The 144179-nt window shown below is 33.7% G+C and overlaps 4 protein-coding genes across 6 annotated transcripts in view; 2 read left to right on the top strand and 2 right to left on the bottom strand.

Moving 5' to 3' along the window:
- Positions 1–17603: 17603 nt before the first annotated feature.
- Positions 17604–18050, bottom strand: LOC127831065 (zinc finger protein 558-like). Its single transcript, XM_052356051.1, has one exon. The coding sequence runs from the start codon at positions 18048–18050 to the stop codon at positions 17604–17606; it is 447 nt and encodes a 148-aa protein (XP_052212011.1).
- Positions 18051–21511: 3461 nt separating this feature from the next.
- On the top strand, positions 21512–116464 carry LOC127880657 (uncharacterized). The gene is made up of 10 exons (XM_052427979.1): positions 21512–21517; positions 102383–102411; positions 105334–105639; positions 105954–106031; positions 107164–107238; positions 107699–107884; positions 108210–108422; positions 108565–108798; positions 108919–108958; positions 109180–116464. Exons 3-10 carry the CDS (start codon positions 105378–105380, stop codon positions 110045–110047), a joined length of 1956 nt encoding a protein of 651 aa, XP_052283939.1. The 5' UTR covers positions 21512–21517; positions 102383–102411; positions 105334–105377; the 3' UTR covers positions 110048–116464.
- Positions 73192–95697, bottom strand: LOC127880656 (uncharacterized). 3 transcript variants are annotated; one of them, XM_052427976.1, is made up of 9 exons: positions 95556–95697; positions 78950–79565; positions 78567–78644; positions 77677–77751; positions 77073–77258; positions 76506–76718; positions 76118–76363; positions 75955–75994; positions 73192–75727 (listed from the first exon to the last, which is right to left on the bottom strand). In XM_052427976.1, the coding sequence occupies exons 1-9, from the start codon at positions 95601–95603 to the stop codon at positions 74860–74862; spliced, it is 2370 nt and encodes a 789-aa protein (XP_052283936.1). In that variant the 5' UTR covers positions 95604–95697; the 3' UTR covers positions 73192–74859. The 3 variants fall into 3 exon arrangements, with proteins under 3 accessions (XP_052283936.1, XP_052283937.1, XP_052283938.1); XM_052427977.1 differs by lacking the exon at positions 95556–95697 and adding an exon at positions 94946–95162 and having other exon boundaries at positions 78950–79576; XM_052427978.1 differs by lacking the exon at positions 95556–95697 and adding an exon at positions 88379–88537.
- Positions 116465–144145: 27681 nt separating the features above from the next.
- The window catches only part of LOC127832423 (uncharacterized), a 9518-nt gene continuing 9484 nt past the window's right edge, over positions 144146–144179 (top strand). Inside the window, exon 1 of the mRNA XM_052357883.1 lies at positions 144146–144179. This exon is cut by the window's right edge and continues 118 nt beyond it. The gene's annotated coding sequence lies outside the window, so the exon portion shown is untranslated.

Here is a 144179-nt window from a genome sequence, read left to right on the forward strand (position 1 = left end):
TAAGTGCAACCTATCCAACACAAATTTATGTGATATATGCAGCGAACACATTGAAACAATAGAACACCTTTTCTGGGAGTGCAAACATATTCAAACTCTATGGAACCAGTTAACAACTTTTCTAGAGAAACAACAAAAAAAATTAAAACTGTCTCTCTTAAATATCAGTTTCGGTGTGAATACTTTTAAAATACCAGAAATTAATAACACTGTGAATCACATTATCATATTAATGAATTTTTTTATAATTAGCTTCAAATACAAAAAACAAATACCTACTTTCAACTGTTTTATAAACTATTTAAAACTAAAGATCCAAATTGAAAAAGAAATAGCCCTCAACAACGATAAACTTCATATTTTTGAACAAAAATGGAAACGCATAAACTTTCATAACCCAGTCCAGTTGTCATCCACCTAACTCTACGCAACTCATCTATAGGATTGATTATTACATTTAAAAATTACAGCATACACCACATGCAACCAAAGCAAAAAAAACATTATATCCTAGCATATCATGTATAATATGTGTTATTATTAATGTTGTATTATACCACTTTGTTTTTGCTTATGCACATATTTACATTGTATGTTTTATATTGAATAAAAAAAAAAATAAGGGTACTGTACCTGGCAAGTTGAATTTTACCTTGACCTTTGACCTTGAATCTGAAAGTCAAATTAATAAATTTTGATTAAATTGGCATAACTTCTTTATTTAGGATCAGATTTGATTCATACTTTGACAAAACAACACGTACCTGATATACCACAATGGACTTCACCCAAACCATCCCTCACGCCCCACCCTAGAACCCCCCCCCCCCCCCAAAAAAAAAAAAATGTTTTTTGTTTTTCCTCATTTTTTAAACATGTCAAAAAACATTATTTTTTTTAAGACCGTCCAACCATCCCACCCAAGCTATTGCTATCAAACTTGAAATACAATCTTATTAGTTTGTTTTATGTCTTTTCAAATGTTCAATAGATTGTGGAAAACATACCTGAACTCAGAATCGTCTATAATGTAACACTTCTTTAAAACATAAGCGATCAATATGTTTCAATTATGGTCCTCTTCCAGTTAGAATATAACTATAGTACCTTGACCTTATTGAATATGAACAATTTCCCCATGATGGCTTACTTTACACTGTCAAGCACTTGAATAGTCGAGCGCGCTGTCTTCTGACAGCTCTTGTTGTTCTTCTCATCGACATTTCCATTTTAACATTTAGTAGCCAAAATGGTCCAAGTCCCCTTGATCTCGCAATAACGTACTGCCAGAATTACGTTGATCCACCAGGTTTTGAAGTAAAAACCGTTAATGATGTCATAGGTACAAATATTTGTGTATATGGTTATGTTTAAGGTCGTTTAGAAATTATAAAAGAACCTCGTAGCCACTTTCCATTAAAAAGAAGAAAACAAACATGAACTGTTGGGTTACTTAATACTGGGCAGAAGTATGGAAGTAGCATAAAGATTTATTGATTATTTATGAATAAAAAACTATTGTCGCCTATATCTAGCCTTCAATGATATGACCAAAATGATAATTTATATAAAATGTCTACAAATATAAATATTTCAGGCGAAGGAGTCTTTGCCACTAAGCCTTTTAAAAAGGAGACTTTCTTCTCGAATACAAAGGGGATCTGATTACACGAGTAAAACATGCACGGCAATTAGAAAAGGAGTATGAAAAGGAGGGTCAAGGCAGCTTCATGTACTTTTTTAAATACAGAGACAAATCTTGATGGTAACTACAAATTATCTTCACTTTGCACATCAAACGTTTAAATCACGCCATTAGAAGAAGAATTATCTTTAGTTTTTTCACCATAATAATGAAATATGGCATGCGCGTTATTTTAGTATAAAGCATCAGAAGTGTTTATTTAAATGTCTTATTTAGCATTGACGCTACCAACGATATATTTCATGAGGGTCGAATTATAAATGATGCCGAAAATGGAGACGCAAAACAAAATTGTGTAATGAAAATAGTTGAAGTCAACCAAACTCCCCATCTATGCACTTTCGCCGACAGAGACATTGCAATTGGCGAGAAACTCCGATATGATTATGGAGTACCAACACTTCCATGAAAAAAGGTACATTTTATTGTAAAGATGTCATCTGTGATGGATTTATCACTGATATTTATCAAATATCACATTTTAAATTTGCTTTAAATGTCTTTTGAATTATTATTTTTATAAATATAGCCAATCAGTTTTAAGATTACATTCATGTTCTTTCATGAGTTATTCATATTAAATACAGATATTCAAATATCTTTTTGCCGTGAATTAATATGTTTAATCATTGAACGTCGTCAAGCTCTACTTTAATGCGGTCTGTCTGATAATGTGTATTTGTTATTTGAATTTTCAGAAATGCACGGAGCATAACATGGGTAAGCTTTCACAGTGATTTTGTTATTACTACACATGCATTAATACAAATGCGTTGTACTTATTGGTTTCATAACTATCGAACTTTCTTACACTGACTAGATTATGTGTAATACCATTTTTATTGTTGTTTTGAATAGGCAACCCAATGACTACTAGATCTACGGACAGCCAGGAACCAGGACAAACAACATCCATACACACGTGAAATGGGCATAATTTTGCCTTACTAAGGCGTATTTACTGGTTAAATACCTTTTAGCCGTGAATTAAAATGTTTTATCATTGAACGTCGTCAAGCTCTACTTGAAATGCGTTCTGTTTGATATTGTGTATTTGTTTTTTGCATTTTCAGAAATGCACGGAACAAAAAAGGGTACGTTTCACAGTGATTTCGTTATTACTACACATGCCTTAATACATATTATGAACATCATGAAATTATTGTAAATATTGTACAAGGAATTAATGTCAATGCGTTGTACTTAATGGTTTCATGACTAACGAAATTTTTAACGCTGACTAGATTATGTGTAATACCATTTTTATTGTTGTTTTGAATAGGCAACACAATGACTACTAGATCTACGGACAGCCAGGAACCAGGACAAACAACATCCGTACACATGGAAGAAGTCGATGAGACGGTTTGTAATATTTCACTATGTCGAAGCTACTTAGGCGTATTTTCTGGTTTGGTTTAGTCTTCAGTGAAATGGGCGTAATTTTGCCTTAAATTATATTGTGCCAATATTTATTCCGGGTGATGCTAATTGGTATTTGGGCTTAACATAACACGCACGTCGATTATCATTATATTAACATGTTATAGCACACGCTATGCAAATTTTAAAAGAATAAAATATTGTTTACCAGTTGTAGTGACTTTAAACTACTTGTCTTTCAAAATCTTCATATACACAAGGAATTTAGAATTTACACCTGTCAATGAAACTGGTGCGCATGTGTATTAACCACTGTATTTTATAAACATCGACTTCATCATAATCACAAAAACGTTAATTATCGCTTATCCAAGAAGTGTAATATCATTAATTTTAATTTTCAGTGTAAGACTTATACACTGCCAATTACTGTGTATGAAACTCTGAGACATTAGGAAATTTAACTTGCGTGTTACATATGGACATTGGTTGATATTTTATCTTAACGACAAAAAAAACAATAGCGTCTACTCGATATTTTGCTATACGATACATTCTGACATGGGTAAGAAAAGATAGTTCATTTTACACCAACCACCGCACAATACATACAGGATTTACCGTGAACCACAGTCCGTTCACCAGTTCTTTTTTCTTCCAACACATTTGTCCAGAGAAGTACAATACCTTTCATTTAACCGTGCATACATTTTGTCTTATTAGTATCTGTAAAAAATATTCCTTGTACACTTTTTTGAACTTTGATAACATGTTTGGAACAACCTGGTATATGTTAAGACATGCTACGTCGTTGTATTCAGCCAATCTTTAAAAAAGCTTGATACGTTCAAGATGAATAATCAAAGATATGTTAAATTTGAAACCGTTTTGTTGAAATTGATCATTTAAATGCAACCTTTAATGGGTGTTTTTCAACTTGTTTTTATGTCGACAAAACAAGCTATCAATCTGTTTCAAATCTTCCCCAATGACAGTGAACGGCAAACAATAAAACATGTGATGTAAGATAAGCAAAAGTAAACTATTTTGGACGAAGGTGAATTAAACTTGTACTATACCATCGGTTGCAAACATTTACAAAAAATTCTCATGTCACTTAGATTTTCTACATCATAATAAAAAGCCACATGAGTGATGATATCAATTGAAAATGCTGCTTATAAAGAATTGCAATTTCAACCGATACTAAGTAACGTGGATGTATGAATCTTACTCTATTATTGTCTCATTGAATTGTGTTGCAGAGTACCGAAACTAAAGAGCATAGCGACACTGCACAAGAGTACAATTCACAAGATGCAGCAGAAAATATGTTGAACAGTGAATCATCGGATATCGATGTACGTAAACTTATTACGATTTTGTGATTGCAATACAGTACACACATTAAAACATTTTATCTAAGATTATATATAGTTCAGATTTTTTTCAAGCTCTAGTATCGAACTGTAATTAAGACATGCATTCTGGTAAGTGTTATGTTACACTTACACATTTTTTATGGATGTTGTTCACCAACAACAAATTATGATGTTGTGATATTTTCATATTTTTATATGATCTCACACACAGGAAATCAACTGTATTTTACAGGATAGTGACAATGACAAAGACTATAAACTGTTTCAATAGTAAATATCTTTTCCCAACAAAATCTGCATCATCGCATATTCGTGGGACAGATGTATTACGTTCGATTGCAATTGACTGTGGAGCTGAACATCCGGAAAGGCTTCGTCCTACAAAGTTAAGGAAACATATTGCCACAATGACTCAGCTTTTTAACTTGTCTGAAAATGAATTAGACATTCCAGCTAAATTTCTTGGTCACGACATTCGGGTACATAGAGAATTCTACAGATGACCAGATGGAACCATGCAGGTTGCCAAAGTCAGCAAGCTGCTCATGATGATGGAAAGTGGACAAATTACCAGAAATTCTGTCAATTCGCTAAACGATATTGATGTTGACGACGAATGTATTGAAGGTATGTCGCATTTTCAGTGTTAAATTCATACAGTACACTTGTATTATGTTAATAATGGGCTCATTACCGAACTTGATAACCTGAAGTGATAAAAAGAATTACAAACATTTTCTGAAATATACTTGTGTTATGCAAAGCAATTCTTTTTTAACGGAGACGACCAGGTAAGGTGGAATATAAAGTCTACACTCATTTTGTGCTCAGTAAGGTTTACATTGGCTGCTTCTAATTTTTCAATTTCAATGCACTAACTGCATATTTATTTGGTGTGCTTCGGTTGTTTCCATCATTGTTATATTATAAACTATATATATTTTTGATCTTGTGGTTTACACGACATATGAACAATATTCTTCAGAATTATCAGAAAATGAAAATACTGAAGACCTTGAAACTCTGCTTCCCAGTACCAGTCAACCAAAAATAACAGACAAAGGAATGCATACACATGTGAATGCATTTACGTTATGTATCTCCAAGTTTCTTATGTTTCTTAGAACATGATTTGCTAACATGTAATTGTTTGATTCATTAGGCAAAATAATGTTTCCAAATTTGTCGTGTGACATCGATGTCATTATCAGGTGCCGTAAGTACGTGGACGCTTTTGTCGTAATTTTGCTATGAAAAATTGTACTGAAGTATATATATTTAATACGAATATCTTACACATGGCAGTTAGCGACGACATATGGTGTTTTATTATCCATGTACAGAAAAGGGTACTTCAAATACCAGGAGAACAAAACAAGCAGCCAAAAAGCAATGGAGTGAAAACGAAAAAGAATCTGTTCACAGACACTTAGATCGTTTTTTGATAATGGGTAAATTACAAGGGGAAAAAAAGAAATACTTGCATGTATTGAAAGTGAGAATGACCTTCACAACAGAAGTTGGAAAAATGTCAAAGACTTTTGCAGGAATGTAATTGAATCAAAAATAGCGACGGGGACTTTTAACTTAAAAAAAATATTACACATATAATGCACGTTTAGGAGAATACGTTAAGGGATGAAGTTGCCACATGTTTTTTTTGTGTTTTCTTGTTCTATATACTCTTTTCAAAAACGATATATGTGTGCTTATTGTATTTGAATGTTTTATTAATACGGTTCAGTCAAAAACGATATTTGTTCATAATCATATCGCCGAACAAATTAGGATTGGTATATAGTTCGGCCAAAGAGTGTTTCTTTGTACTTTCTATTACGAGTTTCTACGAGTTACTCACTATACAAGTTATTTTTTTACCCCAAACTTGGTGAATATTAATGAATATAGCAAACATGATAACAAATCAATCTAGAAGGCTAAACGTTCAGAGAAGGCACAAAAAAATCAGTCGGATAAAAATTGAACCAACATTTTGTTCAAGCTTAACAAACAAACACTTTTAGATGTAATAAGATCAATGTAAATAACATAAAAAACTACTGCTAAACTACTGCTAAAATGTGAAGAATACAAATGAATATTTTGTCAATTTTACAAATTTGTTTTGAATGACAGGCGTCTGACTTGCAGTTGAGTACTTAATAGTTATTTTAAAGTAAAAATTTACCAATATGTAAATTATTGCGTAAATATCGCACTAGAATTGATTAAATAATTGTTAAATATTAAAATAATTTCCTACACAGACTTTTGTGCATTTGTTTTGCGTGTAGATATTCACATTAACTATCAATTCACATATTTGCTTTGTGTATATAATTGGTATGTTTATATGTTTTTCATATCAAAATTGCTTGATCTACAAAAATTCACGAGGAGTTATGCATTTTTTCCCATGTTTTTATTTGAAGTTTATAATTTAACGACGATGAAAATTACTAAGATGCCAGATTTAGTTATGTTTTTGTCTCATTTATGGTTTAAGATCAATTAACATACCCATTTCGCAGACTAAGATATTGTTAAAACAATGTATCGCGTTTGCGACTGACCTCTTTTATGCATTCTAACACAAGCTATTTACTTGTTGTTTCGAATACTCTGCATATACACACTCTTGAACAAGCTGTAGATTACCTAGAACAAAACATATTTGAAACATATATTTATATGTGATATGTAAATGCATGCACAAAGCTAATAATTAATCATGTTTATACACTTTGCGATATTATGCTATAATGTCGGTTGTTTTAAGTGATTAATCATTATGTTAACCATGTTATCTGCCATCTGGAATGTAATTAAGTGTTTTGACATGTATGCGAAATTAATCTTGTTCGATTTGGTGCGGTATATTCAGAATTGAGTCACACTGTTATAATTTTCCTGTTTGTACATATTATGTTTAAGTTGGCACCAACAAGAGTCTTACAATTGATCCACATGTGCACTCCCCAGTAAGTATATATACTATAATGTAAGTGATTTAAAATAATATTAAACTACGTGTTTGATAAGTGTTTGCTTTGGTACATATTTAATTATTAGTGTTTTTATATAATGATAATGCTGTCAAAGTCAGCGGTGATTATATGTGTATAACAACATTAATTATAACTTTTATATTGTTTTCAACAAATAATATATGGTTGACACATCGGCATACATTTTCAGTGCTTAAAATACACTCTTTCTATTATATTTTATGCAAAAATTAGGTACATAAGTTGGTTTACATAAAGGTAGTTTGAACAAAAAACGTGAATTCAAATCTTGAAAAAAATGTGTTTTGTTTGCAAAGGAAAACTAAGCGATTGCCAGTGACTATTTTCCTTAAAATATAATCTGTTATTTCGACAGGTAGAATTAAATGTAAGTTCATTATTAACGTTAACCCGTTTTGGGCATTCTCTACTCAAGCAAGTGCACACATACTGTATTTTTTTAATACAGCACATGTGTAATGGTATCACAGTTGTAGAATTGGAATTCATATATTATAACAATAAATACTGATCATTATTCAGATTGACCTACCGCCGTAGACTAAGTCACTGGAGCATCAAAATGCATTGTTATCAAATCGTTTTGCTAGTTTACTAAACTATTTTGTTTCTCAGGCCTCGCCACATTCGTTGTGAAACGTTCATGATTGTTTAAAGTAACAGATTTTATTATTTTTGAAAATGCAATAAATGTTTTTAAGACAATTTAAGTGAAGTGAAAGTTGCCATGAGTGTGAATGAATTTTCTGATGTTTATCTCTTTCAGGGGATTAAATTCATGAGTTATTTTATAATGTCAGAGTAAGGACAAAGTAAATTTACACTACTCAATCTACATGCATATGGGCAGTTCTACTTTTAGGATAAAAAACTTCATAGTACGTGAAAATCGTGGATATTTTTTTCTGATGGAAAAAAGGAATTAAACAAATAAGCCGCCTCCCCCTCTCCTTCATTCGGTTTGACAAATAGCGTGGCCTGAAAAAAATAACAGTATTGTTTAGTTTTAAGAACGAATTGTATTCATTTGTTGATTAATTACACCATGATTGTTATGGTATAATGCAGCACTTGCATGCTTGTAGTCGGCTTATAGCTAATAAAGTCATACATGTATTGTTTGATTTGCGTTGTGTCTCTTATGCTTATTTTGATGTGGATAATATTTGAGTCAATCAAATGAGGCATTTTTGTAGAACTTATATAAGGTCATATAATAAACATATTGAATTTAAATATTGTTACATAAATATTCTTTTCAATTTTTGTACTAACTTAAATATTATCCATGAACGTGCACGCCATTGTCCTATTAACAACGGTACCATGATTACACACAATTACCCCTGTTGGTAAACGCAAGTTACCCGTTGGACATTATGGAAGTTCCACAGTGATAGCGCGCTTAAGTTCCTCTCTTGGTTTACACAATTCTCCTGTTGGCACACATTAAAGTTCCACGGTTGGTACGCACATAGTACCCCTGTTGGTATACACCGTTCCCCAGTTGGAACACATTGAAGTGCCACAGTTGGGCCGCACTAAGTTCCCCTGCTGGTATACACAATTCCCCTGTTGGTACACATTGAAGTTCCACAGTTGGTACGCACTTAGTACCCCTGTTGGTATACACCGTTCCCCAGTTGGCACACATCGCAGTTCCTCATTTGGTACGCACATAATTCCCCGGTGTGCATGTAAAATTTTCTTTGATTTATTACCCTATTTATCATAATTGTTATGTCAAAATCGTATATTAGTTTCGAAACTTGTCTGTTCTTTATTACTTTCAGCTTTCTAGAATATGTGGAAATGGTGGTCCCCGGTTGGTAGGTTTAGAACACATTTCCCCGGTTGGAAGGTTTTACAAGTATGTGTGTGTGTGTGTGTGTGTGTGTGTGTGTGTGTGTGTGTGTGTGTGTGTGTGTGTGTGTGTGTGTGTGTGGTGTGTGTGTGTGTGTGTGTGTGTGTGTGTGTGTGTGTGTCTGTGTGTGTGTGTGTGTGTGTGTCTGTGTGTGTGTGTGTGTGTGTGTTGTGTGTGTGTGTGTGTGTGTGTGTGTGTGTGTGTGTGTGTGTGTGTGTGTGTGTGTGTGTGTGTGTGTGTGTGGTGTGTGTGTGTGTGTGTGTGTGTGTGTGTGTGTTGTGTGTGTGTGTGTGTGTGTTGTGGTGTGTGTTGTGTGTGTGGTGTGTGTGTGTGTGTGTGTGTGTGTGTGTGTGTGTGTGTGTGTGTGGGTGTGTGTGTGTGTGTGTGTGTGTGTGTGTGTGTGTGTGTGTGTGTGTGTGTGTGTGTGTGTGTGTGTGTGTGGTGTGTGTGTGTGTGTGTGTGTGTGTGTGCGTGTGTGTTGTGTGTGTGTGTATGAAAGATCACACACTCACAGTATAACCCTTCCCTCAAGCCCCCCCCCCAAAAAAAAAAATAAAAAACTTGGTTGAAAAACACAAATATTTTATTATTTTATTTGCGAAATACCGTCCAACCATCTCACCCAAGATTCATATTCATTGTTTTTGCATTTTTTGTTGCAATTTTGGAAGATAATTTAATAAATGACCACACACCCACACTATACACCCCTCTCCACCCCACCCCTCTCTCCTTTTTGATTTCACTATTGAGATAGGTCCCTTCACCTTTTAAAAGAAAAATAGATGAGTGGTCTGCACCCGCAAGGCGGTGCTCTTGTTTTACTTGCAAGTGTTCTTAACACATGTTATTAATATTAATAAAGATAACGAACGTAGGCAAGTCCATAAACTATGTAGTTATTTCACAATATCGACTGGTAAACGCTGAAAATGCTACAAATACATCACAGCCATGTTTACCTGTATACCATTGTCTGCCTTGCAGATTCATGTGATAACAACCCTTGCCAAGCGCTGCCATGCGCGAACGGTGGTTCGTGTATAATGGCCAGTTCGAAAATACATCTGTGTCTCTGCCAAAAAGGATTCACTGGTAATGTGGTCAAATTATACAACTGAGAATGGGAAAATTAGTATTTTTTTAATATGAACACTTTTTATTCAATTTAAAATTGATTCATGGGTGTTGTATATGTTATACTTTATATGTATTTCTAATCTGTTCCATATGCTGTCCTAATTTCTTTCCGCATGTAAGTTATACATTATTTTCTTGTCGACTGTCAGTGATTTTATTATCGACTCTCTATTACTGTCTTTCCGACTGTCCGTTATTTTCTTCCCGACTGCCCATTACTATTTTCTTCCTGAATGTCCGTTTTTTTCTTTCCGATTGTAAACTGTCTAATATTGTCGTCCTGACTGTCCGTTATACCGTTTCCCTGATTAATAGTTGTACGTTTTTCATCACCGCATACATATGATAACACAACATTAACGAATGACTGAGCCAACAGATGAACTTCAGCTTCTGTTACATATAATAAAATATTATCTTAAATAAATGTTGTTGTTTTTTGCGTCTAAAATTACACTTGAAGTTATTACACATAAAGTGTGTGTTTGTATTTGCGTCTACTATTACACTTTTGCTTCAGGGGAAAACTGTGAGGCCTCACTGACGGCCTGTTTGAACAGCCAGTGTCATCCGAACTCCACGTGCTCAGTGTCGAACAAAGGGGAGGTCATATGTCACTGCCCTCCGACAAGAGAGGGGCAAATCTGTGAATATGGTGAGTAACTCTTCGAGTATTGAGATTTAGATATATTGTTGAGTAAATTTTTTACCTTTCTTATTAGATCAGTTTTTGAAATGCGCACTAATGTTTTTTTTGTAAACAAATGTCTTGTTGGTGTTTTCAAAAATATCAAATCCAAACACGTGGTTGATTATGCTGTTGCAAATATGTCCTTGCAGAGAAGGTTCCTGATATGGCGATTCATGAATTCCACGGCGACTCATTTTTAGAGCTGGCAATTACAGACAATCTATCCGAAACGACGAATATAGAACTCTGGATTCTTACCCGAGACCCAAATGGTTTGTATAGATATGACAGTAAACATAATTACAAAAGTGAAAAAAGATCTGTAGGAGGAGACCCTTTGAATAGGTTGTGGTCCTAGGCTATAGGTTATAGTTGATGGCAAGATTTATTTGCAACAAGTACAAATGCGACATAATATACAGTTTTAAACACGACACACAAAATCGCACTAAACGCATAAGTCTATACGACTTAAGTTTGTGCACGAATCAGCTAACATGCAATGTGAAAGCATTCCAGCTCATAGAACTATGTGTATTCATTCGTTAATTATTGACCTATACTTCGAGCGACGCTTAATTAAAATAAATTAAAATTAATCTTAACAATTATGAAAATTGATCATGGGCATTTAAAAAAATGTACGTATTTAGTTTAAAGATTTACCAACAGGTTAAAGATAACACGTAGAATTGTTTTTACCGGTTTTTACGGGAGTCATTTGATCATTTAAAGAAAGTCGATTAAAATCAACATGAATTGTGTTGTTTAAGTGTATTTGTAGGTTTATATGAAAATCATACATGTGATTTTGTTCCAACTTGTCTTGTATTTATTTTAGATTTATATCAACGGTAGGCTTGTCAGTTATCCAATCAGCTCCGCACACGACGAATACCACGTGACCGTGTACACGGGGCCTCCTTGCAACCTCAATCCCTGCATGAACGGTGCATCCCTAAGCTTGACCTTGCCGAATGCAAGTGTCCGACGAGATACATTGGTCAGCTCTGTGAGAAAGGTATGACATTGTGCAGGTCAATTATTACATACTTTAAATAATTCATATAAATTATACGTGTAAGAATAAAAATGACGTTTATATATACAATTATGCATATTCATTTAAGGTGTTTATGGCACGCATTGATGAATTGTTCCATTTATGACTTACTCAAAACGTGAGTTATGGTATCATTAAATATTACCCACCTTGTTTATTTGAAAGTGTCACTACACGGTATATATTAGAAATATATGAAATAAAGGATTAACCCAAAAGTCAATAATGTTCATTAATGAATGAGATAAGTTTGTATCAAACAGTTTTTCAATGCGTGCATTCTTTATAATACGAGTCGCGTTCTGAGCAAATTGGGCATAATGCTTTTGCGTCAAGTGTCGTCCCAGATTAGCCTGTGCAGTCCCATCAGGCTTATCTGAGACGATACTTTCCGCTTTTATGACATTTTTCGTGTAAATGAAGTCTCTCCTTAGTAAAAATCCAATTTAGGCGGAAAGTGTCATTCCAGATTAGCCTGTACACAGGCTCATCTGGGACGACACTTAACGCACATGAATTATGCCCAGTTTTGTCAGAACGCGACTCAAACAATCAGCTTAAACTAAAATTAACAAAATTTGAACACTCATTGTTTTGTTAACATATTATGAAAATCACCAACACAATAAAACGTTCATTATAGTGCTAATAATGCGATCTTCAGTTGCAGAAAACTTGGAAGCAAATATGCCCGTTCGATTCAACACTCATCTGCAGTATTTGAATAAAATCTCAAAAGGTTATGTATCTATACGAACACGTGTATAGCTTACCAATTGCATCAAGATAATAATGCATGCATGCACATGTTAAAATGCCATTACGATAAAAGTTAAGTTTTCGTACACGGATCGAATATGCACACGACTATCATTATATGTAAATCAAGGGGTGTCAGTAAAAAGGCAAAACAGAGCGCGTGAACAGAACCTATAATCAATTGAGAGTTCACGGACTGTGGTGTATGCACGTGTTGTTTGATTTTAATTATCGGCATGTTTCACAATTAAAGAACAAACATAGCAAATATGTGTCGTCATGTTATTGTTGTTGATTAATAAATGACATAAAAACACATGTGGTATAATGGAATACGTGTTAATTAAAACCACGCATGAATTGGATGTCAGCATTGCAATGTTTTATTTGTATCAATGTTAAGACAAGAAGCTCAAAGGGACAACAAGTTCAAGTTCCGCTTCCGGACGGACGAGACCAGCGGACTCCTGTTGTTCCAGGGCGGTCGCGGCCCCACCGTGCAGAATGAATACGTCGCCGTTGCGATAAGAGGGGGATACTTGGAGCTTAGTTACAACCTCGGGCGGCAGTATGAGGAGAATTTACTGCTTGCAAAGTCGTCCGTGTATGTCAGCGACGGAAACTGGCATACGGCGTTTGTTCGAATGTAGGTGTTCATGATAAAAGCCTTTATTTGTGTAATTATAATTGTCCTTTTATTCCAATAGTAAATGTCAAAATATTCCAAATATAGTTCTCACTTTGGTCAATCAGTTATAAAACACTTGCTTCCATTAACAACTTTTTGGTATAACTTCTTAAGAATGCGAAACGTCTTCTTTAAATAAATATAACATGTCACTCAATGTTAAATTTCCTTTCTGATATTGTTTCTGCAATTTAATTACAAAATTAATATATTTACATGTGAACAATACTATCATTGCCCTTAATTATGAATACTACATCCGATTCCTGACGTAATGTTAGTATTATTATTTGTAATGATATTATTATTGTTTGTTTTTTTGTACATGAAATATACTGGAAACTATACTGTAAATATTTGAATGCCATTTACAAAATTTAAAAGTATGGAATTGATACCGAGTCATTCTGATCAGATATGAAGTCTCTTAACGTTTTTTTTTTAAACACACTGATAGCAATAGTGTTCCGGAAGTTCAAATTATTGCTTATCATGCCCTAGTGGTCATTCATAATGAAAATGAGTCATGAAAAGCTCAAATGCTAAAACGATGCGTTAAAATAACTAAGCTAAGGAGTTTGGAACTCTGATAATGTGTTCAAATGTTATTTTAACCAGCTCTGTTTAAAAGTATCTAGCTTAATCATTTCCTAATCTGTGACGTACTATCTGAAAGTAACTTATCTGCATTTAATTCACCTTACATATTATTTTATATATTTGAGCGAGTTGTTTTAAAACGAACCCATGTGGATATATTGTAATTAACACCAAGTAATAATAAGTGGATATGTTCTTCAGGTCGCAAAGAGATGGCGAGTTACAGGTTGACAAGGAATCTAGCATTACTATGACGTCAGACGCAGGAGCCACGCAGATGGATACTGACGGGATTTTGTGGTTGGGACGCATGATATTGTGTGTGTGTAACCCTCTCAGTCAACGTGTCTTCGCTATGATTTTGTGCGATGGCCATTTTTAAAGTATAATTGTTAAAACAAAACCATATTTTAACTTATTAATAGGAATAATACCATGAATATTAAATTTTATTTTATTAAAATAAGTTATATATGTGAGTTATCCCATCAATAATAGTTGTTTTGGCAGAGTGTGTGCCTTTCCCATTATTATATACTTTCGATGATGTATCAATAGCAAATACACAGACACACTATTTGAAATGAATTCAAACGCATATAGGGAAACCGGATGAGCGCACGTAATCCCAAAATACATTCAATATTTATGTTTTGAGGATTTTAGTGTACAATTTCCAGAGGCGAGAAAGTTATTTCGAAAAAAATGAACATATTTCGTACATTAAGTTGATATATCTTTTTTAAATGTTCTAAAGTTAAAGTAAATAAATGTTAGTTTACCGTTTACGAATACTTTATTAAAGGTGGCAAAGAAGACATGCCGTCAGGGCTACCTTCGGACTACTACCGGGGATTCCGCGGTTGCATAGGCGACGTTTATATTAAGGACAAAGAACTGCATTTACTGAAACATAGAACTGGCGTTGGTAGCGTCGTCGAGTTTTGTCATTGATCTGTAATGTGTGTGAAGTTTTATATTTTATTATTATTGTACAATGTTAACGTTAATATCACAGTTTTGCTTGAAACGAATTTGCGTGTTGTTTCCGTTCGAAGAGCAGTCCATATGCTTTATTTAAGGAATAACGGCTTCCATTTGATAATAATAATAACAATAACAATAATAATAACTGATACTACTAATAATAATCATAATCATAATAATAAGCATAATAATAATGCAACTTAACAAATACCAACAGTATTTTTGGTTGTACATTTATGATTGCCCTCCTCAAGACTAATTGACATTATTCTCCTCATGCTGCACTATTTACTATACCGCTCAACTAATTATGATATTTATTCATATGGACAATTGCTATTATATGCTGAATCGCATTATCTTAATCTTATTCATTTTAATGGTTATTTGAATATCCATTATGTATGACTGGTTCTGTTTAATGATTATATGACCTCAAAGACGGTCAGTATGCATGTATGCCCTGCAAGTAGAACTGAAAGAGTCATGTAAATGATTATGTGATATATCGCGCAGAAATTTTAGTGTATGTTTCAAAAAGACAAGTTTTGATCAATGTGACTGCATAAACAATACGTTTCTTAATAAGCTGACTGTGAAAATAAAGATGTTTTGAAGATGTGCGACGTATGTTAAGAGTAATGTTATATTTATTGTATAAACAGGTCATGTATACCATCACACGTGGTGGAATTTAAATATAAGTTTACTTCTTACAAACCATTCTTTTTTTTGCACGGAAATTATCGTTCGGTATGGCCATCATATATGTCGTTTAATATGCGTCATCATAAATGTATTTTACTTTATTACGCTAATACAATGTTGTGAGTGAAAAACGTACGTGTTAGTGGTCCCTTAACTATTAGTTTGATTGGTCCATTTTATAATATATACCACCACGTGTTATATTGCTGAATTATATGTTGTTTCCCTATTAAAAACATGTTAATAAACATTCCAACTTTACCAATTATTGCGTTTTAATAATACGTTTTAGATATAATATTTTACCATTTGGTAAGCTTCGGTAATCAGAAAGCACATTGTGCATGTTGTATTTTGGCAGTTGATGATTTCAACATATTTAAAAAAGTATTATTTTTTATATTCGTGTTTTGACATTCAAAATTTTTTTAGCGTGGAAATTACAGATTCATTCAATGTTTGGTACTTACAAAAATACTTGCAGGAAAATATGTACGAAATACCTTGGTCACAGTCGGCTCTGTGTGCTAATTTGTCTTTCTGCAGTTTACGACATTCGTCTTCAATGTATAATTGTTCTTGCCTATTTTGTAATATTGTAACACATTTTTATTAATATATTACATTTTAACACATATACAAATCGTGCATACTATCTTTAACATTCAATCTCTTATAGCAAAGTCACAATCAATATTGAGCTTCCTACACAACTTGTTAATGTACACGTTACTTAGTTTAAACGCAATTTACCCTAATACACAGATATTGAGATCAGAAACACACGAGACACACTACTGTCTGACTTTAAACATACATATGCTATGTAAATGGCGCATTTACTTAACTTCAACGAGTTATTTACGAAATGAGTTTACGAGTACGATGTCATCATTAAAAAATATAATCACCAGCTTAATCATGATTATTTTAAATGAGTAATGGAACATTTATAACATTTAAATAGTAAGTTGATATGTAAATTTTTTAACGCGAATATTCAGGGCAGTATCGACATATGATATGAATATTGTAATACCATGCTAGCGGACAGAAGTAAACTAAAATGTTCATTGATTTTATGTTTTTGTCTGACCATAATGTAAAATGTCAAGCTTCTCTTTTCTATTACTTTCGAGTGTGTTTAGTTTTAACAGATTATCCAGACTGAGATAATATTATCCAATTATAATCAGTATATCTCTGATTACAGAACACTGTAGAATTAATTTAGTAGGATTTATGTTAATGTAACCCTAAATTGTGCGTATATAAGGACAAATACACATAGTACCGTTCCAATGTCTCGTCGCATCAAGTGTTTGGTTATCAAATAGTTACGCATGACGTGTCCCTCATCATTCAAGTGTAAATATAATATATTATATTAAGCAGACTGAATGGTGTTTCTAGAATGAAACTGATAAAAAAACTTGATTTCTGTTTATTTACATATTCACTAACCAAACAACAAGTAGCAGCACATATTCGACGAAAATAATGCATTTATAACCAACGACATAGATCACACTGAAATAAGCATGCCATACAATATCTTTATCTGATGAAACAAGTTCTCAAAAAGCATCACTGAGTAGTAATGTCTATCTATGGGAGCACAAATGAAGTTTCAGTTGGATCTTTTGGGAATGCCTCTTTCCGCATCCAGCAACCGAGCACCGAAATGGGTTATCTCCCGTGTGGAGTCTCTCGTGAACCGCGCATGCGTACTTGCTGTTAAACTTCTTAGAGCAGTTTTCGCAATGGAAACTACGGTGGACCCTGTGGTAGCGGTAGTGCTGTGTCAGCGAAGACCTTTTAGAGAACTTCCTGTCGCAAATGGTGCACGCAAAAGGTGTTGCTCCCAAGTGGACGTTCATGTGTTCATTTAGGCGACTGCTTGTTGAAAACTCCTTCCGACAGACGCCACAAAAATGGGCATTGTGGAGACACTGGTGTTTGGTAAAAAAAACACGGAGACACCGCACTGTCACAGAGACTGCAATGGATCTTCTCTTCGTGAAGTCGCACGTGACGCGTGACAAAACCATGCAAGACACGAAGCGACTTCCGGAGAATGCAAGATGCCCCCTCTAGCATGTGTATCGAATGGTGGTTATGTGCGTCAATAGCTTCCATGCAGAAAGCATGACACACCTGACACCAGTAAACGTCACAGACCAGACGCTCCGTCGTGCAACGCTGTGAACCCCTGTAGGTTAAGTCAGGATTTGGTAAGAACGCACTTGTAATCACTGCAGGAGAAGAGCTGCCGGTTGGACACGGCTTGGTGTCTCGCAATATGGCTTCGATGGAAAATAGATGTTATCGAGACGGGATGAATTCTTTACGTTTGATACAGGTGTTGTCATCACTGACGGGCGACGTATCACTGTTAGCAGAAACGGTCGTCTCCCAGTCGTCATAGGGTTCAAGCGTCTCGTTGCGGAGATCCTCGGACTGAACGAAGCTCTCGCAAGTGTGGATCTCGTTCTTTCTGAGGCTCAGATTTAGTGGAGTGTCGCCTCTTGGTAACGTCAGCTTATTTCGGGCGCTCAGCAGAAGGTGTGACATCAACGCTTCCATCTGAATAAGAAAACGCAATTAGTTAAGGAAACATTTAGCCTCGTAAGAAAATCGGATGTAGTCATATATTTAATAAACCTAATAAACCATTTTCGTTAACAGATGCAATAAAATCGTAAGTAGATCAAAATAAAACTGGATAATGTTAAAGTCATTAATTATTTGAATAGCATGATTAACGTCATAAAATGGATAATTATTGTAATAAATAAATGTAATTTACCTTGATTTTAGGTCGTTTTTTTAATGTTTGACTACTAATACTGTGTCAATGGTGTTTTTTGTTGTAGCAGTTAGATCAGAATTTATTATTATAACGCCGAAACTACAGCTATATATACCAGCGATAAGGGGCGCGAGAATGATCGGCTTTTCTTATCAAAGCCCACAAAGTTATTGCTTTCACTTTAAATGTGTGAAAAGCATTTTCTAACACTCTATGTGTTAAGCTTTGATGGCGTCAATGTTTGCTCAAGGTGTAAAATTTGATACTAATTAGCATGAATAAATGTTGTATTTGAAGTTTGGTTTGAGTTGTTTGGACAAGCAAGTGTTACACTAAAAAATGTTTTTCGCCGCAATCATCGTTCTCGTTTTCAGGATTCGAGTCTAATACCGTTTACATCAAGTCAAATACAGTTTATTTCAATCAAATACCGTTTAATAATTCATACCATTTGATATTGAAAATGGTGTATTATAAGCAACAGTTCAGGGTAGAAAAAGATGAAAAACATTATTTCAATAAAGTTTATAAAATCGCAATCTATTAACATAAACATAAACAATAATAATAATAACAATAATAATAATAATAATAATAATAATAATAATAATAATAATAATAATAATAATAATAATAATAATAATACTAATAATAATAATAATAATAATAATAATAATAATAATAATAATAATAATAATAATAATAATAATGATACTACTACTACTTCAACTACTTTGAATGAAAAAAAATATAATAATAACAATACTGCAACTGCTACTACTACCACTCCTACTACTTACAATAATATTAATTATCATTATTATTAATATTAAATGCGTTGCGCAATGAAATGGTTATAGCCACAATCCTTGAGTGGAAAATAACGACGTATCCGCGCTAAATGTACTTTACCGGCTTAATAATTATCACTAAAAATGGAACACAATTAATGTATTAGTATTAGGAATATTGTAGATTAACTGCTTGTTATAATATTTATAATAAACTTAGTTTAGATGACGAGCTAGATGATGATGATGGTGTTGATGATGATGGTGGTGATGATGCTGATGTTTATGGTAGTGGTGATGATGATGATGATGAAGATGATTATGATGAAGTACATCTACAATCACAAAGATGTTTCTCTCGCTCTTGTGATCCCAAATTCCACCCATTACGATACTTTGCCGTTTTGCGAAGTAAATTGTCTTAAACATTTCATGTGTTATGACAACCCAATATTGATAATGACTATACTAGGGAAAGATGGTCTTACATGGTTAGTTACTGACCCGATACGAGATATACGGTTCTGTGGAAAACCATATCGGGGCGAGACCTTCGTCCCGATATGGTTTTCTACAGAACCGTATATCCCGTATCGGGTCAGTAAAACGTCGGTCTCGACCCGATATAATTTTCCACAGAACCGTATATCCCGTATCGGGTCAGTAAAAAGTCGGTCTCGCGCCGATATGGTTTTCCACAGAACCGTATACCCCATATCGGGTCAGTAAAACATCGGTCTCGCTCCGATATGGTTTTCTACAGAACCGTATATCCCGTATCGGGTCAGTGAAACGTCGGTCTCGCCCCGATATGGTTTTCCACAGAACCGTATATCCCGTATCGGGTCAGTAAAACGACGGTCTCGCCCCGATATGGTTTTCCACAGAACCGTTATTCAGTAACTAACCCTGTAACGAATATATCACGCCAACTACTTTCCATCTCATCAAATTAACAAGGACAAACTATGGGTTTTTTAAATAATTAGTAGCCCCATATAGTCTACAGACACCATATAGAATATATGGGGTCAGCATGTGACTACTGACACCATATACAATATATGGGGTCAACATGTGACGTCGAACAGCCTATAAGAGAAGAGTATTTTGTAAAAGGCGTGATATAGATGCATACAAATAAACGCAAATTCTTGTACTACCTAATATTTAAATTCAATTGATTCATACCGTGTACTTGCTTGTCGAACAAAACGCTGTATAACTCTTTTTTCTCTTGTATTATGTTTATTCGTTTCACCATCCAAATTTTATGTAATATTTAATAATTTAATTAATTTTATCCATCATTTATACATGTATATATTTGTTGCGCAAAACCTTAATATCGTAGCTGCATATTTTGTAATTTACAAAGACGTGTTTGTCGAATTTATTATAAATATTCAATTTATTAGTCATTTATTAGTCGAACAAAACTCTTAATAACAGTTGCATATTGTGTTCTTTGTGTAAAATCACACGAAATGTATCATTATATATTTGTGATATATTTTACTCGATCAAGATTATATTTAGCTAAATGCAATTACGTTAACGTTGACATAAGAATATGCAGATATATGACTAACTATTTGTGAACGACAAAAAACTGTAAAGTTTACGTCAATAAAACATTCTGACTGTCTGTCTGTCTGTTAATTTTTCGCCAATGAAGTAGTGTGTTTTTAGCGACTAGCGACGGTTATGTTTGTTAAAAGACGGCATGCTAATCATAGGCTACATGAAAAATGGCGAGTTTTATTTCGTGGATTTCGAAATAATTTCAAAACAATGTTTATTGGGCAGTTGTCTTGCACATTTGGTAAAACAGCTCTCTTAGGTTGAACATTGCTTTTGACTAACACTAGCTCTGACACTGCTACTTCTATACACGTGTGGCCTTTAATAAAATGAACATTACTATGTGTCCATATAAAAATAAGCGCCAACCTTTGTTGAACTTTTGCATCGTCGTAAGTAAAACAAACGGTGTTTCGTGGAGTTCATCATATTTAAATGCAACTACAAGGATAAGTCATTTTTATTATACAAATAAATAGTTTGCTTTGCAAAATTAATAGCTAGATTTTGTAAAGCAATGATTTAGCAAAAATGTCTTATTTAAATCATTTTTTTAGATTGATTTTCAAGTTTAAGTAATCGTCGTGCACTTTTAAATAATTATAACTTAATGCCAAAGTCCACGTTTTTATTTACCTTAAAGATGGAGTTGATCGGAGAATCCTGCAAACATGAAATGAAAAAAACAATAAGTTCCGTGCTTACACCATCTTCTCGCATGCATCGATTATATATTTCTAAATCAATCTTGATATTAAAACGGCGTTTAACAATTCCGTTCTCGGTGGTATTCAGCATTTCAGACATTTATAAAAACAAACATTACAAATATTACGAACAAATCTTTGATATATTGCCGCATTTATCCTCATCATCGACATCGTCGCCATCGTCAACAGGATTTAATATAGGGGAGGCGGAAAACTACAACGGGCGAGGCATGGTCAGGGGTGATAACCCCAAAAAAGGGTTAGGGTAAGGATTAGGGTTAGGGGTCGGGTTAGGGTTAGGGTTGGGTTTAGGCTAACCCAAACCCTAACCCGACCCCTTTCACTTACCCCAACCCTAACCATAACCCTCTAACCCCCCCCCTTGCGCAATACCATACCATGCCTCGCCCGTTGTCGTTTTCCGCCTCCCGATTGAAATGCATAGTCAATGTAAAAATATTTATCAAATTTCAACTCCACGCTCCTCCCGGTTTATTGTTACCTAAGAGCTAGTGTTCGATTCATTTTGATTATACATATTTTACGAGACAGACTGAGTGTTTTTCATTCAAAGGTTTATGGTATAAACTGACACCATTAAAGTGATATTATGGGCATTTTTCACTGTTGAATTAAGCTGAAAAGAATTAACAGTTCAAAAGACTTAGTTATAATGTGGTACTGACCAATTATCTACAACTCATCTTGCTACCAGTTGTTTATAAAAACATATATTATATTCGATATATTTTACATGACTCACCCAGTCCTCTAAGCCGAAAAGATCCGTAAAACAAAATTGTGTCTTAGTGTCGTATGAACGAATCTACATGAAAACTACATTTAGACTCACATCGTACATCGAATAATTTATGTTGTCATCTGTCAAAACGAAAGTACGGTTGATATTCAAATACATTATTTTTCTATTTCCGGGATATTATTTTAGTATGTTGATTAACAAATATAAGTGTATATGAAGTGAAAATACCAAAAATAAACAAGGGTTGCGATAGACACATATAAACATAGCATATACTGTTAGATGCACATAAAATAACTTTAAGCAATTAAGTTTTGTGTTAAAGTAACATAAATAGTAAAAATCAACGAATATTTCACAAACGATTTCGTAAAATAAAATTAACCCATACATAAATCAGTGTTCATTATAGCAATAGCCCAACTTTCAACTCTAGATGTGTTATGGTAACATAGATTTAACGAGATACAAAATGCTCGTTTTTTTATGTTTTTGTGGCACACTATTCCATTTTAATTTCCTGCAACGATATCAATTCATACGACACACGAACACTTATATAATACATGAACATTTGTTGAATACATTGTCCCACAATAAACAAAAACGAGAATTTTGTATCTTGTTAAATCTATGTTACCATACCATATATAGCGTTGACACTTTGGCTAGCGCTCTAAGGAACATTGATTGTTTATGTGTCTACTTAATTTTTCGAAATAGTGTACGAAATATTTGTTGATTTTTTTGTGTTTATGTGCTTTTAAATGAACCCTTTTTGCATATGTATTTCGTTCAGCGTCACTGCTTCTGACTATGTGTATGCCATCCTTTTAATCGAGTCAGTGTGTGTTTTTTTTCACTTATAAATCAGTACATATTCAGGAACAAACGTTTTTCAATAAAGAATTGCATACAAGTAATGATTCGTCAAAAAGTCGCAATACTTGTAGTTCTGAAAAACGCAACTGATTCACAAGCCGTTATTCACTTACGATAGCTTTTAAGACGGGCCCCACCATTGGCGAGGAAAGCATCATGTATTCACATTTGCATAAAGAACAAGATACATTTAGATAAAGTTTGCTCTTATTTGATGTTAAATGGTATTCCTTTCAATCAGTACTTTCATTCAATTATTTATTTGGTTGTTTGATTGCCCATTCTGTACAACAGGTTCTGTTATGTTTTCATAACCTCAAAGACGGCCGGTATGCATGTTTGCCTGCAGGAGAGATAAAGAGTCATGTTAATGCTTACGTAATATATCGCGTAGGAATTTATTTGTGTGTTAAAAAAACAATAGAAGAGTTTTAGATCAATCTGACTGCATAAACACTTCGTTTCTTATTTAGCTGCCCGCGATAATACAAATATTTTAAAGATTTGCGACATATGTTAAGAGTATGGTTATATTTATTGTATTAACAGGCCGTGCATACCAACACAAATGTGTAGAATTAAATTAATAAATTCATGGCGCAAATGCAATGTTGTGAGTGAAAAACGTACATGTTAAAGAAATCCCTTTACTATTAGTTTGTTTGAAACCGTTTTATAATATATACCCCCACGTCTTATATTGCAGTGTGATGCCTTTTCCCTATGAAAATACATGTTAATAAACATTCAAACTTTACCAAGTATCGCGTAATGATATTTTACCACTGTGTAAGCTTCGGTAAACATAATGTACAATGTGCATGTTTTATTTTTGCATTCTACGATTTCAACATATTAAAAAAATATCATTCTTTTAGTATTATTTATTATATTCCCGTTTTGACATAAAAATCTTTGTAAGCGTAGAAATAGCACATACATGCATTGACATGCAAGTCTTTATCAATCGACATGATCAGAAGCGAACCATCTTGATTCATTTTTAAGATACATAATTGAATGTTTAGTCCTTCCAAAACGTTTTCTTACGGATGCATCTTTTTTAATCCGCTGAATCGTTCATACATGAATACAACAGACGTTCGGTACGTAATGTGAGGATAAAAACTCTGTAATCCTTCAATTACATCATGTTTCCAATCGTAAGATGTTGTTAGTCGTAAAGGTAATCTATTGCGCTCCTGCCGTTGTACATGGAGTTGCACTTTGTTTACAGTATAATAATAACATTCTTAAAACAGTGTTTACTTCTTTTCCTAAAGTAAAATTATAATCTGATGCAGCAAATCACTGCAAATCACTGCACGGATTCTGAAAACCCACGTAAATTTGGCTAAATAGCATTAAAATGTGATACAAATTATATATATACAAAAACAAAAACGCTGTATTTATTTTTTGCCGAAGCTTTCGACCTCACAGTCTTCATCAACGGTCTTTTTTTTTTTTGAGATGTTTAATTATGAACGGAAATGACGTCGTGCAAAAAATAAATACAGCGTTTTTGTTTGAATAATACAAGGCTAATAGCGACTTTGTTATATATATATATATAATATATATATTGGACTATTAGGTTACTACACAGGGCTTTCTACACACAGTATGCTACACTGTGTTTAACTAAGCATTTTCATCTCGACGGTGCACAACCGCGTGTCTGAAAACGTTGTCGTATGCTGCCACTTTATCTTCTGTTCGGCCTTGACAGGCTTAAGTTTAGGGCAATTATATACTTATATTGAATACTTATACATCAACACAGAAATGTAAATGAATGTGTATCAATACATACAGATAAAGAAGCGTATAAGACAAATATTTTACTAGTTGCCTCAATTTGTTTTCCGTGCCAGAAAACCATTTTAAATAGTTTACTCTTAAATATATAAAAAATATAGGTGTACGCGTTTTCATTTCTGATCGATTTGGCAACAGCTTTACGTTATTTCGTCGACATAACGTCACAGTTAGTGTCTGACGTAAGAGATTTATACCGGACGAGTATGATATCGTTATGTGGAAGCGAAATCAATATGTTATGATAAGACAATAGCGTTGTATTTTAAAACTATATATTATGCGACTTTTCCATATATCTAATATGTGTTACTTAAACACACACATACACCTGCCCACATTTTTCAAAAATATTATGTAAGAAAATAAGTAAACAATCACTAACATATAGCGATTTACAGTTCTATACAATATGCAAATGAATATGGTGATGTTTACATGGTTCGATGTGAATTAAACATTATTCTTAAAAAAGTAATGCAATAATGACATGTTACAAATATTGACTCAATTAACAAAATTTACGCAAGACCGCGTTACTGGTCTTGAGCTTAAAACATAATTTTAACTTTGAACACAAACACACTGCTGACGACAATCTAAAAAAACAGTTTTTTTCAAAAGTGTGAAATGCTAAACCTCAAGAAAAAACGCAAAACATTAAATAACGCGAATTCTAAATTATAATAACCATTTGAATCGATCACGAAATAAATAATGTCAATCACGCTAATGGCACGTGTATAATCAGTCTTCGTTGGGATCGCAACCGCAAAAACACACAAAGACAAGCATTCAAACGATATGTTTGAAAAGCACACATGTGGCATACATCCGTTTGGTAGCATGTTTGCTCCAGTTTACAACCAAATCGATGGTAGTGTTTGTTGGCAAGGAGAAAGATAAACAATAATGTAATTTTTATGTCTTTAACATTAGAACTGAACTCTCCGCAACTAAAATCCTAAAAAAATGTTTCGGTGGCATTTGTGACTGAAGAATTATCAGAAGAGTCTTGGTTAGAATCATGCACATTCTCCAGCTGATCTTAATTACCAAAGAACTAGTTTATCCAGGAAACGGACTGGTTTGTTTATACAAAAGCTGCACTTTGTTCAAGCTAGAGAGATAGACATGGGCTATTCAATGAAAAACATGTTTAGTTAAAACCAAACATAATAACGTTATAATTGCAATGTGCTTGACGTGTTTACCATATGTGATCTAAATGTATTGTGAAAGTTCTTATATATCAGGAAGCGGGCTGAGTTAATTTGTGTTTTCGATCGATGTCCTAAGAGCACTGTATTTTAGCACAAAACATCAGATAAGTGTTTTTGGGTAGTTGGCATGACAGTTTCAAAATAAATCATTACTCTTTTGCAACGCGTCCTTACAATAATTAATTTGCGGTATTATCATGTTTGATTAAACGATCGGACAATAGAAGTTATTGTTCTAACACGATTGTAAAACAATATTCGGGATATTCTTCAGTAAAGTTACCACAGAATCGCTTAATAACATGTTTTATTGAAACCTTATTATTGGTTGACAACGATTATTGATAAATAATGAATTGCATTTGTAAACTATAATAAGATTATTAAGTTCTGCAAGGTAATTACGAAATTCAAACGTTAGATCGAACTTTCATTCATTGCGGATCTGAAAAATTTTTATTGCAAAATCAAACAAACCAATACATATATGACTGTCCTTCAATATTTCAAGACATGCAGACGAGCGCTTAAAACGCTAGTTTTGATATCAAGTCAATATAATGGCATTTTTGGCGTTGAATTATCGATCACCCATGAATTAAAGTAACGTTTTATACATCGCGCATGGTATGGGTATAAAATAAGGACCAAATAAAAAATGATACTGTTAAAAAATTTACATGTAGTAATGTGTTTCTTGGTTTTCTCATGCATCAAAGTGCAAGGTTGAAAAACAAATCCGCTGTTAAATAAGTTGCGGTTGTTATGTCTTCTATAATGATTAAGGTCATCTAATAAGGTTCTCAAAAGTATATGTAAGTAAATTGTGCATCAGTATTCGCAATCTTGTGTTTGGGCAATTTGCACAGCCCGGAGGAACAGGAGTAGCTTTATTGGAAATGTTAAATATTTGTTTCGGAATATGGTTTACATAAAATTTGACATAAAGACTTCACATTTGATTTAGTAAGTATCTGTTTACATGTAATGAAAGTTTTGATTTTTATTTTCTCGAAATACGGTTCATATATATTGTCTAATCGGCATTATCTCTTTGCCAAATCTATTGATCATTTTCGTGTAGGCATGTACAGTAACAAAAGGAAAAAGAAAAAATCGCCCATGATACTTCCGCGAGCATGTCAAAAACCTAACGGTTAAACAAATGGTCGATAATCGCATTCAACTGTGACATTAATAAAGCTGTCTTGTTGGAGCTGAATATAATTTAAAAATAATGATATTACGGGCATTTTTCACTATTGAATTGAGATGAAAAGAATTAACAGGTCAAAAGAATTAGTAAAAATGTGGTAACCGACCAATTATCTACAACTCATCTTGCTACCAGTTTTTTTAAAATATATATATTATTTTCGATATTTTACATGACTCACCCAGTCCTCTAAGCCAAAATGATCCGTAAAACAAAATTGTGTCTATGTGTCGTATGAACGAATCTGCATGAAAACTACATCGTACTTCGAATCATTTCTGTCGTCAGGTGTCAAAACGAAAGTTCGGTTGATATTCAATGGATTATTTTTCTCTTTCCGGGATATTGTTTTAATATGATGATGCTGCATTTACAAATATAAGTGTATATGAAATGAAAACACCAAAATTAAACAACGATTGCGATAGATACCTATATACTGTTAGATGCCCATAATATCACTTTAAACATATATGCTCTTCCAATATAACAAACAAGGAATCACAATTTGAAGTTTTATACAGTATTAACCAGAATTTGTGTTAATATGTAAGACATTGCAAGAGTCGTGGTTTTAAATGCATTTTACTTCCACTCAAAGAATAAATATATAATATCTACAGGTGCTCAATTATAACAATTGTTTTAATTCATGTTTATTACATTATTGTTCAACTTAAACAATGAAAAAAAGTGAGCAACAATGCTCGAAATGGAAACTTTGTAAACAGATAGTATGACTCAACAACAAACAGTGAGGATCAAAGCGGTCCATCCATATAATGTTTCGGTAATATGGGGTATGTACTGACAACGATATCATGTCTAAATTGAATTCTTGTAAACATAGAGTATGCCTCCGTATTACACTATTCAAATAATGCTACAATAGGGTCAAACTACACACATAAACACAAGGCAATTAAGAAAATATAAACGGTTCAAATCAAACTAACGTTGCCAGTTTTACCACTATTGGAATAGCGTCAGCAGCACCAGAAGAAGAGAAAACTAAGTTAAGTATGAAATCTGTTATGCATGGTAAATTACCAAATGCCAAACAGTCTGACACAACAGAGAAAAGCTAGAGAAAGACTAACGCACACTCGCAAAATGGTCATAGTAATTAAAGTGACGCAAACTACATAGATACTCATTGGTATTAACAGAATGTATAAAATTTATTTACACATCCTTGTAATACCCAGCCATATAAATGGCTTACGAGTCACAAAGTTGACATGTTATGGTAATAGTCGTAAAATCAAGTCAATATAGTGCAGGAAAGATCACGATAATAAACAGAGTGACATTGTTTAAAGTATAAACATAAATAGTTTAGATAAATTACAAATGACAATTATTAACAAGTGTACTTACAATCATAGTATTGCAAGTTCATGTAAAAATAAGTTATACTATTTACATTGGTAGTAATATTTACATATGTATGTGTTTTGAATATTTGTTAGATATATGTCAAGCTTCCGTGCGTTTTATATAGCAATATGTGATGAACGATGCATATTTATAAATAAGTCTCTTATCAGTCATCACACATGCTAGCCTCTCGCTATACGGAATGTTAGTTATGTTTGGTTTAATCTTTGAGATTCACTCATAAAATCTTTAACAAAGGTAGAATGGACATTCAAATAAGAAATGGTGTTCTGTTTCAACCTGATTGGGCTCTTTACACAGGTTCTTTAAACAGTCGCCAGAAACTGTCTTCATTCTTTAAGTTTCTAAACCGCCCGGTTTAAATCCGCAGCGGCAAGGTGCCTGTTCATATTAAAGCAATGCAAGATCTCAAGTGCTTTAGTAGTTGCATGGACACATTATTTTTACATCCAAATTCGTGTTTAATTTGCCGGTAAGTCCTGAGCTTTGGTTGGGATATGCTATCTTGTTGCCGTTGGTCATCTTACGAACGTGTAAATGTCTCCTAAGCATGACACAAAATATGGTCCAGCGATATGTTGCTCATATAGTCAGACGTATAGTTAGACGTATAAAGATCGAGTATCGAGGTCATTTATCCCATTATCCATGTTTGTTGACATTTGATTTGTATATTCATGTTTCGTATTTAAGCACGCGAAGAATGGGGTTTTTGCACATGCTAACGAAAACAAGACTCGATTTACTATCTTTCTGAATACAAATTGGGGTTTCTATGCCTTCACCAACGACAACACTGCATTCGTCCTTGTCTAATTCGATTTCAGCCATAGATCTTTATAAATTGACTCAATAAATACAAGTTTTGAGCGTAAAACATCATTTAATCTTTTAACACGAACACACAGCAGACGACAGTTTAAATCATTAGTTTCTTTCGAAAGTGTAAAATTTAAGTTCTCAACAAACAACGAAAAACATTAAATGACGCGAATACTAAATTATAACAACCAGTTTCATTCTTAATGAAATGTGCCTTTCATTTACTTTACGCTACTTAACGAGACGTTAAATATTGAAATAGTGCAGAACGATTTACAAAGTTGGAATGTGTGGGGAAAGCAAACATAAAGGAGTAGTATTTGAATTTCTGTCTTGTTTGATTATGATTGCTTGTTATCAAATTACGGGGACACACGAGCAATTTAGAACATCAATTACTCATTTAATAACGAGGAGTTTGTAGTAAGTTCGCAACAGGAGTGTTTATGTACATTTTGTGCAAGATACCATTTGAATGAAACACTATATAGAGAAAAACAGATAACCGCCCAACTAGTGTGTTATATATCAGGTGAGGCTTAGCGTTAAAGAACGACCAGGCTTACAAAGTCATTGTTTGTTCACGCCTACCTGAATATTACAAAATGATTGGGTAGTATCCTGTTTTTTTCTGTTTATTTGTTTAATGTGATTTTTTTCACAAAAATGTTGATTTTATAGTTGATTTCGAGTAATATGACCTACCTTCAAATTGAAATAATATAAACCATCTTGACGTGATATGAAAATATATAGCAGAAACAATTATATCAGGCAGTTATACTTGTAAAGGTAAACACAATATGTATAGCACAACTAAATATGTAAGCGGTCTAAACCTTATCATCGATACATGCAATTTGCTCAACTCTGATCAACAAATCCGCCTAGGCCACAACAAATTGATTAAATGTTCGATGAATTTGCCGCACCTAAAAATCTAAAAACGAAATAAAAATATTTTTATTTCTATTTTTTCGCCCGCAGCAATAAATTTGCTGCGCATCTATTTATTTAATGATTAAGTTTAATTTAGCCTAGCGTATTTTACGACATAGACTGCTTAAACGCTGTGCGTTATTCGATTTATGGTAACAAAAATGGCAGCTTTCGTCTTTCTTGTCATGTCGGCCAAATACACAAATGGGAATGTAAATTTTCCCCCATGGCAATATGTCATTGCCTCACAGATGATTTAAGTAATTTTATATTTCAACATCAGGATGTGAAATGTCGCCGGTATGCGTACGGTTGGTAAAAATCTTCAATAAACTTGTTGGTATTGATTACGTTAAAATATCAAAAAATAACATGCAAATGATTGTCGCCGTTGAACTGGACAAAAAAATGTCGAGAATAATATAAATTGTACGAGCCACCTATCTCCTAGTTCAAACTGTCGATGGCTAAGTCTAAGGTGTACAGTATGCCCCAAAAACATAAAGTTAACTTAAGTAAGAAAGTGAAGACACTTTCTGGACATAAACAACTTTAACGGGATTTGATTGACTTTTTTTATAAATATAAACAAACTTTTACTACCCATCCCTTATTTTTCTTTCATTATGATTTATTTACTTTACAAAACATAAACTTCTCATTTCTAATTTTAACAGTGCTGAACAGTTATAATGAATCAATGTTTCCAATTTCATGGTTTATTGCACTTGATCCCCAATCAAAAAGGCACAGGCTATAACGTATTACGCTAAGAAAAAGCACTGCTTATGCTTCATATTTATTGTATTATTGATTGTTTCATGTTATTAAACCATCATTGACAGAAAACCGAGCTTCTTATATAAATTTGATGATGAAAACTACAGTGTACCATGATAAATTTAAGTTATCACTATACATGGTTTAAGTATGTAAAACAGCTATTGGAGATTTTTTTATTTATTTTTACAAACATCTGATATGGGCTTAAACTCAATTATTACTACTAAATGATCTTGAACTGGTATTATGCGGATATATGCATTTATTTGGCAAAATATATCAATTTACATAGACGATATATATAATTTTTATTTTTCGCTTTTCGCTCGCCTGTGATTTAACATAAAGTAAAATACAAATACATTTATTTGTATTTCACTCGCTCGCTCCATTTTTGTGAAGCAAAAACTCGTAGAAAAATCTTTAATTTGTTTTGACCCTATCGATCAAGAGCTGAAAATTGTAAAGCGCGCTAATTGGACGTGTGTAATGATTGGGGCAGCAAATACACACAAAGACAAACATTCAAACGATATGTTTGAAAAGCATGCATGTGGCATACATCGTTTTGTATGACGTTTACTTCAGTTAAGCAATTGTAGTGTTGTCTAAGTTAGCAAGGAGATATATATACAATTATGTTATTCGTCATACATACAACTTGCCGATATCAAGTCGGATGCAGGGTGTGCGCCATATTTTTTTCGCATAGTGTATTAAAATATTAATCATTATCAAGTCGAAATATGAGCAGTATGTATCAGTGTCAGTCACACAGGTTAAGGAAATGATTTCGACCGTAAATCTTTCATAATGACTTGTTTGCAAAAGACGTGTTTTATGTTACATTTAAATGAAAAAATGCGCACAAACGGTATACATTAAGAGAAGTAGACAACTGCATACTACAAACACACATGACGTTCACAGAATATTGAAAACTACTGCACACTTATTTACTGCATGTAACATCAAACATTTAAAAAATGTTAAAACTGCCATTTGCCTGTACATGTTATTTGCTAACAAATTTATTTGCTAATAAAGTTAAAGGGGATAAGGGGGGGGGGGGGGAGGTGCAAACACATTTTCTTTTAAAGTTTGTCTTGTTGTTGTAAGTATGTTGAACTATTCAAACTATTAAAGTTGTGTTGGTTAACTCATTTTAATAATATAAGGCAAACATATGAAAGCGGTAAATGTCCTTTTACAGCGCATGCGTTCTCAACAGTGCAGTTAAGTGCATGAGAAAACCAATCAGCAAGTTACAACTTATTATAATCAGCTGCAATATCCACTGCAGAAGTGCGTGATTGACGTACCGATTAATATAAAAAAATGCATTGATATTTATATGAACATTGGTTTGGGTTTCTGTAATAACCTCGTGTTCAGATGCGTATCATTTGAATGAAACGTTTTTGTACAGAAAATTATAGTTTATCGATCAAGATTCCGTATCGATTAAACACAAGCTTACGGCATCTTACCCACATAGATTTTTATTTATAGTTAGGTTTAAGAACCTTTTTACATTAAAATAATAGATAACTTTAAGTATGATTTTTATTAAAAGCATGTTTGTGTTGTCAATCGCGTTTGTTGCGTGAATGTAGTGATTCATATGAAGGTGATCAGATGTTATGTAACACACATGATCACATGTTCATAAAGACTTAAGCTATATCTTTGAAAACAAAAAACGGCCGAATATTAAATCATAGTTCCTATTAAAATATCTTCCGCATATCTTCGTTTCGTTTAATAAACGACGAGCCAGGTTCCATATGTACCACAAATCGTGTTCCTACATGTCATAATAGTAATGCTTTATTGAGTTTAAAGCAGTTTTAAAATTGCTACGTATGTGCTTGACGTGTTACAAGATATTATATGAATGTATTGCGAAAGTTATTTCATAACAGAAAGTGGGCTGAGTTAATTTGTATTATCGATCGATATCCTCATAGCATTTTCTTTAAGCACACAATATCAAATATGTGTTTTGGGGTCGTTTTTATGACAGTTTGAAAATAAATAATTTAACTCTTGCAAAGTGTTCTCAAAATGATACATTTGCGGTTTTAACACGGGTGATAAAACTATCGGACAATCGCCGTCATTTGTTCTAAAATGTTCATAACATTTATCTGGTAAATTCGTCAATAAGGTTAATAAAACACATAATATGAATTAAGTATTGTGAAATATTCTTTATTAATGATGAGTTTCATATGTATACAATGCAGTATGATGCGATTAATTTGTTCAGAAACGAAATCACGAAATGCAAACGTTTAATCGAACATATATTTCGGAACTATTAAAGAACTATTTAAAAAAAATCTATTACAACATCGAACAAACCAAAACATATATGACAATCTGTTCAAGTTCCCGTACGAACAATGTCTAATTATTACTAAATATTTTCGACTGCTCTGCATATAAGCTGATAATATTATCTGATATATGCTACTATTTCGATATTTATTTTCTGACTCAATCTTGATTAGGTACAGTAATACAAATGTTTCAAAGCGGGTATATACGATTTTTATATGTGCTAAATTGTAAAATATTGATACAAATATGTTATAATAACACACAATTTGCAAGAAAAATGATACATTTAAGACGAATTTCATAAAATACAGCAAATACAAATTAGCGCCCCGAGCCGATTGTGACGAAGATAATTCGGTATTATTTTCCTACAATAACCGATGCATTCGTCTTTTTTGTAAGTGTTCATGTGTCGTATGAATCGATATCGCTGCAGGAATTTCAAATGAACCGTTAAACTTAATTTAGATTCACATCGTACATGCATGATATACATGCTGGCGAATTCGGCTGTACAGCCTTTTTCGATTTGAGAATTAAATATCTGGCTTATTTAGCATTTTTCGACACATGTTCTTCTTAACTTTTATTTTAGTTTATATTGAAATATATGTATAATCAGTTTTTTACACATTTTATATTTATTACTAAATATTTGACAAGATCGTATATACCCGCTTTCAAGACATTCAGACGAGCGTTTCAATTGTGAGTATTGATATGCTGTCAATATGATGACGTGATCACCCGTGAATTATGGTAACGTTTTATTCATCGCGCATTGGATGGATATTAAATAAAGATCAACTAATTAATGATACTGTTAAATACTTTACATGTCGCTATGTGTTACTTGGTTGTATCATCATGCATCGAAGTGCAAGGTGAAAAAAACAAATCTGCTGTTAAATACGTTGCGGTTGTTATGTCTTGAACAATGATTTTAGGTATTCAAATCAGGTTCTTAATATTATATGTAAGTACAATATGCATCAGTATACGCAACATTTGTGTTAAGGCAGTTCGCACAGCCTGGTTTATGTTGATGAACAAGAGTAGCTCTATTGGAATGTAAAATATTTGTTCCGGAATAAGGTCCACATGATTTTGTTTCCAAAAGGTTTTATTTCAATACTGCCTATACTTACATATAAACTATGACAAATATAACAATAATATAATGCAACCAGAGGCAAAAAAGAAAAAGTGCATAAACTACACATATATAGTTATCAAATAATAAAATGATACTTTCACTTACTTTATGAGTTGGACAAAAAACGAATATGACATTACACACGAAAATAAAAATGACATTTCCAGTATGTATACGCAATAAATGTATGTATTAATTGCACTAACAGATACAATGGCATTGCAAGACATTTTCCTTCAAGTGACGGTACGGTATAAATGGTATTTGTATCACTTAATAAAGACTAAAGCAATTAGAGATGAACAAGATGCATATGAAACACATATAAAGTTATCCATACACTACACGCAATGGCATAATTTGAAAGAGGTTGCAAAAATACATCAATCATCCAATTTAAATATTAAGTTGCGAGACAATAGGACTTAACAATTCCCATTCACGGTCCACATGAAATTTTACATAAAGAGTTCACATTTGATTTAGTAAGTGTATGTTCACATGTATAGAAGTTCCGATTTTTATAATATTGAAATATGGTTCTAAATATGGTCGAATCGGAATTATCTCTGTTCCACATCTACTGATTATGTCGTGTTTACATGTACAGGAAAAAAGGGAAAAGACATATCCGCTCATGTTAAAAACCGCATAACACTGTGGCATTAATAGAGATTTCTTGTTTGAGATAAATATAATTTTACAATAATACTGAAATATATATGCTCTTTCAATATAGCAAACACAGAGTCACAATTTAAATACATTTTTACCCCGAGTTTGTGTCAATATGTTAGATTTTGGATTAGTCGTGATTTTAAATGCATTTAACTTCCACTCCAAGAAATAATATAATTATATTATCTTACGGAAAGAAATAAGAATTATTTTAATTCATGTTTATTACATTATTGTTCAATTTAAACAATAACAAACAGTGAGGATCAACGCGGTCCCTCCATAGTAGGTTTCAGTAATATTGGATATGAACTGACAACTATATCATGTCGAAATTGTAACCTTTTTGTAAACATGAATTTAATTTTACGTTCAAAAAGCTGATTTAATTTAGAGTATGACTCAGTATGACAAAATTCAAACAATATTAAAATAAGGGCCAAACTACACACATGAACACTAGGCAAGTAAGAAAATAGAAAAGGTTGACATTAAAATGACGTAACCAGTTTTACCACTATTTTAATATAACGTCAGCTGCACCAGTAGAAGAGAAAACTAAGAAAATTATGAAGTTTTTATGCATGGTAAGTTATAAATGCCAAATAGTCTAACACAACCAAGTAAAGCTAGAGAACAACAAAAGGACACACGCAAAATGGCCATATATCCCATTAAATTCATGTACAATGCAATCAATACCTCATATCAAATTGTAATTATATCTGGTCTGTATGTTTGTTGACATATGGTTTTTATATTTATGTTTCGAACTTAAGCACGCGGAGAATGGGGTTTTTGCACATGCTAACATAAACAAGACTTGATTTACTATCTATCTGAATACCAATTGGGCATTCTATGCCTTCACCAACAACATCACTGCATTCAAAGTTGTCTAAATCGATTTCAGCAATAGAATCTTTTCCGTTAAATCTGTAGACACACACCAATAATCGTGATGTGTCCTTAAATAAAAGACCGCGGGGCTCATCAATCACTTGTTTTAAGTCCATGATGTGTACCGGGATTCCATTGTCATTCAAATGGATGACTCGTTTATTCAATGATTGAGATACAAATATAGACATGTCGTTTTCATTGACTGTTACATACCATGGCTCAGAAAAATACTCGTTCGAGAACGTTTTCAGAATTGTATCGTCGGTGTTCAGTATTCTTAATTTCTTCTCCGGCGACCCATATGTAACATACAAACGACCGCGACAAAACGCAAGTCCTCGACATTGTATGTGGTTGATCAGCTCTTTGACAACGCTTAATTGATCGTTCCTTGTGTCGACGAAGATGAGTTTGCCTGCCGACGGAACAGATACTTCCGCTTGGTCCTCATCAATAAAACTCACAGCCCATGGGCGGTATTTTTTTACACACTCTGTGTTGCATAAAGGAATACAACACGTGGACACAGTACTACTCATGCATTCACCGGACTGTGTGTTTATAAGTTTTATACGTGTTGCCTAAATCGGCAGCGACCATGCGTCCAGACCCGTTGACAGAAATCGCAGTTACTGATGGCGTTTTTCTATCAGATGGAAGACGAAGGTCAATTTCTCTAGAGAATGTGAAATTAGTCGTGTTCGATGTCCCCTTTGGTTTCATCCTGTTGGTTAAATCATTTAAATTATTAAAACAATGAAGGACTGTTTTAATGTTTTATAAAAAAGGTAATTGTTTAGTAAATATGCACTACTCAAAAGAAACAATAACAATGGAAAAGAATAACATAATTACATGTACGTGTATTTAAATACCGCAAATATGTGTCTACTGTCTATTATTTTATTTTGTTTAATGCGATGTAGATATACCTAGTTAGCTTACCGAACAACAGTTTTCTTCGGGTATGCACAGCTGTTTTCTTCTGCAAACAATAATGTTATACTAGTTTATACCGATTTTTAAAGTATCAGGAAATAAATTTATGATAAGCAATAACATTTTTCAATTTATGTCATTGATTTAACATTGCACGTACCGGTACTTATGAGCCTAGAACTCCATGACACGTCGGGATAAACATGTTTGAGCTGCTGTTGAAGAACATCAAATGTCAGTCGCAAACGATCATCCAAGACGGCGTTTCTATAGGCGTGGCTATCACTTGATGAATTACAGGCTACTGTCAAAAGAACAGTTTCCTGGTCAGACGTGTTTACCTTATCGCTACGTGTTGGTTTCGAAGTAAACCCTTTAGCTTTGAGTTCCTTCAACACTTGTCCAGCTGCAAATGATATAATTGATATTATAAAATTTAAGTTCCCAATCAGGTTGGTGAAATTATTTGGGAATGAATGACTGACATGTACTTATTAATTTTTTCCTCACTTATCAAAATTTACATATCCAGTTATGTTATCAATACTACAAATTTAATTACCCTAAGTGTCCATCACACAAGCATAATGGTCCCTGTACAGAACGACCTCGTACTCGAATTGCTCAAAACCTGGAATTCCACGAACTATGTCTTGAACTAGCTTCAATTTTGATGTCAGGTCCCCATCGACACATGCATTTAAAAGGCAGAAGAATTTTGAGATTTCACGAGGACGCACAACAATTTGTATGCATCCCGATTGTGCAAGAAATTCTGAAATTTATATTCAGGAGAAATTATAATTAGTTGCATTAATGGTGTATACAGGCATCAATTAAATTTAATTTTGAATCAATCTTGGCATAGAAAGGTGAGCAAGCATAGTTACAATACCGATGAACAACAAGGACCAACGCGTTTGCCTGAACATCACAATACACCGCCTAAAAGTAATATACGAAGAAAGGTATTATGATGCCAGAGGACTAGCCAAATCGGCATACTAAGGCTAGACTATGAGTGATTTAACTGAAACTTCTTCAATTGCTTACAGCCAATACAATGCAACATCCCAGTATGCTCTTTTTAACGTTTTCAAACCCACCTCCATAGCGTTGCGGACAGCGTTCCTGTCCCTGAACAGCGGCTCATAGCCTTCAGGTTCGTCAGTGTTGTTGATAATATTTGTCAACTCTCTGATGAGTCGACTGTGTTTCCTCCAATCGCCACAACCTGCCACGGCGATCTCAATCGCAATCGGCATTGCATCTGCAGTTATAAGTAGATATTATAGTTAGCAAATCGTACTTTAATGATATACGTTACTGTGTTGAATATCATTTGTGTCATTTACATTTGGATAGATTGATTATTGATTACATACATAAGATATTTCTTGAATATCGAAAAAATGTCCTATCAAAAATAAATAAATATATCTTTGTAGAAATCAAGTATGTGTAACGTTATATAAAGGCTGTATGTTTGATATATTTCTTTAATAACATTTATGAACTAATTTAGGAGGCTATTAGGTATGTAATAAGTTTAAAATTTAATTCTGATTCTTTACTTTCGCATTCATTTGCAGTTCCAATATTTAAAAAAATGTTAATCGTTAAAATTCTGCATTCTTCATAAATGTTTTCGTACATAAACGCCAATTATAGCTTTACTTGACCAATTACCTAAGTCAACATACTTATCAACTTTTCCGGGTACTGTTGCTATCATGGTGGTAGATGCCTTTCAGTAAGATCATGCCCGCTCTGTTCCGCTGTAAGTTAAACATTGTTTACATAAATCTGCATTATTTGGACGACTGTTAGGGGTTAGGTACCGTTTGACTTAAAACGAGTTTAAGACCAAACCGCGCAATCCTCGTGGAATTTAGGCGACAAATAAGCGTGTATAAGAATAAATAAAGCTATACGCTCTCGACGCTGATTAGACTTGGGCATTAAGCTTTTGAGTCGTGTATAATAATATCGTTGCTATAAACGAATAATAATTTCACATTTAAAACTTTAAACATGCGTTTGACGTCTCGGGTTAAAATTTCATAATGATACAATGTAATAATACAAAATGATTTTATGTGTATCAGGTAGACTTTTTATCACATAATTCTTTCAAATATTTATAGTCTAACAGAGTCAGGACTCTCGCTTGTATTACCAAACTATTATTTTATATGAAATATTTTACCTTATCAATCGATTTATGTTGATTGACATGCCTCTGATATATACTCCCGTTATTACAAGTAACTTATATCTGGAAAAAGTTATTTCGTTTTTTCTTTTTACTGGCAATTATACGGGAATGAACATTTTTGACGTCTTCTGTAATCTAAGCATATTTCTAAAACACAAGTTATTAAAAGTTTCACCATGAACTCATATACTATTACATTATTAAATTCGTAACGAAATGGCAATTAATCAAACTAAAAATAATAATACCTTGTTCTACCTTTACCTACCTTGAAAATTTACTTTTAACAATTGTGTATAGTATGTTTATTCTAATTTCGAGACACAAATGATGAACTCGAATAAAGTTATGATAAACCTCACGTATTAAGTATGACAACTCGTGTAATATATCCTTTCAAATATAAACCAACCAACTACAGGTAATACCGATGAAGCATATAAACGAACTTGCATGCGGACTAAACCAGTCATGTTTAAAAGGATTACTTGTATCACACTGTGTGTGGTCAATTTAAGCCAATGTGACGCAAGTGTGATCACAAGGTAACCCGACTTCATCGTTGGAAACGAGCACTTGGTTAGATAAAATAAAGAATTCCGTACCTCTGGACAAATCATCAAGGTGATGATGTTCTAGGATACTGATGACCTGTTCCATTCTATTGTGGTAGTTAATCTCATCTGAGGATAATTTATAAGTAACATGGTTTGACAAGATTCTGTTTGTAATTTGCTTTTACAATAAATATCATTGCTAAGAAGATTGAATTTCAATAGACTATAATAGAACATACTATAATAGAATAAAGGAGAATAGGATAGGATTGGATTGTCATATATTTCGCTGAACATATTTTAAAAGGAAGTTTCCAAAAGTGTTAGATCAGTTAATTTTGATATAGAATTAACAAATTAATGTTTACGTATTGCAAATAATGCTTGATATAAGATTTGTTTTACGATAAGTCGCAGATTGGGTTATGTTTCATTTACCAGCGGTGAAGTGATTAATGTTCTCTCGATTCGACTTTTCCATTTCCTGATGCTCATGGAAGATGTTGATCATGTGTGGATCGTGATGAACATTGTCTCGTATAATGTCCTCTATCTCTCTCTATATATTTCACTGTTCATGTTCGCCCACTGGATATATTGACAAATGTCTTCGATTATAATCCGAAGTTCCTTAACGTGGTTGTCAAAAACGATAGTTGAAATATTCCACATAAAATTGTATAGTCCAGTTCTATGTCTTGTCATTTGTCGAACTTTGTCCTTGATGTCAATAGACACAACTCTTTCGTCAGCAATGTCTACGATTACAAACGTCACCAAATACAATGGCCATATGGAAAGATCCGTTTTCACACCAAAGCCAGGTACAAACAGTTTCATATTCTTTTGACCAGTTATCGTGCTTGCTATTTTGGTCAGGTACGTGATCACATAATGGTCTACTGTCCAATTTTCGGCAGGTATATCCCTAGGTTTGCTTTCCGCGACAGCATATTGGAGCAAGGAAAGAAGAACTTTTTTAGAAATCCGTAAATCGACAAGGATAAACACTTTTGCGTCCGTCCCATGCGCCATTGTGTAACTCCAATAAAATCCTGAAAATAAAAATGTGTTTGTCGTTTATAAATGTTACTTAGGAAAACCAGGTTTCGAAATGCCTAACTCACATGAATAAAATATTACAAATACAACGAAACAACAAAAACGCCATCTAGTCTCTAAGCACATTATCATTTCATTGTTTGCCTTGGTTTATTGTAGGGTTTGCACACTAGCGTGTAAATTGTTCTCGTTTCTCTTTTCGTAGTACCATATCAACGTGGCGATGTGACTTTCAATTCGGATCGTTTTATTGCTTGCTATTATGCATTCTTCGTTCTTCATTTATTAAGATAAAAGTGTGCACAGAATCGGTTTATCTTCAATGTGACAGATGAAGATTATGATTTAGACGACATGTCCTTTATTTTAAACAAGCAAAATCATGAACGCAATACAGGACATTACCAACATCACTACACACAACTACATAAAATGAATAAAGATCGGGGCAACGCCTTGTAACGGTAAATATAAATACACTAAAAGTGAATTTCCAGCTGCATCAGCAGGAGCGAAACGTATTATATAATGCGGTCATTTACATATGGGAAGAAAATCATTTTCCAAAATAGAGACAAAAAAATGAACAAGGAGACACACCCCTACATAAACATCGCACAAACCTGCATTAAACTGAGGTCAATGTCTGAAAACAATCAATCCAAAAGGGCTTGGTCTTTAATTTGGTTTCTATGTGCCCGAAACCTCTTATTTTTCCCAGAATTATTCATAAAACATTAGTCCTTAAAAAAATGACAAAATAGCATCGCGATTAAAATTAAGCAGCAATAAAAAGAAAATTTTCAATGTAATAACCATTTAACTACTGAATTGAAATATTGATGCATGGTGAAAAGAAACCAAACAATGTATAAAGTAAATATCGTCCTTACAAAACGCGTAGCATCATATGTTAAACATGCAAATCCTCGTCGTTCAATGAAGCCGTTAGCAAGTTGTTTAAGTACAAATTGCACAACGTGATGGCGTATCTCTATCTAAAGTAACATAACCAAATGCAAGTTTACTTGTTTCAAATAAAATAAATTGCTACAGCCAATTAGCATTAATTTATGTTTTATGCAAAAAAATGAGATTTGAGGTTTAAATCGTTAAAAGGCACAATCCAGTGTAAATAACCTTAAATCCTCGTATTTCAAATTAAGCAATAAGGCGAATACAAAGTCAATATAATTTCCAATATAATAACTAAATGGGTTAACTGTTACAACCGCAAAAGAATTACAACATTTTTGGTCATTATCAAAATAATCTGAATGCTTGTAAACGTAGTTGTATTTACTTTACCAGAATTGTTAAAATCACCAATTATCTATCATTAATAATTTTTAAATATTGTTTATATATAATTATAATTCTAAATATTCTGATTAATAAACCGCGGTTGAACATAGTGAAAGTTTTATAAATTAATAAATAGAACCGCGATTATTTGCCACGCGTATTAAGTGCTTTAACACCTGTATAATTACGCTTAGTTAGTAGCTGTACATTAAAGATTTGAATTAAAAAAAAGATATACCATCCATATGTTTAGTATTTATACATTTGTATAACACACGCAACAAACATAGCTAAATCAGTTATCATATGAGCTTATTTATGTCAGTCATCGCCTTTCTAGGCTTAGCAGCTAGCAGACGCAAGTAAATTATGTTAGTTTATTTAGTACATAAATTAAGTATATAAAAACTTATATGGTAATGTATGGCGATACAAAACACTTCACTTCATTTATTTGCACGTTAAAGAGTAGCAAAACATTAAAAAATACTAAAACCTTGCCATCAACTGACACGAATATTCACGGCCATGTGCTTACAAAGTGATATTTTCTTTTTTTTAACAGTGGAATCGATGAAGTTGTATTATAATCCATTCAGTGCATGTAAGAAAAACAAGTATAATACAGAATAATATGCAGTTTGCTCAATACACAATCGTATAAGTAAAAGTATATTACCTTTAAAAAAATAAACAATGCTGCTTTTGTACTATATCTTTATTACTGTTTCATTGCACAAAAAAATAACAGCCAATTCATTAATTACACAATAAACAGGAAACCATTTAAATGAATTAATTAAACAAGCAAGTTGCTACTGTAAACTGTCTTAATAAAAAATGATAACAATAGGTAGTATATGTACCACATGCTATAATCTATGCATCAGCCTTATACGGGTTTAGAGATCGTGTCATTCAATGTTTGGAAACACTTATTTCAGAGTGTTGCTTTAAACCCTCATAATATGACTGGCTCACCCAAACTATGATAGTGTACACCTGATTGAAATGAAATATGTCGCCGGTTATTGTGGACATCTTCATTTTAACATATTATTGCAAAACACATAATATCATACTAAACATATTAAGCTGTAAAATTTCCCGTTGTATTGTCTCATGGTTATCAACAAAGTACACTATTTACATGAGTAAAATTGTATTGTGAAAGTTACCACAGTGACTGAGGTGTCCAAATTTTGAAAATTTCAAACACTAACGAATGGGTTACTTAAAAATCTATTTGATTTATTACCGTTAATTTTTACTACAGTTTTATTTAAAATATGACTTAAGTTTTCCCACGTGAATGCTTTTAAAGACTCATATACGAAAAACTTAGTTTAACACGTTAAGTTTAACTTATCTATACAGTTAATTATTAAACAGAAAAACAAACATTTGTTTCTCTTTAATATTATAATGAAATTATATTTTGAATTTGTTTTAGATCCGAATGCTCAACAATTAAATGAATAATTTACAAATGTTATACAAATGTATACATAATTCATTAGAACGCATTATTTAGCATGTATATATTAATAGTACTTACCTTAAATGAAACTAGGTCATCCACTGATTGACAGCGTCCACATGTAGTAAAAGTTCTTATGTTTACATCTTATGAAATAAGTTAAATGGGATCACTTACAGTAAGACTTATTCCACTTATAAAGAAATGAAAACAACTTCAATTACCACCAGCAAAAAAAACTTCAATACTGTGTAAAACATAACACCAGACTGAGGATCAAATCTCGGTTCAACTCTTTAAAGCTGTCATATGTCTAATCTATAGCGGCTGCTTTTAATAATGTTATACTATTTTGCATCTGCCGGTGCAAATGGAGTTTCACTTGGTTTATGGTAGTTATATTCAATATAATAATATGTTTTAGAGAGTGTTAACTTCTGTCGGACTGTTAACTCATTATTTGTTGCAAACAGGCAGATCACTGCAAGGTTTATGAAAATCAACACGCATTTGGTTAAACTGCATTGATATGTAATACACAGGTGTTTTTTTTAACTAACTCATTTTCTGTGTATTTGTGTGTGAAATTTTGTTACTTCCGTATTGTTAATGAAACAAAATATTACACATTTTCCGATTTGTGTGTGTTTCTGTTAAAGTATATCTTGTAATATCAGGTCATTCGCACGCCTGACTTAACTTTTATATATATATCCCTTCCTACCCACAGCATGATATACAGTATTTAACTGCGCAAAAGCGTTTCAACAGTGCTGTACAACCTGTCTGAAAACGGTGTCGTGAGCTGCCAGTTGATCTTTTGTATCAATTGACAGGTTAAAGTTGATAGCGACAAATGCGTAACTTATATCTCCGCTAAAGGTTTTTATGTTTTATTCTGCACTGACAATGAAGCATTTGAGTAAAGTGGATGGGCGTGGTTATCAGTAAACCAGTGAGGTATCGAGCAATGTCCCAATAGCACGCCTAATATCATAAAAGTGTTATCGGATCGTTGTCAAGACAGTTGCATAATAAATCAAAGTGTTTGCACAATCATATTTTATGTGGTTTCAACATGTGTAATAAAATAATTGAAAACTCGCTGTCATTTTTTCCCAATATTTGTATAACTATCGTTTAGATAATTTGTCAATTATCTCCCCACAGGATCGCTTACTTACTCATTATAAGACATGGGTTGAAACTTTTGAAAGATCGTTTATTAATGAACAGCCACATAAATATGTCATCCCTAGATTTATAAGTTCTACACTTATTAACGTCAAATGTTCAATCGTTCATACATTATGGACGTGGCCAATACGATTAGAAAGCCAAACAAACAAATACATATACGACAATCGTGGAAAGTGTCTGTTTGATAAATGCTTAATTATCACTGAATATTTTCGACTGCATTGTTGTAGTATAAAAAGTTGCTAAAGTTTGCCTAAATCTTTTCCGTAAAGGAGGTTTTGGGGATTCCAATAATGACGTCACATAAGCGCATGCGCAAATTTTGGCCGTCAAAACAACGGCCATGTTGCTATTGTTTGCATTAGTTGAACCGCATCTTGATAAGGTCATGGACGAAAAAGAACAGGAAAACTTGTCAGACGTGTCTATTTATGTGAAAGGGTTAGACACTGAAGCCAGATCGAGGTATTTCGACAAATTGAAGTACGAGAATGGTATGAAATCTCTTCTAGACCCTTACAAAATCCCGACTGAAAAATGGAGCAAGGATGTGACAAATTGGCCGAGTAATGAGTTCGGTCAGATCTACATCTCAATTAAAATTCAAATAAATTACTAAATAAAATTAAAAAGACCAAACAAATTTATGTTAACCTCGCAGGTTATTGATTAGAAATATGCTACATAAGTATATAATTAAATGATGAACCTTTTGCAACCTAATCTTCTTTTACTGTTAACGCAATAACTGTGGCATAACATTTAAAAGGCCTTTTCACAGATTTTGGCAAGTTATGAAGTTTGTCATTAAATGCTTTATATTGATAAATGTAAACATCGGATCTTAAAAGCTCCAGTACAAAATCAAGAATAAAATTTAAAAAAGGAAAAAAAGTAACCCACAGCAGGGTTCGAACCAGTGACCCCCGGAATCCTGGAGTAAAAACCAATTAGACCGCTCGGCCATCCTGCCAAATATATATGGACGACGTATTTTATACATTATATAAGCAATCTTCGTAGTTTCACAAAATTAAACGACAACAACAGAACTCTCCAAATTATTCAATCGTTTCGCTTTGCAACGCTTTATAATTTTCAGGTTATAAAATCGTCAAAAGATGCATATAATGGCTATATTAGACCATGGTAAATGTTCAGTAGTACTGTTTCCTCACAAATATCATAACTAAAACGAAAATTTGCGAATCTGAAACAACTTTATTCAATTTTGTTAATTTACCAAAACGTGAAATGATCCCTTTAACTTTTCTGTAAAACTCTTGGCACTTTTACTTACTTGGGCTTTCTGTAATAAGTGGTCCAGTGTATTGAAATAATATATCTGGATTTTAATAAACATATTAAATATAAACAGGTATGTGGAAAGCGTTCACGTGCAAGTAGTGTACTACTATAATATCGCACACAGCACATATTGTTTCCTTCGTGCAGCTGTTACGCCATCAATGAGAATTCGTAATGAACCCCACTTGGCTTGGGTTTGCCTGAACAAGGATTCTGCAGATATTTATTGTGCTCATTGTAAGTGCATGGCAGGGTAAGTTGAAATCTTAATCCTTGATTTTTTGGTGTTTAAATAGCCTATTATAATATATTCGATGTTCTTTTTGGGACTTACATTTTGCAAAGTCATAAAACAGTGTATTAAATCATTCATAAACCAGGGCTCATTCTGATTACATGTGGTACACTGCTCTGAGATATCCAGTTGGTTTGATGAATTTAATATTGTGTATAAATACACACAAATATTGAACTATGCATTTATAATACCAAGTATTAACATTTTAGATTGGGAGAAACATTCCGTCACGTTACAGCGATCTTATTCAAATTGGAGCTTGATGCGAGATGGAAGTTTACAGAAAAGTCTTCCACAAATGTGGGCAGAATGTGGAATCAGCATTTCAAAGAACAGGAAAAATTAGTACATTGAATAGATGATAATGTGTATGATTAATTAATAATCAATTGACGGATAATGAGCAATGAACTTTATTGTAATTATAAATTCAGTGTCCATTTTATTAATCATAAAGTTTATGTTCATGTTTATCATCATTTACTAGTATTGTTAAATGTGAGTAAATTATCCTATATGCAATGTTGTTCGTGACGAATGACTTTCTATTGTTAAAACATGATAAGATACTAAGAACAGCACGAAATAGTGATAAATATCATGTGTACGAGTGTGGAGCCTTTTGGGGAAGTATCATGGGTCTTGAAGAACAAGACTCATCATTTAGCTCATGATGCTCTTGCAATATATTATGTTGCAAGTGTATGTCTGACTAACTTTTTTTAAGACCAAATAAAAGTAGTTAACACATATGTCACAGTAACGCATCTCACATGGTCTCACAATAAATCTTTCTTAAAGGCTTTTTGTTAGCATATGTTTTAAAGTTTGAGGTTGATCCGGCTCCGGTTACCACCATGCAGCATCTGTTTGGGGACAGAAAGAAGAAGGTCGAGTCAGTCACACCATCCGGCAAGGACCCTCTTCCATGTGAAGAGAATCTGAGGGCATTATTTCAAGCTTGCCCCGACGCGTCCTTCTTCAACCTCATTCCCGATATGTTCCCAGGGCAAAGGAAACCTCATCATGCTAAAGAAGATTCCTTGCCATTCATGCCTATAAACTTGTACAGGGAAGATAGTATAAAATGACAAACACTGAAGTCCTTAGCACAGTTGACGATCTGATTGCTAATACTTAGGTTACAAAAGATCAAGTAGTCTCTCTGTACAAAAAGACTAAGACCCAGAACATATCACCTCTTTGGTTTAGTCATAGAAAGGGTCGCATAACAGCCTCAAAAGCCCATGAAGTTTTGACGTTGATAGAAACATGTAGAGACAATCTGGCGGGTCATAGGGTATAAGTAAAACAACTTAAGCAACAAGGAGAGTATCAAGTGGTGAGTTGAAAATGAGAGTGTTGCTTGAGACTTGTACACCAAGCATCTCCAAAGTCAGCATACCAACTTTGAGTGTGTGCAGTCAGGTTTCATGGTGTATGAGGCATGCCCCTTCTTAAGTGCTTCAGCTGATGGCTTTATTAGCTGTAGCGGAACAGGAACATTAGATATTAAATGTCCCTATACGCACAGAGAAGCCACCATACAAGAAGCTGCAATATCTGACAAGAACTTCTGTATTGATCAAAGCATGCAACTGAAAACTGGACATTAGTACTATACGCAAGTACAGTTCCAATTGTTTGTGTACGATGTCCAATTTTGTGACTTTGTCATTATTACACAGCCAGCAACTGGAAACTCGATGCTAATCATACGCATCTTCAGGGACAATGCGTTTATTACCAAGCTTGAGAAATGTTGTCGAGAATTTCTGCACAATCACCGAGTGCCGAAAATAGTGACCCATTGCATTAAGAACAAGGAAATGACTGGTGTTGAACGCAAAGAGAATGATGTTTTGTGGTGTCTTTGTAATAAACCCGAATATGATAAAATGATATTGTGCTCCAATTAACAATGTCTGGTGGGTTGGTATCATTATGGTTGTGTCAACATTTAAAGAAAGCCCAGGGGCAGGTGGGTTTGTTGTAGGTTTAACAAATAACTTGAATAGTCATATCAGGCACAGAAAGGTTTGCAGCTTGTTCAAAAGCCCATGAAGTGTTATATGACTAGCAGATAGAAAATAAGTTGATTCAGTTATGATATAGTTCTGTACATGAATTGTTTTGTTACATAATTCACTCAAACTGTACACAATTGGCTTTGTTTTATTTTTGAACATGGAGTAAGCCGTATAAGTCTGTCTGGCAATCCGCATATGAATAACTTATGACTTACGTTATTTTATTTTATAGATTACTTAAAGATTACTTAAAGATTATTTTTATCTATTAAATTATTAATTTAGGATAAATTATGCTATATGCTTGTACTAGAAACAAATTCCAATATAATTCTTATAATAATGTGCTCATCTGTTTTCATTTCAAACCATGGGTTTAGTTATTTGTATACATTTGCCTCAGCATTGTTCATGTAAAAACCACATGACATAAAATAATCAAAATTTATTATTTATCTATGTATTCAATCTAGAAGCTATTGATTTAATGTAAATTATGACTAATACATATGTGCCAGAAAAATGTTCGGATATTGTACCATTTAATATTAATCAATCATAAGACATGAAAATAAACTTTATGGGCCGCGCTCTGCGAAAAGGGGGTTTAATGCTTTTGCATAATGTTTCGCCCCAGGTAGCCTATACAGTTCCCACAGGCTAATCAGGGACGAGACTTTCTTTAAACAGAAAATATCATAAAAGCTGAAAGTGTCGGCCCGTATTAGTCTGTGCGGACTGCAGAGGCCAATCTGGGACGACACTTTACGCACATGCATTAAACCCCTTTTTCACAGAGCCAGCCCATATATGTATGTTCTAATATTTGTTTTTTGTTTAGTTTAATGTAATAAATTTAGATATCCCTGTTTCATCAATGCAATTAGCACACATGAAGTCTAAGCACTTACTTGTAAAGGGTCTTGATGACAGATAGTTGTGAATGTATAAAATGATTCCAATACAGTTTGCATTCGCATAAACAGCTTAATTTAGCCATCTGTACACATGCCTCTTTAAAAAATGTGATCACATACCTTTAAAAACATATTTTTAGTTCGTTAAAATGCACTTTTATTTCAATCAAGTGTACGACACAAAAAGCAAAGTGTTTAACATTGTCTTTTATCTGTTATTATAGCAATATCTTTCTTATCATACCAAATAAGCGCATTTTTAGATATATGCAGACGAGCGTTCTAATCGCAAGTCTTGATGTCCCATCAATATAATTATCTAGTAATCGTTAACTTCTCGACCAGCCGCGAATGATGGCCACATGCTGATTCATCGCACATGCTATGGATATGAGTAATGACCAAACGATTAAAATAATTTATGTATTAACAAACACAATCTTGTTACCTCAGTAAAACATTCGTTCTACTTAATAGTTATAACAATAATTCTTTATAAAAAAAACTCTTCAATATGAACCCAATCTCTTAACTTAATCGTTGACTGGAATTATATAGAAACTGATTAAGTTAAATTTATTTGATATAATACTTGATGACCCAGTGTCACTGAAGTGCGGCGGTACTTATGTGTATTTTCCCGTGGGTAGGAAGTTTTCTTATAGAAAAGGTCGGTTGAATGTATTTTATATGTTATTCAATGATTGCTGTTTTCACAATTATGTTAGTTATTATTTTATGTATGCATTAGTCAATTTAGATTTCAATGTGTTATGAAAACGTATACCTATCGCGCAATAGAACGAAGATCCCAATAAGAGAGGTCGCACGAAGTGTTTTCAACCGTTCGATAAAAATAACTCGATGGGATAAAAAGCCACAGAATCTATTATTGTTACACAAATGTTTAACATACACAGCCATTTGCACATGTTTAATATAGAGAATACTAGGTCGGTGCCGAATAAAGCAAAGTTTATTTTGCGAGGCTTAGAAAATCTGAACCACGAGACTTTGCTTTATTCGGCACCGACCTAGTATTCGATTTAGCCCATCAATTTTCTTAGTCGTAAATTATTTCTTTAAAAATAGAATAGGAAAATCGAACTAGACGGAAAATCCCAAAGTTATTTTAAGCAAACATTGTTTTATTATTTTAATCGTGTCGAGCCTAATACATGACAAAAAGATAAGTAACTAACCTGTGTTTCTGTTTATCATACCTCTACGTCCCCGAATTTTAAGAAATAATTTTTAAAAAAGACACTAAACAACTGCATCTTTAGCGTGAAACAACATGCATTGTGTCGTATGACGTGTTAATAATGACGTCACGAGTACGCGCACTTTATATTTGTAAATAATGTTTATTTGCTTTTTGAGTTGCATTATGTGTTAAAAATACATTACAAATTTATCAAATTGTTTATTTTGTTGAATCTGATTCGATTTTACTAAAATTGATTACTTTATAGATGATTCCGAGTAATATGACCATTCTCCGCCGCGCGTGACAGCTATATTTCAGCACTGCTGAAATAGAGGAAAATTTATTCCACAGTGGTTTATTTTGACAATGCACGTTTGATGATGGGATAAAAGTATGTTTTATATCGGGCTGTAAGTTCTGTCCTGTACGGTATAGGCAATTGTTTACTTGTCTGAAACAAAAGAATAGGGGGTATAAATAAGAATTTCTCTCCTGAAAAAGATTCCTCTCCTGAAAGTGATTTCCCTGATATGTAAGCCCGAATATGAGTCGCGTTCTGAGAAAACTGGGCATAATGTATGTGCGTAAAGTGTTGTCCCTGATTAGCCTGTGCAGTCCGCACAAGCTAATCAGGGACGACAGATTCCGCGTTTATGACATTTTTCGCTTAAATGAAGTCTCTTCTTATCAAAAATCCAATTTAGGCGGAAAGTGTCGTTCCGGATTAGCCAGTGCGAGCTGCACAGGCTAAACTTCGACGACACTTTACGCAGATACATAATGCCCAGTTTTCCCAGAACGCGACTCATATTATTTCCGGATAAGTATTTAGTTCAGTTGGCTTGCCTTTTGAAGGACTTTTTTTCGCATGCAGCTTTAAATGATGCAATTTCGACGTTTTATAATAATGTGACACTTTACAGGCGTACCTTTACATTAACGAGCAATCATGCGTTCAATACATGTACTCATTATAGTATATCATTAACTAAAATAAAATTATATATGGGAGAGAAAAGATTGAGGATTTTCATTCCGCGCATTTCTTAGCTGTATCGCATCAATAATGGTTGTTTATCCAGAGTGTGTGCCTTTCCCATTGGTTGACTAGCCAGAGTGTGTGCCTTTCTCATTGGTTGACTAGCCAAAGTGTGTGCCTTTCCAATTGGTTGACTAGCCAAAGTTTGTGCCTTTCCCATTGATTGACTATCCAGAATGTGTGCCTTTCCCATTGGTTGACAAGCCAAAGTGTGTGCCTTTCCAATTGGTTGACTATCCAGAGTGTGTGCCTTACCTATCGGTTGACTAGCCAGAGTGTGTGCCTTACCTATTGGTTGGCTAGCCAGAGTGTGTGCCTTACTTAGTGGTTGACTAGCCAGTGTATGTGCCTTACCCATTGGTTGACTAGCCAAAGTCTGTGCATAACATATTGGTTGACTAGCCAGAGTGTGTGCCTTACCCATTGGTTGACTAGCCAGAGAATGTGCCTTACCCATTAGTTGACTATCCAGAGTGTGTGCCTTACATATTGGTTGACTATCCACAGTGTGTGCCTTACCTATTGTTTGACTAGCCAGAGTGTGTGCCTTACCCATTGGTTGACTAGCCAGAGTGTGTGCCTTACCTATTGGTTGACTAGCCAGAGTGTGTGCCTTACCCATTATTATATACTTTCGATGATGGATCAATAAACAATACACAGACAAAGTATTTGAAATTAATTCAAACGCATATAGGGAAACCGAATGATCGCAAATCATCGCAAAATACATTCAATAGTTATGTTCTTAGGATTTAATTTTACAATTTTAAGAGGCGAGAAAGTTATGTCCAAAAATTGAACATGTTTAGTACATGCAGTTGATATTGCATGGTATATGTTCTTAAGGTTAAGTAACTGAATGTTACAAGAACGTTCACGTATACTTTATTACAGGTAGCAAAGAAGACATGCCGTCAAGGCTACCTTCGGATTACTACCGGGGATTCCGCGACTGCATAGGCGATGTTTATATATAGGACAAATAACTGCATTTTCTGAAACACAGACCTGGCGTTGATAGCGTCGTCGAGTTTTGTCATTGATCTGTGATGTTTGAAGTACATGTATATTAAAGAAATGACTTTTTCCTATGGATTATAATAATAATAATAATAATTATTATTATTATTATTATTATTATTATTATTACTACTATTATTATTAGTATTACTATTATTATTATTATTATTATTATTATTATTATTATTATTATAAAACTAATTATAATGCAATTAAGCAAATACCAAATTATTTTTGGTGGTACAGTAAAGATTGCGGAGAATAATATACATCATTCTCCTTGGGGTGCGCTAATTATTATACCTCTCATGTGGCTATGATATGTATACTTTTATGGACAATTGCTGTTATATGCTGTATCTTCGTTTATTCATCTGGCTATGATATGTATACTTTTATGGACAATTGCTGTTATGTGCTGTATCGTGTTTATTATATTATTAATTTATATAGTTGTTTGATTGCCTATTATGTACAAATGGTTCTGTTATTGTTTTTAAAACATCAAAGACGGTCAGTATGCGTGTATGCAGGTGAGACAAAACGAGTCATGTTACTGCTTATGTGATTAATCGCGTAGGAATTGTATTTGTGTGTTAAAAAAACAGTGCACCCATTTTTCGATCAATGTGACTTCATAGACAATACGTTTCTTTTGTAGCTATCTGCGAAAATAAAGATCAATATTTTGAAGATTTGCGTCATATGTTAAGAGTATGGTTATACGTATTGCATAAACAGGTCATGAATATCATCACACGTGTGTGGAATTTACTTATACACTTATTTTTTCAAACTAGTAAATGTCGTTTATTGCGCAAATGCAATGTTGTGAGTGAAAAACGTACGTGTAAGTGAAATCCCTTTACTATTAGTTTTGTTTGAAACCCTTTTATTATATATACCTTCACGTCTTATTTTGCTGTGTGATGTGTTTTTCCCCATGAAAATACATATAAATAAACATTCCAACTTTACAAATTATCGCGTTACAATTATACGGTTATATGGTATATGGTATTTTACCAATGTGTAAGCTTCGGTAATCAGAATGTACAATAAGTATGTTTTATTTTTGCATTTGACGATTTCAACACATGTAAAAAGAGCGTTTCATAAGTTTGAAGTTATTAAAAAAAACATAAGGTAGTATTTTTCAAGGCCTTCTTGCGCAGACCGACACATATGTAAGTTACAACATGTTGCCAAATTTACATACGCGGGCATAGTAAACTCATACCCGTAGCCAGAGGGGTATGTTGGATGCGTTCGCACCTAATGTTTTTGACGAGAAAAAAAAATTGTACTTTATGCTGAGAGGGTGATCAAGTGATAGTCAAGATGGCGATGCCCATGCCGAGACAGTTATTTTTCGCCGTTTTATATCCTTTATTATTTTATTATTTTATTTTATTTAAATGACGCTTACTTTCCAGGCATATCAGTAAACAGGTGAATAGCGTTTATTTCTTATTAAATTTTTAATTCGCTTTATATCTCGAGGTCATCCCGCTAAGAAATTTCGCAGCGAGTTAAGTCGAGATATAAAGCGAATAGTACTATAAAATAATCAAAGCGCCCTAGGCGCTGAAGGCCTGGGGCTAGATTTAGGGTGCTTGGTAAGAAGTGTAGTGACTAAACTGAAGTAAATGAGTTTTGGACAAAAATAAAGTAAATCTAATCATGAACCACAAAGTTAGAGCATGGTCCAGCCTTGTCAGTATGGACTAAACAGGCGAAATTGAGCAAGTATTGTAAGTTTGAAGAGGATATCTTTGATAGTCTTTGCGGAAATTGACATTACAGACAACTAAGCAAACGCGGACGCCGTCTACCTTTGTTCTATAAGTCGAGCTAAAAAGGGAGATATTAATTAAGTTGTGTGACTGGTAGACTATTTTCAGTCAATATAATGACAATGATGGCATTTTGAAAGGTAAGTGCTAATGATAATGAAATGTTTGAAAATGGTTTTGAGATCAATCTGAAGGCAGGGCAAAGTTACCAATACCATCGTAATAAATGAACAAGTACTTAGTGCTGAGATCAATTTAATGAACACAATGTTTCAACAACCTGTAGAACATGGAAGATAATTGTTTTTAGCATCAAAGCTTAATATAACTTGACATAATGAACTAACTAATAATCTAGCTCTACAAAATGATTTCAAAATGTTTGGAACAAGAATGGTATCATGCAATTTTCGTTCTTTTGTGTGAGTATTAACATATGTACTGTAAATGTACAAGGGCTAAAAAACAAAGATAACTGCACAAAAAGTTTCAAATGGTTGGACAAAAAAAGGTTATATAAGTCTTTTTTATACAGGAAAGTCACCTAAAACATACCTAAGAAAAAACATTGAAAAGTGGTTGGGACGGAGATATTTATCTTAGCGGACAACATACCAATAAACAATGCATCGCTTGTCTGAGTAAAAGTCATAGAGGAATAACAGTGGATTACTTGAACGTAATAATGATTGGCAGACAAGCAAGTATAGATATAACAAGGGCTGTTTGTAAAACATGCATGCCCCCCATATGGGCTGTCCGTTGTAGTGGCAGCCATTGTGTGAATACGTTTTTTGTCACTGTTACCTTGACCTTTGACCTAGTTACCTGAAAATCAATAGGGGTCATCTGCGAGTCGCGATCAATGTACCTATGAAGTGTCATGATCCTGACAAAAGCGTTCTTGAGTTATCATTCGAAAATCATTTTACTATTTCGGGTCACCGTGACCTTGACCTTGTGACCTCAAAATCAATAGGGGTCATCTGGGAGTCATGATCAATCTACCTGTGAAGTTTCATGATCCTAGGCATATGCGTTCTTGAGTTATCATCCAAAAACCATTTTAGTTTTTCGGGTGACCTTGACCTAGTGACCTCAAAATCAATAGGGGTCGTCTGCAAGTCATGATCAATCTACCCATGAAGTTTCATGATCCTAGGCATATGCATTCTTGAGTTATCATTCAAAAACCATTTTACTCTTTCGGGTCACCGTGACCTTTGACCTAGTGACCTCAAAATCAATAGGGGTCATCTGCGAGTCATGATCTATGTACCTATGAAGTTTCATGATCCTAGGCCCAAGCGTTTTTGAGTTATCGTCTAAGACAACCACCTGGTGGACGGACGGACTGACCGACATGAGGAAAGCAATATACCCTCTCTTCTTCGAAGAGGGGAATAAAAATACACGGAACACAATTAACATTAATGAACGTTTATGGTCCGAACATAGATAGTCGGAGAGGATTTCAATATTGTTTTTAACCCATTATTAGAGATAAAAGAAATGGAAATCTTTAAAGTACCTTGGGCTATTTCAGGTTGTATTTCATGCAGTTAAAGTTCAACTACAGAGTGATCAGTCATAAATCCTGGTTTTATGTTGCATGTGTCGATAATGTTGCAAATAGACTCGCATATTAAAAAAAATCTTACTCCAAAATATTGCTGGTTTTGTGTTTGAGTGGCAGGTGAATTTTCTTTCATTATGATTAACTGTATGCCATATGTTTATGAAATTGTAGTTTTCAATTATGCTATTCAAAATGTTCCTTTTTTTTATAAAAGTAAATAATAGCTTTTGAAAAATACACAATATGAAACACAAATATAACAGATAATAACCAATACAATTTAAGATAACAAAGACGCAAATCCAAACACCTTATAGGAAATAATTAAAGGCAAGATACTTAACACAACAATAAGATGCACGTCATTTAAAACAAGAGGGCCGTTAGGCCCTAAGGCATAGTACTTCGAGCACGGGCACAGCATGTTGAACACAATGAAAACAATACAAAATACTGTGCAAACATTTTAAAACGTAGAAACAAACACAAAACTATACACTGACTAGTAGTTAATGGCAAAGACGTAACAAATCAAAGTCAAATGATAGAAGAAGCTTATTTTTCGAAACACTAAACGAAAGAAACTGCCACGACCAATGGCGGCCATGTTTTTTATTCAACTGGAACCATTTTCGAACTCATTTAAGATTTTATAGGGAAACATGTTGTGAGGATCTAAAAATGTGACTTCTAGAGTGTTATGAAGGTTTTACTGTAGCCATTTAAGGAAAAACTGCCACGCCACCTGGCAGCCATGTTTTTCAACCAATTAGTCCATATTCGAACTCGATCAAAATATCATTAGAACAAATGTTATGACTAAGTCATGAAGATTGGACAATAAATTTGACTTCTACAGTGTAAACAAGTTTTACTATAGCCTTAATAGGAAAACTGCCCCGCCCCCTGGCGGCCATGTTTTTCTTCCAACGGAATCATTTTTGAAATTGTCAAAGATTTTATTGGAACACATGTTCTGACCAAGTTTCATGATGATTGGACAAAAAATGTAACTTCTACAGTCTTAAACAAGGTTTTACAATAGCTATATTAGGAAAACTGCCACGCCCCTTGGCACCCAGGTTTTTCAACAATAAGAAGCATTTTCGAACTTGTCCAAGATATTAATGGGACACATGTTCTGACCAAGTTTCACGAAGATTGGACAATAAATATGACCTCTTAAGTGTTAACAAGGTAAATGTTGACGCTGCACGACAGACGACACACAAAAGGCAATCACAAAAGCTCACCATGAGCACGTTGTGCTCAGGTAAGCTAAAAAAAAAAGAAACACACAAACTTGAAAATGAAGCCATAAAAGTCATTGAAGCACTTGAAAAACAGATGCATAAAAGAAACACAAATTATACCACTTCCATTGAAGATGGAAATTTTCACACACCAAAAAAATAATGGAAGGAATTTATCACACACACCTCAACGGCATATTAATTTGAGCATGGGCACAGCATGTTGAACACAATGAAAACAATACAAAATACTGTGCAAACATTTTAAAACGTAGTAGCAAACTCAAAACTATACACAGACTAGTAGTTAATGGCAAAGACATAACAAATAAAAGTCAAATTATAGGAGAAGCCTATTTTGCGGAAAACTATAAACGAAAGAATGTTGAAAAAAACAACCTGTTTAATATAACACATTATGCTTTAAAGGAAAAGATAACAATGATGTGAAGGATTACAAACTGAATATGAATATTGACAAGCTCGTTTAAAAATGCCAAATAACAAAAGTCCGGAATCTGATGGCATCACTATTGAGTGTTATAAAATATTTTGGAACAATATTTAAACACATTTAACATTTTCACTAAATTATTCATATAACAACGGAGGAGTAACCACTCAAAAAGCAAAGTGCTATTGATAATGAAATGTTTATAAATTGTACCGAGATCAATCTAAATAAAGGCAGGGCAGAGTTACCAATACCATCGAAAAAAATGAACAAGTATTTAGTGCTGAGATCAATTTAATGAATACAATGCATTAACAACTTGTAGAACATGGAAGTTGATGGTTTTAAACATCAAAGCTTAATATAACTTTGCATAATGAAGTATTAACTAACAAGGGCTGTTTGTAAAACATGCATCCCCCCCAGAGCTCCAGATAAAATTTTAGTGCAATTCTTAATTACTCCCTATTTTAAAAATTAATTCTTATTTTACCCCCTATTTATAAAAACAATTCTTAACAATATATTACCAAATATTTTTTTATTTATTGTTTTTGACACATCAACTGCAAGAAACGGAAAAGGAAAGCCAGGCTTTACCAACACTATAAACCAAAATGTTGTCAACATTTTGGTTTATAGTCTTGGAAAAGCCTGGCTTTCCTTCTCCGTTTCTTGCTGTCCCATAATCGGACAGCTTTTTCAGGCTCAAATGACTGCACATCAATCTTGCTCATCTGAATGTTGATCAGCACATTGAGGCTTTCAGCTTTTAGAGAACATCGGTATTTGCTCTTGATTCTATTTTGCACGCTGAATGATCGTTCACACTCTACACTTGTTACAGCTATGCAAAGACCTATTTTGCAAAGTTTTGTGAACTCAGGAAGTGCATCATTGTGTAAGTTGATTACTCTTTTGGACAGATCTTGTAGTGACAGTTTACTGTATGAACCTCTTATCATGCCCCTTATCATTGGCCACTCTTCTCGCAACTTGTCTTCATTCAGCAAACAGCTGACTTCTTTAACTTCTTCAATTAAATTGTCGTCGGTCAAATTGCCATTGATAACTTTCACAGTTTTCTGTTTGCCATAAAATGTGGCAATGACATCCAGGGCTTCACTACATGCTGTGTTGTCACACATGTTGACTGTTGATGGCTCCAGAATCATGCTGAAGTTTTGGAATAAATCACTGTCTTCTTTTCTTAATCTACTCGAGATATTTTTCTTTAGTTTATCAACATATCTCTCTCTGAGAGACTTCAGTTCAGAATGAACATCTCCAGAATACTTCTTCAGTCTTTCACCACTCAGAGTAGCTATTACTTCACCATCACCTTCTTTAGTTACTGATATGCTTTCAATCAGTTCTTTCAATCTTTTTCCATCACTTTCTTTCAATACCTCTAACTTTTCCAAGGTACCGTCCATAAGTGGCTGTATTTCACTGAACACTATGTTTTGTTTTTGAAACTGCAGGCTCAGGGCTCCAAGAACATCATGAATGTCAAGTATGAAACCTACAAGAAGTACTGTTTTGTAATCAGTGAAGTATTTATGGAGACCTTTTGCAACAGGTTGTTTTTCTTCTGCAAACTTTGAAAGTGTCACCAATACAGAGCCATAACAACAATAAACTGCTTCGACAGCATTCTTCAGACCCAGCCAACGGATGTTGTAAGGTTCTTTGACTGTTAATTCAGGGTCTTCAAGCAAAGTCTGAACTTTTTTAAGTGTTGCAGTTCTGTTGCTAGAACCACTCATAAAGACATATAGGGCTGAAAACTTTTCACGGAATCGTTCAAGTGTTGTATCTTTCTTAATGGAGTCTGTTACAGCTAGATTTAGTCTGTGAGCTATGCAATGCGTAGCTACTACAAATGGTGACAATTTACTTCTAACTTGCACTGCTACACCGGTCTTCTTGCCTGTCATAGTTGCAGCCCCATCAGTTGCTATCGAGACAAGCTTTGTTGCGTCCAATCCTAGTGACAAAAGGCATTGTGTGAGTTCTGAAACTATAGTGTGAGCCTTTCCATCGTCAATGTTCACATTTGTAAGAAACTTGGTGGTCTGCTCACCATACTTCACATATCTAATGCAAACTGAAAGATGTTTTTGAATGGCTAAATCAGTACTTTCATCCATCATCAAGGCATAAAACTCTGAGTTATGCACATCCTCTACTATTTCACGCTGAATAATGGTACTGATGCAGGATTGGATTTCAGTAACAGTATCCCAGCTTAAGTTCCTGTACTTGATGCAAGTACCATTCAGGTTCTGCAGTTCTAACAGACTATTTATTTTAGTTGATGGGAGTTCTTCTTTGGCTGCATAGAAAATTGTTCTGAATAATTTATCATCGTCTGTGGTAACTGGAATAGTATTATTGTTGTCACAGAGATCATCACTTTTAGAACTTTGCTCACCCCTGGACAATATCTGTTCTGCCTTCGTATGTTCAGCAGAACGACTGTGTCTATCAACTGCATTTCTCTGTATGTTTGTGGACCCATTTTCAGACCATACGGAATTAACATTATTTGTACGACATACAGCACAAAACAAACGCATTTCTAACCCATTTCCAATTATTTCGAGCCAGGGGTATTGCTTTTTCCATGTCTCGGCTGTTCTATCTGACACAGAACCTGAATGTTTTTTTAGTGCTGCTTCACAGTCATTTACACAAGAATGGATAATTTCATTAATTATCGATGAAACAATGCTTTGTGCATTTGAATCTAACTGAAGGAATGAGAGGAGATTGGACTTTTGACACTTAATTAGCTTCTTTTGTCTTCCGCGCTTCGATCGGTCCGCCATTTTGATTTTTTTGTGAAAAACGGTCACTGACACATCGGCTTAGGTCATAATGGCCGATTGGTTGCCGTTAAAGTCATATCAAAAACTATATTTAACGTTTAATTTTAATGGCATTTTGAATAGGTATACATTATATTACTTGTGTATAAAAATTACGATAAGAGTAATTAAAAAGGTACAATAAACAGTAATGACTCGCCTGCAAATCTAGGAGAACGGAATCGAGACCGTTTGGCCTTTCGACCGTTCTTAGGTGTGGCTCTTCCTCACAGCAAACGCTTGAGTGACGTTGATTTAAAGTTGTAGTTTTAATTGAGCGCCTAGACGAGCCAGAACCGGGATGAAATGTTTACCGTACATAATTAGCTTCTGGAATTTTTACGCACGTTTGAAAATTTCGATTTCGTGTTTTGTTTTTTCAATGCGTTACTTTACGCAAATATTTTAAATCTAAATCGTTATTTAAGAAATTTAATTCGTTTTTACGCCTTTACGCATGCTATCTGGAGCACTGATCCCCCCATACGGGCTTTCCGTTGTAGTGGCAGCCATTGTGTGAATACGATTTTTGTCACTGTGACCTTGACCTTTGACCTGAAAATCAATAGGGGTCATCTGCGGGTCACGATTAATGTACCTATGAAGTGTCATGATTCTAGGCAAAAGCGTTCTCGAGTTATCATACGAAAATCATTTTCCTATTTCGGGTGACCGTGACCTTGGACCTTGTGACCTCAAAATCAATAGGGGTCATCTGCGAGTCATGATCAATGTACCTATGAAGTTTCATGATCCTAGGCCCAAGCGTTCTTGAGTTATCGTCTGACAACCACCTGGTGGACGGACCGACAGACCGACCGACATGAGCAAAGCAATATACCCCCTCTTCTTCGAAGGGGGGCATAAAAAAAACTCAGATGCACAACTTCACATAGTGAGCAATAATGCTAAAAAGATTCAAGACAGTGACTGTAGGTCTTTTCTTTCTTGAAGTGTCAAGACTGTAGGTCTTATACTTTAATAGATATGCGCAAACTTTTTTAAAGTATAATTTTACTAAGTTGAGAGCCATTACTCTGCTTTAAGATATTGAAAGCAAATGGAAAACCACAGGTGCACAAATTTACGTGTTAAGCAATAATCTTATTAAGTTTCAAGGGTGAAGGTCTTATACTTGTGTAGATATGCATATCACAAACTTTACTCAGACGCACAGAAGAACAGCAAACAGACTGACAAGGGTTTTTCTTTTGGGGGGGGCACAAAAATAGGCAACTTGTCATGGTGTTCTGCCCACCATAAGTGCATCTTAGCTAAATTATTTGAAAAATCCTTAAAGTATGCAGTCACAATATTTACTTACAGTAACTGAAGTTGTGTAGGTAGAATTGAAGCTGGTTTCAGTTGTGTACTTTGTTTGGTAAGTGTGTATTGTCAAATCAGTGATTTTGACGTAATCCCCAGTTCTGACGTCTTTGTTGGTGTTTCTCCACAAAGCCACTTTTACTCTGTCCACCGTTGCATCCTGTATGTAAATTGATCTCATCTTTGTCGGACTTTTCGACTTTCCTACCAGGATGTCACGCTCTTCTTCATCCTGTATAACATGATTACATACATATTGAGTTAATGGCAAAATGACAACAGCTGTCAGTAATGGTGTGCATGACTTGAAGGATATACAACATGCTGACCAATATTCCTGTTAAGTTGCATGTCTTTAGCTCAAGCATTTTGGAGGTTCACGCGACGCAGCATATTCGGACAGACACACCCACAGACAAGTTTCATTAAGAATGGACAATAAATGTAGCCACTAGAGTGTAAACAAGGTAAATGTTGACGCTGCATGATGCACGACAAACAAATGGCGATCACAATAGCTCACCATGAGTATGTTGTGCTCAGATGAGCTAAAAATGGAGTGTAAAAGGGTTAAGATTAGTCATTACGAGCTGTTTTAATGGAGAGTTAATTGTATAAGGCCTAACAAAAATTATGTTTATTTCCTGTTACCGATCGACCGTCAGAGTTTACCCGTGACTGCAATTCTTTTATAAAAAAATCGCGAGTGGACAACAACGATATTGTTTGACACTATTTGGTCCCTATGTCGATCTTAAAAGGCCTGAAGTTTAAACCACGCCGCTATCTTTGAAAATGGCCGTCTGCTCAAGCGTAGTGGCTTAACAAGAAGGCAGAGCTGCCATTATCTTCCACCATTTTGGAATTAAGGGTAGGGGAAAAAATCCAATGACAAGGCAGAGGTATTTATATCTAATACAACCAGACTTGTTATAAAATGTTAATACATTTTAAACATTATTTCAAATTATTGTGATTTAATTTCCGGTAGTTTTTTTTATTATTTAATTATAAAAACCAATCGTTCCCTCGATGCGAAGCTTGACAGCTCTGCATTCATTTAAATGTAAATGTTTCTGTGTTTTATTAAATGAAATCGTAACCTCCAGTGTGAAACAGTACTTTATTATCACAAGAAGGTCAGTATGTGTTATATCTTGATTTGTTTTGTGCGGTAACCTCCAGTGTGAAACAGTACTTGATTATCACAAGATGGTCAGTATCTGTAATATCTGTAATATCTTGATTTGTTTTGTTTGTAACTTTCATTTAAATTATTTGAATCGTGTTGGTACAATATGAGTACGAACATCAAAAAATTCCGAACATTTTCGAACCAAATATAAAAAAAATATCCAAACTTACTGACCCTCATTGTTTTAAGCGTGTAACCGGAAACATACATGTTTTTGTGTTCGGTGTAAGGTTAATGTGCTAGTTACAAATGCATAAAATCACCATCCAAAATATGGCAGATGACTATTTTGTAACCATGTTTGAACAGGTTTAACATGTTGGTGCATATTCCAGAAAACTTTTCAGCAGGTGCACGTTTCGTTGCTAAGAAAATGATAAACAAAATTCGTCCGCTATGTTTATTCATTTAGTCCATCAAAACGCGGGGTTTTGGGGGGCGGAAGCCCCCGATACCAAGGAAATCGGAAAGAAAGGATTTTACTTACTTCTCACCAAAATGATCAAGATACAAGAGGTTTTACGCCTTTGTACAGCTGATCAACCGTGTCTTTGATTGTCGCAGTCGGCAGTCCATCGAGCCAGTGTCAACTTCTTATAAAATTATAATCGAAAAGTGGACACTAGTCACACTCTTTTTACACATTTCGCCGTAATCCAATACATTCAAATTACACAACCAAAAACCCCAACCGTCGTCACGTTTGCAGACATTTAAAAGAAAAAGAATACAAAAATTGCTAACAGTTGTATGTTGTTTTGCGTTTCATTAAAAGTGAACCAATCAAATGCCACTAATTGGTCACGTGATTAGAAACGTAGAATATCGTCATCAAAATGGAATTTCATTCATAAAACGGAAGTGAGATTCTCGCATGAATATGCAAACAATAATAAAAACTATGCCGTATCCAATGCTTAGGAATTTTGCTTCAATAGTATTTTTTACACGTTTTATGACACTGTCATGTTATACAGTGATGTTAAGTATTCATAATGCGAGTAATTGAGAACTTCTTTGCAGGGACCTATTTGTTTGTATAGGTCCCTCTTCTTTGATTGCGTATGAATGACCGCCAAGTGGTAAATCGGACTTTTCCAAATTCATTCATTCGCGGTTGTTTTGGCAGCCAGCCAAGTCAGCTCACTTCAAAAAACGGTTTAACTACTTTGGCCTAGGGGCTTCGCCCCAGGCCAAAAACGCTTATACGACTGGAAAGTGAGCGGAATTAAAATAAAAAAAACAAGTAATAGAGAGTATAAAACGGCGAAAATTATCTGCATCTGCATTGACGTCGCCATCTTGATAATCACGTGATTACTCCCTCTGATAAGATGCACCCAACTTTATTCGACGCAAAACAATTATCTTTTCCCGGAATCCAGTGAGTCTTTGTATTTAATCGTTGAAATAATGTTGAATTCAATATTCTACCGACAGGAAAGAGAGTACATTTTGGATAATTATTAACGGAATGTTATGCCAGGTTCCGAAAATGACGGAAATCAAAAGACGCCCATCGACTATTGCCGAAGACTAATGAGACACTGGTTAGGCCTAATAATTGTCAATTATACCACGATTTATAACAATTACACATTGTACACAGCACTTTTTGTCTTTTTATTACCCCATATAACTATTTTCGGATCATCTAAAGGGATTTCAGACAAAAAACATCAGCTATGCTCAATACAGAATTAAAAAAAATTTGTTGTATGGCAAGCAAACAAATCATTTCTACAAAGCAATGTAGGTTTGTTGTAGTCAACCAACACCTAATGGCATCTGTTCTGCTCCACATACAGAACTGCCCACAATGTTTTAATTATGTCAAACTTGACACTTAGAAATATGCCATACTCTTAAACAGTTGTTATAATGAATTTATGAACGTTATAACAAACTTTGTGTATATGATCAAGAGGACGTTAACGTTTAATGTTCATTAACTGTGACGGACCTTAACACATGGGCAAATAAGTCCATCTTTTATCTTCAACCCTCTGGTAAATATTTATAAGGACTTTGAGACGATAGGACCAGTAGTTTGTGGTTATAGGGTCTTTATGAAGCATTAATTGTAATTTTCTGACATTCGTTTAGAAAAGGATAACTAATTTGTTAAAAATAGTTTAAAAAAAATAAACGTAGCCAGTTGTAACATTTTGATTTCTGTTAAGTATTGATGCAGATTAGAGAAGACCAGGTTTGGTTAATCAGTGTTTGTTGTACAATACACTATTAACACGTTTACAACAATACTTGGCCTCGGGTACTATGCAAATTAGCAGACATAGAGAATACTAGGTTAGCGTTGAATACAGAGATGTTTATGTTGCGAGGCTTAGAACGCCGGAAGCGCGAGCCTTGGCGAGCGCTTTCGGTGTTCGAGCCGAGCAACATAAGCTTCTCTGTATTCAACGCTAATCCTAGTATTCTATTTATCCCATTTGATTTTTTTCAACGTGACATTTAACATAAATCGATCTAATAACCTTAACAATAATTTTAATTCAGTCATAAAAGCGCTTAAAATCTAACAAATGTAACCATGCGTAGTGATATACATGTATTTGTTCTGGTACGCAAAATAGTCTTTAAAAATTCACAAACAAACTGTGAAACAAGTAAAAATATCACCATATGCCTACATTCAATTTTACGCAGTATGCGAATTTTAACACTTTACGACCGCGAAAAGATTTTACTTTACTATAATTCATTTTATTTTCGAAAGAAAATGATCAAAATCCAATATGGCGGCGAATGCTCCTGACAAAATGCTGTCGATGTCAACATACATGTACACCATCGACGACCTAGTTCTGGCTACCATAACTTTAAATGTCGCTTTTAATGATTTTTGACTGGCGCGACTTTGTACAGGTCTGTCAATACTAAATAAACTGTACGCTGAAGTTTCTTTAGCTATCGAAGACCTTGACAATTTTGACGAGTAAACAGACAATTGCAGCGATGACAAAATATACAGGGCAATACGTTTTCCGACTTCGGACGACAAATTTAAGGACGCGCAGAACGTGTTTTTATATAATGTTATGGGTATGCCGTGTGTGATCCGATGCATCAATGGCGCCCATGTTAAAATCATTTCCCCGAGAACAGGGAACGACAAAAGACTGAAAAGTACAATTTCAAAAATCAAAACACGTAAGAACTAGTATCTTACCTTTAATTATCCTTTAAAATCCATCTAATAATCCATTTAACTCAATAATTGACGATTTTGCATCTAGGGTCTTTAATAATTATTTTAGCATAGTTAAATAAAGGCCCTTATGCCATTCTAACACTTTATTCAAATGGGTTTATGAACGCGATTAACTTTCTTCTTCGTCACACGCTACGTCATGTACTCTACATTACTGTTATGCAAATGAACCGGAGCAGTTTATCTAATAATAGCCGTTGGTAAACTCGGTTGCATTTGCAGATTTCTGCATACAAACATAATTATGTTTAAACTTGCACAATGTTTTATTTATCTCTGGTAAATGCTCTTATTGTACGAGAAAATAATTTAATATATAAATACACAAAGAATGGAAAACATTCCAGTACACAACAGATAAATGAGTAGAAAATACCCGTGTACAAAATGGGACGTTCCCAATTCCAGTGTGGTGCTATTTTTACCATCTTATACTTTACACAGCTCTATGCCTAACGTGAATTAAATAGGAAAGCAAACATAGCAGATTATTCATGAACTGTGCGATATGTGTATGGCTTGTTGTACATTCTTAATATTTAAGGTAAATGTCAAAAGTATATGCTTTGGTTATAAACAATACACATTACACGAAATAAGGAAAATGTGATCAATTGACAATTCAGATATGTCGACATACAGTACATGTAGAAAACATGTGAAATAAGTCGCGTTTATAATAAATCGTCAAAAAAATGGGGGAAATGACGCAATAAGTATGTCATTTTATGACGCCATCAATCAACTGATTCATTATACGGATGGCGAAAAATGATGTCATATGACTAGATTTAAAGGTTGAAGGTCGTATAATTTTGAAGCTTACTAGTAAGCCTTTAGTTTTGTCGACTTTGTTTCTTAATATGAAAAATCATTTAGTGGTAAAATAAATATAAATAAAAAAATAACAAAACAAAAATCGTGTAATTTTATATTTTATTTCAACAGTTCTTTTGTTGAATATGACATATATATATTTTTTGCAACATATGCACATTTTCTTCTAATGGGTGACCTTAAAATTCGATCAATGAACCAAACAATATCGACCTAATTTTAGCGCATATCGCATGACGTCATTTAAAAAGTAGTCCGTGCACGCGACAGGTATATTCCACAGTGTTGAATACAAGCAAGTATATTCCACAACGTGTTATACCGTCAATGTCGCGCTGAAAATGGGATAAAAAGTGTTGTTTTGAAAAGAAAATCAAATATTTCCTTTTAATTTGCTTGATTTAGGAATGGTAGAATTTTGGAATGTTAAAATACACCAATTTTATAAAGATTCAAATAAATGAATATGAAATTGTATACCGTTTTTATTGTTGATTGTATAATCTAGTAGTGTGTTGTTGTATATGTAAACAAGTGTGTGTGCGCATACTAGCTTGGGGTATAAAACATTTATTCCGTGTCTGATCGAAAAAGGTGGTTATTAAGTGAGGAATAAAAGTATGTTATATCATATTCATGTCGATCGGCCGCTGATTCAATGAAAGTGAATGTTCATATAAAAATGCACTATAACTTCAGTCTCTGAATACATATAAAAAGCAACCAGAATGCAGGATTTTATTTTTAATTTTCAAAGTGTCTATGGGGAGGACCTTCAAACACCCGATTGCAGAAGGGGGAACCCACCCCCACCTACCGCTTCGCCACTTCGTTGCTTAATAACAATCGTTGATGGGAAAATTCGCAACCCCCATTTCAAAACTCTGGCTACGGGCCTGAAATTCGCGAGTGTTTGCTATTGAAATATGTAAATGAATGTGTATCAATACCTAATGATAAAAAAGTTATTATCTTAAATATGTTAAAACTACACGTTTACGTGGTTTAATTTCTGATCGATTTGGCAACAGCTTGAAATTATTTCGTCGACATAACGTCACGGTTAGTGTCTTATATTAAAAGATTTTTATCGGACGAGTATGATATCGTCGTGTGAAAGCAATATCAATATGGTATGATAAGTCAACAGCGTTGTATTTTAATACTTTTTATTATGCGACTGTTCTATATAACTAACCGGTGTTACTTACAAACGCACATACGCTTTCACACATTTTCAAAAATATTATATACGAAAATAAGCAGAAAATCAATAACAAATAGCGATTTACAGTTCTATACAATATGCAAATTGAATATGATGGTGTTTACATGGCTGGATGTGTATTAAACATTCCATATACGATATAATTCTTTAAAAAGTCATAAAATAATGACATGTTACAACATATTCACTCTATCAAAACAATTTACGCAAGGCGGCGTTCCCAGTCTTGAGCTTAAAACATAATATCAACTTTAAACACAAACACACAGCAGACGACGGTCTAAATGAACAGTTGCTTTCAAAAGAGTGAAATGTAAAACCTAAAAAAAAACGCAAAACATTAAATAACGCGAATTCTAAATGACAACCACTAGTTGCATCGATCACGAATTGAAAAAGATCAAGCGTGCTAATGGTACGTTTATGTTCAATCTTTGCTGGGACCGCAGATACATACAAAAACAAGCATTCAAACGATATGTTTTAAGGTACGCATGTGGCATTCATCCGTGTGATAGCACGTTTGCTTCAGTTTACGACAAAATCAATTGCAGTGTTTTCCAAGTTGGCATGGAGAAAGATGCACAATTATGTTATGCATCATACTTACAGATGGCCGATATCAAGCCGGCATGCAACGTGCGTGTCATAGTTTTTTCACATAGTTTTAAACAGAGTAATAATTCCAAATCTTAAACATGACCAGTATATATAATGGTAAACCTCACAGCTTAGCAAATTGATTTATACAGTAAATCTTATCTAATGACTTGTTAGCAAAAAACAAAAACAAACGAATGTTACATTTACATAAACGTGCGTACAAATGATATAAATAAAGAGCAGCGATAGCTTTATACTAAATACACATATGACGTTCACATAATATTAAAAACTACTGCACTCTTATTTACTGCATGTAACATCGAACATTTTAGAATGCACTGCCATTTGCCTGTTAAAGGGAGATTATACGATTTTGTCAAATATTTATGAATTTATATAAAATGTGCAAAAAAACTTATTATAAATATATTTCAATACACATTAAAATAAAAGTTAAGAAGAACATGTATCGAAAAATGCGATATAAGCAAGATATTTAATTCTGAAATCGTAAATGTCTTTACAGTCGAATTCGCTAGCATGTATATCATGCATGTACGATGTGAATCTAAATTTAGTTTTACGGATCATTTTAATTTCCTGCAACGATATCTATTCATACGACACAAGAATACTTACTTCGATTCTGATAAAAAGACGAATGCTTCGGTTATTGTAGGAAATTATGTACGAAATATCCTCGTGACAATCGGCTCAGGGCGCTAATTTGTCTTTACTTTATTTTATGAAATTTGTCTTCAATGTATAATTTGTCTAGCCTAGTTTGTGTTATTGTAACATATTTTTATCAATATATAACAATTTAACACATATGAAAATAATCGTATAATCCCTCTTTAAACATGTCATTTACTAACAAAGTTTTATTAAACAAAACATACGCCAGGATGGTATTTAAAAGGGATTGGGTGTTGCCAAACACATTTTTCTATTAAAAGAATTCTTGTTATTATAAGCACCTTAAACTATTCAAACTATCAAAGTTTTGTTAGTCAATTCATTTGAATAATAATAGGCGGTAGACATGTCCTTTCACAGCGCATGCGTTCTCAACAGCGCAGATATTGCATGAGAAAACCAAGCTGCAAGTTAAAACTCTATATAATCAGCTGCAATATTCACTGCAGAAGTGCGTGGTTAACGTACTCATTGAAATAAATCAATGCATTGATGTTTACATTTACATTGGTTAGAGTTTCTGTAATAGTCTCGTATTCAGATGAGTATCATTTGAATAAAACGGATACGTATTGACATTCTAGCTGATCAATCAAAATTCAGTATCGATTATTAATAAGCAAAATCTAATTGTACCTCACCACCACACACTTTGATTTATTGTTAGGTTTAAGAACCTTTTTACGTTAAAATTATGGATAAGTTTCAGTACGCTGTATGTGTTGCTAATCGCGTCTGTTGCGTGAATCTGATCACATGTTAATAACGACTTAAGCTACATTCTTTTATAAAAACAGCAGAACATGAAAATATATTTCTTATTGAAATAATTTCAGTAAATATGAAATGCAGGAGCACGATTTGTTGTAGATATGGAACCCGGCAGGTTGCTTTTTAAATCAACGAATATACTGTATATATTTTTTTAAATTTTAATTGAGTTTTAAGCATTTTGAAAATTGCTACCTAAATAACATTCTGAATTTAAAACGATAAAAACAAATCTGAAATAATCTTAGTTGTGTTTAAGTTGTTTGTTGTTTTGGAAGGTGACTATGTTTTGTTTGTTTGTTAAAGGTTAGGACTGCACACCACGTATCTTAAATCCTACAATAATGGTATCGGTGGCGTTTGTGTCCGAAGGGTAAACAGGAGAGTCTCGGTTATAATCAGGCATATTTTCTATCTGATCTTAATTAAAACAGAACTAGTTAATCCATGGAACGGACGCGTTTGTTCATGCATAAGCCGAACTTTAATCAAGCTGAATAACGTTAAACTTGCAATGTGCATGACGTGTTCACAAGGTATGATCTAAATGTATTGCGAAAGTGCTTATATATCAGGAAGTGGGCTGAGTTAATTTGTGATATCCATCGATGTTCTTATAGCACTGTATTTTGGCACCAAACATCAGATAGGTGTTATAAAGTAGTTGTCATGACAGTTTTAAAATGAATCTTAAACTTTCACAACGCGTTCTAAAAATAATACATTTGCGGTTTTAACATGTTTGATTAAACGATCGGACAATAGAAGTAATTTGTTTTACATGTTTATTAAAAATGTCCGGGATATTCTTCAATAAGGTTACCGCAGTATCGCTTAATAACATGTTTTATTAAAAACTTAATATTGATTGACAGCAATTATTGATAAATAATGAGCTGCATTTTTAAACTATCATAAGATTATTAAGTTCGGCAAGGTTATTACGAAATTCAAACGTTAGATCGAATGTTCATTTATTGGGATCAGACAAAAACTATTACAAAATCAAACAAACTAATACGTATTTGACAGTCCTTGCACGTGTCCGTTTGATTAATGTCTCATCATTAATACTTAATATGTCCGGCTTCTCTTCATATTTTCTGATCTGTGGTACTGTTTGGATGTGGGTTGTCCAATCATTATAATGTAGAGTAATACTAATGATTCAAGTCATGCAGAGGAGCGCTTTAAACACGAGTATCGATATCCAGTCAATATAATGACTTTATTGGCGTTGAACTATCACCCGTGAATTATGGTAACGTTTTAGTCATCGCGCATGGCCTGGATATAAAATAAGGACCACATAATAAATGATACGGTTAAATATTTACGTGTAACAATATGTTACTTGGTTTACTCATGCATCGAAGTGCACGGTAGAAAAACAAATCCTTTGTTAATACGATACGGTTATTATGTCTTGTATAATGGTTTACTCAATAAGGTCCTTAAAATTATCTGTAAGTTAAATTTGCATCAGTATTCGCAATCTTTGTATTTAGGAAATTTGGTTTATGTTGAGGAACAAGAGAAGCATTATTGAAAATGTAAAATATTTGTTCCAGAAAATGGTCAACATGAAATTTGACATAAAAAATTCCCATTTGATTTATTAATAACCTGTTTACGTGTATAGAAGTTCAGTCCTTGAAATATGGTTCATAAATATTTTCGAATCGGCATTATCTCTTTGCCACATCTACTGATTATTGCCGTTAATGTTTCATGAACAGGGACAAAAGGAAAAACACAAAATCGCCCATGATACTTCCGTGAGCATGTCAAAAATCTAACGCCTGCACAAATGGTCGATTATCGCATACAACTGTGACATTAGTACAGATGTATTGTTGGAGTTAAATATAATTATAAAACAATACTTAAATATATATGCTCGTGCAATATAACAAACAAAGAATCACAATTTGAAGTTGTATACAGTATTAACCAGAGTATGTGTTAATAATTTAGACATTGCAAGAGTCGTGGTTTTAAATGCATTTAACTTCCACTCAAAGAAATAATATATATTATCTAAAGGTACGCAATTATAACAATTGTTTTAATTCATGTTTATTACATTATTGTTCAACTTAAACAAAAACAAACAGCGAGGATCAAAGCTCTCCATCCATGTAAGGTTCCAGTAATATGGGGTATGTACTGATATCGAAAGCATGTCGAAATGGAAACTCTGTACACAGATATTATAACTCAATAACAAACAGTGAGGATCAAAGCGGTCCATCAATATTATGTTTCGGAAATACTGGGTGTGTACTGACAACGATATCATGTCGAAATGAAAACCTTGTAAAAAGAGAGCATTACTCCGTATGACACAATTCAAATAATATTACAATAAGGGTCAAACTACACACATGGACACTAGGCAATTGAGAAAATATAAACGGTTAAAATGAAACTAACGTTACCAGTTTTTTACCACTATTGAAATATAGCGTCAGCAGCACCAGAAGAAGAAAAAACTAAGTATATTATGAAATATGTTATGCATGGTAAATTACCCAATGCCAAACAGTCTGACAACAAAGAAAAGCTAGAGAAAGACGAAAGGACACTAGCAAAAATGGTCATAGTAATTAAAGTGACGTAAACTACATAGATAATCATTGGTATTCACAGACAATATAACATTTATTTATACAACCTTGTACTACCCAGTCGTATAAATGACTTACGAGTCACTTAATTGACACGTTATGGTAGTAGTCATAAAATCAAATCAATATAGTGCAGGAAAAATCACGCTAATAAACAGAATGACATTGTTTAATGTATTAACATATATAGTTTAGATAAATTACAAATGTCAATTATTAACAAGTGTACTTTCAATCATAGTATTGCAAGTTCATGTAAAAAAGGTAAAACTAAATTTACATTCATTGGTAGTATTTTTTACATATGTATGTGTTTTTAATATTTATTGGATATATATAAAGAGCGTTTTGTATAGCAATATGTAATAAACAATGCATATGTATACGTCTCTTATCAGTAAGCATTCATGCTAGCCGCTCGCTATGCGGAATGTTAGTTATGTTTGGTTTAAACCTTGAGACTCAATTATAAAATGATAATCTTAAACAAAGGTAGAATCTACATTAAAAAAGTAATGGTATTCTGTTTCAACCTGATTGGGTTCTTTACACATGTTCTTTACACATAAGGCAGAGTCTTTCTGCGATCTTTAAGTTTATAAATCGCCCGGTTTCAATCAGCAGCGGCAAGGTGCCTTTTCATATTACAGCAATGTTATATATCAAGTGATTTGGTAGTTGCATGGACACATTATTTTTACATCCAAATTCGTGTTAAATTTGCCGGTAAGTCCTAAGCTTAGGTTGGGATATGCTATCTTGTTGCCGTTGGTCATCTTACGTACGTGTAAATGTCTCCTAACACATGTCACAAAACATGGTCCAGCAATATGTTGCTCATAGATTTAGACGTATACAGATCGAGTATCGAGGTCATATATACCATTAGAGTCAAATATTAATATTGTAGGTCAAAGTGGAATATTTGGTATCCATGTTTATTGACATTTGATTTTTGTATTTCATGTTTCGTATTTCAGCACGCGGAGAATGGGGGTTTTGCACATGCTTACGTAAATAAGACTCGATTTACTATCTATCTGAATACCAATTGGGAATTCTATGCCTTCACCAACAACATCACTACATTCGGCCTTGTCTAAATCGATTTCAGCCATAGAATCTTTACCGTTAAATCTGTAGGCACACACCCACAATCGTGATGCGTCTTTTATTAAAAGACCTCGGGGCTCATCAATGACTTGTTTCAAGTCCATTATATGTACCAGGATTCCATTGTCATCCAAATGGAGGACACGTTTTGTCAATGTTTCCGATACAAATATAGACATGTCGTTTCCATTGACTGTTACATACCATGGTTCAGAAAAGTACTCGTTCGAGAACGTTTTCAGGATTGTATCGTCGGTGTTCAGTATTCTTACTTTCTTCTCCGGTGACCCGTATGTAACATACAAACGACCGCGGCAAAAAGCGAGTCCTCGACATTGCGTTTGATTGATCAGCTCTTTGACAATGCTTAATTGATCGTTCCTGGTGTCGACGAAGATGAGTTTACCTGCCGCCGGAACAGATACTACCGCGCGATCCTCATCAATAAAACTTACACCCCATGGGCGGTATTTTTTTACACACTCTGTGTTGCATAAAGGAATACAACACGTGGATACAGTACTACTCATGCATTCACCGGACTGTGTGTTTATAAGTTTTATACATGTGTTGCCTAAATCGGCAGCTACAAGGCGTCCAGACCCGTTCACAGAAATCGCAGTTACTGATGGCGTTTTTCTATCTGATGGAAGACGAAGGTCAATTTCTCTAGAGAAAGTGAAATTAGTCTTGTTCGATGTCCCCTTTGGTTTCATCCTGTAGATTTAATAACATGTAAATCATTAGCAAGTGAAGGACTTTTTTTAATGTTTTATAAAAAAAAAAGGTCATTGTGTAGTATAAATGCCCAACTTAAAAGTAACACTAACAATGGAAAAGAATAACATTACTACATGTCCATGTATTAAAATACCGCAAATAAGTGTATACTTTCAATTGTTATCTTTTTTTAATTGCGATGCAGATATATCTAGTTTGCTTACCGAACAACTGTTTTCTTAGGGTATGCACAGCTGTCTTCTTCTGCAAACAACAATACTTATACTAGTATATACCGACTTTTAAAGTGTCAGGAACTGAATCTATGATAATTAATAGCATTTATCTATGTATAATTAAATGTCATTGATTTAATATTGCACGTACCGGTACTTAAGAGCCTGGCACTCAATGACATGTCCGGATAAACGTATTTGAGCTGTTGTTGAAGAACATCAAATGTCGGTTGCAAACGTTCATCCAAGAAGGCGTTTCTACATGCGTGGCGATCACTTAATGAGTGACAGGCTACTGTCAAACGGACAGTTTCCTGGTCAAACGTGTCTACCTTAACGCTTCGTGTTGGTTTCAATGTTAACCCTTTAGCTTCGATTTCCTTCAACAGTTGTCCAGCTTTAAATAATACAATTGATATTATAACAATGAAAGTTCCCAATCCTTGTGGTGAAATTAATTATAAATGAATGACCGGCATGCACTTATCAATATTTACATATACGATCCAGTTATGTTATCAATAATACAATTTAATTACCCAAATTGTCCATCACACAAGTATAATGGTCCCTGTACAAAACGACCTCGTACTCGAATTGTTCAAAACCTGGAATTCCACGAACTATGTCTTGAACTGGCTTCAACTTGGATGTCAGGTCCCCTTCGACACATTCATTTAAAAGACAGAAGAATTTTGAGATTTCACGAGAACTTACAACAAGTTGTATGCATCCCGATTGTGCGTGAAATTCTGAAATGTATATAAAGGAGAAATAACTAGTTGCATTAATTGTGTATAGAGGAAACAATTTAATTTTATTTGGAATCTTCTTGCAGGAAGTTCAGAAATCATGGCTAATATACAGATGAACAACAAAAACCAAACGGACCAAAGCGTTTGCCTTAAATCGAATTCTATAACATCACCTCAATACACTGCTTAAACGTAACATACGAAGACAGGTATTATGATACCAGAGGACTATCAAATTAAAACGGCATACTCAGGCAAGCATATGAGAGATTTGACTGAAAGTTCTTCATTTGCTTGAAGTCCATGTAATACATAATACCCGTGTGCTAATTATAACATTATCAAACCCACCTCCAAAGCGCGAAAAGACTTGATCGAAAGCGGTGCGGACAGCGTTCCTGTCTCTGAACAGCGGCTCATAGTCTGCAGGTTCGTCAGTGTTGTTAATAATATTGGTCAACTCTTTGATGAGTCGACTGTGTTTCCTCCAATCGCCGCAACCTGTCACGGCGATCTCAATAACAATCGGCATTACATCTGCAGTTGGAAGTAGATATTTTTGTTAGCAAAACTTACTTCAACGATATACGTTATTGCGTTGGATATCATTTTGTGTCATTTTAATTTGGGTAGATTGGTAAATGATCAAATCAATTCGCTATATTTTGAACATTCATAAAATGCCCAATCCAGTATAAAATTGTCTTTTTGTCAAATCAAGTTTGTGTAACGTAATATACAAGCTGTATGTTTTATATATTTCTTATATAACGTCATTTAAACTAATGACATGTAATTAGTTTTATATTCAATTTTGATTATATACCTTCGCATTAATTTGTATTTTCAATGACAAATTGTGCATCGTTTAAGTTCTGCATTCTTTATAAATGTATTCGTATATGAAAACCAAATATAGCAGTTTACTTTATCAATGCCCTCTCAGTCAACATACTTATTAACTTTGCTGGATAATGTTGTCCTCGTGGTGGTAAATGCCTCTCAGTAAGATCATGGCCACTTTGTTGCGCTGTTAGTAAAACAATGTTAACAAAATAACAAAAATCGGCATCATTTGAAACACTGTAAAGGGGTTGTTACCGATTTACTGAAACGAGTTTAAGCCCAAACGGCGCACTCCTCGTGTAATTTAAACGACAAATACACGTGTATAAGAAGAAATAAAGCTATACGCTCTCGACGTTGAGTATACCTAGGAGTTCAACTTTCGAGTCGTTGTTTGTAATATCGTTGCTTTAAACTACTAATAATTTCATGCGTTTCCCGTTCCGGGTGAACATTTCATAATAATAAAATTTAGGAGCAACACTTGTTTTTATTAGGATGACGTTGTACTGTTATCACAACATTCTTTCAAATATAAATAGTTGAACATAGTCACGAATTACGCTACCAAACTATTGTATAATATGAAATATTTGACCTTATTGATCTATTAATGTTGATGTTATTAGACGGAAATGAACATCTTTGACGTCTAATCTAAACATATTTCTATAACACAAGTCATAAATTGTTTCACCATAAACAAATTACTATTTAATGCTTAAATTTGTAACGAAGTAGCTATTAATAAAACTTAAAAAAAATAAAAGCGTGTACTGACTTTACCAACCTTGACAATCTTTTACATCTATGTTATTTATATAAATAGTTTATAGTCTGTTAATACTTATAGCCAGACGTGAAAGTTAAAAAAAATAATTTGCATTCGGACTTAATCAATCATGTGTAGAATTAAGGTGACGCAATTTTGTTCACAAGTTTACCCGACTACATCGATGGAAATAAGCACTCGGTAAGAAAAAATAAGGAATGACATACCTCTGGTCAAATCATCAAGATGATTTTGTTCTAGGATACTGATGACCTGTTCCATTCTATTGTGGTAGTTAAGCTCATCTAAGGATATTATATGAGTAACATAGGTTTATAGGCTATTTAATTTTCGCGAACAATAAATGTGATAGCATATTGAATATGATATGACATGATAGGATAGGATTTGTTATATATTTTGCTTTTGCTGCATAGTTTCAATAGAATTTTCAGTGTTGAAAGGTTACTTTTTATACTATAATTTACAAAATAGCCAAACAGTATTAATTCAGATTTTATAAATCCATTTAAAACTTATGTATTGCAAATAATGCATGATTTAAGATTTGTTTTCGGATAAGTCAAAGATTGGGTTATGTTTCATTTACCAGCGGTGAAGTGATTAATGTTCTCTCGATACGACTTTTCCATTTCCATATTCTCATGGAAGATGTTGATCATGTGTTGATCGTGAAGAAAATTGCCTCGTATAATGTCCTCTATCTCTCTCTCTATTTCACTGTTCATGTTCGTCTTCTGGATATATTGACAAATGTCTTCCATTAAAATCCGAAGCTCCCTTACGTGGTTGTCAAAAAAGATATTTGAGATATCCCACATAGAATTGTATAGTTCAGTTCTATGTCTTGTCATTTGTTGAACCTTGTCTTTGATGTCAGTAGACACGACTCTTTCGTCAGCAATGTCTACGATTACAAACGTCACCAAATATAATGGCCATATGGAAGGATCCGTTTTCACACCGAAACCGGGTACAAACAGTTTAATATTTTTCTGGCCAGTTATCGTGCTTGCTATTTTGCCCAGGTACGTGTTAACATAATGGTCGACTGTCCAATTTTCGGTAGATGTATCTCTAGGTTTGCTTTCCGCGACAGCAAATTGGAGCAAGGAAAGAAGAACTTTTTTAGAAATTCTTAAATGTAAATCGACAAGGATAAACACTTTTGCGTCTGCCCCATGCGCCATTGTGATACTGAGTACCTGAAAAAAATGTGTTTGTCGTTTAAATATGTTAGGTCGGTAAAGCAGATAACGAAATCCCTAACTCAAATAAAAAACAAATCCCACAAATGCACATTCAAAAACAACAATTACGCCATCTAGTCACTAAGCACATTATCATTTCATTGTTAGCATTAATTTACTGTAGGGTTTTTACACTAGCTTGTAAATAGTTCTCGTGTCTTAGTACCATATCAACGTGGCGCTGTGACTTTCAATTCATATGTTTTTTCGCTATTATAGACGTTTTCTGAAACAACTAAAATTGACGTGCTTCGTCGATTAGGGTAAATGTGTACACAGAATCGGTTCATCTTCAATGTGACAGATGAAGAATACGATTTAGACCCGAGTATCCTTTGTTTTAGACAAGCGAAATTATAACACAATACAGGACATTACCAACATCACTACAAAAAACAAAACAATGAATAAAGATCGGGTCAGCGCCGTGTAGGTACAAATACACTGAAAGTGAACTACCAGCTGCATCAGCAGGAGCGAAACATACTATACAATGCGGTCATTTACAAATGGGAAGTAAAACATTTTCGACTAGAGAGACAGAAAAAAACAATGCACATCGAGACACACTCCTACATAACAATCGCACAAACCGGCGTCAAACTGGGGTCAATACTGTAGAACAATTTAGCTATACGCAGCTGGGGCGTTAATTTGGTTTCTGTTTCGCCCGAAACCTTTTATTTTGCCCAGACTTTTTCATAAAGCAGAAAATGTTTATAAAAACGACTATATAGTTTCGCGATTAAAATTCCGTAGCAATGAAAAAAAGTTCAATATAATTACCATTTAACTACTCAATAGAAATATTCATGCATAATGAAAAGAAACAACAAAATGTACACAGTAAATCTCGTCTTAACAAAAAGCGTAGTAGCATCACATGGCCACGAGTTAGATATGTTGTGGTTTCGAGTTACTAAGTCGACGCTACGAGATAGAAAAAAGAGGAGTGTAAACCTCAATAAAAAAGGAGTTCAATAAAAAAAAATAGCGGTGCAGTAAATAAAGATGGGGTGCATTAAACAAAAGAGGAGACAAATTTAGCTATCTCGATGGGACGAGTTAGTCCGCAAAACGAATTTTGCGTAACATTATGCAAATATTCTGTGCGCACCTGTATACTTGGCCAAAGCGAACTTTTTCTGTGAAAATGACTTCCCTTTGTATGAATATCACAATGGACGACCCTTTGGAACAATTTGATTGTTTGACTAACTTGTTGTCACAAGTAAGCTCAGTCGGGATCTCGTGATAGCTAAAATTCTCTCCTCTGTTGTTTAATGCACCATTCCTTTATTTACTGCACCGCTCCTTTTTAATTGCACTTCTCTTTTATTTAGTTTTACAATCCTCTTTTTTCTATCTCGTGGCCTCGACTAAGTAATGCGTGGCCACAAGATAGAAAAAAAGAGGAGTGCAATTTTAAAAAATAGGAGTGAATGTCACCTATATGCCACTGTATTTAACATTCACATCCTCGTCGAAAAATGAAGCCGCTATCAGGTTGTTTGAAGTCAAAGCGTATCTCTATCTTAAGTAACATAACATAATGCGAATTTAACTGTTTCAATTAAATGAAATTGTTACAGCCATTAAGCAGTAAAATGGTTTTTTTTAAAGCGAGATTGGAAGTTTAAATCGTTAAAAGGCACACGCAAGTGAAAATATTCTCAAATCTTCGTATTTCAATATAAGCAATAAGGCGATTAAAAATTCAATTAAATTTCAATATAATAACTAAATGAGTTACAAGTAACAACCGCAAACGGATTACAACTTTCTGAGGCACACTAAATGGAAGTCAATGCTAATTTGATAATGGGTGCTTCCTAATTTACTTTCAAAAACTTATTTGATAACCATGCATTGTAATGAAAGATATGAATATTGTTGTTAACACAACTGTATAACTGGTTCAATTAAAACTAAAAAATCATAAAAATTCTCTTTTTTGCTTGATAAAGCGTATTACATCTGCCAAGCTTTTAGATCTAATATTTTATAATTGTGTTCTTGTTTAGCCTCTAGAATTCAAAATTCAGGTAGTTTTCTGGCTGCAGAATAGTGAATATGGTTTCCGCTTAGCGACTCGGAGGTCTCAGTATTGTTAACTGTTAGCGTGCTTTAGACCACCCTTTTGAAACCAAATACTGGTCTTACCCAGTAAACAGGTGGTGTATCATGTCGCAATTCCTCTAAAGCTGGCTTAAGCTATTGAATAACATTAACTGATTGAACATGGATTATAAAAATGTGTTTTATTTTCAAATTAACTTTGATTGTCAGGATAAATCGTGTATCTGTGCATAATGTGGAACTGAAGGACAGCATACGTGTTACGCGATTGAAATATTTAATAAATAGAGGTATATTTCGGGGTTTTAATTTTTTGTTGCAAAAGATGTCGCCTAGTTTAAATTCTATCGCCTCTAAAAATTGTGTTGCAATTCATTAATCACGGTCTTAACTGCATACGCTTAGTTAGAAGCTGTACATTGAAGATTTGAATTAAAAAAAAACACATTATGGTATACCATCCATATGTTTTGTATGTATACATTCTAATAACACACGCAACAAACATAGATATATCAGTTATCGTATGAGCTTATTTATGTCAGTCATCGTCTTTCTAGACTTAGCAGCTAGCAGACGCAAGTGAATGCTGTTAATATATTTAGTACATAAATTCAGTATATACACACTTTTATGGTAATTCATGTCGATACAAAACACTTCACTTTATTTATTTGAACGTAAAAGAGTAATAAAACAGTAAAAAATACTAAAACACTGCATTCAACTGACAAGAATATTTACGTTCATGTGCTTACAAAGTGATATTATCTTTTTTTAAACTGTGAAATCAATGAAGTTTTTATAATAAACCATTTATTGCATGTAAGAAAAACAACTATAATACAGCATAGTATGCAGTTTGTTCAATACACAATCGTATAAGTAAAAGTGTATTACCCTTAGAAAAATAAACAATGCTGCTGTGGTACTATATCTTTATAACTGTATCATTGCACAAAAAATAACAGCCAATTTATTAATTACACAATAAACAGCAAATTATTTTAATGAATTAATTAAACAAGCAAGTTGCTTCTGTAGACCGTCTTACTAAAAATGATCACAATAGGTAGTCTAGGCGCTAAGTGCTTTTACACAATTGTGGCAAGTTTTTTATTTCTAGATTAACATTTATATGCAGCAACTGGTAAAAAAACAGACTAACTTTGAACGGGACATTTTTTTTTTCTTCACAATGTTAATTGTCTTCAAATGATTACAACCTGTGGACAATGTTTGCATATCCGATCTTTATAATTCCAATGCTGATATGTATATACTGACAGACAGATATAACTTCTTTAAAGTTCATAAACGTTCACAAATGTTTCATCGAATTAAACCATAAACCAACAGAACCAATCGATAAGATCATCGTGGCACATAACTTTATTCCTGTGAAACTTTGATATTCCATGAATCTCTCATTTGTTGATTTATGGGCACGAAAACTGTCAGTTTTGCTCAACAGAATTGCTTGTGTGATGCCAATCGCTTTGCAGAACAGCTATAAGTGGAAAACTAAAACGAATCTTAAAATTTGATACATTATGCAGACGTGTCATAAATGTCATGTGTTTTGTTTATTTTGAACAATCTGGAATATTGTGTTATGAAAATCCAACAGTATTTAATTAAGCTGCTGTATGCATAATTTTTATGTAGTGATTCGTAACCTATCAGGAGATCGACACAGTGCGAGCAGACGGAATGTAAACAAGTTGAAAATAAGGTAAAATACTAAACAAAAATCGGAATATTGATACATTTTGTAAATAAACGTATTTCTGATGGGTGTTGGATTACACCCACAACGTACCACACTATTGCTTACCACATGTGAACTGCTCTTATAGAGCGAATAGAAATTGGGTCACAAAATCTGACATTTTAACAGCCTGTTAAGGGGTTGTATAAACATACCGCAGGTTTAGCGATACCGTGATAATACAGATGCCGACTAAAATGTTTTCCAGATCTCTTTAAACAAGCATTCACTGATTTGTGATGATAATATTAACAATACGATCTCGACAAGTTTGCAGCAAAAACACTCGACAGAAATCGGGATTCATGCAATACATTTTATTCGGGTTGTATTTACAATAATTGTGTTTGGAACAAATGATCGCAATTTGTGGTAAACCAGTCTGTGAATATGACTTGTTCCCTGATGGCCGGGGCGCAAAAAAGACAAAGTATAACAAATAAGCAAAGCAATCGTAGTTTGGCGGTGAACCTCTTTCAAAATTGTTCAAATTATGCCCCTGGGGTCAAATTTGACCCCGCCCCGGGGGTCACAAAATGGAAATTTTGCTTATATAAGGCCTATTTTGTGAAAACTTTCAAAATCTTTTCGACCATAACCATTGGGCCTAGGGTTATCAAATTGGGTATGTAGAGACATCTAATAGTCCGCTACCATTTTTTTTTCAAATTATGCCCCTAGGGTCAAATTTGCCCCTGCCCCGGGTTAAAAAAAAATTGAACATATGCTTATATAAAGCCTATTTTGTGCAAACTATAAAAATCTTCATGTCCATAACCGTAGGGCCTAGGGCTACCAAATTCGGAATGTAGTTACATCTAATAGTTCTCTACTTAGTTTGTTCAAATTATGCCCCTGGGGTCAAATTTAACCCTGCCCCGGGGGTCACAAAAATGAACATATGCTTAATATATCCGCGGCCTGCGAAATCTCTCCGCATTTTACACTGGTAGATTCTGCCTAAGCATTTTTAAAACGAGCGATATAATTGGCTGTCGTTTCCCAATCTTCCAATTAAAATCGGTTTCATAAAATGTGTTTGGTATTTCGTATGCAAATGGCGCCGCTGTGAAGCGAACATTAAGATTATGAAATGACAAATATCAATCGAATTAACGACTGACAACATGTAGTTTGATAGGAATAATGAAATGTGTTTGTCAACGAAAAAGACTACGTTTTAGATACAAGAAACACATATTTTGTTTTGAAATGTGCACAGATAATTTGTGTCACGGAAATCAGTGTTTCTGTTTGCAAAGTTAAAAGAGGATCTTTCGAACATGAAAATAGACAAACATGATTTGATTTATATGATAGTGGATCTGTGTATAATCAGATTCATATGCATATTATGCTTTATTATGTTTGTCACGCTGTTCAGTTAATTGAAATAGCATTGAACTAAAGATGTAAAACGCAAGATATTGAAAGGAAAACAAATTATATATATTAATTTAACTCATTTTTATACATCATTAACACAAGAAGAACACTCAAGTGTGTTTGTTTATATTTCTTGTATGTTAACATTCTCAAAATTCTTGTTTTACTATAGGCCCTATTTATCAAAAAAAATGAATGACATCATTTTATGATTTATAAACATATTGCAAAAGATATTTGTTCAAGATAAACTTAGCAACAAATTGTTACATTGAAATTAAGTGATTTTAATATTCAGTAGCAAAAAATTAAGGAGAATCCAACTTAAAAAAGATGAATCTATTAAAAGTATATTCTACCAATGCCGTGAACAATCCCCTTGTTTATAACATGACTGCCGCTAAGTCTATTACTAGCAACCTATTCTAACAAAGACTTTCCATACTCTAACACATTTTTACCCATTTTACCTTAACCCTTTGGCCTGTTTTTAAGTTTTGAGATCTGCGTTTAGGTTTTGTAGAATGCTAATATAACTCTATGTATCTTGAAGAATAACCTTCACATTTGGTATGCATGACTATATGGAAAAGACCTTTCCAGACACACACAAATCTTGACCATTGTGACCATGACCTTGATGTTAGGGTCGGCATTAAGGTTTCGAAAATTTGTTCTGTTATTTAGCTGTCTTACAAATTTATCAACGCGTTTTTCGGATTCATATGTCATCCTATGGAGACAGCTCTTGTTAAATAAAGTATTTTATAGTTTATGAAGTTTATTTTGAAAATAAAAACATGTTTGAAGTTATGTACCCAAATGTTCATTGTTTTGTGAAGCAATTACTAGTAAACAGTTTCCTTTTCTAAACACGCTTAATGGCATTAGCTTAATAATTATGAAATAATTAATTATGAAATCATAGGGACATAATTAGGGAAGAGAGAAGGAATTATTGCTACCGTTTTAGCTAGAAATACACGAAATACACGATACGAGAAATAGGATACGATTTGAAGTGTTTACATTTTGAAAGTATCAGTTTGACTTTAATAAACAAAACCACGAGGGATCTATTCCAATTGGCTAAATGAACCATTGACAGAACGACATATCATTTACATGATAACACACAAACAATGATACAATAAAATAACTTCAATCATAAAGCAACAGTTATTTCAAGTTTACCATGACATTAATACACTATCTGCATACCTATGCAAAATATAGTTGACGAATTTACACTGTTAGATTGTTTGAACGGTTTCGCAATTGTTTGGTAACGACAGAATACATTTAGGAAACACAAATACTAAACAATATCTAACGATTTTAGATACAGATCAATCTGAATCGGACGTGGTTGATAATTGTTTCATTAATGATACGGAAGAGATACACGAAACCGCGCAAACAATCGTCTGTATTCACATGCTTTATCTATTATGCACATTCAAAGTATGTCATTTCTGTTTTACTGCATCGATTTTATTCAGTGCTCTTAATTCATTGCCAACAAAGTGATGAATTATTGCAAGAGTTTGGTATTAAATGAAAAAATCACTATTTCCATTTAAGGATATGTAATTAATTAAATAGCAGAGACGTTTAGTTTTAAAGATATGTATTTCCTCATTATTGCATGTATGCTACTTTGCATGATTATTCGATTCTGAAATATGTAGCCATGTTCTTTTCGTTTGTCTAATAATTTAAGTTATATATGAAAACAATATTGAAATAAAACTAGTAATTTATAGTAGAGATGGTTTTAAAATTGTATAATGAATGTAAAAAAATGAATATAATGTATCATTTTAGAATAGTTATCGTAGATTGTGTTTCATTTAAATAACGCGTGTTTGGATATGAAATCATGCATTCATACGTGTTTCACTTTACAAGTTAGTACTATATCTTTTGATGACGTTGTATGACGTTTATCACAATAAACTTTATAATTATGTGTTCGTTTTTTTGTAAAAACTTAAAATGCAACAGGCTTTTGCTTTATATCAAACGTTTACCTGTGTGTTTTCGAAAACACGGTAATACAAGCTCTATAGCTTAAAATGTCGTAAAATGGTTTCTGCGGTCATTATTTTATGACCACGGTTCTAAATGTATGACAGCTCATTGTAATCGGGGTTAGATTTCACATTACATACAGTTATAAATACGCGTATAGTCATGTTGACAAATAAAATCTCGTCTTACTGAACGCCTACTGGTTTATAGTTTATTTCGATGTTATCAAAATACCGGAATGCTTGTAAACGTAGTTGTGTTTAACTTTACCAGAATAATTAAAATCGCCAATTATTTATCTTTAATAATTTTGAAATATTGTATAATTAGAATTCTGAATATTTGGGTTTATAATCTACATTGTTTATAATAAACATTGTCATAAAGACTGATTGTGTGATGCGAATTTTGAATTTTGATCAAAGTCCGACGGAAATGAATGTTAAAGAAGGAATGAAAATATACCAACCGTAATAATTTGAAACCGCGGTTTCAAACTGTGACAGCTTTTAAATTATTCAATATAACCGCGATTATTTGCTATGACGTTAACATATAAATAGCATTACAAAATCAATATATGCTAGACAAAAGATTGTTTTTATGTAAACTTTTAACAGCTATCATCTATAAATATAAACTTATTAATTATATTTTCACTGTTTAATACATCAACCAAAGTTGGTGTCACTATCACAATATTACTAAAAAACATATTTAAGAATAACTTGTAATCCCTTTCTCTTTTTTCCAAGCCTATGACAAAACAATTGTTTGGTGGCCATCCTTAACTGCAATCGCACCAAAACCAACAGCTAACAATAAACGTTTTTTAAGTTCGTTTGTACTTTTTTATCTTGTGAAATGTCTTACAGTGTAAAACATCAAAAGTGATTACAAAAATATGTAGCTATATAAACTGCTTGTATAAATATAAACTTATTAATTATATTTTCACTGTTTAATACATCAACCAAAGTTGGTATCACTATCACAATATTACTAAAAAACATATTTAAGAATAACTTGTAATCCCTTTCTCTTTTTTCCAAGCCTATGACAAAACAATTGTTTGGTGGCCATCCTTAACTGCAATCGCACCAAAACCAACAGCTAACAATAAACGTTTTTTAAGTTCGTTTGTACTTTTTTATCTTGTGAAATGTCTTACAGGGTAAAACATCAAAAGTGATTACAAAAATATGTAGCTATATAAACTGCTTGTACAGTATTCGCAGTATAAGTAGGAAACGTTTTAAAGTACATATGCAGTATAAAATGGCGTTAATTATTATCCTAATCTTAGGCACATAAACTTCAAACATTATTCGGCAATAACGTAGAATAGAGCTAAGAGTTATATGTCTGTCAACACTTTCTGTACCTGCACATCCACACTACCGACGCGGTTTGCTTAACCACACACATGTTATATACATAATAACGATACACAAAGCATCTATTGTTTCAATTTAAAAAAAATATTTTTAGAACTTACCAAAAAGCAAACGTATTTGAGGTCCGTTAATAATTCACTGAATCGATACTTAATCACTGATTTGAAAATATTTTATAAATCCAACGCACGTTTGCTTCTGTAAGATTCACGATGCGGTCGTGTTGCTAAGATTAAACACGAACATCAGTTTATATTCAAGTACATATGCATTTCCGCTCAATTCATATGATTCTCATCTGAATAGGCGCAGCTTTTCAGTGCGCACAACCGCGGTGCAAACAAATATAATTGCATAGAAGTATATCAAGTAGCAAGTCAATCATGCATTTCTGTATTGCAGATGATATCAAGTTATAACTTGCGGCCTGCTTTTCACATGCATTTAACAGCGCTGTTGAAAAACGAGTGCGCTCTTAAATTACGATGCAGTGTGTGTATTGTATTATTACGCTGCATAAAGAGTGTTAAAATTGGTAAACCTAAGATGTAGGATGCATTTAATAATTGTACAGTAGCTGCTTTGAATAATTGCACAGTAATTGTTCGATCGAATGTGATCGTCATAATTGTTATCCCCACGCTTTTTGAAAAAAAGGTGGGGATATTGTGGTTATCTCCGCCGTCCGTCCGTCCGTCTGTCCGTCCGTCCTGGCCACTATCTCCTCCTACACTAAAAGCACTAGAACCTTGAAACTTACACACATGGTAGCTATGAGCATATGTGCGACCCTGCACTATTTGGAATTTTGATCTGACCCCTGGGTCAAAAGTTATAGCGGTTGGGGTGGGGCCGCGTCAGAAATTATCACTCATTTTTTTAGGTTATTTTACATTTACTTCTTTATTTCTACACCGATTCACTTCAAATTGATACTGGACCTCTCTTATGACAATACGGTCAATCTCAACCATGCATGGCCCCATTCCCAACCCTGGGGCGCCCCGCCCACATAGGCCACACCCACCAAAAATTTCCATTTACTATAATTTTTTCATTTCTACACGGATTCACTTCAAATTGATACTGAACTTTTGTTATGACATTAGGGTCAATCTCAACTATGCATGGCCCCAATCCCAACCCTGGGGCGCCCGCCCACATAGGCCACACCCACCAAAAAATTCCATTTACTATAATTTTTTTTTAGGTTATTTTACATTAACTTCTTCATTTCTACACTGATTCACTTCAAATTGATACTGAACCTCTCTTATGACAAAACGGTCAAACTCAACTATGCATGCCCCGTTGCCAACCCTGGGGCGCCACGCCCACATAGACCACACCCGCCCAAAATTGCCTTTTACTATAATTTCTTCATTAATACACTGATTCACTTCAAATTGATACTGAACCTCTCTTATGACAATACGGTCAATCTCAACTATGCATGGCCCCATTACCAACCCTGGGGCACCCCGCCCACATAGGCCACACCCTCCCAAAATTGCCTTTTACTATAACTTCTTTATTTTTACACCCATTCACTTCTAATTGATACTGAACTTCTCTTATGACAATACAGTCAATCTCAACTATGCATGGCCCCATGATCAACCCTGGGGCGCCCTTGGGTCAAACATGCGGCGTGGGGATACGCGTCGGCCTCTGCCGCGCCATTTCTAGTTTCTATTCGCCGCGGTCGACTCCGCTTAATATAAAGCATGTATGTGCGTGAACACGTAAACATCGAACGTAGTATGTAATTTTGTTGCGAAATATTTGAAGGGACAGTTTTATGCTCAAAATCATCCTCTTGACCGACTGTGAGACTGACAAAAATATGCACTGGTCAAATGTCGACGTTTGAAAAGTAAAATATATGTAAATCGCTGTAACGCGTTAGTTTTATCTCGGCCCCATTTCTGCAAGTTGTATGTGCGTGTGTGTGCGTGTGTGTGTGTGTGTGTGTGTGTGTGTGTGTGTGTGTGTGTGTGTGTGTGTGTGTGTGTGTGTGTGTGTGTGTGTGTGTTTGTGTGTGTGTGTGTGTGTGTGTGTGTGTGTGTGTGTGTGTGTGTGTATGTGTGTGTGTGTGTGTGTGTGTGTGTGTGTGTGTGTGTGTGTGTGTGTGTGTGTGTGTGTGTGTGTGTGTGTGGTGTGTGTGTGTGTGTGTGTGTGTGTGTGTGTGTGTGTGTGTGTGTGTGTGTGTGTGTGTGTGTGTGTGTGTGTGTGTGTGTGTGTGTGTGTGTGTGTGTGTGTGTGTGTGTGTGTGTGTGTGTGTGTGTGTGTGTGTGTGTGTGTGTGTGTGTGTGTGCGTGCGTGTGTGTGCGTGTGTGTGTGTGTTTAAAAAAAAAAATTAAACAAACAAACTATTGAAACTCTACTTGATTATTTACGCTCACGAACAGTATGAGCATTTTAAACATTAGTCTAAATGTATAGTCACTGAATGAGATGCTTAACGTGTAATGAAACTTAAAGGCAATGCATTCCGTTGGAACGATTGTAGTATCATGTGCTTGCGGATAATGAAATGGGGCTATTGTAGCGGTCTCTTAACAAGCAAAACAACACAGCCCTGTTTTAGAGAAATGTTGACATTTCGGTTCTTAAATGGCTAATCATCAATCGAAATAGATAAAAATATTAAATGTTCGTCACGCTTTTCATCGACAAGTAATACAATCAATGTGTTATGCTCGTGACTTTTAAAATAGCCTTATTCATATCAAAAGTTTGATTATCTAAGTGGTATCTTATTAAACTTTTTTTCGTGTTATTATAACTATTTATTTCAAAAAATTATATTTTTTAAGTATAATCGTTTCATGTTATTTTTCGGATATCTGTGAACAAGTTATTTTATGTAATATCTGCATATATATAGTAGTTTATACCAGTCAATGTTTGAACGTACGTAATATTCATCCAAATTTACTATAAAGCCATCATTTTCTGTAAACGTGAATCATATTCAATACATATAGGATCTGGCACGAGTTGTCATAACATACCATATTTTATTAAATGAGTTCAGAAATTTTGTTAGTAAGCGAGCTTACTAACGAATTTCCTGGACGAGTTTAATAAAATATGGTTTGAAGTTACAACGAATGTCAAATCTTTTTTATCACATGCTTTTAAATGAGCAAATTAAATAAATATTTACGCAAACATAATGATAAATCCCGAATGTTGTTTACATTTCGTGACGCCATTTGACGTTGCAACATCATTTCGGCAAATTAACAAAATGCGATTGGTCAATCGAACGAAAACTAGGCCGATGAAAACGCGTAAAAAGTATATGACACATGTGTAACATAAAAATATTCGTAATGGTTATATTACATGGGAAACATGGTATGGCATGTGATAAAACACACAATTTAATACTACTATAGGGTACATTAAATGCATTAACAAAATAAACACAAGTCTTATAAATACACATTTAACACATATTAGTTGCAGGGGCTTATGTTATATTATTAAAACGTCAATCTTTATCCATCATAGTCATGTCAGTTAAACACGTAGTGTCGTAGCTATTATATGTATATATTTTTTAGGAATGATACACCGGTTACTGGCCTATCTTATTATAATACCAATTTTAAGCCTTAATTGATTTTTTTGAAAACAATACAGCGGTAAAAGGTTATTCTCTATGGATTAGCCTATTGAGGGTTGAGAGATCGAGTCATTCAATGTTTGGCGACTCTTATTTCAAAGTGTTGCTATAAACCCTCATAATATGAGCGTATTACCTAAATTGTGACAGTTTACACCTAATGAAATGAAGAAGGTCGCCGTTTATTGTGAACAGCTCCTTTTTAGCATGTTATTGCAAAAAACACAATATCATACGAAACATGTTAAGCTGTAAAATGTCCCGTTTTTATTTCTAATGGTTCGCAAAAAGTACACTATTTACATTAGTAGAATCGTAATGTGACAGTTTCCACTGAGGTTTCCAAATTATGAAGATTTCAAACTAACAAAACGGTTCCTTAAAAATGTATGTTTACTTACCGTTAATTTTTACTGCAATTTCTTTAAAATATGACTTAAATTTTCCCACGTGTATGCTTTCAAAGACTCATTTTCAAAAATTTTAAGTTAACACATTAAGTTTAAATTATGTATAATGGTTATTATGAAACAGTAAAACAAACTTTGTTCTCTTTAATAATAAAATGAAATTACACTTTGAATTTGTTTTAGAACCGAATGCTTAACGATTTGATAAATCATTTACAAATATTATGTTAATAATTAATCAGAACGCTTTATTTAGCATGTATTTATTAATAGAACGTACCTGAAATGAAACTAGTTCATCCACGGATTGACCGCGTCCACATGAATTAACAGTTCTTATTTATGTTTAAGTCTGATGAAGTAAGTTAAATAAGATCACGTACAGGTAGACTTATTCAACTTATAAATACATGTAAACACCTTCAATTACCACCAGCAAAAAAGACCTGCAACGCTCTGTAAAACATAACACCAGACTGAGTTTTTTTCGGATTTTTCATACTTCAAGTTTTAAGTAGTCATAGTGAAATCCAATTTGCTTTGTATATTTTACCATTATACATTTCTTCGAAAAAATGAATAAAAATTCGAATGTTTCATCATACACAACTATAAGTACGCAATAAGAAATAATTAATAAAGGTTATATGATAAATCAATACTTCGTCTAAAAAAACAAACTTATCAATTGTCAGTTAATACACGTGTCGTTTTAATTCCTGATTTGAAAAATCGAACTGTCACTTTTTTATTGAAGCGTATTTTCTTTCAGACAACTTACACAAAGAAATAAGATAATTGATATAGATGTGTATACCATAACGTTAATTTATGCACTTCCAAGAGTGTAAATAGAACACCTTAAAGTTCTAAACGCCACTATTTACATGCCGGGAATCTCTGCGGGTAATAAAGATATAATTTCCTATTAATATATATTCCGTTTCACGCGTTTAATATTTTATGACACGGAACAGATACGGCCCTATTGCCATTATTGATATAAATTCATAGTGTATTTTCATGCTACACGTGACGCGTTTTATCTATAAGCAACTATGTTACTTATCTTACGATCAGCCTTCCTTACAGACTTTTTATGCAGCGACAAACGAACCAAGTTTGAAAACTTGTATTAAGTCTATGAAGAAATGCAAACGAGGTCTCCGTATTTATGCCGGTAGTTGTGTTAGTTTTATCTCTTGACAATATGTTTTGTTTGAAACCGTTTTATAATATATATCTGCATGTCTGATATTGCTGTGTTGTTTCCTCCTAAAATACTAATATACATTCCAACTGTACCGATTATCGCGTTTAATAATACGTTTTATATATGATTCACCATTATTTTAGGTTAGATTAACCGAAAGTACAATTTGCATGTTTTATTTTTGCGATTGATTTTCAACAAATTTGATTAACATACCTTCAGTATTATTCATATTATTCCCTATACTTTGTAAGCGTAGAACTCCGACATGCATGCATTAACATGAAACAAGGTCTTTATCATTGGACATCACCAGAAGTTGATATCTATATTCCTTGTCAAGAAAGTGATACACAATTCCATGTTTGACCCTTCGAAAAGGTTGACTTTACGCAGTAATCTGTTTTGGTCCTATTGCATCGATTATATATAAATAATGGAGACGTACGGTAGATAATTTATATATCAAATCTCGGTACAATTCTTTAAAGGGGCCTTTTCGCAGATTTTGGCATATTTTGAAGTTTGTCATTAAATGCTTTATATTGATAAATGTTAACATTGGATCTTAAAAGCTCCAGTAAAAAACCAAGAATAAAATTAAAAAAAGGAAAAAAAGAAGCCGGTACCAGGGCTCGAACCAGTGACCCCCTGAGTCCTGGAGTTAGTCTGAAGTAAAAACGCATTAGCCCTCTCGGCTATTCCGCCATGTATACACAGTTTAAGTATTTTATACCTTATATAAGCAATCTTCGTAGTTTCGTAAATTTAAACGACAACAACAGAACTCTCCAAATTATTCAATCGTTTCGCGTTGCAACGCTTTATAATTTTTAGGTTTTTAAATCGTCAAAAGATACATATAATGACTATATTGGACTATGGTAAATGTTCAGTAATACTGTTTCCTCACAAATATCATAACTAAAACGAAAATTTGCGAATCTGAAACAGCTTTTTTCAATGTTGTCAATTTACCAAACCGTGAAAAAATCTCTTTAAAGCTGTCATATTTCAAATGTATAGAGGCTGTTTTTAATACTTTAATACTATTTTGCACCTGCCGGTGAAACTGGAGTTGCACTTGGTTTATGGTAGCTATATTAATAACATTATGTAAAGTGTGTTTACTTCTTGTCTGACTGTTAACTCAGTATTTATTGCAAACAGGCTGGTAACTGAACGGGTTTTGAAAATCAACATACAATTGGCTAAATCGAATTGATTTGTAATATAAATGATAAATAATTATTACAAAAAAAATAAGTTGATGTTGATTTGTTTGTAAATAAAATACGTAATGTCAATTCGTCTTGTTAATGAAATAAAATGCAAACAAATTCACCTATTGTTTCGTGTTACGTTCAAAGTATATATTGAAATACCAGGGTACTCGCCTGACACAAAGCATGTAATATCCCTTTCCTGCTCGCAGCATGGTATACAGCATTTAACTGCGCAATTGGGTTTCAACAGTGCTGTACAACTTGTCTGAAAACGAGGTCTAGAGCTGCCACTTGATCTGCTGTTTAATGACTGGTAAAAGTTGATAGCGTCTAATGCGTTACTTACATCTCCGCACAAGTACTTGGATTTTATGTTTTATTCTGCACTGACAAATGAAACATTTGATGAGTAAAGTGGACGGACGTGGTTATCAGTATACAAGGGAGATACCGACCAATGTCCCAACAGCACGCAAGATATCATAAAGGTATTATCGGATCGTTGTCAAGACAGTTGCATGATAAATCAAAGTGTTTGCACAATCATATTTTGTGTGGTTTTAACATGTGTGATAATATAATTGGAAACTCGCTGTTATTTTTCCAATACTTTTATAACAATCGTTTAGATAATTTTCCAATTAGCTCCCAACAAGATCGCTTACTAACTCATTGAAAAACATGGGTTGAAACTTTTGAAAGATCGTTTATTAATGAACAGCCACATAAATTTTTCATCCCTAGATTTATTAGTTCTGCAATTATTAACTTCAAATGTTATATCATACATACCTTATGGAACTGACTATTACGATGGGAAATCCAAACAAACAAATACATATACGACACTTGTGGAAAGTGCCCGTTTGATAAAAGCTTAATTATCGCTGAATATTTTCGACTTCCGTGAACAGGTATAAAAAGTTGTTTAAGTTTGCCTACATCTTTTCCGTGTAGTTGTTTAAAATTGTTTATTATCTGTTATTATAGCAATATCTTTCTTATCATACCGAATAAGCGCATGTTTGGAGACATGCAGACGAGCGTTCTAATCGCAAGTCTTGATGTCCCATCAATATAATTATCTAGTACTCGTGGACTTCTCGATAAGCCGCGAATGATGGCCACATGCTGATTCATCGCAAATGTTATGGATATTAGCAATGGTCAAACGATTTAAATAATATAATTATGTAAAAACACACACAATATTTTGATCTCAGTAATAAGTACTAGGTACGTAAGAGTTATTACAATTCTTCTTTAAAACAAACTTTTCAATATGAAACTAAACTCTTAACTTAATCGTTGACTGAAATAATATAGAATCTGATAAAGTTTAATGTATTTGATATAATACTTGATAACCAAGTGCCACTAAAGTGCGAACCTTCTAGTGTGTATTTTTCCGTGGGTCTTAAGTTTTATTATACGTTAGGTCGATGGAATGTATTTTATTGCGTAATTCAATGCTTGCTGTTGTTACAATTTTATCATTTAATTTATGAATTAGTCAATTTAGATTTCAATGTGTAATAAAAACACATGCCTATCGCGCAATAGTCGGAAGATCCCAAAAAGAGAGGTCACACTGAGTGTTTTCAACCGTTTGATAAAAATACCTCGATTGGATAAAACGAAGATCAATATAAAGCCAAAGAATATATTATTGATACACAAGTGTTAAACAGACATTTGCCCATGTTAAATAAGTATGTTTTATATCGGGCTGTAGGTGTTGTCCTGTATTGTATAGGCAAGTGTTTACTTGTCTGAAATAAAAGAATAGGGGGTATACTTAACCCAATTTATGCCTAGTGTCTAGAAAAAAGGCCTTGGCAAACAGCGTTGACCAAGATGAGACGCCGCATGATGCGGCGTCTCATCAGGGTCTGCGGTGTTTGCTTAAAGAAATTTATGTAATAAATATTATAAATATATAAATAAATATACTAAATATCCCTACTTTTTGAACTAAATTGATCCAATTTAAAAGGATGGGAGAGTCCACTAGGCATAAATGGGTTAATAATTCTTCTGAATTCTGAAAATGTTTCTGAAAATGATTCCTCTCCTAAAAGTGATTACCCTGATATGTTAGTCTGGATAATAAATTATTATTTCCGGATTAAGCATTTAGTTCGGTTGGCTTGCCCTTTGAATGACTGTTTGTCGCATGCTGCTTTAAATGTTGCAATTTCGACGTTTTATAATAATGAGACGCTTTACAGGCGTACCTTTACATTAACGAGTCATCATACGTACAATACATCTACTCATTATAGTGTATCATTGACTAAAATGTAACTGCTCAACACTAGATAACCTTAATATGCAAACACTTTGAAAATAGTTGTGTTATAATATTATGATGGACCGATTGAAGATAGTGAGCTTTGAGGCAAGGTAGGGGTTGTGTTGTATTGTATGTGTTTTGTGATTTATTTAAGTAGTTGATTTCGTTACCCTGATTACCTACGTACAACTGATTAAAGACAAATATACTTTAACAGACATTGAGTAATACAATTGCAAATGGGGCAGACACAAATGTTTATATCCTCGTCGATATGCATGTACAGATATCTGAACAAGTCTTTCTTTCGTTGCTCGAATTCGTGAAATTGGGTAGAAACAGTATCCAGATTAAGTTTGCAAATCCAGATTATTTGCAAACCTATTTTTTGTATTTATTGAACAATTGTTATGAAATTTTGCATATTTGTAGGGGGCATTGAGTACATACATATAATTGAAAAAAAGAGTTAAAATGTTTTTGGAAAGTAGAGTTATTTGATTATAAAGTTGCCATCCCCCGTTGGATCCCAACGGGGTTTTGGCTCCCCCATTAAGAATTGCAATTCTCCAACGGGTGTTTTTTCCAGACGGGAGAATTTTACCGCTTTAATGTTAAATAATGTAGGAGCGACTGTCCGCCCTGTCAAAACATCGTAGGAGCGACTTTCCGCCCTGTCAAAACATCGTAGGAGCGACTGTCCGCCCTGTCAAAACATCGTAGGAGCGACTGTCCGCCTTGTCAAATTTAGCGTAGGAGCGATTGTCCGTAGGAGCGATTGTCCGGGATTCGAAAAACCTTTTTAACACTCTATAGAGTGTCCCAATGATATCATGAAAAACATTGCCACCAAGGGGCGGGGCTTTTTCCTTACATGACTATGGTAAAAACATGTTAACACTCTCAGTCGCATTTATAGTCCAATCTCCATGATGAAAAATTCTTATGTGATTATGAATTTTCTTCAGCAACATTAATACCCTGCCTCATACGATAATGGCTCTTATGCTTACATGTTTGTTGCCTGCATCACTGCAGAATATTAGCTGTTTTCTCCCGATATGTTATTAATTTTGTAATATCAACAACTTGCTTAATACGTGTAATAAATTGCTTATTTTTTATGCCAGTTGTATTGATATGTGTTTATGAATGCTGAAGTTTTGATGAAATATCATTAAATTGTAAAAACTATGTTCATGCATTCTTTTATTGCACAGACTAAAATTAAACCTATCTCGCCAAAACCACTGGATGCGCGAGAGTTTGCCGATATTTGGCGAGCTGCCTATCTCTGTTATCTCTGTTATCTATGTCTCTGATAAAACTAATTACTGCTGTGTTGTTTTTTTCATCCTTTCCATTTGTCTCTTATATGTCTGTCAAATACAGGGCATATTAAGGCTCGATTGGTCATTGTCGGCTCGGGTACTACTTACATGTACCCCGGGTACTCTTAAGTATACTTACATGTACCCAGGGTACGGTAAATATACTAAAACGTACCCGGGAATTTAAAGCTTAATCGGTCGTTGTCGGCTATTTTTATGTCCCCCACTATAGTAGTGGGGGACATATTGTTTTTGCCCTGTCTGTTGGTCTGTCTGTTGGTCTGTCTGTTTGCGCCAACTTTAACATTTTGCAATAACTTTTGCTATATTGAAGATAGCAACTTCATATGCTTGTGTATCTCATGAAGCTGCACATTTCGAGTGGTGAAAGGTCAAGGTCATCCTTTAAGGTCAGAGGTCAAATATATGTGGCCAAAATCGCTCATTTTATGAATACTTTTGCATTATTTAAGATAGCAACTTGATATTTAGCATGCATGTGTATCTCATGGAGCTGCACATTTTTAGTGGTGAAAGGTCAAGGTCATCCTTCAAGGTCAGAGGTCAAATATATGAGGCCCAAATCGCTTATTTTATAAATACTTTTGCAATATTGAAGATAGCAATTTGATATTTGGCATGCATGTGTATCTCATGGAGCTGCACATTTTGAGTGGTGAAATGTCAAGGTCATCCTTCAAGGTCAGAGGTCAAATATATGTGGCCCAAATCGCTCATTTTATGAATACTTTTGCAATATTGAAGATAGCAACTTGATATTTGGCATGCATGTGTATCTCATGGAGCTGCACATTTTTAGTGGTGAAAGGTCAAGGTCATCCTTCACAAGGTCAAGGTCAACCTTCAAGGTCAAACGTCATATAGGGGGACATTGTGTTTCACGAAGATAGCAACTTGATATTTGGCATGCATGTGTATCTCATGGAGCTGCACATTTTGAGTGGTGAAAGGTCAAGGTCATCCTTCACAAGGTCAAGGTTATCCTTCAAGGTCAAACGTCATATAGGGGGACATTGTGTTTCACAAACACATCTTGTTTTTAATTAAATATATTCACATTTATGTCAATTTTCTGTAAAATGGCCTCTATATTATCGAAACTCATACTCACAAAGCATGTTGAGGCAGTTTTTTTTTAAATAGAAGTTTGTTTAAGATAATCGGTAGCGCGTTTTACGACATAGGATTTTAGGCGGGAATACAACTCGAGTACAGTCTAATATCGACCGGGTACGATTTAGTATATTTACAGTACCCGGGGTACATGTAAGTATACTTAAGAGTACCTGGGGTACACGTAAGTAGTACCGGAGTCGACAATGACCAATGGAGTCCATATTAAGGGATTAATTATGTCATGCCTGGGGTCGGGCAGCTTCCAGTACTTTGTCCAGAGTATTAGTCTTTAACTATATCATCTATTCACATGAAACTTCATATATGCATATATGGATAGATCTCACTGATTAGAAGTTCAGTGCACAAGAACTATAGCTATAGCCCCTTCATAACTTTATTTATCTCACTTTTTTATTGTCCGGGTCATAACGTAATTACAATAAGACCCATTTACATCAAACTTCGAACAAAGGTAGGTTGTGGTGTATAGAAGTGCAGCGTTCAACAATCATAAGTCGAGAACTCTGGCTTGCATATTTCACAATTCTATGCCTTTGTTGGTTTCACATTTTTTCTTGGTTTCCTGTTTTCCTGAAACTACTAGTTCATGATTGAAAATTAAGTTTTTATTACATTTAGAAAGGAAATCATACTGCTTATATGGGTTATATCAAATATTTCAGTTGTGTGTGGTATATTGTATTTTATTCACAATAATGAAAAGTGATATAAGTCCTTGGTGTTATATGTCTGTTTGTTTAGAGGGAAAAAGACAGCACAGGAACTAACGTCTGGGATATCATATCCTTATCAGAAAACAAAACAGTTAATAACTGAAACTGCAGATATAACTAAAATGTATTTAAACATCATCGATTCCATTGGAGAAGTGGTGTGTCCCATAATTGAAACTAGCCAGTACAGTATGTTTCAAGAAGACTCCCGCATGTCTCTGCTAATAACGCTACCAGTGCACGGTGTTGTTAAAGATAAAAAACAAACAACTGAAATAACAAAACAATGAACCTAACACACTGCCCTATTCAGGCATTTTGTGTAAAAAAAAACAACTTGTGGAATGTAACCGGTACACTAAGGTACGACATTGCACCGAAAATGTTTGCAAGCTAAATTTCTAGGAAAAAAACCTCCAAAACTGTTACACGGGAATAAACAGCAAAAGAAATACAATTCCGAATGACAATAATTATGCTTCCAATGTTATTGTCTTTCTGAATTGTATTTATCATCACAGAAATGGATAAAAGCAACGTTTGGATTATCAAAAGGTAAATGTAATATATTTTCGAGATAAGTCACTATATTATTTATACAGTCTTTCAAAATTATGGAACGTTTTAAATTCATCTTTCCAGAAATAGCAATATGTGGGGTTAATCTCTTTCAAAAAGACATTTTATTCAACTAACGTACCGAGTTATGAAAATATAAAAATTATAAATTGATTTTGAAACCTTAAAAAGAAAACATCAATTATTTAATAAAGTTTGGTGTCTTTTACTCTTTATACAATGGAATATATTGCAATGGGTATAAACTGTTTATTAAAGTCTGATCCCCCCCTCCCTTCTCTGGTCAAACTCCCATTGGAGTTCTTTATAAATTGGAGTTAAACGGGGATCCCCCGTCAAACACCCATTGGGGTTTAATTTAAATGGGGGATTGACGGGGTCCCCCGTGAAAACTCCGTTGGAATTTAATGGATATGGGAGATGGACGGGATCCCCCGTCAAAACCCCACGGGGGAAGAAAATCTACAAACACTTTATTTTCTTATTAAAGTACATATTTCTTACAATTATAACTTAAACATGTGTATTTGTAAACATTGAAACAGAAAACAAAGCATAATATTTAAATTACATTTTTTGTAAAATATAGGTATAATTCTCCCGTCTGGAAAGAACACCCGTTGGAGAATTGCAATTCTTAACGGGGGAGCCAAAACCCCGTTGGGATCCAACGGGGGATGGCAACTTTATCATCAAATAACTCTACTTTCCAAAAACATTTTAACTCCTTTTTTTCAATTATATGTATGTACTCAATGCCCCCTACAAATATGCAAAATTTCATAACAATTGTTCAATAAATAAAAAAAATAAGTTTGCAAATAATCTGGATTTGCAAACTTAATCTGGATACTGTTTAGAGTAGAAACCGATGTTTGGTGCGGAGTAGACAACGGCACAATAAAACACGTATGACGTACACAATAAATCAAATAACTACTGTAAATATATTAAATGCATCCGACATCACCATTTTACCAATGTTAACACTGTATTTTTTCGAACCAAGCTCTATGATACAAAATACGCACAGGCATCGTATTTAAGAAACTTATTTACAGTTTGTTGCTACATTTTTAAAAAGCCTTTTAATTGTTATTGTAAGTATAAAAAAACTCCACATAAACTACAATTTTGTCAGTAAATGAACTTTTTTCAATTAAAAAACTATGTGCATAAGTTTCTTTAACAACGCATGTGTGCACTGTTATCACGCGAAAACCCATCCGCTCGTTTCAAATTTATGTTATCAGCTGCAATTTGGATAAAAGCAATTCATAGTAAATATACAACTTGATATCATTTTATGATAAGATAAATATTTGAAAAGGGTAAGGTAACATGTCGGAGCCTCGCTTAAACAACAACAAAAAATCATGTGGATAAAACGAAAATGTATACGTATTTGAATGTCTACTGATAAGAATCTTTGTTCAAAATGAATAGACGAAATCGTGTTTCTTTCACCTTAAAACGTGCGTGTTTATATCAGCTATTTCAATTCAAGTGAATTTAATGCAGCATCGCTTAAATAAAATCTACTTGGACCGCTAGCACTTTGATTAAAGGTAAGCTTTACGAATATACTTTTTAGTAAATAGCGTATGTAGCTTGGATATGGCGGTAAATATGAAGGTGAATTGCTGTTGTAAGATATATCATCCGTATACATTGAACATTTAGCTCTATTCAAGCAAGACCAATCTCAAGAAATATTTCGTTTCGATATATCTGCCGTGCATGTACCTTAGGTTCGATCATTAAAAAAAACAAACACCATATCAGGCTCAATACATAAAATAAAACAGCACGTATCTAAAACCCTACGTTAAAGGATGGTGTCCAAAGAACGATAAGGTGATACTGGGTTAGAGTTAGAAACGTTCTCTAGTTCTTTTTCAATGATCCAACTACTTGTTCACCCAGACCACGGACGCGAGAGTCCTTCAATAAGCCGTACGTTTATGGAGCTAAACTGTTGCACTTAGACTAAATATAATAATACAGCTTAAGCAATCGCATTAAATGAGGCTCCAAAACATGTTATGTGTCAAAGGCTGGAAATACATGAGAAAGGAAATACAATCTATGCATTATGTGTTGTTTTTTTAATAGTTTTTCAATATAACATTTTAATGATGAAATACATTTCGGGAGGGTCTATGTTACAAGGAAAATATGGATTGTTATTAAATTAATATTGTTGTGAAAATGTATCATGAACCACTTAATAATTATTTTACGATTAGTGCATGTTTGAATTATTATTTGAAATTTAAATGTAGTGTTTAATTTAAGTATTTTTATGCCCCCGGTAGGGTGGCATATTGCAGTTGAACTGTCCGTCAGTCAGTCTGTCCGTCCGTCCGAAAAAAACTTTAACATTAGCCATAACTTTTTCAATATTCAAGATAGCAACTTCATATTTGGCATGCATGTGCATCTCATGAAGCGGCACATTTGAGTGGTGGAAGTTCAAGGTCAAGGTCATCCTTCAAGGTCAAAGGTAAAATAAAAGAGTTTCAAAGTGGCGTGCTCATGAAGCTGCACATTTTGAGTGGTGGAAGTTCAGGGTCAAGGTCATCCTTCAAGGTCAAAGGTCAAAAAAACATTTTTCAAAGCGGCGCAATAGGGGGCATTGTGTTTCTGACGAACACATCTCTTGTTAGATCATTATTGCAACACAAACCTGAAACAATATACTAACTAAATGACTCATGTAACAAATAACCAATTCGTTTTGTGCAAATAAATACCTTCTGTTATCTTTTAACATTTTAGCTGTCAAATTCTTAAACGGATCACACAGGTAGTAAACGTTCGATTTTCCCTAACCACAAAATGCGTGTTGGTGAAATGTGTTTAAGCTGATTTAAGCAATTATATATTGTACAAGTGGTTAGCTATTGGCAATATAGTTATTTTCATGTAGCATATGAACGTGTAGGCAACTAACAGCACACACGGAAAGTCAGATTTAAAATTGTTTTATTGATTTTCATGTTGGTTATTATTGGTACGCGTTGACTCGAATCTATGTAAGAGGCCATGAAACACCTTTATTAAGGGTTTATTCCTGAGAGATATAATCATGATCTGGAGTTTTTAATATATATTATGCGACGTTACAAATATTTTAGCAATCATGAAATAGCCGATGGTTGTATTTACTTGATTTTATCGTGCCTCAAAAATGTTGTAATTCGATCCTGTTTATGTGGTGAATATTGCACAATTAATTGAAATTACTAATCAGAAATTATATTGAGACTTAATCAAATTTAGATTCTCCTATATTCGTTTTCATTTACATTACGACGCTATGATATTAAAATGCATTGAACGTTTAAAGACGGGTATCACATATCTTTTATCATTGTTTTTGTTTTATGTCGTTTTGTATTTTTGTCCTGTTTTTGCTTGTCTTTAAAAAGAAAAACGTGTGGATGATAATAAGAATTTTCCTCCTGGTAATGCTTGTTGTAGTTCATTCAAATGCACTCGTATGTGTAAATTGCATTGTTTTTATATAGCGTGAATATACTCGTAAAATGCTTACGCAATATTAATATGTTTGTCATTAATCTCACGTAATCATTTAATTGATATTTCCGTGTAAGCATTACGTTTGCTTTGCTTTACTTTTACACGAATGCATGTATTGTTATCAAGCTGCTTTATACGTTGCAGTCCAGAAGATCTATGATAATGTAGCTCTCCGCTTTCGTATCTTTTATGTAACTACCCTCCATATGTTCAACGCCGGTTGAAGTATAGATATAATAAACTTTTAACTAGAACAATATATACATTTATAAGCTTCATGTACACACGCACATTTTAATAATTAGTAATCTACAATTATATGGATACGACCTATCTCTTACTCATATTGTTCATTTGTCACACTCAGGATAGACCGATTGTTTTACAGATTTGCCTTTAGTAATAACAAAAACTGCATAATGGACAATTACATTGTCACATTGATTTGGTATTAAAACCAAGTTGTTATTCACAAACAGTAGCTAAAACATACAGTAAATCAGAAATAGCAACAAAATAAAAATGTGCTTAGTTGCTAGACGGCTTTTTGTTTTATGTTTGTTTGCATGTGTTTTTATTTGAGTATGAAATTTCGTAACCATGATCACCTACGTAAAACTGATTAAAGATGAGCATACTTTTACAGGAATTGAGTAACACAATGGCACATGGGGCAGACACAAAGGTTTATATCCTTGTCGATATACATTTACGGATTTCCAAACAGGTTCTTCTTTCCTTGCTCGAATTTGCTGTAAAGGAAAGTAAACCTAAGGAAACAACCGCGGAAAATTGGACAATAGATCATTATGTTAACACCTACATTACCAAAATTGCAAGCACAACAACTGGTCAAAAGAATATTAAATTGTTTGTTCCTGGCTTTGGTGTGAAAATTGATCTTTCATCATGGCCTTTGTATTTGGTGACGTTTGTAATCGTAGAAATTGCTGACGTGTCTGTTGAAATCAAAGAAAAGGTTCGGCAGATGACAAGGCATAGAACTGAGCTATACAACTCTCTGTGGGATATGTCAGATGTCTTTTTTGACAACCACGTAAGGGATCTTCGGATTGTAATGGAAGAGATATGTCAATATCTCGGGGCGGGCATGTGCAGTTTTACAGAGAGGGGAATAGAAGATATTATACAAGGCAAAACTCCTCACGATCCACACAGTATCAACGTCTTCCATGAGCAACAGGAAACGGAAAAATCTTATCGGGAGAACATAAAACACTTTACCGCAGGTAAATGAAACAAGTCAATATTCGAATGTTTTAACAGCCGTAAAGAGCTATAATTTTCCGCTATTATGTTGCAATTGATCATTTGAGTATAAAACGTAACTGCTATAAAACTTCAAGACATTGTTTAAGAAACATGAAACGATATTTGAATACATGCAAAACAAGACACATGAAAATATACAGACGAAATTTAATTATTGAGAACATTTACAACTCATATTATTTTAAATTTTTAACCTGCATTGGTACCCCATTTATTGTAAGGAGGACAAATTTTTAAATGATTGTGAAACCATGTATGTATCTTACCGTAGATGAGCTACGCTATCACACAAGATTGGAAGAGGTCATCAGTATTCTAGAACATCATCACCTTGATGATTTGACAAGAGGTACGGCATTCCGTACTTTCTAAGCGCATACAAAACGCTGTTTTCCCAGTAATGTAGTCGTGTTATGTGGTATTCCTAATAGCAGTCACATTGGTGTTTTACTGACCCCACAGTGTGTGATACAAGTAACAGGGTTACACATAACTGATTTTTGTGTTCACGATGTTTTAAACTTCTACAGAATTGCATTTATCTGGTCGTGATTGTTTTATAATATGTATAATTGTTATCAGGCATATGTAATTTTTCAAAACGTTGGGTAACGTAGAACACCGTAACATTATTTTTATTAACATGTCTATCCGTAGTATCGGGCCTCTTAATGAATACATACGAATTTTGGAAGTGAACAAATACAAAAACACGCATGTGTAATATGTAAATGTATAGTCAAATGTGCATTCTTGGACATAACAGCGCAAACTGTATTTTAATCGACATTATTTTGGCAAAAAACGGGCTAGACTAAGCTCACTGTAGTAATCTGTATCATGTACAATGGTTCTCATAATATCGGCCCTTTTGATTGGTTGCTAGGGTTTGTTACTATGCGCATATGCTTGTTCTTAAAATAGTATCTTAATGGAAAAATGAAACTCTTGCTCATGTTGTTCTATTTTTTTTACATTTTAGTAAAAATTACACGGCATAAAATCGTTTGATAAAGCTACTATTAATCCATAAACAAACATACATAATTATGTGTTACGTAATTTAAAAATCATAGCATCACATTGGAATAAACATGACCTACTTTCCAATGTTCACCGAAAATCATGAAAATGATCGTCGTAATAGTCATGGATGACCATCAAATAAATTAAAGCTTCTAAAAATTGAAAAAAAACACAATGTTCCAGCACTTCTTGAAGATTTTTTCGTTAAAGTCACGATACTATGAGGAGGGCCTAGTATGCTACGAGAATAAGGGATATTAGTTTTATTTATAGTCATTATGCAACTATAGTAAGAAATTCATGATAATGAGTTTATTTTGTGTTATTGAAATGTGTTTACATTAGACGTCTCAAGTTTTCATTCCAGTCTCATAGACAGCTAACCTAACAGTTATATACGAATTGCCTATTTGTACAAATGTTGAAGAGTTATGTTTGCATCGTTTAACTTACAGCGCTACGGAGTGGCCATGATCTTACTGAAAGGCATTTACCACCACGAGAACAGCAGTACCCGGCAAAGTTGATAAGTACGTTCTCTGATAAGAGAAGCATTAATCAAACAAATAATTTGTCTGCGTGAACGAAAATATATTTATATCTAGAATGCCGGCATTGCAATGCATGGCCGACAAGAAAGTTTATTTAAACGACGAACAAGTTGTTCACAGAAAATTCATTTAAATGCAACGGTTTAGAATAAAAATCAATATAAAAACTAATTCATATCCATACTTGTCAAGCATTGTTCATAGCTAAAGTTGTCAGAACTATGCAAACAAGTAAATCATGTATATTGCGTTACAATAACTTGATTCGACAAAAACAATGTGTGTTTATGCTATGAGATTTAACTGGGCCATTTTGTCGATAATCGATTAATGACATGCTATCAATAACAAATTAACTCAGATTTTCAAGACATAAATGATGTCCATTACAGTAACGTATTTTTGTTTAAATTGTTAACAATAACACTTTAAACCGCAGATGTGATGCCTATTGCTATTGAGATCGCCGTGACAGGTTGCGGCGACTTAAGGAAACGCAGTCAACTCATCAGAGAGCTGACCAATATTATTAACAACACTGACGAACCTGCAGACTATGAGCCGATGTTCAGGGACAGGAACGCTGTCCACACCGCTTTCGATCAAATCTTCTCGGGCTTTGGAGGTGGGTTTAAAACTTTAAAAGGGAGAATACCTGTATGTACCATCGTTCTATAAGAAAACTTTATAGAACATTTTAAAAATAGTTAAGCTATGGTGTGCCGCATTTGGTACTCTACTGACATCATAACCCCGAATGTCTTATACTTGTGGGAGGTTTATTAAGATTATATAGATTGATATGTTTAGGCACTCGTGTCATTTCCTTCGATGTTGTTAATCTGTTTAGCACCGGTAATTAACTGCAAATATGCAGATTTTTAATAACGTACAATTAATGAATTTCATCACATATAAAGCAAGTGATATCTCTTTCATATAAATTTCAGAGTTTCATGCACAATCGGGATGCATACGAATTTTTGTACGTCCTTATGATATCTCACAATTCTTCCAACTTTTAAACGCATGTGTCGACGGGGACCTGACATCAAAATTGAAGCCACTTCAAGACATTGTTCGCGAAGTTCAAGGATTTGAACAATACGACCACGAGGTGGTTTTGTACAGGGACAATTATACGTGTGTGATGGACGATTTGAGTAAGTAAATATGTGTGGTCGATAAGATAAGGGAGTTATAAAATAAGTTTTATTAACGTTAGTCATTTATTTCGTTTGCATTTGTTTTCTTCAACATTATTTAGAACTACAATTATTTAAATATAAAATTTCCCATTTAAAGCTGGCCAGCTGCTGAAGAAACTCGAAGAAAAAGGGTTTAAGTTGGTACAAAACCGTAAGATTACGGTAGACAAGTCCGACCAGGGTAATGTCATTTTGACAGTATCGTGTAACTCTTCAAGCGATCGCCGCGTCGTTAGAAACGCTCTACAAAATGGATGTTTGCAACCGACATTTGATGTTCTTCAACAACAGCTTAAACATGTTTATCCCGACGTGTCATTGAGTGCTACAGGTATTTGCAAAGTAACAGTATTGACGTTGAATTTCAAATGGTGAAATTTTGCTGTTGCATGTTAATATTGCCTTACGCAATGAAAGTTCGTATATACAAGTATTATATTGATGTTTGCAGAAGTTAAGAGCTGCGCATTCCCAACGAAAACTGTTGTTTGGTAAGCATATTATATATCTTTACATCCCTTGACACGAGTGTGTTAAGAAAACGCAATGAAAGCACATATTATGGGTATTGAAACAGTAACGTTTTTCTTTTCTTTTCCCATGTTCTTGTTCTTTAAAAGGTATTTATAACTATTAAACTAATTGCACCCTTTTCGTATTAGATAATTCAAATATTATTTGTGTAATCACTATGATACTTTTTAACCATCAGGATAAATCCAAAGAAGATATCGATCGACCCAAATGCTTCATTCTCTAGAGACATTGACCTGTGGTTCCTATCAGATAGAAACATGCCTTCAATAACTGGGATATCTGTTAACGGTACTGGACGCCTTGTCGCTGCCGATTTTGGCAACGCATGTATCAAACTGATTGACACAAACACCGGTAAAAGAATTGGTTTGGCTCTATCAACTTGTTGTTCTCTTTTATGCGACAAAGATTGTGGCAAACAATACCGTCCATGGGATGTAGTTTTTATTGATGAAGACCGAGCAGTAGTGTCTGTTCCGGCGGCAGGTAAACTTATCATTGTCGACACAAGAAATAATCAATTATCAGTTCTCAAAGAGGTGATCAATCAAACGCAATGCCGTGGACTTGCATATTGCTGCAGTCGTCTGTATGTTACATATGGGTCACCGGTGAGAAAAGTAAGAATACTGGACACCGAAGGTACAATCATGAAAACGTTCACGAATGAGCACCTCCATGAACCATGGCATGTAACAGTCAATCTAAACGACATGTCCATATTTGTATCGGAATCATTCACAAAGCGCATCATCCATTTGGATGCCAATGGTATTCCAGTGCAAATAATGGACTTAAAACAGGTGACTGATGAGCCCAGAGGTCTCGTATTTAAAGACGCATCACGATTATGGGTGTGTGCCTACAGATTTAACGGTAAAGATTCTATAGCTGAAATCGATTTAGACAATGCCGAATGCAGTGATGTTGTTGGTGAATGCATAGAAAGACCAATCGGTATTCATATAGATAGCAAATCGAACCTTGTGTTCCTAAGCATGTGCAAAACTCCTACGCTCCGCGTGTTTAAGTTCGAAAAATAAATTAAACAATCGAATGTTAACGAACAATGAGATCATGTGTTTGACAATTGAATATACTGTATTGATGAACTATTTAATATTGTCTTGAGAGGTGTTTAATCCTTTCTGTGTGTGTGTCTGTTTGAGTCTAGCTAATGTTTTGTTGTATCCAACTATTAAGCTTTAAGTCAATTACCATACATTAAGTCTTCATGCTATAGTAACTTTCTGCGATGCTGGTGCAGCGTACGTTACATTTCAATAATGGTAAAACTAGTACATTATTTTGATGAAAATCGTTGCTGTTTTCTTAATTGTGTTAATGTTTATCTATCTAGTTTGACATTTATTTTAATCATTTTGATGAGTGTCAATCACATCAGGCGTGTGATAGTTAAATCAAATACCGATTGAAAACATGTTAAAAAGCGTACAAAATGTTTTTAAAAGTCTATCCGACCCCATGATGTGTCAAATGTTTCTGCCTTTTAAACGCATGTGTCGATGGAGACCTTACACCAAAATTGAACCATCTTTAAGACATGATCCGCGGAGTTCCCAATTTAGACAAATTCAAGCACGAGGTTGTGATGTACAGGGACTACTTTTTAAATGAAATTAATCATATTGAACCAACATGATTAAATCTCTACGGCATAGCGAGTTAGCCTAATGTTACATTCTTTAGAGAATTTGACCTTCTTATCTTATAAGATATAAATATAATGTCTTCAGTAACTTAGATTTCTGTTAATAGTTATTGACGCCTTTCTCTGCTGATTTGTAAAAAAAACATGTATAAAGTTGATTGATATTACGTCCGGTAAATGAATTGACAAAGCTGTATCGACTTGTTAAACTCCGTTATTCGACAAAGAATGTTGCAAAAAAATACCGTCTCTTGGCTGTAGTTTTTAATGATGAGTGCTTAGTAGTGTATGCTCCGGCAGTAGATAGACTAACTTTTGTCGACACCAAAAACGATTATTTATATGTTTTCAAAGAGTTGATCAGTGCCGAGGACTTTCTTATTGCAAAGGTCGCGTGTATGTAACATATGGTTCACCGAGGAGCAAAATAAGACTACTGAACATCGACGGTACATTCTTGAAAACTTTCTCATACAAGAACTTTCCAGCACCATGTCATGTAACAGTCCATGCAAACGACATGTCAATATTTGTATCGGAATCAATGACCAGCCGTGCAATCCAGTAAGACATTTGTATCCCAGTATAAATAACGGGTTTAAAACAAGTGAGCCAGGGGTTTAATAATTTAAGAACCATCAGCGCCTACAGATTTATTGGACAAGATCTTGTCCCTGAAAACAATTTAGACAACGATGAATGCAGTGATGTTGTTAGTGAATGCATACATTGCACATTTTGTATTAATATACATAGTTGATCGAACCTTGTTATTGTCAGCGTGTGTGAAAAGCATATTCTCCGCTTTTTATTTAGGAACGATGAACAAAAAATCAAATGTCAACGAACAAGGACACCATATATATTGATACATTGGATATTCCACTGTTTTACTCTAATTTGAAATATAATCATTTTTGCGTGTGTCCTGTCGTGTCTAATGATGTGTTACTTTTTATTGTGACACACTATTTGACAATAAGTCAATTATCATGCATATAAAACATCGTGCTATATTAAGTTTTCTCTTCTGCTTGTGCTGCTGACGTTTATTTCAATAGCGGTAAATCTGTGTTTACATTAATTTAATGTATGCAGCTTCTTTATTTCTTAATTGGTCAGTATTCATTAGATAAGTGTTGTCCTTTTTAATATTTGAAGTATATTAAATATTTAATATTTGTGAAACATTATCATGCCCCCATCTGCTGTGTACATCTTGATCGTCAGGGAATGTTTCTTTCACTTTTATTATTTCACAGTATGCTTCTGGCTGATATTTGTGATATGAAATCAACAACAACAACATTTATTAGCATATAAACAAGATACATTCCGTGTAATATGCAACAATATATCATTACGTAATGTGAACAGACATGTGATTGCAAGGATGGAAGTTAACAAAACTATACTGAATACTTAGTTAATTGATAAACCAAATATATTATTTGTTATCTAACATTTTTCGTATGGGCGTTGTATACATAGCTTGCTATGTGAAGGTGTGTGTTTTACTCGATGATTGCATTAATCTATCAAACCAATGTACCTTTGAAAATAATGTTTAAAGTATTATTTTCCGTATGTCTCTATATAAAGACTACATGGGTATAAAATTGTGTTCGGTTTCTATTACATTGAGATTACACAATTTGCACTATCTTTCTCCATGTGGGATGTTATTATAGCGTCCTCTGTCTATTTATTATATTTTTGCTTCTAAACCGAAAAATTATGAGTAAAATTGTTTAAATGAAATCAAAGCATGGTTCTTTATTAAACGTGTGTTTACTTTGTTTCTGTATTTGATTACCAACAGTCATGATAAAAATTAAAGTGATACAATTTATGTTATTGATCAGTAACCTCTTTGCTTTCTTCTATCATAACCTAATTTTAATAATTTGTATAATCCATGTAATGACACTTATGTAATTTTGTATTTGGCTTAAACGCAATTGTATGATTCAGAGCTAAACAATGTTGTTGTTGTTTGATTAATGTAGTGTAACAGTGATGTTTGAAATTACCAAATTATTATTATGAGGTTGTAAACGTATGATTGATCGGCTTGTTTTGTTGTATAAACATTTCTTGATCTCTCCAAATATTTCTTAATCGGAGTTTTTCGATTGTGTTTTTAATATTTGATACGAAGTTTATGTGAGTGTATGTAATGCTTTGTTGCGCATCATTGAACAGCAATTAATCAGTCATTTCTATAAGACTATGGTATGCAGTCAATAATAAACCTGCAAAGGATATCTGTCCAGTTATCAGTAAAATCCTGTTAGAGTTGTTGATTCCTAAACGTTTAATATATTCTGCGCAATTGTGTGTGTATTGCTGGTAGTTCATTTGCTTTAGCAAATCTCCATACTTTAGCTTAGTACCTTAGGACTGGAGAGACTAATTAGTCAAATAGGTTTTACAGTATTTTCAATTCGTATTTCTTTATAACCATGACAACTCTGTGTAAGGCTCTTTTCCAGTAGTCCGCAAGTGATTGGGCGGCTTTAAACAAACAAAATCCGTGTTTAAATAGTGTTATACCGAAAGTATTTCACTTTGTCTTATAGTTCCTAGTTATAGGTAAAACTTGTAATTTGTGTGTCTTTTATTCTTTTAAAATCAGAAATTTCGTTTTACTTATATTGATTTTGATATTCTTCACAAATGTCCAATGCCGTTTTTACATTGATTGTAGTAATATTGGTGATGTTGAGAAAAATACCTGGTGATCAGGTATATCAACAATTCAGAGGTTTATTTCTTTGATCGTTATAATTCCATCAACATTAGAGGTTATTTGTTCTATCGTTTCAATTTATACTATGCGTACTATCGCATCGTTTACGAACATCAAAAACAAAATGATTGAATATCGTTTATATTATTGTATTCCTTCCATTGAAGTTATATAGTCGGAAGTTTAAGATATAATTTTAACAACAGCTTTAACAGATTTGTACATGGCCCGCAATACGGAGACCATCTTGGGACTGATATTTTGTTGTATAAGTGTTTGGCATAACAGTGCCGATTCTGTCTTGAATTTAGTACGTTATTTCTTATACTGTTCAGGATAAAATTCAAGCGAACGTACGTTTGACTTTTTGATAATCATACGCAAAGTTCGACATTGATTTATTTATTTAACACCAGTGACTTATTCAGTTTAATAGCACGTTTTAATTAATTTTATAATGATACTTTTAAGTCTTATTCTTCGATAATCTTTTTCAAATTGGTGTTATTTATCCTATTTCCCAACTTTCCTGGTACTGACCGGTTTCAAATATTATATTAAGTATATGTTTTAGTTGGAAATGATGAAATTATATGCAGTTTTGATTATTTCAGCTGGTATAATATCGGAACAGTTTGATTTTCCATGATGTTGAGCCGAGACTGCATTTTGATTTTCTATTTATGTGACATGGTTATAAAGGGTGTCATCTGCTCCATAAATGTTAGTTTTTTCAAAGGTTACAACGGGAATATCGGCAGGTATAACTTGCATTTTATCGTTATATAAATTATTGCGATGATCTTACAATTGTTCTTACAGAGCTTGCATGGCTTTTCCTATCATACATTTCAAGTTGTGTTCCAATTCTGCTGTGGTTGTGTCTTCGCAAAAATACCTTCAGCTGTCTCTTCTTTTTTTGTGGCGATATAAGTTTTTTTAAGAATGTAATTGTATTTTTAGTTATGTGTTTTATTAAAATTGTCTATATTCTAATTTGCTTTATATTTCTTAAAAGTGTTTAAGCATGGTTTAAATCTGATCTTGTGATTCTACAGTGTATATTGTAATATTTGCATTTTTGTTTACGGTAATTATTTTGGTGTGTTTGTATTATTTTTCTGATATATACATATTAGCTTGTTTCTTCTAAGTAATCGAACATTATCCAAATTGTTTCATTTATATTTTCATCAATTGATGTATGTAAAGTGTGTATATTTTCATTTTCGAAATTTCATTGTTGTTTCGATTGTGTTATTTACAGATGTAAAATTCATTCATGATATTTAGATCCTTCAAATAGAGTCAACGTGACGAACTGAATGTGTCATTTTCGATATTATAGCCTGCTGCCACAATTAAATAGTGGTTCGCACAATAAATTCCAAGCACGCTTTGAGTGTCGATAACGTGATCTTGATAAGTGCGTTTGGAACAATCCATGCTTGGGAAAGTTAAATTGCTGTTATTGTTTTGTTATCATTATTTAAATATGTATTCTACTAATATCTCAAACTGATCATGTTGTAGAGTTTAAATAACCAAAAATGCATGTGTGGCCCAACAATTGTCTATGCCGTGTTGCATTTCTTCGCAAAAAATCAAAGCATTAGTTTTTTTTAGTAATGTTAACCATAGATTGGTTTGATTTTAGACATCGTTCGTAAAAAAAGAGGTCTCTTCCATTTTACCATCTTTATTTATTCCATAAGATTTATGTCAATAAATGCGTACTCTAAGAAAGTCTTGAAGTTCGATGTGTAATAATTATTGTTAGTTTATCCAAGTTTTCCGTTAGGTCTCAAGGTCGTCCTCGCTTATAATTTGTTAATAGTCACAGTCATGTATTGACCTTAGTTCTATCACATCCCACGCGATGAATGTACACGTCTCCATGTATTTAAATGTCTAATAAAGCTAATCTATAAGGATTATATATTGCTGAAATACAAAACGTGATACACATTATTAACGGATAATTTTAGTGTTCACCGAACGGAATGTATTTTTTTATTGGATAAATAGTTTCAATAACTGATTACTCTTAATATTTCTGTCGTATTCGTCAACTCGCCGGAATTGCAGTTTTAAGGTATTTGAAAACGTGGTTTACTCAACTTTGCACAAACTTTGTGTTGCTCGCGAATCAAAACATTGCAAGGTCTAATCAACTCTATGCCTGCGTGCATACAAATAGAAAATTGAATATAATTGTAAATGCAACTTTCATAGTTCTGCCTATGGACCACATCACACTTCATTATCAGACTGACTTGGTCATCAAATTCACCGTACCAAACGCAATGGAGCCTTGCCTTTAAATTTGGATTACACGTTTAGCCTCTCATTCAGTTATTATTATTAAGATATAACTTACAAGATGCTTACACTGTTCGTAGGCGCTCAAAAGTTTGGTTTGTTTTGGTGTAATTAATTTTCTAATATCGTGACGTCACACACAAACACAAATTGCCAATGAAAGGCCGAGATACAACAATACAACTTGAACTGAATCGAACCACTGTATATAATTGTGAAATAGAAACAGAAAGACAGGACATTGAAAGCGGAAGGTGGATCACGCATGTGACAACTAGATGATTGTTTGCGAAACGCATTTGAATTTGTCTCGTCCGTATGATCAATGATACAATTGATACAATTACCAACCACTTACGTTTCCGAGTGATATGTTAATGAAATCGTTAGATATTGTTCAGTATGTGTTTTCCGTACATGTATATTTTCGTTCCAAAAACCAGGGGAACACAGTATGAACAATTCCGTAATTTACATGAATAATAACTTAACTATAGTTTGCATTGTTTTACCAGATAATACATTCGTGCCATATACCAATCGAATAACCTTTGCTTGAAAATCTAATTCGAGGTATTTCATTATTGTTTGTGTTACCATATCATTGATCTTTCGTTCTATCAATGGTCGATTCAGCACCTTGGGCTTAACGCTTGGGGTTAAATTGCTTATAGTTAACACCAACATTAGAAAAATAAACTATTCAAATCGTAAGTTATTTCTTTATCTTATATTTCTAGCTAACGCTAGCAATAACTCTCCTTATAATTTTCGTGTGATTTTATAATTATTACGTTTGTCACATTAAGTCTGTTAAGAAAATTAAAGTAGTGTATTGCATAACACTCACTTTTTATTCGTCTGGGTACAAAACGTTAATCAAATGTTTTCGGTTGTGATTTTTAAATACACTTCATATACTCCATTGACACATTTATAAGCGACAACAATTCAATTATTTTGAAATATAAAAACGGCATATTTTTCTGGATAGGTTATCTCGCGTCTTGGAAAACAAAAGAATAGCATCTTTCATGTATATTATCGCACAGTTATGTTCCTGGATGCGTAAAAATGTTATATTTGAATCTCTTAATATGCTTTGATATACATCGAAGCATGGTTATTATCGTTAGAAGCCGTAAGTCGTTAATGTATTGTCTTGTATTGTGAGACTAGAAGATTGTTACAAGAATATGTGTCCGGAATGTGTCTGACATTGTACATATGACCCTCGCTCTGGGAAAATGTGGTTTAACGCGAGTGCGTGCTTAACGTATGGGCGTTAAGTGTAGTAACAGAGTAGCCTGTGTGTTAAGTGTCGTACAAGAGGAGCCTCTGCAGTCCGCACGATCAATAACAAACGACACTTTGACGAAGTCCTAGTATTTAATTATTTAATTTAAGTATTAGAAGGTCATTTAACTTTTTTTACGAACGTACGTAATAACAAATACATATTTAGATTATAATGTCCATAACCTACTCAATTGACTCCAATTTTATTTTACACTATTGTTAAAAGAAATTATATAAATACAAAGTTCACTTTTGGCATCATTTGAACTGTGCCATTGCGGTTTTGTTTAATTCCATCACCGCAGTGGCAATTGCAAATTGGACATGTTTAAATCACCAGTGAAAGACATTAATGTTAAGATGACGGGAGATTCGCCAAACCTTCCATTACAGGATTTGCTGTAGTTCCACCAATTTATTTTATCGGCGTGCACTACAAAGGAACTGTATCAAATTGTTTGATATCGAAACAAAAAAAAAATACGTGCAAACCTGGCTGTAATGTGTGTAAACCGTGGGACGTTGTAATGAACACAATTAAAATGTTGTTGTTTTTGTGCTGAAAAGCGGGGAGCTAATATATGTCACAAATAAAGAAAGTCATATAGTCCAATACAATGATCTCGTCGGTCATGACAACTGTCGAGGGCTCGCATTAGCAAACAGCCAGCTGTATGTGGGATATGAACATCCTAACGACAGCTCAAAGGTTTTGAACTCGACGGAAAAAGAAATGCGTTTTTTAGTGATGTCAGGTTCCACTCACCTTAGTGCATGGCGTTTGATACACAATCGCATTTGTTGTACAACCCTGAGGTAATGGAATCAAAAGTTTACCAATTAAACAAATGTGGAAATATTGTGAAACAAATAATAGCAAACAAATTTATCAAGACGCAAATAGGGATAACACTCAAAGACCGATTCACGTTGAACAGTGTTGGACATTGATTGGAAAACGGACATGACTTTGCATACGAAGTAGATATTTTCTCGAATAAGACTCCTTATTCCTGAGTTTTTAGAGTTCGGAAAGGATCATGTTATTTGAAATTTCTGGGCACCGTCTCAAATCACTTTAAAAATTACTTTGAATACGAATCCGATTACTAATACAATTAATTGGGAACCCTTTGTCTAATAGAAACATGTTGGTTCGGAATTCCCCAATACCGTATGTACTAGAAATGTATGTGTTTTAAGGTGGAGGTCATCATCAAGTTGGCAAATTCACTGACAACGTGGATACCGCTAGCCAGTGATAATGTATGCTTAAAAAAAACTTGCGAAAAATGTATAGTATTTTCGTATAAGTAAAGAATTAACAGATCACTATTTACTAAAAAATAAAATGACAGTTTTCTATCCTATTTTTGCTTCATTTGGCGTATAGCCAATTCATAAAATGTTTGTTTTTTGTTTTTAAAGAAGTACCTTACTATGCACAAAATGACGAAACTAGTCAGCCTACTGAGATTATACTATTTAGGCCCCAGGCTTCATTAATTGACTATATATTGTGCTCAAAATAAAATGCGTTTATGTTGCGTGTGCAAAAATGTACTATTACAGTGTAAAAAACAACGCTTAACCATTGTCAATATCATGACCTTGGGCGTTCGTTTGAGAGATTCAATTACAGATACGGTTGCTATAACTATTATTTGTTTGTGTAATTGTTGTAGTACTTTATTGCATTGTTTGTTTGTACTACTATATAACTGTATTTTGTGAAATGCTTACACATTTTGATATATGTAAGTGAACGCTTGTGTAAATTATCATCTCTGTACAGGCAATTACCATAATCACTCAAAATCCCTTCTTATTGTAGCTTTGACGGCTCATTCTTTGTTATACCGACTTTAGTTTATCTTTTGATCCTAGGCTATTATAATTTACTCTTTATACACCCAACATAATCTCACGTATCATAATTATGATACCAAACATATTATCATCCTTTACCATTTGCTTCTTTTCCCTTCCATCTTCTAATCTCTCTGATATCTTTTTCTTCATTGTGCAGCAGTTCTGTAGCAAACAACGAACACAAATCTTAATAACGTATCCGTCGCAATGTGTCCTCATCGCTAATCGCAACACCCGTATTATGACAGCGTTTCTGGCCCATCTTGTATTTATTGGAGGTTATTATTATGTTGTACATTAAACAGAGACCAGTAAACGCTGTCATGGTTGCATATAGATCACCAGCTATCTTTCCATTTTTCCTGCACTTATTATATGTATGTCAATTATGGCTTAATATAACAAGCCTTTTCTCATTACACATTTATGTATACACGTCTATGAACACAGCACTGAGAATTGAACATCCATGCAAACGTGTTCTGATAGGAAAAAACATACACACGGATATTATTTTCCTCAATAAGCTTCTAAAATGTTTCGTATATGCTGCAACATGTTATTGGATCTCTATAGTCTTATTGCGATCAGGTGATATTCATCCTAACCCTGGGCCAACTTTGTCTGATCTATCTTCTAACACAGATACAAGCAGTTCTTCTTCCTTTCTAAATTTGTCGGCAACAAACCACATCCGTTTTGTACATTACAATATACAAAGTCTGTTGCATAAAATTGATGTTCTTTACACAGGACTACGAGGATTTGACATAATTGGTTTTACCGAAACATGGCTTAATAGTTCTATTTTATCTGCTGATCTCCTCTTTGACGGTTTCCACCAACCAATTCGCAAGGATCGCGCATTCAATTCACACGGTGGCGTTGCTATATACGTAAATGAAAGTATTGCCTTTAAACGCAGACAAGATCTTGAACTGAATAATGTTGAATGTATTTGGATTGAAGTTTTTCCCTCAAAAAATAAATCCATTTTGTTTGGCGTGTTTTATAGACCGCCTAGTGCGGATAGATCATATATGATTTCCATTGAAGAGTCTATAGGGTTAGCCAGAGACACGCGAATAGATGATATTATTATAACAGGTGATTTTAACATAAATGCTCTAGCTGAACCGTCTGCACGGAAAATTAATGATTTATGTCAACAATATGAATAAACGCAACTCATTAACGAAACAACACATTATACTGAACACACATCATCCATTATTGATCTTATTTTTGTAAGTAATCGGAATAATGTACTACTTTCTGGAACAGGCGAACCCTTTTTAGACCAAACCGTTCGGTACCACTGCCCTGTTTTTGTAACATTAAAATTTACAAAACCCAGATACAAAACGTTTTATCGACATATCTGGCGCTATGACATTGGAGAGTATACTAAACTACGACAAATGATGTCGGATACTAATTGGGATCTACATAAATCCGAAAATGTTGATATATATGCAGATAATTTAACTAAAACAATATTGAACATTGCAAGTATATGTATTCCGAACAAAAATGTTTGTATCCGTTTGCGTGATCTTCCATGGATGAACAATAACATAAAGAAAAAAATTCGACAAGGAAAGCGCCTTTACCGAAAAGCAAAACAATTTCAGAGTGATATTCACTGGTCAAATTTCCATCGTGTAAGGAATGAGGTTGTTTTACTATTACGAAACTCGAAAATCGAATACTTTCACAATATTGCTAAAAAACTTAAGTCATCAGACCTTTCCGCTAAAGACTGGTGGAAGACACTGCGAACATTTGTCCCTTCTAACACAACTAACACAATAACACCTCTTTACGATGAACAAACCAATAGTTTTGTAGCGGATGATACATGTAAAGCGGATATGCTCAACAAGTATTTCGCAAGCCAGTGTTCACTTGACGAAGCAAATCACGATCTTCCCCAAATGCACCATACACAAACGAACAGTCTTCAGTCTATACATATAACACCAGAGGAAGTAATTGACTCAATTAAATGTCTAAAGGTAGGAAAAGCTTCTGGTCCTGATGGAATAGATAATAGAATCTTAAAAGAGGCGATGTATCAATTAAGCTACCCCTTGTGTGATTTGTTTAACTCTTGTCTAAATACTTGCAAAATGCCTTCTTGTTGGAAACTTGCAAATGTGTGTCCAGTTTACAAAAAAGGCGATCCATCCTTAACTTCAAATTATCGACCCATATCACTGCTTAATACAACCGAGAAGGTATTTGAAAGAATACTGCATAAACACATTTTTAATTTTCTTCGTGCAAATTAATTTTTTGCACCCACTCAATCTGGCTTTTTGCCTGGTGACTCCACTGTCAATCAGCTGACATATATTTACAACACATTTTGCAAAGCACTAGATAATGGCCTTGAGGTCAGGGTTGTATTCTTCGATATAAGTAAAGCTTTTGATAAAGTATGGCACAAAGGTCTTTTATGTAAATTGAAACAAGCTGGCATTCGAGAAAAACTATTATCATTTTTGTCTAACTATCTTTCTGATCGTAAACAAACAGTAATCTTACCGGGATTGTCCGGATTAACCCCTATTGAAATTCTCGCCGGAGTCCCTCAAGGTTCTATTCTAGGACCACTTATGTTTCTAGTATATATAAATGACATAATTACTGACATGAATGCACACATACATTTGTTCGCTGATGACACCAGTCTTTTCATGGTCGTTAATTCGCCTAACGAAACTGCAGCCGTACTGCAATCAGATATCGACAAAATTTCTAGCTGGGCTAACAAATGGATGGTTTGTTTTAACCCTTCAAAATCCGAATCAATGATTGTTTCTCGCAAAATAAATAAACCAAATCATCCACCATTGACCATGCAGAACATTAATATTCCAATTGTTGATATCCATAAACATTTAGGTGTTTTTATGTCAAATGACTGTACATGGCATGCGCATATATCCTTCATAAAGGAAAAGGCATGGTCACGAGTTCATATAATGCGTAGATTAAAAACAATTCTTGATAAAAAAACTCTCGAGAAAATATATTTTTCGTTTATTAGACCAATCATTGAGTACTCAGACGCTGTATTTGACAATTGTACGCAATACGAAAAAGATGAACTAGAGAAAATACAAACTGAAGCCGCGCGAATAACAGCCGGATGCACGCGTCTAGTCTCATTTGAAGAACTTTATAATGAATTAGGATGGGAAACTCTTAGTCAACGAAGACGTAAACATAAACTAATATTAATGTATAAAATGAAATCAAACAATTGTCCGAACTACTTACAGTCCCTTGTTCCCGCAACAGTTGGGTCGCGTAGCAATTACTCATTAAGAAATGCGTCACATCTCCAATCAATTCAAGCGCGTACGTCACTGTATTTAAATTCCTTTTTACCGTCCACTGTATCCGAATGGAATAATCTTCCAGATGACGCCCAAATCGCTGAATCTATCCAATCCTTCAAAAGGCGTATTAACATTGATCGACCGATTCAAAATCCCATATTCTCGTTCGGCGAAAGACGCTCTCAAATATTACACACGCGTTTACGTACAAAGTGTAGCGCCTTAAATGACCATCTTTTTAGACGTAATATTGTTACATCCCCATTATGTGTATGCGGACTTCAGGAAACGACGTCACATTATTTTCTCGAATGTACTCAGTATGCACATGCCCGCGGCGAACTTCTTAACACAATATCCGTTTATTCCGTCCCCTGCATTGAAACAATTCTATTCGGAGACAACACGCGTGACTACCTTACCAATATTAGAATAGCTGATGCTGTTCACAAATTTATAGTGAATAGTAAGCGATTTGATTCGTAATAAGCTATAGAACGACTCACAACCCTTTTCTCTTCTTTTCCCTTATCTAATATTTTAAAACTACCTTTATCTTCTTCCCAGAACCCTACCACACTTTCCTTCACCTCCATATGTCAACTTAAAATTAATTTTTACAATTCAAACACTATACACGGAGTTTGTCTCTTTCTTTAACTGTTATTATTGTTTAATGATCAAAATCCGATCATGTTCGCCTGAAAACATGTAATTGTATTTGTATAGGGAGAAGAACTATATAAGACATTGTCTTTCGTTCTAATCCTATTCAAACATGTTCATTGTATAAATGTTACATGTAATGCTATGTAATAACAAATTGTATTGCTTGAAATAAATATGTTTAAACTAAATTCACTGACAGAATATAACGTAGTAATAATCTATAATATACAGTGTGTTTCGACATTGAATCATGTAGTCCATGTTGTTTACGGCGTCTCTACTACGTATATACATCATTCCGTGCGCGTTTTCAGTCTCTCTAATTCTATAATGAGATCAGATCAGCGTCCGCGCTGAGACCAAACAGAACATTACGCTTCTTTCATTTCTAATTATGTATATGCATTTAATTCATACAAGGACAATTTGCATAACGTTGTGTAAAAAGGGGATTTTGACAGCGGACGATAAAGCAGCTCGTTATTTGCGCCACAATACGCAATAAACTATCGTTACTTTTCCACGACACACTAAAAGTCTCTTAAGCTTCGGATGGTTTTGGTTCTGAAATGCCCAGGCGACTTGCTGGACTTGCTTCCTTACTGTGTAACTACAACAAACTAGAACATGTCGCTAATGAAGTTGTCGGCACGTGATGTAAGCTGATAAAAAGGCCCCATGAGCTCAAAGAACGTCATCGGTCATCGTCCGAAGACGACTACATTTAATATGATCAATGTAAAGGCTGACGTTTCTCAAGCGTTCTCCCTTTCGGATGATTGCTCATCGTCTTATCATACAAACATGCATAATATTTGGTTTATAATGATTTTTCTCAAAACAATAGATATTAATGATTTCATATTCGTCACCTATTGTGTCGTGTGCTTATCAACATTTATTTTTGCCTACATCCTTATTAATCTGTTTTGAGTCTCTACCAATGCATTAAATACAATTACATATTAAAAATCTACATCGTTTGCAAAATGTGCATATATGTGTATAAAATAAACATTAATTTCTTACGGAACACGAATCAGCGTCTAGTATCACGCTATCTTTTAATATCACTTGATTAATCATAGAAGAGCCATCATTTGTTCAGATGACGGTTATTTGCTTGGTTGAATGAAATCGAAAACGAAATCAATTAGATGTTTCCTCAAATATGTGAGATTACACAAGTCTGATAACTGTTTCTCCCACGGTCAATCCAAAAGTAAAGCGTATTTAATTGAACGTTGTCTTCGACGTTGCTTAAGAAAAGATGTGACTACATTCGATATATTTCTGAAATTAAAGTCGTTCAGTAAGGCATAATTGGTTAACAAATCAACGTTAGATGATATTGTTTGTGGAAATGTATAATTGAAAAATGTAAAAGTAATTAAATAAATAGTCGTCGCTTTTATATTTAAATTCTTATTGCACTTAGTTAATATTATTAATGTGATAGAATTATATAGTCGAAATAAATAAATGATCCGTCGACATGTATCGCACAGGCAATTATGTGTATCGTACTTAAATCGACTCTAGTATGAAACAATGGTAAAGATGCCAAGTTATGCTGAGATCATAATTCCTAACGAAAAACAATTAACCTGAACCACGAGGAAATTCCTGGTCTATCCATTTGTCAAGAAATGGATCAATTGAAGAAATTACGTAGACTCTAAAAATTTATTCTTAAAAAGTTTGATCTCGAAGAATGCGAATTTAAAACAAAAAGCAGATTTTAGGTATTGCTGTTGATGTGGAAAATGTCATGAAAATTATACCACCATGTATTGCAAAGCGCGTTACAAAAGTAAGGACACAGTCTGGATAAGTAAATTCCAAGAATATATAACAAATTTATGTTTTTCAAATTCTGCGACAGCTTGCGATAAACAAATTTTCAGACATCATCATATACTTATGGGATCGGATGTAGATTTATATTATCCGACCTCATGGAACATGTATTACTGGATGTGCATACACATTCTCAGATATAATAAATGGTTTGTTTACTAGATGTTCATACACCTACTCAGAACTAATAATGGTAACAATGCTTTTAATGTAAGTTTCGAATCGTTCTTCTAAAGGAATGACGAAGGCATTTAGGAAATCCGAGTTTGATAAAAATTGCAGGCTGTCAGCAACTTATGTCTGGATGATTTGCATAAAGATTTTCTATATGAAAAATAATACTTTCATTACCTTTTTGATATCAAATGAGCAAATCTTTGAATTGAAGCGCGTTAGGGTTCTTTTTAAAAGTGTCGTGTAAGACAGATCGCAACACAACAAGAGAAAAAAAACGATTAAGCCGGCAGAGACGCAAAACGATGCAAACGTTTCCAAAATTTTCCCCGATCGTTCAAAAAGGTAGCGGTTTAATTTCAGCACATGCATATGCTGAATTGCTGTTGTAGAATACAAAAATGTCGCCGACCTAAGATTCGGGATGAGTTCGAGATGCCGAATAACATGTGTGTTATCAGTTGCAATCTGGGTACTATGAGTATTAAAAATATGCACGCTACACATTCTTTTAAATTTGATGTTTTTGTTGTCCTAGCCAAAGTGAGAAATCCTGGCGCAAAAAAAAATATTATTTGCGACAATTCTGCAACTTTCATATAAGGATCGACATAACTAACTTTAACATACATAAGGTATATTCGTGGCTCTTTGTTCTGTAATATCGCATCGTGCAGGATACTTTCGGTAAGAATAACACAATAAACAAGAGCTGTGTTTGTGAAACACAATGCCCTCTACTGCGCCGCTTTGAAGCCATATATTTGACCTTTGACCTTGAGGATGACCTTGAACTTGACTTTTTACCACTCAAAATGTGCGACTCCATGAGATACACATGCATGCAAAATATCAAGTTGCTATCTTAAATATTGCAAAAGTTATCGCAAAACTTTAACCAAGGTTAAAGTTTTGGGACAGACAGACAGACAGATAGCCGGACGGACGGACGGACGGACCAACCGACCGACCGACAGACAGACAGACCAAAACAATATACCCCCGATCATTCGATTCGGGGGCATAACAACTTTCAAAATGTTTTCCGACTAAGACAACAGAGACATGTTCTAGAACATTCCGAGTGGTTTTTGATGATTTTCAGAACATCCCGGTACAATTTCCGAATGAGATGTAGACTGGGACACGTGGCATTATATACGAATAATTGGTTTCTCAATGTTACTTACGTAATTTTAAAACATTCAATTGTTCATGTTTTGCTACGTCGTTTTAGTAAGTATTTTCAGGGATTAGTCTCCACTGAATTGTTACGATTGGGCTGAACATTAATATCAAGTATTAGAGAATACAAACCACCTTGCCTCGTGTGTGTGTATATAAAATGGTTTTTGAATTGCAATATAAAGCAATATAAAGACAAAATATACTCTTACATTGTTTCGTGTTTTACAATGGATCTTTGACTCACAAAACAGACAAAGGCAAGAGATTACGGATAAAAATAATAATGTAATCATTAATATTTTCATTATGTTTTATTCATTGTTTTATACAAAACGCTTATCAGATCAAAATGACAAGCGAATGAAAGAACAAAATACATCATGTGGCATGTATTCAATCTAACCAAATTAAATAAATGAAATACGCTTGTGTTATATGAATGTATCAACCAATTAAATAGCAGATTGCATAAACACGCTACTAAAGAAGACATTAATCCGGACTAGAAGTAATTATCATTTTAGTAAAGTCAATGAAGGGCATTGACGTATAAAGTAAAAAGTCATTTGTATCATTTCGTTATAACACGTAATACAACTTGGGATAAAATTTCAGATACTTAAACAGACAATGGCGCAAAGCTATTATACAAAGGCGAATATCCTGGTCGATATACATGAAAGGATAACCAGACAAGTCCTTCTAACCTTGCTCGAATTTGTCGTCGCAAAAAGCAGACCAGCAGATATACCGTCGGATGTTTGGACATTAGATCATTTCTTGAACAAACACTTGAAAAAAATAACCAGTTTAACAACTGGCCAAAGGAATATTGAACTGCTTGTGCCGGGCTTTGGTGTGAGAGCAAACTCGGCTTCATGGCCGTTATATTTAATTTCGTTCTTAATCTTAAAGATTTTTGGTGATGATGTTGTTCCTGTTGAAATCAAGGAAAAAGTTCGTCAGATGTCGAGGCATCGTGATTAATTGTACAATACTTTATGGAATGTATCCGATGATATCTATGAAAACCATGTACGAGAAATTCGGATCGTTTTGAAAGAGAGTTGCCAAAATCTTCAAAGAACAGACCTTTATCATTCAAAAGAGCAGGAAATAGAAAATAGTGTGAAAGCAAATGTTCCGCATGATCATAGAAACATCAAACTCTTTCAAGATAATCAAGAAGCAGAAAAGTCTTATCGGCAGAACATAGAACATTTCACTCCAGGTAATATAAACTTGAAAAGGTATTTCCTCAACGGCACTTACAATGAACATTAATAGAAAAACGGTTTAAAAAGCCAATATAACATGTTATTTTTTGATTCTCAAAGAGTGTGAATGACTGAATGTATTTCATGTTGTCAAATAACTTCATAAATATACTCACAACATTACAATAGCAAATTAGGACTTTGACGTTCAATATCACTAAAAATATACAGAATTTAAATATGCCACATTTGAAACAGGATTCAAAATATTAATTTGCAAATAGCTTACTATATATTTATATATATTTCAATGAACTATGAATTGATAAATTTAAGATAGATAACAGTCTTTTTTATATTGTTTAGCTTCTATCTATCAATATTAATGTAAGTATTCTTGACATACTAAGTGTTATGTGAAAATCGAATTGAATCATAAAATAAATCAGATAACATAATGTGGGTGATAAAAGGGTATATAGTTAGTGTTACAATTCAATTGATATTAAGAGATATATAAACGATTAAATGTGATAAAAGCTTTTCTGAAAGATTAACAAAGCATACCTTACTTCAGAGAGTTTTACTGTCTTGATTTAAAACAAAACACATTGCTACAATTTAACACTTAAGATGCTTCTTATTATTTCATATATACAAGAAGTCTTAATGTATTGCAAAAACAGTTTACACATAGCTTGTATACGTGTATTATTATACAATATGTACATTCACAGATAAGGTAAGCTGTCATATCAGAATGGAGAAGGTGATAAGTCTTCCTGAGCAGCAGCATCTCGATGATTTAACCACAGGCAAAGATATGCGTTCCCTTTATTGCACTTTATATTAAATAATTGAAATATTTGTTTTACATATCTAACAAAATCTTGATTTAAAAGGCAGTTGTATGTATTTAGTTTTAACCTTTTTTCATGTACATTTTTCGATTATATTATGCACAATTGACTAGTCGCCAAATTATCGATCGCTCCGCCCACATAGTCACGTGGTCTAGTGATTAGAAAACTCCGACAAGCAGATCGCAATTATAGCGGATTACGTCAGTGAAATACTATATTTGTAACGATGTATCATGCCCTTTTATATAATATAAATTATTAAAGCCGCACACTAAACTAAACTGCTTTGTAAAACTTAAATATAATCATAAATGCTTTAGAGAGAAATAGCGTAATAAAAATAAATGAGTTAACGGCAGACTGACTATCAGAAACGTTTCTTATACATATTATCGGGAGTTGATGAAAAATCCGTTGTAAAAATGAGCATTTATTTCATATTGAATTTGAACTTGTATTAAACCGTCTGACAGTGAATCCGGTGGCTATTCATATATAATTTTGAAATATTTTTATGAAATATCTATATCATGATGTTTTTTTTTTGTTTAGTAAAAATGTTTAGATCTTTGTTTTATTGTGTTATTTTTATTTATGTTATCATAGTTTAATACAGGCCTAATTTCGTGGTTTTAATTTTATTTCATTTATTTTTTATGCGAAACTGTTACATTTCACTATAAAAAAAATGAAATGTTGGTATTACGGTGCTGTTAACGAACATTCGAATTGAATACGTTTAGCATATTATGCATTTGTTTATTTATAACAAGATGGCCCTTATATGTTAATTGCAATTTTCACATTTCTCCCCGTGTCAATATATTTTGTATTAGAAATTGTTGTTGTATTGTAAGCCGTACATTTCACACTTGAAGTCTCTATAAATAAGCTGGCTAAGCCGCGTTGAAATCACCTTTTTGTTGTTTTTACTTTAGTTAAACAATAAAGTTAGCAATTTATAATGATTTTCCTTGTTTATGATCCACAGAAAATAAATGATTATTATTTAATTGGAAATCATTAAAGTAATTAAATAGTTTTTTTTATTGCGTACAGTACCTAACAATTCCTTAATGTTCCTTCATTCTGAGATCCACGCAACATACTGTCATTTATTAATCATCGACACTAACGCTGACATTAATAAGCACGTGTGGCAATTATTATGTTGCCAAAACTGCTTAATAATATTGTGCATCAAACGGTATAACACGTTTTATAGAACACACAACTGTTGTGGTTAAACTATTTATTGTGTTTGTTTTCTCATTACTCGTTCATATGTTCAAGAAATACAGATAAAATAATAACCTTTGTTCAAGAAATAAAGATAAAATAATAACCTTTTATAAAGTATGTATAGCACCTACAATTTTGAATATTGATCGAACAGTAATGGTCATGCATTTGATATAAAATCTGTGTAAACTCTTAAAAATTACGTCCATTCCATATGTACTACACGCTTTGTTTGTCGGACAAAATGGCGGCCAGATAAGCGTTGCTGAGGGGTGTGTGAAAAATCGATATCTGATTGGCTGATCGAAAACTGTGGGCGGAGCGATCGATACTTTGGCGACTGGTCAATTACATTCAACACGATGTTTTGGAACGTTAATGTAATAATAACTTATATTTTCCTTTGTAAATTATTATATAAGCTCACTGATACAATAACACTATAAAAACGCAAGAAGTTCAGTTTATCATGCACCTGTTTAAATGATTATGATAACTTAGTCCTTCAAATGTATTGGATTTTTTTTTAATCGCTTCGGAAAAAGAAGAATGAATCATGAATACGGTATTATCTTTACGCATAAATTAGAACAATCAGAATATGTTCGTTGAGCTATTTGTAATGAAGTCGCCATATCGTTATGAATATAAAAAACAACATATTACTGGCTATACACTGTTTATAGCGTTACTTGCACTGCAAACACTAGATGGACTCAATTGAATGTCTGCAATCAGTCGTCAGTAATAATCTGAGTAAACAGATAACTGTTACGGCATCAGCAACTGACTGTGTTCTTCCGACATGCCAGTACAACACGAGCACTACGAATGTCACCATATATTCCTAGAAAATCTTTAAAATGGTCAGATGCAACGTCTCCGACTTCTTAGAACAGGACATGACAAAGATTTTTTGGAGTGCGTTTATATATTCGTTGCTCTTGTCTGATACATATCTTCGTGAATACGACACAATTCGATCCACAATCCAGCCAAATATCATGATTGTTAAGCTCAAAGATTTTGCCTACAACTAAAAATGTACTTAGCTTATGAGTTTGCGGAGATTATTAATTTTAACATCAGTCCGAACAATTTACCATATTTCAACATTCAAATTACAATACCAATGTATATTTCTGTCTTGCTCACGTAGTGTATGTTTCCGCCTGTAGGTTGCTTACAGGCATATATAATAATTCATATTTTTATTACCTGATCATCTATGGTACTCCATAAGCTATCAACCTAGCTTGAATGTTTGCAACTTTACAAAAACACATTATTGCAGCTATATATTATGTAGGCAAACATCAATTAATATCCACTGCCGATGGGGCCGGAGGCGTGGTTCCGACCAATATGTTAGTTACTGTTGTGGTTTGATTTGAGGTCGTCAATTCTATCTATGCATTCAACGCATTCTATATATAAATAATTATAATCGTATCATAGTATTTGTTCCACTGTCTCCGGAATCCACGCATATAAATCAAATTCGGACAGAAAAAATAAGTCATTTAAATTGGGTAATTTTCAAGAGAATTATCACCGTTTGGAATTACACAGACATGCATGTTTCTAGAGTTTAAGAATATACGCTATGTGAGTAAAACCTGACCATTTGTACAGTCGATAAAAGCAGCCACGCCTATCGACTCTTCCGTACACCAATTTCCACAATCGGATAAATAATATGATACCAGTATATATACAAAATGCATTGACTGACACTCTATGTGAGTAAGGACCCGACCTGATGCACTAAACTCAATCCTAAATTTCAAAAATTCGATTGAACGAGGACAATATATAAATAGATTATACATTTAAACAACAACAATAATAATGATACTCTCACTATTGTTCAAAACTAATTAAAAATTATCGTGTATTCGGTCAGTACCCTATCCCAACGCTGAATGACTGAATAGATTAACTTTTGCACGAGGAAAACGCTCCTTTACAGCGCCACCTATCGGATCTTTATTGACAAAGGCAATATAATGTTTGTCTAATTCGCTGTGATCAAACGACGAAAATACTGTTTATTTTGTTAACGTATAACGATACCAGCATGAAAATGTCCCTTTACATATTTCTATTTGTATACCATATCTATCAGGGCGAATGCCTGTTTACCTGAAATTTGTTGAATTACATATTTAATATTTTAATTATTTTACTTGCAGCGCAAAGCAATGTACCATCTCGTAGACACAGGTATCCGCTGAAGTTGATCAGTATGTATTTTTGTCTTTGTTTTTCTTTTATAACTTCTAGAGTTTCTGTTTTTGCTTTATTTAAAACTTTACATGTGCAATGACATGTATAAATACACTTTATTCAAGGATAAATTGGGCATAACCAGACTTCATTATAAACTCAGCTCAAGATAATGTGAAGTCTTTGTAACGATTTAATAATTAAATAACCGTCTGTTTTGCGAAGCTCTGCAATTGTTTTATCTGTTATATCAAAATAAGATACATGTTACTTGTCCATTTTACGTACGTACATAACGACGTTGTAAAGAGCAATTGTTTATTTAACGAACACAATAGACATTGTATTGTTTTGCATTTTTTGTAATATTTTGCATTTTAAAGACACTGGTTATCTTTTTAAAAAGTAATACAATCGGGACCAAAATTGCAACATTTTAATGAGATAAAACGAAAAAAAATACGATGTTACTTGTAGTTAAAACATAAAACCCTGTAGAAACTATATCAGAAGAAACAGTCTAGTTCTTATCCAATCCTTTTTTAACAGAACAGTAACTATAAACATTAAATGAATAAAATCGGGACCACCGCCTTGGAACAGTCCAAACAAATTAATAATCAGCAAGAATAAATCAACACGTGTCGTAATGCATCTCAGGTTGACACAAGACATTGATTTAAACTTGAAACTGGCAATATATTAAATATGTTACCTAGGATACAAAGGTCGACCGTTTGGGGAGTGCTCTTAGAAAGACACGAACTATTCGTTGTTTCCATTATGGCTGAGGTCTAGAATATGCACAGTCACCCATATATAGTGTGGTCCAACAGCACATTTGTCAAACTGAACACGCCTGTAGAATGAAATTCCCTTGGACATTCGGAAATAAAAAACAATCGAAATTTTCAAACGGAAACTGAAAACATGGTATTTCGGAGTCTTCTACGCACTATTCTAGACGATAATATAAAATATATTAAAATGTCTACGCACAAAAAATGACTGTGATTACATCTTTAGCTTTTAAATTATAAATACTATCATTAAAGTTTTATATATAATAATAACTATTATACTATTAACTATTGTATTTTTTTCTCTAAGTTATTGTCAATTGATTTTTAGTAATAATTATCTATTGGATGAGGTTATTTGTTCTAGTCATATCAGTTGAACTTTGTTTTAATTTTCCTGACGATCTTTTTCTTTGCTCCATAAGATTTTAAGCTGGTTTCTTTCTTTCTTTTTTTTAATGGTCATTTAACATTGCCAGTTGTTGAAATAAGTTTTATTAGTGTAAGTATTGTTATTAAGTGCTGTAATGTATCATTATGTCATTGTACAACGCCATTGAATATTTTTATAGAAATATGCGGTTAATCAAATACTATGTTTCAAAGTTTTAAAAGGAGTTGAGAAGACTATAATGGAAAAATATAGACAAAGGTCAAAAATACTGAAAACAAATTGTCGCTATCCAATTTCTTCCTTAACAATCATGAAAACATTAAGGTCACTGTATCGTAAAATTACTTTTAGCAAAATCAACCCAGTCGTTAAAGAGATGTTAAAACACAAGCGTAATAGCGGACAACGGAAAAAGGGCAACCATCATTCCAAAACAGGTTGCAGACAAGATTCTTTCTTTATGATCATTACATTTAAGATAATTTAGCTGTTCACTAGTGAGCGCGATTTAGATGTGGAGTTGCCATCATAATCTTCGGGACGTTATGTCGAACATCGTGTCGGACAAATGAAATAGTTAATTCCTCCCGTTTTGTGCCTTGAAATAAAGCGGCTATTGTTATCGAATATGGAACGTATCAAATTAAGATTGGCAATGGCAGTGCTATTTACAATCAAATTTGTAAATAAAAAGCTTGGAAGAAATTGATATATTTGTGTATATTCCTTGAATTGTGTGTTTATTGTTTAAACAATTATTTATTTTAACATGAAATTCCAAAATAAAATCATGACATCGGTGTGTCCAGAAAATATTTATTAGATTCTGCGTGATATCAGCATTTTAAAATATAACTTAAGTGACCATTTTTAATAAAAATGTGTCAGCTCAACGGTTTAGCACATGCGTCCGGTACTTGAAACAGTAATCGAAATTCTTCCTTCTATAAGCATACGCATTTTACAATTGTTGCCTATGTATTTTATTTAACTTAAGCGCATTTGACAGGCCAGTGTGACCATAACAAATGGGAGTTGGATGTTAACTTCTTTAAATTGAAAGAATTTATATATAAGATAACAAACAAAATCTGTATCAGGACATGATCACTTTGAAATTTTTTGATCGCATTCTTTTCGTTTTCAACCCTAACCAACCCTTAACGAAACCTTATCAACCATTTACAGTTCCCGGTGTTGATTGTCTAACGACCGCATATGTACCCACTTATTACCTCAGAATCTGTCTATCAGGTCTTTGTAAACGATCTTTGACCTTACGGTTTCCTGGTTACGGAATACCGTTAATGCCATCGTGGTTACACATTAAAATCCATAGGGCGATAGTGCGATAGTACGATGGCGACAATGCGATAGTACAATGGCGACAATGCGATAGAATGATGGCGACAAGGCGATATTACGATGGCGACAATTCGACAACGCGATAGTACGATGACGACAATGCGACAGTGCGACAATACGATGGTGACAGTGCGATAGTACGATGGCGAAAATGCGATAATACGATGACGACAGTACAATAACACGATAGTACGATGGCGAAAATGCGATAGTCATATCGTACTGTCGCCATCATATCCTCACATTGTCGCCATCGTACTATCGCGTTATCGTATTGTTGTCATCGTAATATCGAATTGTCGCCATCGTACTATCGCACTGTTGCCATCGTATTGTCGCACTGTCGCATTGTCGTCATCGTACTGTCGCATTGTCGTTTATCGCCTTCCGGTACACATGCGAACATCGTATTTTTCCTAGATTACGGAATACTGTTAGGGCCATCGTGGTTACACATTAAAATTCAGAGGGCGACAATGCGATAGTGCGATAGTACTATCGCATTGTCGCCATCGTACTATCGCATTGTCGCCATCGTACTATCGCACTATCGCATTGTCGCCCTCTGGATTTCGATGTGCAAGCACGATGGCACTAACGGTATTCCGTATATGGTACTATGGTATTATTTATCAATGTCACTCGTCCGTTTATATCAAATGCATTTCAAATGCAAATTGTATACATTTCATTACATGTACATCAAATATGATATCACGCAATATAATAACCACGTTGAAGCAATCAACAACCACATTGAAATACTTCCTTATGCAAAATAAATTCAAATAGTGTACTTGTTTTCAACGAAACAAAAACTGAAGGAATGACCGTTGAATGGGTATCAAGAATTGATTGAAAGCTTTGAAATGTATTGGTCTATAGTGATACGGACGTTAAAACTTTATGTTTAAAAATGTACGAGCGAATAAGGTATATTTTATTATTAGCATAGGAAATATATGTTTACATTACATATCATTTCAAATATTGGATCATATATAAACATATGAAAAGCATTTGTCCTGAGTATTTGGATAATAATGCTGAGGTAAGTAATATGGTATTATAGCGTTAAACGATCTTTTCTGTACCTCGCGTATTTCCTGAAAACCATATTCATGTATCATTTTTTGAGAAACCGAAACAATTCGTGAATAATACATAAGGCGATCAATTTTTATTATGCACTAACACTTCACCTTGTCACATATATGTCACAGTGAAGTACAGCGTTCCTTATATTAGGATTTTGTGCACTCGGTTAAAAAAATTAATCCTAATCAAACTACATTTTGTATATTAGATTGAATAAGATCTCCCTTACGCGTGTTTATAATGTCGTTAAGAGCTAACTTAACTTGATTTATTCTTTATGAATTTTATTTATGAAATACATCAAGGGCATTGTAATTTTTGCGAAGTTTTTCGATCATTCATTAAATAATAAACTTTTTCCGAAGATGTATTTCATTCATATATCTGGGAAATAATATATATATATATAAATATAAATATATATATATATATATATATATATATATATATATATATATATATATATATATATATATATATATATATATATATATATATAAATATATATATATATATATATATATATATATATATATATATATATATATATATATATATATATATATATATATAAACGACTATAATTATTCTTTTGTACGACTCAGGAGCAACGTATATGAACATCCATACGTTTGATCTCGACGCTTTATGTCGATATCTTATGTGTTATTTTGATAGTAGATATGTGCTTAGTTTAAGGTTCGGCGAGCCTTTAAACCAGTTTCAACCTTCAATACTTTTTAGGGACCTATCCAAAGCGGTGATACCAGATAAATACATTGTTATGTTAAATGTCGTTTTGTTTTTGGTACTTTGTTCTGTATTGTATAGGCAATTGGGCTTTTGCCTTTAAAAAGACTACGACATGGTAACAAACATTTATTCGTGTTTATGAAGTTTTATTGTTTTTATCTAATCAAGTACTATGAAGTCAAACGGCAAAACATACATCATACATAATTGTTACATCAATCAATCGGCCTTGGGTAAACCAGAAGTAAAAGATAATGTACAAAATGAAGCTCTGCTAGAAAGGTTCACTTTGTTAAAGAAAAATATTAAACGATTAAGAAATATATCAAGCTTGTTAGGACCACTAGTGGTCATTTGGTGCACGGTTTATAAATGCTGATTTTGAGCGACGTTAAATTCACTGTCTGTATGTCCAGAAGATTTTTCCCTTGAATGTTGAATGCACAAACGATAGCATTGTATCCACCGGTCCATCACTGATTGAACGCTCAACTTATAAAAAAGCCAATATACAAGTGTTAACACTGTGTTATTTAGTTCATAAATTCAACAATACCAGCAGGCGTTATTAAATTTAAAGCCAAAGCTGTTATGTAGTGGTTCATTTCAAATCGTCTATTAACATTCGTTTGTCAACACTCGTGGCCAGATGCGTGTGCGTTTGTGCTTGTTTCACAATTTATGATCTTGTTTGGTGTATTGTATTTCTTCCGGATCATTTTACATACATGTTTTATAGTTACCGGTAGGTGTTTTGGTGACGCTAAATCTAGTCGTTCATAATGCGTTGAGAGTTTTGAGTTTCTGGGGTTTATTGAAGTTGTTACTGCCAGTTTTTCCAACTTCCTCATTAATTTTACAGTCATATATTATTACCCATGGGTACGCACACAAATAAACAATTTACTTTGTCATAAAAGCCCCAACAGGACGCCAATTCAAATACGTATTTAAGTTCGTGCCACTGATGCGTTTGATTATAGACGCATGCATTTAGTTTTAATTAACGTTGTGTTCTGCAATGGGGACTGCTTAAGTAACAGCCACCATTATATCAAAGAGACAACCCGCTCCATTTACATACGCAATTTATTGATTAAGTGTATACAGACGTCGATCGTGCATTCGTATTACTAATAAATATTAAATAAAATCAATCAGAATGCGACGTTATTGGACTCGTTATAACATTAATTATTAAAACAAATGTTCATTTGAAATGTTTCTTTAGAACTGTGGCTTAGCAATACAGGTTTTCTACTGTTGTCACTAAAATACACTGTACAATAGATCGCAAGAATATGTTAAAGTGCATATCTTGCATGTTAACATGAGTACATAAAATGAGTCATGAGTCTATTTTCGGTTTAACATTTAACATAAGGCATGTGAGCGTTCGAGTTACACTGACATTTAAAAATGAGCCGTGCTCTGTGAAAAAGGGGTTTAATGCATGTGCGTAAAGTGTCGTCCCAGATTAGCCTGTGCAGTCCACACAGGCTAATCAGGGACGACATTTTCCGTTTTTGTAGTATTTTGAGTTTACAGAGAGTCTCTTCTTAGCAAAAATCCAGTTTAGCCGGAAAATGTCGTCCGATGATTAGCCTGTGCAGACTGCACAGGCTAATCTGGGACGACTTTTTACGCACATGCATTAAACCCCATTTTCACTTTCACATATCGTACTGATGAACCAGCTTGACCGTCGGAAAGTGTCATTTAGTTCATTAACCGCCGTGCTATGACTTACTGACTACTGTTTAAAGCGGCATAACATCAATTCAAACCAGCAAACAAAATATTTAAGCGGGTCTTAAGATATAAACTGTATTTAACAACAGACTGCGCGCATAAATGCGGCGAACTCGTCTGTATTTCTCCATTGACCTGATAAGAGTTAATATTTTTAAATTGTTATCAAATTATTTTTTTACATTAATTTCCATTTGTCGCTTCATTGAATTTATGTAACTAAGACTGTTCTAATTTATTGGTTAATCAATAAAGTATTGAAAGAAAACGCCTCATTTGTATAATGATATGGTTTGATCAATAATGACAATATAACCGTGGCTGTTTCAGAAATTCAAACATTTAAAATTAAGTATGCTATTTGCAATTATGATTATTGAAAAGATAAACGCGTTAAACGGAATAGTAATCGGATATTAATCGGAAATCATATAGAAAGATCTCGATTAACCGGAACAGACTTGCGGCATTTTAATATACACATAAAGGACTCTAGAGCGTTCATTTTACAACATTAAATATACATAGATGAGAGTCAATGTGTTAACTTTAAATTATTCAAAAATATATTCGTTTTTCTATTTCGGTGTACACGTTGTCTGTAAGAGAACCCACTAATAAGGAAGTGTCATCGCTTGTGATTTTAAATCAGGTATTTAAACGACAATGGTTTAATCTCGTTTACTTTTTCGTGAGACATTAACATAAGTAAGAACTTTAACTTCAGATGGACACAGCTAATCCATGGATGAAAAAGTTTAATCAAAGGTACGTCCCATTTATACATGATTGGTAATTAAAGCGTGATGATGAATAAATCGCGTTTCATTTTTAAATATTTTATTAAATTACTCAGTATTCAGTTATAACAAATTTAAAGAGCTTACAAAGTAGCTATTAATATTTCTTTTTGTAACTAAAAATGTATTAAATATTAGCATTACATTGTTTGTTTTGTTAAATATACTTCACTTTTACAATAAATGATAATTATAGTTTATTGGTGTGTGGCGTGCGTTCTTACATTGACTGATTCAAACGGTTGCTGTTCTTTATCTGATGTCATTACCTCAAAGGGACTTGTTAACAAATATTCATATCGTCGAAAATGCCATGAAATGGTTTTACTTATAAATCTTTAATTTTTGAAATGTATTGAAATTATTGTAATTGCAAAAAAATAAGTTATATAAAACAAATAAAAAATTACAGGAATTTGAGTATAGAACCTCTTCTTTAAGCAAACGCAAGGCCGTCCAGGCTTGTAATATTTATCAGCCTATTTTAAACGTCATAAACGCAGAACACGAATTTTCCAAAATGTCGGCGAAAAGCGTAACCAAAGTTTTATATTTGTTCCACTTTCGATTGATAATTATCCATTAACGAACTGAAGTTGTTTAAAGTCCTCTAACGCAGGAGTTTTTTGTGATTGATTGGATATTATGCATTCATTCTTTTTTAATATATGGTAGTTTTTGAAAATTGTCATTTTGACAAACTGTAAACAAGTCCCTTTAACCGAATCAATGTATAAAATACAAAATCGTTCCGAGGCCTTAACGATCTCGCTGTTTTATTATCCGTAAACACTCATAAGAATTGTGTTTGTTTTAAATCTCGTAAGGGATACGAACAGGTATTGTGAACTAACATGCAGTTATGTTTTAGATTTTCTCAATTCTTGTTTGAGAACATTTTTGTAATGTTAGCACGGTATACTTAAATATGCAAAATAACTAGAACATATGCCGATTTCATGTATCGGTCGTAATTACATCAGAATTCTACTGTAATACATCATTTTGGATGAATAATGAAATAGAAAAAGTATGGCATAAAATAATAAATAGTTTCATTTAAGTTCGTATATCTAGTGTTTGTGCATTCGCAATTTTGTAATTTATTACTTAGCGATCAGTGTGTATACCGATTCTTTGTTAGCAAAGTCAAGTGCGACGGTGCGGGGTTAACTATTAATTTGTACAACATTCATGTATGGCTGTAATCGTACCGAATTTAAAAGATTCGAATGGTCAAAAGTGGTGTCATCGGTGACAGAAAAAAATGTCACAATGCTTTCTCTCTTTTCTTGTTTTTTTTTCTATTATCATCAAGACCGAAACAGCTTTCTCGTCTTTCTTAAGCAAATTGGGTGAGTTGTCACCTCGCGAAAAGTAAATACTTTAAATAATGTACCGAACGGTCTCGCGGAGTTAATTTGCATGATCGGTAAAGTATTCTTGACAAAAAAATGCATATCTACGTATTTGTTAAAATTATTTAAAAAGTCAAATTATAACTAAATATAATTAAAGAGTCTTGACTTAATATCAGGAAAATTCTTTACTTGTAAACTGTAAAATGAAGTATTTGCTTCATAATAATTACACGCGTGAAATAAATATAAAGTTATTAATACTGTAAAATATTTGTCGGTTTTGTATATTCATTTGTGTGGTTAGTCTAGATCTGTTCTCTAAAAAAAAACTCATGCTACAATGGCGACGACGATACGCAAGTCAAAGTTTACTACACATTACTTTTGTTGCAAATAAGCACAAACCAATACAACATGATAGGATTTAGCACGCACATGTGAATTCTCACATGTTTTATTAGCGTTTGTTCGAAGCGCTTTTTAGGATGGAGAAGAAACGTTGGTATCGTAAGTGGTCCTGATCATGTATATTGCTACACACACCTACGACTTGTCAAGAAGTCATTAAGTTTATGTGATTTGAAGCATTGTGTGTGGCTACGCCTTCTTGGTTAAATTATTTGCGATTACGATAGAATTATTTTGTTAAGACTTCTATTTGCAGTTGAGTACACATGTATGGGGACCGCGAAAGCAATATCTGTATACGAGAGTTTCCGCACGACTGTTCTGATTATCCGCATTCTTCTCTCCGAAATCAATTGTTTAACAAAGTAAGGTGATTTTCCTTATGAAGCTGGGATACATTTTTAATAAAACATTTATTGTTGAAAAGGTAGTTAAAGCAGAGCATTGAATCAGTATCTGCTTTAACTACCTTTTCAACAATAATAAATATATATAAACTTATTTAAAACATGCAGTTTGCAAAATTACGCATGATTTAATCACCACATAATTAGGACTTCAATAACAATTCGTATGTATCCGATCTGCTTTCAAACGCAATGAGGTCGAATGTGCGCACAAAACTTAAGACTTTGAAACACCTGCCATGTTAACACTAGTTTACTTTAACGCGAAACACAATTTTAAAATAGCTCAAAGTTAAAGACCCCAGATAAAAATTTATATATAAGGCACCTTTGCATAAAGTCGCTTTAAAAGTTGTGGTATGATGCAATTCGTGTCTTTTTTTACGTCCACTCCAATAAGTAGACATATCAAATGTCGGATATCTATGGATACTATAACTTAACATAGGTAACTAATATAAAAACACAGATGTTTTAGAAGCATACGGACGAAGAAAGCGATTTGATCATCCGAAACTTACGAACAAAGGGTGTCAATAAACTATAACGAGCTGTTGGAATGCATTCAGACATTTAATCTGCGAAGTGTATTTTTATGTATCTAGAAGTCAAATTTATTTTCTTGTCTTCAAGTTATCGTTTCTTTCAATTGTATAGCATGTGTGGGATTTAACTTCAACCTATGTATTTTCAATTCAGTATAAAGAATGGTCTTATTTTCAATACACATTGTATTTTGGGCGTTTATTTACGTAATTGCCTCATTCTTTTTTTTCATTATACATACATCGTAATTATTTTTAAATCGCCTTACATTTTTTAAATAGAGTTGTCTTTCTTTATGTTAACGTTTGACTCCGCAGTATTTCATTAATTTTATTACGGTGAAATATATCTCGGAGAATGTATCATTGTTTTTGTTTTCATCAAACAATCAGCCTTTGAGAAACCACACCTAAAAGAATAATACACACAATGGAATAGCAACTGTTCTGCTAAAGTGTCATAAAGTGCTCTGTCTGGATTTCCCGAAATTTTCTTTTTAATATTTGGTGCACAAGCGATGGAAGTTTATCCATTGGTCTATCACTGATTAGAAGCTTGAGATATACGCCTCAATGCACATTTAATGCAACATTGAAAACCCATGCTTTTTCCTAAGTTAGCTTCTTGCTCAGATGAAAGATCGATATCCGGAGAGTCATCGGTACCCTGTGGTTGTACTCTAATGACCGTCTAAAACAAGTACTTGTATGAGGCTTTCATTTTTAATTGGTGTAATTACAGTCACTGTTTCTACGTGTGTTTTAGAAATAATTATAATCCTTTGATTGGCAAAATTTCAGAACGATCTTACTTCGTGGGACTTAGATATTTCTCATTTTTTAGCTATCGCGGATATCTAAAAGAAAAAATATTGCGGATTTATCCATGTCGTCATTATTAAACAGTTCAAGTTTCCGACTAACGATGTAATAAAGTTTTACCTTTTTAGCTCGAGCGCCATTTGTTTTTGCTCTTTGTTTCTAAAATTTAAGAAAACATGAAAACAAATTCTTTACAACGAGTACACAACGTTTTACAGCGACTATACGTTTCTCGGTAAATGTCCGTGATTGCCTTTTAGAAAAATGATTAAATGGTATCAGTGTTAAATAGATATTCAATACTGATTTGATCAAAATAACCATCAAAGTGTTTAATTCAGATGCTTTATTCCTAAAGCAATAAATGGGCTCTGTTCCTTCTCTGATGTATCCACTGAAATCAAGTTATTTTTCAATATTCAAACTTAAACGTAAGTGACGGGTTCGATATATATTCATTTGTACTTACATCAGTGTTTAGCTATTGTTTTTATTTTACTATTCATTTAAAAATTATTGTTTAGCTTGTTATAAAAAAACATTATGAAGTTCATAATAATACAATACGATAAGGCTGCTTTAAATATAACAAAGAAGTTTATGTACACGTGTCTATAAACTAGTGTTTGTCAACACTCGAGGTTCGATGCGTGCCCATTTGTGCCTTGTTCAAGAATATATTCGTGCATTTTGCTTAGTATTTTTACCGGATCACTTTACATAAATATTAAGTTTTCTGATGTTATGGAGACTCTGAGTCTGGTGTTGGGCGTATTAAGTTTCGGGGGGAGGGGGAAAGTTGTTATTGGCATTTTTTCCACCTTCCACTTATATATTACTATAATAGATTATTAACAGTGTGTACACACACACAAATGAAAGCACCAAAAGAACGCAAATGCAAATACGTAGTAAAGTGCGTTTGACTGCTGACCTTGTTTACAGACGCATGAATTTATTATCTGCTATTAAATTTACGTCAAACATTTTGTGTATCCCGATGGTGTTTGCTATTGTTAATTCCACATTTGTATCAGAGAGAGACTTTCCGCTCCATTTCCATCAGCAAATTATTGATCAAGTGTATACAGAACTCGATCGCGTATCTTTATTACTTACAAAAAAATCGTTAAATTCAATTAGCGAGCGATGTTGTTAGACAATTAAGAAAAAAAAAGTTTGGAAATGTTTCTTTAACTGTCTCGTTACAATATGATAATTTTACTAGTGTCACTAAAATACACCATACAATAGATCGCAAGCATCTGTTGAAGTACATTTCTTGCATGGTTACACGAGTGCATAAAACAAATCAATGGTTCATTTTCGGGTTTTTTTATTATTTTACATGCAAACGTGTGAGCTGTCGTGTTACGCCGACATTTTAAATGTATTCAATGGCTCTGTTGGTAGAACGCTAGACTACAAATCCGAGGATAGCGCTTTCGATTTCACATGCATTGTATGTGTATGGGTCATGAAATTATAGCTACAGCCATTCTCGCTCTTCATCTTGAGCATTTAACGCAGTTTCCCGTTCATAAAAGTGCTTTTACTACTGTAGAACCAGCTTATCTTGGAAAAGGGTCAGTATGTAAATTAACCAACTTTATATGTCTTACTACTGTATAAAGCGGCATTACTTCCATTCAAACCAGCGAACAAAAGAATGAGCGTTTGTCAAAGGTCGTTGAATATAAACTGTAGTTAACGGCTGACTGCTTGCATAACTGTGGGGACTGATATGTATGTATCAATTGACTTGATAAACGTTTTTCAAATTGATTTCATATCGCTGCATTAAAATCCTGTAATTTAAACCGATTTTATTGATTGGTAAATCAAAAAAGTATTGAAAACGACTCCCCTGTATTATAATAATATAAAATGTATTGATCAATAATGACAATAGAACCGTGATTGTTATAGAATGGAGACACATAAAAAATGAAGTATGCTAT

Source organism: Dreissena polymorpha, chromosome 5 (assembly GCF_020536995.1).
Source record: "Dreissena polymorpha isolate Duluth1 chromosome 5, UMN_Dpol_1.0, whole genome shotgun sequence".
Classification (NCBI taxonomy): Eukaryota; Metazoa; Mollusca; class Bivalvia; order Myida; family Dreissenidae; genus Dreissena; species Dreissena polymorpha.

Bases quoted from the DNA above. Each gene is read 5' to 3' on its own strand.
- LOC127831065 (XM_052356051.1), bottom strand. From the start codon at position 18,050: ATGGTTTTGTCACGCGTCACGTGCGACTTCACGAAGAGAAGATCCATT.
- LOC127880656 (XM_052427976.1), bottom strand. From the start codon at position 95,603: ATGTATTTGTTTGTTTGGATTTCCCATCGTAATAGTCAGTTCCATAAG. The intron at 79,566-95,555 runs GTATGTATGATA...CATTTTTTTCAG, and splicing joins GTAATAGTCAGTTCCATAAG to GTACTCAGTATCACAATGGC. The intron at 78,645-78,949 runs GTAAATGAAACA...TAATATCCTTAG, and splicing joins CATTAATCACTTCACCGCTG to ATGAGCTTAACTACCACAAT.
- LOC127880657 (XM_052427979.1), top strand. From the start codon at position 105,378: ATGACAAGGCATAGAACTGAGCTATACAACTCTCTGTGGGATATGTCA. The intron at 107,239-107,698 runs GTACGTTCTCTG...TTTAAACCGCAG, and splicing joins GTACCCGGCAAAGTTGATAA to ATGTGATGCCTATTGCTATT. The intron at 108,423-108,564 runs GTAAGTAAATAT...TCCCATTTAAAG, and splicing joins GTGTGTGATGGACGATTTGA to CTGGCCAGCTGCTGAAGAAA.